The 144179-nt window shown below is 36.7% G+C and overlaps 1 protein-coding gene across 1 annotated transcript; it reads left to right on the top strand.

The window, feature by feature from the left end:
• Positions 1 to 63404: 63404 nt before the first annotated feature.
• On the top strand, positions 63405 to 128837 carry LOC131073638 (regulator of G-protein signaling 1). Its single transcript, XM_058010138.2, has 6 exons — positions 63405 to 63850; positions 64209 to 65259; positions 68622 to 68828; positions 69002 to 69244; positions 80484 to 80640; positions 128359 to 128837. Exons 2-6 carry the CDS (start codon positions 64817 to 64819, stop codon positions 128434 to 128436), a joined length of 1128 nt encoding a protein of 375 aa, XP_057866121.2. The 5' UTR covers positions 63405 to 63850; positions 64209 to 64816; the 3' UTR covers positions 128437 to 128837.
• The last annotated feature ends 15342 nt before the right edge of the window (positions 128838 to 144179 follow it).

Below are 144179 nucleotides of genomic sequence, written 5' to 3'. Positions count from 1 at the left end.
CATCTACATCCGCTATTTTGTAAGCACCTGATCCATAATCTTCAATAATGATATACGGTCCAAGCTAATTAGGATTGAATTTTCCCTTTTCTTCAGGTAAGGCATTCACATTGCGCTGATTCTCATAGAGCACTAAGTCACCCACTGAGAAGGAACATTGAATAACCCTATCATTATAGTTTCGTTGTAGAGTTTTGTGATACGCTTGAATATGCTCAAGAGCATTTATACGCTATTCATCAAGCATCTCAAGCTGTTGAAGTCTTTGTTCTCTATAGGAGTCATCATCTATTATACCTTTGAGAGAAACTCTAAGTGATGGAATCTCTAATTCTAAAGGCATAATAGCATCAGCACCATAAACAAGATTATAAGGAGTAGTTCTCGTGGCAATTCGTACACTCGTTCAGTAGGCCCAAAGAGCATAGATAAGCTAAGTACTCCAATCCTTACCATGCTTAGTCATAGTTTTGCGAAGAATTTGTTCGATTATTTTATTGGATGATTCGGCTTGACCATTTGATTAAGGATAGTATGGTGTAGAAAATTGATGTTTGATATGATATTTCTCGAGGAATTGCTTCACGTCTTTATTTTTAAATGATGTCCCATTATCAAAGATTATAGTGGAAGGTATTCCAAATCGAGAAATAATGTTTTCTAGAAGAAATCGACAAATCACTTCAGCTGTAGTGGAGCGAAGAGGAACAACTTCTACCCACTTTGTAAAGTAATCTGTTGCGGTTATAATGAAAACATGTCCTTGAGATGAAGGAGGAGAGATTTTACAGATGAGATCCAACCCCCATGCAGAGAAAGGCCAAGAAGCTACCTGAAACGGAGTTCTTGGGCAGGAGCATGAATCAAATTATTGTGTTGTTGACATTGATGACATTTCTTAACAAATGAAAAAGAATCCTGCTGCATAGTTTGCCAATAATATCCCATTCGAAGTAATCTTTGAACCAAGGATTTACCTCCAAAATGCCCCCCACAGGCACCTGAATGCGCCTCTTCAAGAGCAATAGGGATTTCTGATTTGTTAAGACAGCGAAAGAGAAGACCGTTATAACCCCTTCGGTAAAGAACATTAGAAAGAATGATATACCTAGCAGACATTTTGCGAACTCTAGCCCTGGTGTTCCTATTGGCGGAATCAGGAAAGGTACCATCAGTCAAGTATCTTACGATATGCGAGTACCATTCATCTGAGTCTATGAAGTCACAACATGTCACCAGGCTGGAATCATCTACAATAGCTAGAGAAGTAAGGTTGTGAATAACAAATTTAAGATCAACCACGGGGTCCTCTAAAGATACAAGAGAAGCCACACATGCCATTGCGTCCGCATGTCGATTATCTTTTCGAGGAACAGGTTCTATGGTGTAAGAATCAAATTTTTGTAACAAAGAGATGGCAAGGTCTTTATATTGTGATAACTTGTCTTGTTTTGCTTGATACAGTCCTTTTACTTGTCTTATAATTAGTTGAGAATCTCCAAAAATATGTATGTGTTTTATATTCAAAGCTAAGGCTGCCTTTATTCCTGCTATAAGAGCCTCATACTCAGCAATGTTATTGGTACATAGGAAATTGAGATGGTAAGATAAGGGAATGGACTTCTTTGTAGGAGAAATCAGAACAACACCTGCCCCCGATCCCGTACGACACTTAGAGCCATCAAAGTATAACTCCCAAGTTTCATCTTTTTCTATACAAAGGATGAAATCATCAGGAAAAGACTCAGGGTTAGGGAAGGAGAAAGGTGAAGGGGCCTCAGCTAAGTGATCAGTCAACGCTTGCCCTTTAATTGCTCTTTGTGAAACAAATTTAAGGTCAAATTCAGTTAACATCATAACCCACTTAGCTAGGCATCCTGATAAATCAGTTTTAGAGAAAAGATGCTTCAACGGATCAAACTTTACCATGATGTGGACTTCTGAATTTAAGAGATAATGTCTCAATTTCTGAGTCGCAAACACCAAGGCCAAGCATTGTCTTTCTATCGCAGAATATCGGGTCTCATAATCGAGTAAGGTACGACTTATATAATAAACCAGACACTCCTTACCATCTTTATCATGTTGTGCCAATAATGCTGCAAGAGCATGAGAGGACGCAGCCGTATAAAGAAGGAAGGGTTTAGAAGGTTCGACCGGTCGAAGGATAGGAGGATTAGCCAAATACATTTTTAAATCTTCAAATGCTTGCTGACAATCCTCATTCCATTGAAAAACGATATTCTTTTTGAGAAGTTGAGTGAAAGGAAAAGTACAATCCGCAAGTTGAGATACAAACCTACGAATAGCTTGAATTTTTCCTTGTAAGCTTTTGAGTTGAGACACATTTCTACGAGGTGGCAAGTTGACAATAGCATCTATTTTCTTAGTATCCACCTCAATCCCACGATGCGAAACTATGAATCCTAATAGTTTTCCACTATCCACACCAAAAACACATTTTCAGGGATTCGAGCGCATGTGATATTTACGAATCCTTTCAAAGATTTGACGAAGGATCTTAATGTGATCTATGCGAAGAATGGATTTGGCTAAAACATCATCAACATAGTCTTCTAGAGTCTTATGCATGTAATCGTGAAAGATAAGGATCATCACTCGTTGATAAGTTGCGCCGGCGTTTTTAAGTCCGAAAGGCATCATTATCCAACAAAACGTACCCCAAGGAGTGGTGAAAGCAGTTTTGAATTGATCTTGAGGGTTAATGAAAATTTGATTGTATCCTGAAAAACCATCCATGAAGGATAATAAGGCATATTCTGCCGTAGAATCAACTATCATGTCAATGTTTGGAAGAGGGAAATCATCTTTTAAAGAAGCCTTATTTAAATCCCGGAAATCGGTACACATTCTTATTTTATTATCTGGTTTAGCCACAGCGATGATATTTGAAATCCATGGGGAATAATCAATAGGGTGGATAAATCCAGCCTCCAATAACTTTTCAATCTCAGCCTTAACAAGCAAAGCCACCTTAGGATTCATTTTTCGAATCTTTTGTTTCACGGGCTTAGCATCAGGGACTAAGACAATATTATGAGTAACAATCTTAGGATCTATACCGGGCATGTCAGAGTATGTCCAAGCAAAGATCTCAGGGAATTCATGCAATAAATCTTCATATTGTTTTTGTTCCTCTTCATCCAAACATTTTCCAATTTTAATAACTTTTTCTTTATTGCAAGGATCCATCTTAACATTAGTGGTGTCACTTATGAGAAGATTACTTTGTTGAGGAGTATCCTTTAGCTGAGGGAATTCTTTCACAATCTCATCATTATCCGTCTCTTTTCCAAAATAGGCTTTAGTGTTCAAACAATAAGGGAGTCCCCTATTGTGATGATAACGAGGAAGAGTATCATATGCTCCTAAAAATTCAGCTAAAGCATCATTGGTAGGGAAAACATCAAAAGCACAAGCACACGAAGGATCCTCATCAATGTACTCGGGGTGTTGCATTGATAGAGAGGTAGAAATAGCATTAACACTAATACAGGGTCTTCTAGAAGCTTTAGTGCGCTTACAGGGATTATAGCCAAGTCCAAAGGCATGGTTGTGAAGATTATTCTCTAGAGGAACCTTTATTCCTTGTTCGTGCACGCCACAACCATTTCCATGATACCCATGCTTAGCAAAAATGCGAAAACCACGACCATAACGATCAGCCATTTCAGACAGAGAAGGTGGTCTTTCATAAGACAAAGAATCAAACTCTTCAGAATTAGAGGTGCGAGGAGAGGAAGTTTGAGAAGCGGCCACAAAGTTATTACTCATAGGTTCAGGTAGTGTTGATTGATTTTTAGCTTCTTCCTTCTTTTCAGCTTTAAGCTCTCTAGAAGGAACCTTATATTCACCTACAAAGGTAGGATTAAAATCAAGGGATCCCTAATCGTCATCTGCGAGAACTTTCTCAGGATCAAAATCCTTCTTATGTGTAGTTTCAAGTCGAGAAAAGTCTTCTTCAGGAGCTCCAGACTCATCCAAAGAATTTTGATCATCAAAAAGTGAGGATTCACCAATAGGTATCTCGTTTAAAGAGTCACCACTAGACGAGGGCGGCTTAGAGGCAGCCCCTTTGGAAGTAGATGTTTGCAAACAAGCTTGAAAGTTGGTATCACCTATCAAGGTATATGTCTTATTGTTGTAGATAAACTTAACTTGTCTGTGCAATGTAGAGGGGACAGCTTGCATACTGTGAATCCAAGGTCTCCCTAATAGCAAGTTGTATGTTAGATTTCCTGACATAACATGGATAGGAGTAGGCCAAGTAACAGGCCCCACTGTGATGGGTAAGGTGATAGTACCTAATGAAGTTTTAGCCACATTATCAAAGCCTCGAATAGGATGAGAGTCCGGCTCAATTAAAGATGTATCCACATTCATCTTATGCAAAAGATTAATGCTACACACATTAAGACCAGAGCCATTATCTACTAGTGTTCGTCTTATAGCAGTGTCTTTCATGATAACCACAATCATCAAGGGATCATATTGATGTTGGATTTCACTAGTAGGCAACTCATCTTGGGTAAACACAATTTGAGCTTTAGGATTCATCACAAAGTTAACCAAAGATGCTATATTACTAGATGTATTCGGTGGAGGAACATTCAAATCTTTCAAGGCATCTTGTAACATTCCATGATGAGCGGAAGAAGTTTGAATCAAATCCCAAAGGGATATCTTAGCAGGGGTAGCTTTAAGTTGTTCTATGAGATCATATTCCTTGCTAAGAACTTGTGAAATACGCGGAGCTTGCGGAAGAATTGGTTGAGGATTCGGAAGAGAAACTAGAATAACAGGAGGAGGACTAGGCTGCCTATTATTTCTGGTATGATAAGTATGGGCAACCGCATGATAACTCTCTCTAGTTATTTGCTTGGCATAACTATAAGGACTTATAGGTTTTCTTCCTTGCACAGTGATGATTGGTTTATTTGGAGTACGAAAGGAATCATGATCATACCCTCCTTGGACGGTAAGGAGAGGTGATTTAGGACCTTGAAAGGTGGGAAAAGGATAAGCACCTTGGACTTCAAAGAGAGGCTTTTTATGCTCATTCAAGTTTATCATGTTAACCAACTTAGAGGTTTTGTTTTTGTTTAGAGATTTCGATAAAGCCACAAAGTCATCAAGAGCGTCATCCAACAAAGCATGATCATGTCTATTAAAAGGTTTATCTTTTGATTCAAAAGGAGACATCTCCTCATAGAGGGGATTGTTGAAAACAACCATGTTACTATATTTAGTGGAAGAGTTGATAGGAATGTACCCTTGAGAGGACTCATTCAACTTATCTTTCTCATCACAATGAAATGGCATAGTAACAAGGTTTATGAGTTTTTGGTAAAATGAAGGTTTGGCATCTTTAGGGTTCAAAAACTCATCTAAAGCTTCATCTAATTCATCTTGGCTATACTCATAATAATCATCATAAGCATGAACATTTTGCAAATAAAAGTCTGACATTTTGAAATAAAAATTGCATGAAATTTAAACACACAATGCAAAGAAACACACTCTCTTTTTTTTTTTCTTTTTTTTTTTTAATAAAAATGAAATGAAAACACACTAGATCTAGATCTAGATCTAACAAATGCAATGCAAGAAGAAGCAATGATAGATTCACGTCGGGTTCACCAAAATGTGTGAGGGAAAAAGCGAGACTAGGTTATCATGCCCTAATCCTACCTTTTGTCACACATTACGAAATACGAAAGAGCCTAGAGGTATCACACAATTGGCTACTTCTTTTTTGTGATAGAGAGAGCCACGGGCTACCTATTAGGTTTTCTATTCCTTCGTTGTATTTGAAAGGTAAGATTATGCAAGTTCAATTCCTAACCCTAGAATGCAAGTATGAACTAATAACAAGATTGCAGAATTGAACTTAAACAAGGGAAATTTGTAAGTACAAGGATAAGACAAGAATGCAAATGCATACCTGGAGTCAAAATCTGAGTGGAAATGTTCGGGACGGGGGTGCGGGCGCCACTGTCCTGATTTTGCACCTAAAACTGCACCTGAAACCACTGTTTTTGCACTTTGGAAACTGTCTGAAATGCTGTCTGTCGGGAGGACCAGGGCGCCCAGTGCCTCTGTCCCAGGGACCAGGGCACCCAGCGCCCCTGTCCTGGCAGGACCAGGGTGCCCCACGCTCCTGTCCTGGTGTTCTGCTCTGCAATTTGATGCAGAGTGCTGTCTCGACCTGTTCTCTCCGGATCTGTATCCTGCAGTGTCGTCCGAGTCCCGAAACCTGCACTTGTATCTGAAAAAGGGTGTATGGGCGGCTATATAGGGTTTTGCCTTAGTCAAACCCCCGCTTCGGTGATTTCCAACTCCATGAATAGCCAAGTTGTTTTGTAAAATGTATTGTGTGTGCAGACCTAGTGTGTGTGCAAGGTCCTAAAATGCAAGAAAGCAAACTAGAGCAACCTAGAAAGTAAACCCTAATTGCTTGTAAATGATAATGTAAATGCTCTAAATCAAGATGCAAAGTGATCTAAAGCATGAATGAAGGATATATTGAAGCTTATGCAAAGATATGAAAACAACATGAAATCATACCCAACCCTCAAGGGAGGGGTACAAGCCAATCTTCAGTCGGTAATCTCCTATTGTTCTTCAATGTCTTCCAAGCCCTAAATGGATGAATGGATTTGATAAATGCTTGATAGAAGGATGTTGAAAGTTGTTGAAGTCTTCAAAGATCTGCTCTTTCGCTGCATATGAGGTTCCTGAAAACAAAATTCGGATCCCTTCAAAATGAAGAAAGAGAGCTCTTATGTATGAAACCCTAGGTCGTAATTTCATCTTTTGGCCGACCTAGAGATTGAATATCCCACCAATTTCTTGGGGTTAAGATTTATTTTATGATTGAATCGCGCTCCTAAAATTTTGGGAAAAATGTCCAGGACCGTGTGCACTCCGGGCGCCACGGTCCTGACAACTTTTCACCAAATTTTCAAGGCCGTCAAATATGATGATTTTAGAGAGAATCCCGAAGTTACAGGTGATTTCGAGATGTTTTGACCCCCGAAATCAAGCCCCCAAGCTCAGAATAGGGCCTAATTAGGGTTTTTGATTAAGTAGTGTATTGGAAGAATAAAATGAAAGGGGCACGCTTTAATGAAAGGGCCCGACTTTATGATGTGGAAGATGATGAAATAGAACCTTTAGACCTAATTAATTTGATTAATTAAGTGCTAAAGGGGAAATGAAATGCAAAATGCAACTACGCCAAGGCGGGTGCTAAACTAGGTGTTAAATTGTATTGTTTTAGCAAGTGTGTACAATTTATGATGTTACAGGTGGCTAACAGGATATCCAGATTATCCTGTAATAAAGGGATTTTAACAGAGGATAATGATATTAGAAAGGAAGATCTGGAGTATTTTGGCACCCTGTTGGGAGAAGTTGATAACCTGGATACCAGTAATCAAAACATCCTATTGCAAGCTATTCCATCTACCCTGACTGTGGAAGACAATAACTATTTATCCCGTATTCCCTCTAATCAGGAAATCAAAAAGGTGGTGTTTTTCTTTCAGGGAGATAAATCTCCTAGACCAGACGGTTTTCCAATGTTCTTCTTCCAATGTTTTTGGCATATTGTGGAGATTGACATCTACAAAGGTGTTAAAGAATTATTTGGCTCTAGAAGGCTTCTAAAAGAATTGAATGCTACCTTCATTGTCCTAATTCCGAAGATCCCAGGAGATGATTCTCTCAATAAGTTTAGACCCATTAGTCTCTATAACTCTGTTTACAAGGTTTTATCCAAGGTTCTGACTTCCAGGCTGCTGGAAATTCTTCCAAGAATTATCTCTGTCCAGCAGAATGGTTTTGTCTCTAGTAGACAGATTCTGGACTCCATTATATATGTTCATGAAAATATCCATTTCCTAAAAGTGGCTAATAATTAGGGTTTCTTTCTAAAGTTAGATATGGCTAAAGCTTATGATAGAGTGAACTGGCGGTTTCTCTTAAGGATTATGAAAGCGTTTGGTTTTGGTGAAAAAGTTATTCAGCTTTGCTCTCAACTTATGGAAACTTCCTCTTCTGTTGTTATTGTCAATGGACCCCCTTCAAGTTTTTTCAAAAGTTCTAGAGGTCTTAAACAGGGGGACCCTATCTCCCCTATCTTGTTTACTATTTTAGCTAAAAGTCTGGGTAGATTTATTTTTAAAAATGTGGAAGAAGGTAATCTTAGAGGACTAAAACCATCTTCATCCAATTTCACTTGTACTCATGAACAGTTTGTTGATGATTCTATCACTATGGGGGAAGCTACCATTACAGAAGCTAAAAATATGAAGAATGTGCTAAATATTTATGAATCTACCTTTGGTCAAAAAATTAATTGGGATAAGAGTTCTTTGTTCTTCATTAATACCCCTATTCAAAGGCAATTAAGGATTGAAAGAATTCTTGGCTGTAAAATAACTGAGCTTCCCTCTTCTTATCTGGAGCTTCCTCTGTGTATTAAGCCCGAGGATAATTTCTAGAATAAGTTGGTGGATAGATTTAATTCAAAACTGGCTGGTTGGAAAGGGGCAGTCCTAAGTCAAGCGAGCAAAGTTACTCTGCTAAAAGCCACTCTCCAAAACTTTCCTGTTTATGCTGTCAGTTTGTTCAAAATCCCTAGAAAATTTGCGGAAGCAATTGAAAGAATCCAAAAAAAGTTTCTTTGGTCGGGGGTGGAAGTCAAAAACAGAATTCCCCTTATTGCCTGGAATAAAATCTATTCTCCTAAGGCCTTAGGGGGGTTGGGTTTAAGGAATATTAGTTCTATGAATAAGGCTTTATTAGCTAAACAAATTTGGAGAATGAAAGGGGAGGAAAGAGAATGGAATTTAATCTAGGAAAACATATATCTTTATATGCAACCTTTTGAGGAAGAATTTTTAGATGAATCTTTTATTGTTGAAGGTTCTGCTATATGGAATGCAGTCCAATCGGCTAAAAGTTGGGTTGCTGCTGGTCGAATTTGGAATCTGGGGGATGGTAGGAGTATAAGATTTTGGGAATATAGGTGGATATTGGATAAACCTCTGAAGGAAGTTCCAATCCTTAATGATTGAAAAGACTGGTTCAAAAGTAGGTTTGGGGAGCTGGTCAGAGACTACTAGAGAAATGGGAAATGGATTGATTTTAGCCAGCAGAGTCTGGGGCTAAAGTTCCTTCAGATTGCTCTCTTTGCTAAAGTTCCTAGAGACAACAAAGATGACATATTGATATGGAGGGAAACCCCAGATGGGAAATATTCTATGTCCTTAGTTGTGGCTATCCAAAATGAATTTGTGGAAGAAATTCCTATTTGGGCTAAAGTCTGGAACAAGAAGTTAGTTCCTAAGGTTAATATCTTTTTTTGGATATTCATCCAAAACAAGGTTTTAACTCTGGACAACCTTCAAAAGAGAGGTTTTTTTTTTCCTAATAGGTGTTCTCTTTGTTGTAGGGAAGAAGAGACTACTTGTCATATTCTTAATTAGTGTACTTTTAGTCAGGAAATCTGGAAAATCATCTTGAGCGGGTGGAATTTGAGCTGGGTTTTTCCAAACTCCCTAGGGGAATCTTGGCAGCAATGGCACTGCCCTAATTATAATCCAAAGATTGTGGAGACTTGGAAACTTACTCTCCTGAATATTATCTGGAATATATGGAAAGAGCGCAACAATAGGATTTTTAGGGATAAAAGTGACATTCCTGAAGTGGTGGTGGATAAAATTTATAGGAGCATATTTGAATGTATCTATGGTACTGACAATGGACAAGCTGCTAAAGAAGACTTCAATGACAGGTGGAACCTCTCTACTACTACAACTAGTAAGGAGAAGGGAAGAGAAGGTCTAGTTTGGTGTTTTCCTCCTCAGGGGTGGATTAAGGCTAACTTTGATGGGGCCTCTAAGGGGAATTCGGGTAAAGTTGGATATGGGGGCATTGTCAGGAATTTTGCTGGAAATTGCTTAGTGGTGGTGGCTGGTCCTTTGGGGAGTCAAACTAGTCATTTTGTCGAAGCCTCAGCTGCCCTGAATATCCTAATTATAGCTAAGAATCTTAATCATGATAAATTATGGCTTGAGGGAGATTCACTTAATATTATTAAGTGTTTGAAGGGGGAGTCGGAGCCATCATGGTCAATTGAAAACATTATCCTGAAAGCTAGGGAAATCATCGCTAGTTTTAAAGAAATAATTATTCAACATGCCTTTAGAGAGAAAAATATGGTGGTGGACTGTCTGGCGAACCTAGGAGTTAATTTTAATTCTCAAATGATTTGGCATAGGGAAAATATTAATATGAATATTAAAAAGCTCCTTAGAAAGGACAGATTTACGGGGAGGGAAGGACTGCATAATCATGATAGGGTATATGAATAATTTATGATTTGATGGAAAGGTAATGATTACCTAGAAAAGCAGTAGAACCCCAACCATTTTTAATATTACTTCGCACACTTTGTGGGTCATCCTTTTCAAAATCCCGAGTACTATAAGAAAGAAGTGTTGAGTTTGCAGAGGAACAAACCTGAAAATCCGAATTTGAATATGGGAGGAGATTTAAGGAGGGAGGAACCAGACAATACGTCAAGATGGAAGGCGATGCTGAAAGTGTGGGCGAAGCTGGAAAAAGGGTCCCTCACAAGCTTTATGGAGAAGCTGGTGGATTATGACAAAGTTAGGGTAAATCTCATCGTTTCCGAAATTTCTGAAAAATTGGTGTAATGGGTTCTTTAAAATCTATGGGGTAAAGTTCAAATTGGACGCAAGACTCATAGCTACTGTGACTGGTATGCCCCACTTAGGGCTTAATTTTTTTAGAGAGCTTAAAGTCTCCAATAACGTGGTAAATATGTTCCCGCGTAAGGAAAAAGAGAGGACTAAAATTGGCAAAGCCACGTGGGGTTACTATGAAGCCTCCAATATCAAGAAAATCTGGGGCTGGGTTTTGAATGCCATAATGGAATATACCACTATTGAGGGCCACTTTTCTAGGGCCCACACTTACCACTTTGTTCTACTAAACCATTTCAGACATGACATAATGGTTTCCCTGCCCTACTATCTTTTTAGGTCCCTATCAAGGCCCCTCAATAAACATAGTAAGAATCCCTCAAACGCGGTTCTCCATTGCGGGCTTTTGCTGCTCATTTATGAGCACTGTAAAACCCTCACCATGCTAGAAAACAAGAGGTTATCCGCCTCTCTAGGGAAAGGCAAGAGAAAGCTGGAGGGAGGCGAATCCAGCAAGGAGAAGGCAAACTCTAGCAAAAAAAGTAAGAGTGCCTCTAGGATGAAAACCCATGAAGAAAAGATCGAAATAGAGGAAACTGGAAAAGAAGGCAGTGAAATGGATACAGATGATTCTGATGGTGAAGACAACTGGAAAGATGAGGAGGTGGGTGTTGAGGAAGAAGGTGGTGATAATGAGTCTGATAATGAAAGCCTAATCCATAGTGATTGCCCTGGCAATGACAACAACCACCCTATGGAGGATGTGGAATACAAGGATAATGAGGAAAAAGATGTGAATTCTGAGAGGGAGGAGAACAAGGAACCTGAGAAGGATATGACTAAGGACAGTTTAAGTGAGGATAAGGAAAGTGCGGGTAAAGGGTTATTCCTGGATAACCTTAAAAAACTCACTAAGGCGAGACTAGATTATGACAGATGGACCTATGAACTTTTGAAGAAAACAGACGGACGAGAAGAGGAAGGATGATGACAGGGATCAGATAAAATGGAAGCAGGATATGGAAGAGAAGGTTAAATTGCTAGAAGAAGGGAATGTGGCAATGAAAAATTTGTTGGGCATTATCCCGAATATCCTATTAGTTGTCACTAAAAACTTGGAAGATATTGCTAAGGTCTTTGATAATTCCAGTTCTCCTAAACCGGTGGTGGACCTTGACATGGATGAAGATACTATCAAGATTGGTAGTGGTGAAGCTACTACAGGTGGTGGTGCAAAGAGGACCAGGGCAGGTGTCAAGAAAGTTGTGGCTGCTTCTGCTAAGGATATCCCTAATCTTAGGGAAAATATCAAAGACCTGTATGGGATTAGCAATACCCTAGCTAATGCCCTGAAAAAAATCAATTAGTTTCTTCTCTCGGGTATGGCTGGTTTTGCTGGCTTTGTGGGGCTTTAGCCGGTTCTCTATGGTTTTTTGCTGGCTTTTCGTTGGTTTGTTCCTTTTTGTCTCTTATTGCTATATTTGTTAAGATCCATTCATAAAGGGTTTTGGGGCCCCTTCAAAACCTATTTTTACCTTAATCAAAAACATTTCTCTTCTCCTTCCACTTGTGACATCGAAAAGAGATCTTTGTGGTTTGATTTGGGTTATAGCCTTTGAGTATAGGACCTATTGCCAAGGGTAAGGCTTTCAAACCTTCTTTGTCTTTAGTTTTTGAGAAAAAAAGAAAGCTTTGAGAGGAGTAGGGTTGAGGGTTCTTTTGTAGATAGGGAAGAGAAAATTCACTCCCCATTTTTTTTACAACATTATAAAAACATCACAAAGATTTGTGTAGACGACCCTATGCATTGCAAGGAAGAGTTTATGGAGGATTGTGCACTTATTTGCAAATTTGTTAGTTTGCCCAAGCTATGCGATCTCCATGCTTGGATCAATGCCCACTAGAAAGAGGGTTTAAAGGATGAGATTAATATTTTTCCATGTGCAAAGGGATTCTTCATTCTTGAGTTTGAATACATGGAGAACAAGGAGAAAGTTTTAAAAAAATGGGCCAAGGGTGTTTCAAAGAGATTTTTTATGTATGAAGGCTTGGTATCCCTCCTTTGACCCTCATACCAAGATATTCACTTCTACTTGTTAGATTATCTTATCTCCTCATTCAGTTTTGGAAGTTGGATTGTTTCCAATCCATAGGCAATGGGCTGGGCAAATTTTTTGTATGCCTAGAATAAGAAAATCAAATATCGAGCACCACTTGTGCTCGGATTTGTATATAAATGGACCTCTCTAATGGTTTAGTAGTTGAGATTTATTTAAAAATTGGGGAGAGCATTTGGAGGTAGCAAGTAGATTATGAAAAATAGCCTTCAAATGCAGGAAGTGCTTCTCAACGGAGCACCAAACAACTCAGTGCCCATAATCAAACAGTTCTAATTTTGGAAAACAATCTGAGCACAACATACCTACTTGGTAGATCAGAGTACAATCTCATCATTATCTAATTTCATTGTAGGTTGAGATGGACATGTTCGGGACTGCTTCAAAGGATGGCACAAACTCTATTAGTGCTCACTCAAACACTCCTCAAGGGACGATTATTGGGGCATGCCTAAGAGACTTTGATGATACTTTTCCTTCTAAGCATCAGAAAATCTCCTTCGGTTGTGAAGTCCACACAACTTCATACCCATCAATCAAACCCTCGAGCTCACCAAGTTTAGACGGACCTAGTCACAAGGTTGATGATCAGTCACTTCAGGAGCAAGGAGGCATTGGGGAGAGGAAGAACTCCCTAGAGAGAGTAGACCAAAATATTTTGGACTCTTCTTAGTTTGAGCATGGGCGAACAAAAGTTAAAAGGAAGAAATTCCTTTTAAGTAAACATCAAATGTTATGAAGATCTGCATTGGAAGGGGGTAATAGTGGTCAGGATGGATGCCTCTTAGAGAAGGGGTTCTTTGAGAATACAACTATCTAGTGAACGTATGGAAGTTTTAGAAGGATACATTAGCAACCAAGCATGTAGCTATCTATGATGTACCACCCCTTGTTTAAGGGAATGTAATGATGTACTTGCTTTTATCAATAAATAAAAACACCTATGATGAATATAAAAAATAATTATTTAGTTTTTATTGTTTTACTATATATAACACTACAAAATTATTGTATGATTTAGATACACATATAATTTATACATATGCTAATTCTATAATTCTATATCAATTATTGTTTTTTGTGTATATACATATATCATTATTTTATTTTTTATTTTTGATTGGTGATCACTTTTGATTAGAGCTATGAACTAGTGATGCCACATTTTTGAGGGAGGTCATCCTCAGATGTTGAGATTAATCCTAGGCCAGTAGTATATGTTTTTCCTCCTTATCACACCACTCCTTAGTATTGTTCCTTCTTGTATCTCTACTCCTTATCACTCCATTTCCATTATGTATCACTCCACTCCTTATCTCTCCATTCCTCTCCTTATTTCTCCACCCTTTATTTATCCACTCCTTCTCCTTATCTCTCTACCCCTTATCTCTACTCTCCTTTCTCCTTATCTCTCCACGTGTGACCCTTATCTCTCCAGAGCTCACTACACCTCCTTATCTATCTAGAACTTTCTTGAATCTTCCTCCTTATCCCTCCATCACATGTAGCATTGTCTCCAACATGGGGGCATCTACAACTCCAATGCATATCACCATTAGTCTTCAACAACAAACACATGCCTGTAGGGATTCGAATCATGGTTGTCATATCAACACGGCTTGCAACAAATCATTGCACTACGAGGTCATCCCCCATATATTATTATTTTATTATTATTATTATTATTGTATAACATATAATTATATTATATATAAAAACATGTGTATTTTAAAAAACTCAAATTTTAAAACTTCAACATATGTATTGAAGTTGAACTTTTAAAACTTGAATTAATAAAGAGTCACTGCCTTTAAAAGGCCCATGACTTGTATACGCAGGTTGTGGCCATATATCATTATTAGCTAATTATTTCATGATTAATCGATTATAATTAAGTTTTATTTTTTTAAAAATACAAATAAAAAGATTATTTAAATTGTGACATTATGATGATTCCTTATGCTTCAGCTATGGTTTTGGGAGATAACCTATTGACGTGTGAAAGAGTGTGACTAAGTGTAGGTATGAGTCAAAGACAAGAACGTGGTTAAGAAGTGATATACCCACAAGTGGTAAGAATGGTTATGATGGATACCTATTTTACACACCACGTAGTCACATTTAGAACTACATTTTGAAAGACATGATGGTTGCATTTTGAATGATTTGATTGTGTCTACATTTATCATTATTGTATTGTTTCAATTAGTTTGAAATGAATGTGTGTGTGTGTGTGTGTGTGTGTGTGTGTGTGTGTGTGTGTGTGTGTGTGTGTGTGTGTGTGTGTGTGTGTGTGTGTGTAGGATTAAATGTGAATCATATAAAATAGGAACAACACAATGCAAGATGCAAATTCACACTCACTCTCACTCAATAAAGCCTAAAATGTATGCATAAAATCAGATGATAAAAAATACTACCACAGAAAATACTGTAGATTGCTCCATAGTTCATTTGATAGTTCATTTGATATTTGCTTGAATAATTGAAATGTGGGTTGCTCTTCAAAGCATCATAACCATGATCATAGTGACAGGATGATAGCTTGATGCTTGATACTTGATAGTAATGCTTGATGTTTGATAATTCTTGTAGATAATGGAGCTCTTGAAAATGATTGTGCTAGGGGAAATAAATATGTGAAGAGTTTTATTTATATACTTCACTTGAGATTTGATCAATGATAGAGATTAATTAAAAAGATTAATGGATGAGAAAATTCAAGATAGGGTAGGACCTAAAATTAAAACATGGTTTAATGGCGTGGAAGAATTAAAATATCAAATGCATTGAAGAAATAAATATAGTGGGAAATTAAATAAAATTATTTTATTTTATTTAATTTTGAAAGAAGTGTTAGCTAATTATTTTTTAAAAAAATTATTTAATTATAGTTCATCCAAAAGATGAATAAATTAAATAATAAAAATATTTAATTAATGTTGGAGAGAAGATGATGAAATAAGTAAATAATAAAAAAATTATTTAATTAATAAAGAAAGAAATTGGGATAATTAAACAATTAAAATTTATTTAATTATTATAGATGAAAAGAGGAAATATTAGCTTATTAAATATTTAAATAATTATTTAGTTAATCTGAATAGAAAAATCGAGGAGAACACGATGAAATGACAAGATGAAAATGCTTTAGCAATTTTTAGATGTCTATATTTTGCCTATCTTTGAGACAATGTGTTTTATGGCATAGTTCAAAAGAAAAATGATACTAGTAATAGGATGGAGGTAGGATAGATGCCCCCTCAAGAGATTGAATAGGAAAATTAATTTTGGGCAAATGTCATGAAAGGAAGGATATGATATGTAATAATGACCTATATTTGTATGCGTAAGAAATATATCAATGCAGCTAGATGCAATGATGATAATTATCCCATTGATCAAATATCAAATGAAGCCTATAAATGGGTAATGAAATAGATAGAAAATGTGTGAAATAATTGGAAAGGGGGGGATATGAAAATGGAAAGATACTTGTGCTTTGGTTATGTTAAACAATGTGAAAAACAATATTAATTTTTATCGATGAAAATAGTATATATTTTTTTATTAATCTCGTATAATAAATACAAAACATGAAAGTTGTATATTTCAAAATGGCCTTCTCGCCATGCATTTGCCATTATCCCTTTCCCCAACTATACCATTTACAAAAGATTCACCACCCTAACATATTCTATCCCCTATAAAAAATGGGCTTTTCACAACCCTACTATGAACATATATGTAATTACAAAATACCATAATACTGGCCAAATTTTTGCTAGCTAAGCTCCTTGAGGATTTCTGAGAATATAAAATTTAGAACAAAAAAAACATAAAGGACACCAAGACGGGCATTCAACCCAAAGAAATAACTTGTTTTCCTTTTTTCTCTACCTTCTACATTTGTACAAGACCATTGAACTAGAATTCCTTGGGCTCAAAGGTTGGTTCTAGTCCTCCTAGCTTCTTTTCTTTGGCCTCTACTCAAGCAAACATCTCCTACTCATTTAGGTGTTCTAGGAGTGACTCCCACCCTAGTTGCGGCTCTGTGCGGCGTTCATCCCTTGAGCCCTTCACACTCCATATGTAGTACCCCTCCTCGTTTGAACTTATTAGACTCATATTTTATTATTGTTTACTTTCAGTGGATACATTACTATGATGTGTTATTCAGACTTATATGACATTATTTCATGCTTTATCTGGATATGAGATGCATAATTTATTTGCAGTATTTCAGTACTTGTGATTTATGGTATTTTATGGATTATTGCTATGTACTGACACTTTACTTTATCTATGCAATGTGTAATTATATGTTGCGTGTCTGCGAGTGTATTGGATGCAAGGGGACGATTTTCCTTCACTCACTCTGGTGAGACAGGGAACATTGTGATTCTCCTTCATCGATGTGCATGTCGTGTTTTCTATATTGTATATATGCATGTGTGGTTCGGTGATGCAGGATATTACAGGTACAAGTATCGGGTAGGTACGGGGTATCGTCTCCACCTGGCTTCACAGGTCTGAGCATGCCTTATATTTGTTTGATGGAAGTGGAGGAGGTAGTAGTTGACCCTATTTTACCCAGTTACACTCTTCTGAGTGTCTTCAGTTGGTCGTCCTGTCAGTTTGTTCGGCCTTCGTGTATTGTCGTTTGACTTTTTCTAAGTCTTTGCTTGGGGTTTGCTCAATTTGTGTGTTTAGTGGATTTAATTAATTAATTAAATTTATGGAGTTATCTCATGGTTGGTATTTTTGAATTATGTATTTTATGCATTGAGATTATAAATTTAATTAATTAAAAGAAGTTATTAAATTATGTTGCAAGTTGCATTATATTAGAAATATATCTTATTTAAATTTTAGTGAAAAATAAATTAGATTAATTTCATTTATTGTTTCCTAGTATTTAAAAAAAAATTAAAATAAATAAAAATGAATAAATTAGAATTAAAGTACTGCTTTAATTTCTTCTTTTAGGAAATTAATTTTAATGAATTTCATTTTCAAATAAAATTTATTCCTAAAGAATTTAATTAATACCAATCTCCCATATATTTAATAAACCAATAAATTTAATTAATAATTAAATTTATTACTATAGAAAACTAAACAATTTACACATAGATGTACAAATATTAAAAGAACAACCATAGAAAATAACAGAGAAAATCAAATCTCTGGATGAATCTCTCAGATAGCATAGGGAAGAGAAAAGTCAATCACAATCCAAAAATTATCGAAACAAATACCAAACAAGAGGGAATATTTTCTCTGGTAAATCCCATTTTCTCCCAAAACTTGCAACTTTTTATGCACAGTAAAACATCTTGGCAAAATTTGCCAGAATCACTTTTCCAAAATCCTCACAAAATTTAATCTACAAACACCCAGGAAATAACTTCTTTCCATAAACTAAAATTAATTTCAGGAATGAATTTTAGCCAAGAACATGTAATAACTAGAAAGGGTTTTGGATTTGACAAATATTTTTAACACACATCATTCAAAAAGAGGGAAGAAATAAAATATTTTCTTTAAAAAACAACCAGAAGAGGCCACCCAACCTGTATAGCTTTCCCGAAAGATTCACGTGGAAGAGCTCAGTCCTGTACCGGTTTTCCAAGACAACCCCTCTTCCAGCAATCCTATTGGGACTCATTAAATTTGAGTGAATTTGAGAGGCCCATTTCAAAAAAAATCTCTGCATTTCCAAATGATCATAAAATGAGTCAGTTTGAATGGCTTAGTTAGAGATGGAGTAAAATGAATCCAGTTGATTTTCAAGGGGTAAGGCTTTGGAAACTTGTCCTACACCTTTCATTTGGCCTATGCAGTGATGTGCAACTTTCAAATTTCAGTTTGAATCAATTTATCAAGTACCCATTTAAAGGGGTGAGTTGAAAGTGCATTTTAGGTGCAAATGCAAATTTTATTGAGTAGCCTACTTTGAGTGCTTATATCTTTTTCCCTGTTAATCATCATGAATAATTTCAAAGTGGAATGAATTCTATGCATAAATGTGAGTCAGCATGAAATTTTTTAAGTCTTTATGAATCCATTTGCTTAGTTTTCAAAGCTCAATCTGTTTGCAGTTTGTATAATATGACAAGTCCATGTTTCAGCTGCTAGTCGGAGTCTTGTTTTGCATAAGTGTTAAAGTTGCCTCAGTAAGTGTTATGTTAGAATGTTTGTTCTGGCCTATTGTTGGTATGAATGAAAAGCTATGTTTCCAGTTTCAAGCTCCTACCAATCCGTTTGATCGGTTTGCAAAAGGGTTTATTGAGCCATCTGTTTCAGTGATCCGTACTTTCATTGTCGTGTCAGTTAAAGTTGCTATTTTCATGAGCGCGTCGTTTGCACCTAGTCATCCTTTTGGTCGAACTGAGTATTCTAAGTTTTAATATGTACTTCAAGGTACCTATGTCTCAGATTTGAGGGTCTACGGAGGTTGTTTGATATTTTTAAGAAAGACATCATGAGTTGCTTGTGCATTGACTTCATCAGGTCTGCAGTGCCAACAAAGCCAGTTGGTCATTTTTGACGATTAATATCTCTTTACTCAGGATTCATCTTGAAAAACCATTTGGTAGAGTTCATGCTTGTATATCAAAGTACACGCCTATCAGATGACGTGGTCCAGAAAGGTGTTTTGATCGGTTTGAAAATTACGTCTTCGCGATTAAATGCGAAAATGTGGCGCAAGTGCCTGAAAGTTGCAAAACTCAGTTTGATGATCCGAAAATGGTGCCGATCGATTCCAGAGGTATGTTTAAGGTTCCTGAGGCATTTCGAAGGTCAGTTGCATGAAAATGATTTTTTTTTTAGTCGGACCCACTTTGGGGCCCGACCTGGCTCATGCCCGATGGTTTTGAATTCATGGTAATGTATATCAATGTCAGCTCGACCGTCATTCGCTAGTAGGATGGTGAGAGGCGACTTCAGTGTACTTGTCATTTATGGATTGATGGATGTGTATCTTACATACTAGTTGCAAACCTCAAATAATTCAGAGAGATGTCAAATTTACCAACATATTATTAGTTGAAAAATGGAAGTGAAAGTAGCAAATTTTGGTTTTTCAAGGGAGGGGTCGTCTAGTGAAGTAACTCATGTCGATGGATACGTTTGGTTACCTTGATCCTTAATAATGCCATAGAAAAAAATTTGACAGAGAAAAGTCGTATGGAATGGGTAAAACCCATTGAAGTCTTCAAGCAATAGCCGTTGGCAGGTGTAATCAAACTTCAGCAAATTGCCAATAGCAAAGTAAAAACCAGACTTATTCCTCCCTCTTCTGCATGGTATGATGTTTGAAATTGCAGAAAAAACTCTCACGCAAATGCTTTTGGCATGTGAAGTGCCAACCATTTTCTCCTCCTCCCTATGTGATGGTTTATGAGAACCATTGAAAACTTCAGAAAATGAAATTGGCAGCGTGGGGGGGTTTTCAGACTGCATGCAAGTGAAAATTGGCAGTTCACGTGGTGGGTGAGTTGGAGATAAGGTGGAGCTCCCTTGCCAGCATCCTCCCTTCACGTGGTATGGTGGAGGAGACACTGTAGAGATCTCTCGGCCAACATCTTCCCCTCCTCTACGTGATTTTGTGGGCAATGTTCAGCAGTTGCAGAAGCTTTAAAGCTTTAAAACGTGGTGTGAAATCTACAGAAACTTCTCAGCAAATGCAATGAGCAGGTGTATCGCTATACTCCATCAGCTTAATGCTAAACTCCTCCTTGATGTGCATAAAATGGATAAAGGCTCAGGAAATGTTCAAGCAATTGCAATTAGCAGGTTTAATGCAAATCCCCCTCCCTACGTGGGTCTCTGAGGTGAAAGGCATATAAATTCAGCGTTGAAAACTCAAGACAATGCAGATAGCAGTCCTCCTCCCCCACGTGAAACCTCTGGCAAGGCATTGAAGTTGAAGAAGGCTTCAGAAATAAGTTCAAAACCAAATGCACATTGGCAAGCATCATGCTCTACGTGGTGGGTGAGCTGAAGTGTAGGAAACTTGGTAGGCAGTTTGAAACCCAGTGAAAACCCTGCGCAAAGCATGATGGAGAAAGGGGCAATTAAAAATTTCAAAAAATGCAGTTTACAGGTGTAAGATTAAGCTCCACGCTCAACCAACATCCTCCTTGGCCAGCCATGAAAAGTAAAAAGGGCACCAAAGAAATTTCAAGCCAATAAAGTTAGCAGATGTAAAACCAACATTCCACAATTTTTGCCAGCAACCTCTCCCTGTTATGGCATGTTTTTCTTTGTATGGAAATGGAGGAGTTTGGGAGGCATTAAAATTTAATCAAATTTCATCTGGCAGGTGTAGTGCCTTCGACCATCTCTCTTCCTATGTGGCGATGCGCATTAAAACTTCCAGGCGGATGCAAAGGTGCCATTAAAGGTCTCAAAAAAGCTTTCAAATGCACAGTGCCAGGCAAAACACAATATCCCACATTGGCTGAGCGATGTAATTTTTTGATATTTATAACCAAAGCTCCACACATCTATAATGTCAAAGCCTCAAGAGGCTTTTGACGAATGGTATCGGTTGGGCACCCAAGTGGACCCCAAGCGCGCGGGCATGCTTCCCAAGCTGACCAAGGAGGCTGAGTGGCGACCAGGTGGACCCCACATAGGCACGGATCCCAACGCAGGTGAGTTTTGTAGAGAAAGGGTGACTTAACCAGAGAGCAAGTTGCAGGATATCTACGGTGCGTGTTGATTTGTGAAGGGAAGATGCTCGAAGAATACCCTTCATGAAATGGCGAAAACCTCATGCGAAAAAAATAGTGTTAAAGACCCTGCACGTTTAAGAAGATTCGACGGCCTGTGCGATTTCGTGAGCTGAAGATGAACGTTTGTTAGCTATTGTGAAATGGAAAAAGACACATGGTGCATAGGTGGCAGGTCTAGGTGGAGGTCCAGCTCGTGGGTCCCGTTGACATGGCGCTGAGGTGGCAACAAGGTGGCGTACAAGCAGGCAGTCCAGTGGTGGTGACAAGGCGGACAAGTGGCAAAGGATGAGGTGTCATCCCAGGTGGTGCTCGGTGGACCTATCAATGAATCATAACCTGCCACATGGCCTCACGTCAGGCCAAAAATCAAAGTTAAAATCAAAGTTAAATATATAGTGCAGACTATATAAAAAATGAAAAATTTAAATGGAGGCATAAAAATGATTAATTCGCCCAGAGGTCCATTTTTGCCCAAAATAGCGAGTATCATATATCACCGAAAAGCTCTTAGGATGAGGAATGCAGTTAGGGAGTTAGTTTAAATAGATATGGGATCTTTTGAGAGCAATTTCCATGGGAAGGAAGGAGATATTTTTGCAGTTAAGGAAAAAAAGACACTTGGCAAATTCTGATGAATTTTGATATTTTTCCCTCCTCTTCTTATTCCCATTTTCTTCTCATTGTAATGTTTCCAGAATTTGGGAGGAAGTGCTCTAGATTTCATGGCTTCCAATTTTTAGTATTCTTGAAGATTGTACAGGGCAGGGCTTTTCTTTGAGTAATGGAGTTTAGTTCTTATTGTAGGCGTTCTTAGTTGCAGGTTCTTGTGTATGTAAGACATACATAAATTCACACAAGATTGTCTCTAGATTTGTATTTCTATTTTATTCAAATCAGGTCCTCAAGGAGGATGAAATTTATTATCTCAAGGAGATAGTTGTGATTGTTTGCAGGGATTCTTCAAGGAAGGATTTAAATTCTGTAATAAATCATAAATAATGGAATATAGCTTCAAGATTTGATGATTTTGTGAATGATCTTAGTAATGCATTCATGCAAGGCATTAATGTAGGAATACTTAATAATGAATATGGATTTGCAATAGAACTTTTCATCTATAGTTTGATATGTGACTCTGTTGCCCGTGGATAAGGCACTAATCTTGCAATTGAAGGGATTCTCAAACAATTTAAAATCAAACATCAGAATATCTTTCTTAGTTTTATGTTCTGTGGGAATGTTTCATCCATCTCATGCTTCAACTTAGTTGAGATGTCAATGTGGATCCAACCCATCTACAGTAACCTCCTAGTTGTTAAGCCCTAGTGAGATCTATCTGCTTTTGTTGATGTTGTCATATGTGGGTAAATGAATCTGATTCAATGCATCAAAGGGTGTCCCCCCCTAGGTCTAGCAGAACCTGAAGTGTAGGAGGATCATTAGGATCCTATGTTATGTTGTCCAAGCCCTGAAGTGTTTCATTGATTAAGATTGGCTTTCTCATAGATTGATTTACAGGTGATCTTGGGTTAATCACTTTTGGTGAACAACAAATCCTCTAATAATTTCTTCTTCAACAAAATATTGCTTCCAAAATATTTTTTCTTCCCCAAAATCTCGGCCTCCTTCTTGTGTACCAAAAAGAGAAAGATCTATTCTTTTTAACCTAAAATTTTAGGTTGCACATATTTTTCCCAAAAAACCCTAATATTTAATTTTAGTAATAAAAGCAATTTTATTTTTTTTCCTAATTCCCACCAAAGGAATAAATTAACATGCAATAAGCAAAAAACATTTTTTTCTTTTCTTTTCTCATGCAAATTAATTAATTTCCTAAAAAAAGAAATTAAAGCAGTACTTTAATTCTAATTTATTCATTTATTTATTTATTATTATTTTTTATTTTATTTTTTAAATTCTAGGAAACAATAAATGAAATTAATCTAATTTATTTTTCACTAAAATTTAAATAAGATATATTTCTAATATAATGCAAATTGCAACATAATTTAATAACTTCTTTTAATTAATTAAATTTATAATCTCAATGCATAAAATACATAATTCAAAAATACCTACTATGAGATAACTCCATAAATTTAATTAATTAATTAAATCCACTAAACACACAAACTGAGCAAACCCTAAGCAAAGACTTAGAAAAAGTCAAACGACAATACACGAAGGCCGAACAAACTGACATGACGACCAACTGACGACACTCACAAGAGTGTAACTGGGTAAAATAGGGTCAACTACTACCTCCTCCACTTCCATCAGACAAATATAAGGCATGCTCAGACCTATGAAGCCAAGTGGAGACGATACCCTGTACCTACCCGATACTTGTACCTACAATATCCTGCATCACCGAACCACACATGCATATATACAATATAGAAAACACGACATGCACACCAATGAAGGAGAATCGCGACGTTCCCTGTCTCACCAAAGTGAGTAAAGGAAAATCGTCCCCTTGCATCCAATACACTCGCAAACACGCAACATATAATTACACATTGCATAGATAAAGTAAAGTGTCAGTACATAGCAATAATCCATAAAATACCATAAATCACAAGTACTGAAATACTGTAAATAAATTATGCATCTCATATCGAGATAAAGCATCAAATAATGTCATATAAGTCTGAATAACACATCATAGTAATGTATCTATTGAAAGTAAACAATAATAAAATATGAGTCTAATAAGTTCAAACGAGGAGGGGAGCTACACCATACTATAAAGGGCTGAAGGCCATCCTCATTGATACCCATATCTCTCCAGTCACCTACATCACCCTTGATTGATTTCCTCAGAATTGTCAAGGGCAAAGTTATTGTTAATCCATACACCCATTCTTCATCAACGCACATATTCACTACCCACTCCACTTCCTCTTTGGTTCCTAACTCCAACCCCTAGGCCAGGAACATCACAACAATATCGACATTCACACAATATAGATGTTTCATTTTCATAAACTCCTCTCCGAAAATGGCATCCAAAATTCACAAAAACCCTAGAGTCATGAAATCTGTAGACTCCCTTCAACCTTTTCTCTAAAATGAGGCCTAAAAATGCTCGTTGTTGCTTCACTGGAATCATTGTGAAGTTCGCCTCCATTCTCCTCGCCACCCTAACTACTCTCTCTGTACTTTCTTCTAGAAAACTTTATGTTGTAAATGGAAAAGGGAATTCCATCTAAAGCCAATTATCTTGGGAATTAATTACTAACTTTAATGCTCCTTGCTTTAGCTATCCCATCCACCTTTGATCCACTCTCCAGAATGATGGTATCCTTCATGGTGGCCGATGAGTCATCTTTTTGGCTATTTTATATGAACTTTATGTTATGTCATTTTGTGAGTCAGACATTACAGTTGAGATAGATATAAGCCTTTTTGTGTTTAACCTATGAACTTTTCTATCTATTAAACAACCTTATAAATGATATATTAAAATCCATTTTAATGATAAGGCAATGCTTGATTAAATGTTGATTGAAAGTAGTATTGTTCAAATATATGTTGTGCATCCTAGCTTCTGTGTGTACAGCTGGAGGAGAGACCAAGTCAATAAAGGATATTTGTAGCTAATTCGAAGAATTGCAGTCCTGATCAAATAGAATTGTTGAACCAGTCAAGCCAGTAACTGATAACTATCAAAAAACTCCTAGTTACGATTGATGCATTTGTTGCTTCAGAACATGTGTCGATTTGTCAAGGAAATCTAGAGGAAACCTTGGCCTATATTTGTGCATGAAACTGAGTCCTATAATGATTCATTCTTCTATTCTTTTATTTCCAATAAAGGTTGTCCTCCTAGTTTATTGGGAGTGGATCGACTGTGTATTTAGTTAGTTGTAGAATCTCTTATAAGCCCATCGGTTAGAGATGAAGAATGTAATGCAGTTTTATCTTACTTGAGAACCGAGTGTACTTTATTTCATAGTTAGAAATAATCAAGGATTTTAGTTATGTCATATTAACTGTCAAAAAGTATCAAGGTGTTTTATGATGCTTTTGTAATATTAAGATTTGGTTTAGATTCTGGAGGCTCAGCTAAGGGGTCCCACTTGGGGAGCATCCATGTTCATATACTTTCATTTCATTCTAGGTGAGTTCATTAGCAAGCTTATGTTTGTTGGTTAGAATCTTTCAGTTAATTGTCCTGCAACCATAGAAACTCCATTCTGTGATTGTTCCTACAACCAAAGGAAAACAAAGTTTATGGTTACCAACTAGTTAGTTCATTTTCTGCATAAAGTTATAAGTTTCATATTAAGTAGATTAAGTTGATATCGGTAGAACCAACTTTAGAATTCAGTGCTTTCCATCAATTTCTTATTTAGGTTCTTCAAGCTTAAAATAAGTGTTCCTTATGAGTTTCTTAGTGAACATATAGTGCAGACCTATTTCAAGTATACGTTCCTGGCTTGACAAGTGAATGAGATTCTGATTAATGAATTGGTAGTCAAATGATGTAGAGAATTGAACCTTTCAGTCAAGAAAATGTGTATTAATTACTAGGGCATTATTTGGAACCAACATTTTTGGCGTTGTTGTCGAGGATGGTGTCAAACTAAGAACTTATTGGGAATATAGGAGTTAGAATTTTGAAGCCTTCAGTAGATGTCATTAGAGTTAGAGGTACCTTTGAATCATTTAAGAAAAGAAGCATAAACCTATCACCCAACATTTTGTGTAGGTATATTGGTAATTGAGACAAAATCTTCATGCATAGGCGAAGAAGGAGGGATGCATTAGGAAGATTTCTTCCCTCTCAGTCTAATCTTGAAATAAGTCCTTATTAATCCCCAGATATAAATCTTTTGTTGAAGCCTTTGCGGAAGATAGAAACCGAGGTATTTTTGATCTATTATAAGGAGACCTTGATTTCTTAAACGACCCCCCTGAAGAAAATATTTTACCTTTGGCTCTTTATCTGCCACAAATGGCGGCTTCTGGTGGGGGAGGTGTTCCACCTCCCAATCCTACTTTTGAATTCCCTATTCCTTACCAGCATGATAATGCAAACCTAAAGAATATTCTAACCTCCTCTCTTCCAAAATTATATGGCCTAGTCACTGAAGACTTAGACACCTTTTTGTTTGAATTTGATACCCTCTGCAAAAGTTATGATTATACCACTGATACCCATAAACTCAAGCTATTTCATGCTACACTAAAGGAAGCTCCTCTTAGATGGTTTATGAGTTTAGGTAGGGATACAATAACTACTTGTGATGAGATGAAGGCAAATGTTTTGGAGAAATATAAAGACTATTGTAGAGGAATTGATTAACATGGTGATGATATCTTTTGAATGGCACAAAAGGAGGATGAAACTTTGGAATATTATCTTGAAAGGTTTCGGTTCAATGTCAGGAAGTCCAAGCACAACACTTAAAGTGAAGAATCCTTGAAATTGATTTTTCTAAGGTGAATCAATGAGGATTGTATTGAAGCAATTGACCTTATGGGAGGAGGAGACATTGCTCAAGCTCAATGGGATGATATCAGGAAGATTTGATAGAAGTATTCCAGGGCTTATGCCAAGAAGGGTAGGTACTATAGGTCTGGTTTTACAACAACAAAAGCATCTTCAACAATTTCCAAGATGGAGATAACTCATTTGCTAAAAGATTTCAAGGAAGAAATTATCAACAATATGGCAACACAATTTGACACACTTCAAGCCAATAAGAAGTCTGCTAAAGCAAAAGCTATGTTAGCAGAATATTGCCCTCGTTGTAGATAAAAGAAGAGGGTTGCATATTCAAAAACATTTCAAGCATTGAGCTCAAGTGTGAGTATCCAGAATTTAGACCAATTGAGGATGAGAAAGGACATGTCTTTTTTATGGCACAAAGGAGACCATGGGCACCAAGACAAGGTATACCTCAAGATCCTCTTTCTTTCAATCTTCCTTATGCAAATCCTAATGCTAATAGTAATATTGGCAATCCCAAAATCCTTACAATTGGTCATATTATGGGCCAAACTTTTGGGGAAACCAACCTCCTTCAATGCCAAATTTCTTGAATATGAACATGCAGTCACCTCAAAATAATTGGCAACCCCCTCAGGGGAATTGGCAGACAGTACCTCAATGGAGATGAGGATAGCAATGGCAAACCCAATCAGTTGGCTACATGCAACAACCTATTCCTCCTTATCAATGGGCCCTATTACCTTAAGCTAACCAAAATGCTAATGAAACTAGACCCACTCAATTGCCAGCACAACTTGCACCAAATCCTAACATCAGAACACATTATCAGGTGTTTGCAAATGACCCTATTCAATACCCTGCTTATGTTGTGAATATCAGTAACATACAATTACACTCAAGAAAAGACTTGAGGGTCCCTCATCCACCTATTATTATTGAACTTTCTTCAGAACAATAAGAACAATTAGAAAATGTTTACCCTCAAACCACCGAGTCTACTCCAATAGGACAACCTAAGCAAACCCAAATAATGGAGCTAGACCCTTTGTTTGCTCATAAGCTAGCAGTCAAAGAACTTGAAGTAGAGCCAACCTTTGATTTTCTAGACCAACTCAAGCATGTTTGTGTTAAAATACCCTTATTTTAGGCCATCAAAGATGTTCCCATATATAGTAAGGCCATAAGGGAAATGTGCCTAAAGAAACTAGGCAAAAAAAGAAAAGATCCCCAAACTGTTAATGTCATGGGCCAATTAGCATAATTATGTTGGGGAAAGTTGTAATTCCTAAGTATTCTGATCCTGGTAGTCCAGTGGTAGGGATAACCATTAATGGGGTTTTGGTTAAAGATGCTCTTATAGACTTGGGAGTTGCTATAAATGTCATGACCATAAGTCTGATGTAGAATTTAAACATCGCAACTCTAAGGCATACACACACTATGTTGCAACTAGCAGGAAGTTCCACAATCACACCAAATGGGGTTGTTGAAGACCTTATTGTCACCCTAGATTCCTGGGAGTATCCAACAGATTTTATGATTCTACCCTCTAAATCCACTCTAAGGGGATATCCAATTATACTTGGAAGGCCATGGCTAACTACTATAGATGCCTATATAGGATGTAGGTCTAGAGATATGACCATTTCAAATGGAAATACCACCAAGAAGCTTGTTCTTTTTCCACCAACCAAGCCCAGTGAAGAGAATGATACAACAGTTCGGCCTAACTGGGGTGATGATATCGAGGAGGTTAATTCTCTACAATCATTGATGATGATTGGTAGGAGTTCTATTTTTTAATTGCAAGATGATGATGATATTTTATCCCAAATTATTTAGAATAATTATGAACTGGGAATTGAAATAGAGATTCACCTTTCATGTCCTTTGCAAATGTTGTTACCATCACCCTCCACTCCTGAATTCCAATACTAGTCACACCTGCTACACAGATTACTTCCACATGAAGTAAAGACCCCAACCATTAGTCCAACATCAATGATAGAACTGACTGATCAATTAGAAGTTTCTCCAGGATAATTTTTAAATATCAACAATAAGTGATGTAGAGTGGATTGTCTCTCACCAGTTTGTGTTACCTTGTCTAGGTATCTCCTCCAAGCTACACAAGAACCATCCAATGATTCTAAACCTCACACCCTCCAAGGGTCTACAAGACTTACCTTCTTTGACCTTCCCAAGGTCATTAGGCTAGGTTAAGCTCTTATTGTTTTGTGAGTTCCATTTTCTTGCTTCGAAGACCTTGTTTTTCCACTCTCTTTCACACTCAACCTGAGAGTTCAACCCCTCTACCACAAGATCTTAATTCCCCACACTACACACATTAGGATGGATGATTTTGGGAGGATTCCAAACCCTATTCCTTACTCAAGAGCTTTGACACTTTACCAGTTTGGTGTTTTACAAACAAACTGCACTTTTAAGCCTAACCGGTTCTAGTAGCCCTGTCAGCGAGGTATTCTGCATTCACCGATTAATCTTCCTGAACAACCCTATGAACTTTTTTACATTCCACACACCCTTTTGGTGTTTACATACAATATCTCAAAACCGGTGGGTTTTGTCACTAACATATCTAAGCCTTACTAGTTAACTAGGCCTAATTGCCCCTTTCTAGGCCTTAAAATAGGGATTGATCAAAACTCCTTCACCGGTCTGATTGCTTGAGTGAATTGATGATAGTTTGGGGTCTGTGCTTCCATATGGAATTCCAAACCTATCATACTTCTCCTTCACCCACCGGACTCACCCAATTAGGGCCTGTTATTCATGATTCCTAACGCTTGCCAACTCAACGTGCCAACCTTAGGGTGTGGTGCAAAATCTCTTATTTGGCTTCCCTTGTCTCAAAAACCAAAATGAAAACATATAATACATTGTAACCTAACATTCCACAAGGTTTCAGAGAGGAAATCCACCATGGAACGTTAGGTTGGAGCCATTTTGCTCTCAAAACCCTAGTTTTTTAGGGCTCTTAAACCCGTCTGCAACAAAATAGAGTTTATTCACAAACTACAACACTTCAAGACTCCAAATAAATAAAAATGAAGGTAATACAGCAGATTAATAATCCATGTCTGTATTTTGGGATGCTTGATTCGTACAGGTAGTACAAACTTGCAAAGAACAACAAAAACTCGGTAGAACACACCAAATGGGAAAACCAAAACTTGTTTATTTACCTTGAGATCTTCAAAAAATTTCAACAACTGATTATCATCGGTCTTTCCAATCCTTATACTATCCTTAGAGTAGTTACAAACACTCACAACTGATTGTGTCAACCAACTAACTGTTGGAATATGAAAATGTTGCAAAGTTGTTATGAGCAACTTTTGCAACTTTTGCAAATTATTGCATAGGTGAGCAACTTTTTCTCAAACCCAAACTTGGTCACTCTCAAATGACTCGTATGACCTTAACAATCTCAAAACAACATCAACCAACCTACATTAACCCAAAAACAACTTATCCTATTAAGTTCTCTACCTGGCACCCGTAAGAACTCACATGCCAAAATTGGCCAAACAAAGACTCTTAGGGCCCTTACAATCATTTGAGCACACATTCTATGGCATCTTGGCCTTATTACAAAACTAAAAACATGATTCCAACATCCTGGAAACAAACTCAACAAAAAATTGCTAAGTGCCCCTGCACCATACTCCCGGGGTAGGAAAAACTCAAGTCCCTTGAGTGGATAGGTCTTGAACAGTGGTTTCATGCTTCAGTATATCTCCTTTAGACATCCATGTAGCTTTATTTTTAGGGAGACCTGTCCATTTAACTAAGTAGTCTTTATAGACTCCTTTCTAAGTCTTTTTGACAATCTTGGATTCCAAAATGCAATCCAATGTCACCGGTTTTCTTGGACGTACGTCTTATATCCAATCTACTTCTTTAGTTGCAGTAGTCTCTTCTTGGTTTGTAGCTGATTGAGTTCCTTTATACTAGAACAAAACACACACATTAGATATTGGTGATATTCCCAAGTTTGTTGGTAGTTCCATCTCATAGTCATTGTTGCCAAACTTATGCACAACCTTAAGAGGTCCAATCTTCTTCATGCATAGTTTACTAGGCTTCCCCTTAGGAAGACTTTCCTTTCTCAGATAGGCCATAACCAGATCACCTACCTGGTAGTGTACTTCTCATCTTGTTTTGTTTGCTTGCATCTTGTATTTCTCATTGTTCTGTTGTAATGTCTTCTTGACTTGTTCATGGATCTCCTTCATATTCTCTGCAAAATTTTCACCTTGAGCACTCCTATTGTCCATAGAACTAAGGTCTCTGAGTTCTAACATACCCCTTGGATGACATCCATATACAATCTCAAATAGACTCTGGCCTGTGCTTCTATTGATAGAGTCATTGTGGGCATACTCTGCATGTCCCAATACTAGATCCCAAACTTGACCATGTTGTTTGGTGAGACATCTCAGTAAATTACCCAAGGACCTATTTACTACTTCAGTTTGACCATTAGACTGTGGATGGTATGCATATGAAAAAGAAAGGTTTGTACCAAGTTTGTTCCACAAGGTTCACCAAAAGTGGCTCACAACTTTTGTATCTCTATCACTCACAATACTAAGTGGTAAACCATGGATCCTCACAATCTCTTTGAAGGACAACCCTACTATGTAGGAGGCATCATTAGTGCATTTGTCAGGCACAAAGTGTGTCATCTTTCTGAATCTATCGACTATGACATAGACATTGTCATATCCTCTTGTAGTTATAGGTAAACTAAGAACAAAGTCCATACTCACACACTCCCATGGCCTTGTTGGTATTGCAAGAGGCTGATATAAACCTACATTGCTAGAGATACCCTTAGCCCTTTGACAAATAGCACATTTCTCCACAAACTTCCTAACACTTGACTGTAGTCTAGGCCAATGGTAGAACCTGCCAACTTGCTCTAAGGTCTTGTCAAGACCAAAATGTCCACTTAGACTACCTTGATGCTTCTCCTTGATGATATTGTCTCTCATAGAGCACTGTGGTATGCAAAGTGCGCGTCCTTTAAACAATAAGCCTTCATGCAACATAAAATTAGAATAGGCAACATGACAAGCATTAGCAAACTTTGAGCAAACATCATATGCTTCACCAAAATCTTTGTCACCTTGATAGAGATATTTCAGATCATTTAACCCCATACTTTATAGTTGTACTTCTTGAATAGTTAGAACCCATCTACTTATGGCATCTTCTACCTTATTAGTGACTCCTTTCTTGTGTTTGATGGAAAAGGTGTAGGCCTACAAATACTCAACCCACTTGAGGTGTCTTTGATTCAATTTCTCTTGCCCATTCAAAAAACTAAGTACATGATTATCAGTGTAGACTATGAACTCTTTACGTAACAAATAATGCTGCCACTTCTTGAGTGCTTGCACCATGGCATATAAATCTAGATCATAGGTAGAATACTTTTGTTTTTCCTCATTGATCTTCTCAAAGAAAAATGCAATCGGGTGACCTTCTTGGCTCAAAATGGCCCCTATAGCCAACTTATTGGCATCACACTCCACAATAAAGAGATGATTAAAATCAAGGAGCCTAAGGTAAGGAATTTTTGGTACCTTTTGTTTTAATAACTCAAACCCCTTTCTGTTGCACTAATCCACTTAAACTGACATTTTATCCCACCTTTGATGGTGTTCAAGATAGGTGCACACACATGGCTAAAACCTCTAATGAATTTCCTATAAAAAGAAGCTAAACCATGGAAACTTCTTACATCTCCTATTGACTTAGGAGTAGGTCAATTCACTATTGCTTCCACTTTTGATGGATCCATTTTTAAACAACCTTGAGAAACTACAAAACCAAGATACACCAATTCATTTTTGAAAAACTCACATTTATCCAAGTTGATCATCAAATTTTCTTGATGTAGCTTCCTCAAGACTTGATTCAAATGTTTTATATGCTCCTCCTTTGATCTGCTAAAAATCATAATGTCATCAAGATAAACAATGACAAACTTACCAATGAACTCTGCAAGAACCTCATTCATGAGTCTCATGAAGGTGCTAGGGGAATTTGTGATCCCAAAGGGCATCACCAACCATTCATATAACCCCTCATTTTCTTTAAAGGTTGTCTTCCATTCATCACCAGGTCTGATTCTAATTTGATGGTAACTTGATTTCAAATCCACCTTAGAAAATTAGCAAGCTCCACCTAGATATTCCATTAGATCCTCAATCCTCGACATTGGAAACTGGTATCTAATTGTGATTTTGTTTATGTCCCTTGAATCAGTGCACATCCTCAAATTACCATATTTATTAGGTGCCAAAATAGTAGGTTGTGTACATGGACTTAAACTCTTCTTTATCAACCCCTTATCTAGCAATTCCTGCACTTGCGTTGCTATTTCCTTATTTTGAGTAGGTGTCACTATGTAAGCAACTTTATTTGGCAAAGTTGAACCAAGTATGAGGTCTATCTGATGGTTAACATCTCTCATAGGAGGTAAGGCATCTGAAATCTTATTGACAACTATGTATTTGTATCGGTCTAGTAAGGTCTGCACTTCTTGAGGTATCACCGGTTTAGTTTCAGCCTTTGTCTCTTCTTTAGGTTTCACTATAAGAGCACATCCTTGGTTCCCTTCATGCTTCAACAATTTCAAGAACTCTTCCCACAAATAAACATAAAACTTGATCCAACATGTCTTTATTCACCCTGATCAATCAAGGGATCCATTTGAAACTTTCTACCTTCCTTGGTGATAACATAGGAATTCTTCTCCCCATCATGTATGGCTTTGACATCATACTACCAAGGGCGTGCTAACAGTAAGTGACATGTTTCCATGGGTAATATGTCACATATTACACTATCCTTGGAATCTCCTATTACAAAATCTACCCAAGCTTGCTCATCTACAAGAACATGCTAGCCTTTACTCAACCAAGATACCTTATAGGGGGTGGTATGTGGCAACCTTTTCAATTTTAGTTTGTCTACCATCTCAACTGCTACAATGTTCTCAGTAGACCCTGAATCTACTATAACTTTACAAATCTTACCATGAGATCTGTGGGTGGTTATGAAAAGTTTCTTCCTTTGTGTAGGTTCTTTGGACTGTGGTACCTTCAACAAGGTCGTTCTTAGCATCATGTTCTCTCCATCTAGGACTAGTCCTGCCTTGCTGATTGATGAGGTAACACTTTGACAATCCTCTTCTTGCACCAACTGAGTTCTCTTGTCTCCCATGTGAGAGATTGAAGTCTTTTCAGGACACCGGCTCATGGTATGCCCCACTTGATGACAATGGTAGCATTTTCCAGTGAAGATTGTGGTTCCTCTTCTTGAATTGCCAAATCTGCCCCTATAGTTATTTCTTCCTCTAGAGTTGCCTCTAAATTGTCCTCCTTTGTTAGGATTATCACCACAATTCTCTGATTGATTTCCTTCATCATTCTTACTGGGATTATATCCCCTTCCAAAGGTGCCTCTTCCTCTGTAACCTCTGCCACCTCTACCCCTTTGATTTTGTTCACCTTTCCTTTTGATCTTATCTTTTGCTCTGAAGGCTAACTGAAAGCATTTATGGACTGTGTCAGGTGCTATCATGCCGATCTCATCTTGAATGTTTTTTCTAAGGCCATTTAAGTACCTTGCAACCTTCTCTACTTCTTCCTCTTGCTTCCTAGCTCTTAGGGTAGGTTTGTTGAACTCCTCTGTATAGGTACTCACATCCATTTCTCTTTGTTTCAAATTCTGCAACTTCTTGTGCATCTACACCTTATAATCTACAGATAAGAATTGAGTTTTAATCCTAATCTTCATTCTCTCCCAAGAGATGATCTTCTTTCTCTCGGTTTGTTCCCTTCCTTATTGCATCATGTTCCACCACACTAGGACTGATCCCTTCAGTCTTGACTTGGCCAAATTGACCCTCTTTTCTTCTGCAACTTCCTTGTATTTGAAATGATTGTTCAAGGCTTCTATCCAATCCAATAACTCTTCGCCATTTAGGCTTCCATTCTAGATAGGTAAACCTTCTATTTTGTCTTTATTGAGTGACTTGAGGGCATCCAAGAAGATTTGTTGATCTTTGTCCAACTCCTTCTTTTCTGTTATGACTTATATCACATCTGCATCTTCATCATCAGTTTCATCCCCCCAAATAGTGACCTTGCCCTTGCCTTTCTTGGTTTCTTGCTCCCGAGCTTCACTAAGCATATCTTGGACGAACTTCTTAATGGCCTCTTGGTTCATTGGATTTGGTGGCATGTTGTTGGCTTATGACTCTACCTCTGGGTATGACATACACCACTCTTTTCAATCAATTAGATTTGATACCAATCTGATGTAGAGTGGATTGTCTCTCACTGGTTTGTACTACCTTGTCAACGTATCTCCTCCAAGTTGCACAAGAACCATCCAATGATTATACACCTAACACCCTCTAAGGGTCTACAAGACTTACCCTCTCTGACCTTCCCAAGGCCATTAGGATAGGTTAAGCTCTTGTTGTTTTGTGAGTTCCATTTTCTTGCTTCAGAGACCTTGTTTTCCCACTCTCTTTCACACTCAACCTGAGAGTTCAACCCCTATACCATAGGATCTTCATTCCCCACACTACACACATTAGGATGGATTATTTTGGGAGGATTCCCCTATTCCTTACTCAAGAGCCTTGACACTTTACTGGTTTGGTGTTTTACAAACAAACTGCACTTTTAAGCCTAACCGATTCTAGTAGCCTTGTCAGCGAGCTATTCTGCATTCACCGGTTAATTTTCCTGAACAACCCTATGAACTCTTTTACATTCCAAACACCATTTTTGGGTTTACATACAATATCTCAAAACCAAAGGTGGGTTTTGTCACTAACATATCTAACCCTTACCGATTAACTAGGCCTAATTGCCCATTTCTAGGCCTTAAAAATAAGGATTGATCAAAACTCCTTCACCGGTTTGATTTCTTGGGTAAATTGATGATAGTTTGGGGTATGTTCTTCCATATGGAATTACAAACCTATCATAATTCTCCTTCACCCACCAGACTCACCCAATTAGGGCATGCTATTCATGATTCCTAACGCTTGCCAACTCAACGTGTCAAGCTTAGGGTATGGTGGCAAATCTCTGATTTGGCTTCTCTTGTCTCAAAAAACAAAAAGAAAACATAGAATACATTGCAACCTAACATTACCCAAGGTTTCAGAGAGTAAATCCACCATGGAACATTAGGTTGGAGCCATTTTGCTCTCAAAATCCTGGGTTTTAGGGCTCTTGAACCCGCCTGCAACAAAATAGAGTTTATTCAAAAACTACAATACTTCAAGACTCCAAATCAAAAACAAAATGAAGGTAAGAGACCAGAATAATAATCCATGTCCCTTTTTTGGGATGCTTGATCTGTACAGGTCTTACAAACTTGCAAAGAACAACAAAAACTTGGTAGAATACATCAAACGGGAAAACCAAAACTTGTTTATTTGCCTTTAGATCTTCAACAACTTTCAACAATTGATTATCATCAGTCTTTCCAAGCCTTATACTATCCTTGGAGTAGTTACAAATGCTCACAACTGATTGTGCCAACCAACTAATCGTTGGAGTATGAAAATGTTGCAAAGTTGCTATGAGCAACTTTTGCAACTTTTGCAAATTGTTGCATAGGTGAGCAAATTTTGCTCAAACCCAAACTTGGTCACTCTCAAATGACTCATATAACCTTAACAATCTCAAAACAACATCAACCAACCTACATTAACCCATAAACAACTTATCCTGTTAAGTGCTCCACCTAACACACTTTCGCATGCCAACATTGGCCAAACAAAGACTCTTAGGGCCCTTACAATCATTTGAGCACACACTCTATGGCCTCTTGGCCTTATTACAAAACTAAAAACATGATTCCAACATCCTAGAAACAAACTCAACGAAAAATTGCTAAGTGCCCCTGCACCAATAAGTTGACTACAACTCAACATGAATCTTTGACAGTTTTAAAAGCCCATCAACATGTGTTTTCTTGGGACTATCATGATATGAAAGGATTGGATCCTATGCTCTATATGCATAGGATTTACATAAAAAATATTGCAAATGAATCTGACAACCATAAAGGAGAGTGAATCCTACAGTTAGAGAAATTGTTAAACAAGAATTACAAAAATGATTAGATGCAGGCTTCATCTATCCTACCTCAGATAGCCAGTGGGTATCTCCTTTGGTCATTGTAACAAAGAAAGGAGGCAAGTGAAGAGTATATGTTTACTATAGATAACTTAATGCAACCACTAAGAAGGATCACTTCCCATTACCTTTTATTGATCAATTATTGGATAATCTATTAGGGAAGCTAGGTATTTATCCTTTCTGGATGGGTTTAGTGGATATAACCAAATTAAAATTTATCTTGGGGATCGGGAGAAAACTACCTTCACATGCCCTTGGGTTACATATTCTTATTTAGTTCTTCCTTTTTGCTTGTGCAATGCCCTTGCAACATTTCAAAGGGTAGTCATCAGTATCTTCTCTGATATTTCTCTTAACAGTATGGAAATATACATGGATGATTTCACAACCTATGGAAAAACATTTGATGAAGCCCTAGCCAATTTGGAGAAGGTTTTACAAAGATGTGAAGATCAACATTTATCCCTTAATAATAAGAAGTGTTTCATCATAATGATAGAAGGTATAGTTCTAGGCCACCACATACCTCAATTAGGCATGAACCAGTAGCATGAACTTCTTCTTTCACATGCAAACTTTTTGCCAGTATTTCAAGTACATGGGTGGTTGGATTACTTTCTAAATCTCGACAGTCTTGATAATGTCGTGGCCCATGAGTTTGTATCCACACTTCTGAGAGATCCTCCATTAGTAGTTACCAGGCAAGGTACAAGTAGGACATCTCTACCAGAAGAATGGGCTTCTAGAGTAGTATACATTATTAAGTATCTTACCTGTGAAGGTCGTCAATCTCTTCTACATGTTGTACATTTTAAGTCTCTCTCTTATCTCCGCCATGGAAGACACATGAATGTTTTGACTGTTTTGTACCACATGCTAAAGATGTCTGCAGAAACACAAAAAGGTAGGGAAAACTTTGTGTCCCACTATTGTTTGATTAAGTTATTAGTAGAGAGAAATGTACAAGAAACAAATGTTGGGTTATCATGGGATAGTTTTCTTAAAGGGGAACGAATTAAGAATTTAGGGTTTGTATCTCAACCCAGGACTTCTAGAAAGAAAAAGTTGAGAAAATCAGTATTAGAAGCCTCCTCTTCAAAAGACCCTAATGATCAATCTTTTTTATGAAAAAATATGCAGAGAAAGAAGAAACCCTAGCACCCTCACCCCCTTCTAAAAAGCAGGAGGAGTTTGCAAAAGTTAAAACACCATTAAAGGAAATATCTAAGGAGCACGAAGAAATTTTTATGCAAAGGGTGTCTGATGTTGAAAAGGATAGTCCTCTGAGACCTAAAGTCTAGAAAGCAAACCCCTCATCTGTAGTTTCTCCTGCAGCCAAAGCAAAAATAACGTGTTCCAAACCCTCTAATTCACCTTTAAGATGTAGTAATCGGAATTTAGGCAAATCTAAAGGAAAAGTAAATAAAATTACCTTACAAGTGGTTATAGAAAGTGAAACTGAGTCAGATAACAATTCTATAGGAGAATTGGTAAGGATGATGTACAATACACCACCATCCAAAGTTCCAACTCCTTCGTCTCCTCCTCATTATTTTCCATTAGAAAATATATGCATGGAGAAGAAAGAGGGGATAGATCTAACTATTAATCTGAATGTGTCATTGCAAGATGGTACTCAAGTAGGAACTGAAGGGATGGTTGGTTTGAATAAGCTTGCAGACACTGTAGAGCAGATGGCTTCTACAAGTCAAGAAAAAATAAGGATGCACTTACCAATTCCTCCAACATTCATGTGGCCAGAATTGTTGTATTAAATGTACCAAACCATTCAAGAGGAATGTGAAACCTAGAAACAAGAGAAGGAAAAATTGAAGAATGAAATCAATAGGAAGGATAAGGAAATTTTGAAATTGAAAGCTAGTTTGGGAGAGGTCATGAAGTTAGTCCCTCAAATTGTGCAATGTTGGCCTCCACCCAGATTATATTATTTATATTTAAAAGAAATATATCTTTCCTATCAATTATCAAGAGAGTTTTCTGGTTTATTTTCTTCTTTGCTAACCTCGAGAGAGTTTCTATGTGCATATGAGACTTCGCATTCTGATTACAAAAACTCACTTTGTGAGTTATATCTAAATAATTATGCAGTTCCAATTGACACTCATTGAAACCCTTTGTTATACATTGGTGATGTTCAACTCAAGGCATTCATGTCTTACATATAAAATCAGAATAGTTGGGGGCAATAGTTTATGGTTGCCAGCTAGTTAGTTCATTTTCTGTATAAAGTTATAAGTTTCATATTAAGTAGATTAAGTTGATATCAGTAGAACCAACTTTAGAATTCAGTTCTTTCCATCAATTTCTTATTTAGTTGCTTCAAGCTTAAGATGGATGTTCCTTATGAGTTTCTTAGTGCACATATAGTGCAAACCTATTTCAAGTATACGTTCCTAGGTTGACAAGTGAATGAGCTTCTGACTAATGAATTATTAGTCAAATGATATAGAGAATTGAAACTTTCAGTCAAGAAAATGTGTCTTAATTACTAGGGCATTATTAGGAACCAACAGTGGCAGTGTACTTTCAATGTTTTTAGTGCATTCCAAAACATCATACCTTTCCAAAAAATATGTAGTTAAGTTTTTATTAAATGACACCACCCACTTAGACAGGGTGTTCGCCACTTTATTTTACCCAAGAGTGATACACATGTGAAACTTTGAAAGCTTGGAACGTATTTAGCACCTTCCATGTGGATTTAATAAAGTTGTCTATATTCCATACAAGCACTCTTCCTTGCATTCAAGCATTTACAATCACCATAAAATCTCCCTCTAAATGTATTCTTTCCACTTCAATTTTTTTTACCATTAAGACTACTTTGAATGCCACTTGTGCTTCTGCGAGGTTTTTTGTTCTTTCCTTCAACTTTTTTTGCTCCTATTGCAATAATATTACCCATGGATTCTCTTGACATGAAACATGCACCTGAAGGTCCTAGATTCCCCTTTGACACCCCATCAAAATGGACCTTAACCCACCCATCCTTCAGACATTTCCACTTCACATTTTTATTCTATAAAGAAATTGGATTAGCCCAATTAGGCCCATTAGTAGGCCAATGTGAAGAGCAATATTATTTTAATATGACGAGTGAATATTATGCACCAAGGTACAAGGAACCAATATTACTTGGTATCCCTTGCATGGACTATAAATTTTCAAACAAAAAGGATATCCTTCTTCATACCCAACACCATAAAGCCTTGTCTAAATATGTGAGAAACATATATTTAGAGCATGATAGTCTAAGTACACAAAAGGTATTGAATGACCTAGTATGTAAAGGATGAAGGTCTATACTAGAAGCTATTCCAACACAAATAGGGTAAGTAGTACCCTGGATAGTGTTACAATAGTATATTGCAAACACGATATACAAAAGAAGTGGCCTTGCCCCATTTTATGCCACTCTAAACATGCCAAGATATATAAAATATAGGTGGCCTCAATTAATCAAAAGAAAGGTATAGAAGATTAAAAAAATAAAATGTAAATCAACAAGAACAAGACCAAATGAAAAACAAGTCAACAACCAACATATCTCTTGCTCTTCCCCAGAGCCTGGCACGCTTTCTGGGTGGTTTTAGTTTCCTCTTGGGTATTCTTTCTCTACATATATCTTCCATTTCTACTACTATGGGAGACGAGAGGAGAAGGGTTGAACCTCTAAACTGTGAAGTGGTAAAAAAGGACAAAATCATATGGTGTATTTTGGATCGTGGCAGGCTTACTCTTTTCCTTTAGAGACTACATGGAGCTAATGCCAATATCACCAAGAAATTTGCAAAGGGTCTGAAGGATGTGAAAATTCAAATGGGTAGCAACAATATTAAGATTTATGAAAAATTGATTGCAAAGGTCACTAGTCTATCTATTGATGGAGCAAAATTCTATAGAGACAGAAAAATGTCAGATGCAACGGTCAAAAGATTTCCCAGAAATGACAAGGAAAGGAATAAATTGACAAAAGTGGATAAGAGCAACTATGATACAGGTAAAATTAAAACTATCTGGCATTTTGTGGTTTTTGTTCTTATGAAGTATATAACCCTATATGACAAATATACTATGTCTTTTAGGCACCATTTCGTTTTGTTGAATCACTTTAGGCATAAGGTGCAGATATCTTTTCCTTTCTTTTTGCTTGCCTCTATCAATACTAGCATTAAAGATCATAGGAAGAACAAGAAAAACCTTGTCCTTTAAGGGGGTTTGTTGTTTTTTATTCGTGAACGTATAAAAACCATTTCCTCCTTGTCGTCCAAAGTTTTTGATCCTTCATATGAGTTTGAGGATGAAGAGTCTGTTAGCCTCTCTTCTGACGACGATGACTGGAATATTGAGATGGAGGACACCAACTTTGAGTCAAACACTATCTTGAAGCAAGGCCAAAGGGCTAAAAGGAGCAGAGCATCCCTTATTTCCATTTCAAATTCTGAGTCTCTGCCTTTCCACAACACTATCCTAGACAAGTCATAACCCGTCCTAAACAGGAATGATAGAACTGCCTTTCCTAATGATCTCAATGCTAATTCACCTTATCTTAGTTTGGACAGAGAAAACCCTGATGATGTCTTGGTCGTCGCTCGTGACTCTGTTGTGGATAATTTTAAAATGTTTAAGTGGGTTTTACATGAAATCAAGGAAATTAATGTTAAACTCTGAGCTATGACTAGCAAACAAGATAACCAAGGTGCAGAATATTGGATTGTTGAGCAGAGGAAATCAATTGTTGAATCTATACAGAAGACAGTAAGCACAATGAATGACCTTAAGAAAGATTGTGACAACAGAATCTCAAATTTGGAAGAGAAATTAAAGATATAATATGATGGTAGAGTGAAACAACTGGAAAGCAAATTCTAGAAAGTTGATGATAACCTCATCTCTTTGGTTACCTACAATTAGAAGGTTGTGAAGAATTTAGCTAAAAGCATAAACACAATGGTTGGAAAACTTGAAAACCTCCATTAGGAAGGGACTATACTTGATGCGGATTCCATAGAGAAGAAATGGGAGGATACTTCCAGGCCTTCCAAGAGAACTAGAACTAATTTGAAGAAGAAATCTCCTAATCAAGAAATACAAGAATTGAAGAAGATAGCCCTCAACATGACACGATTGGAAGCTGAGGCTGCAGAGGCCCTTAAAAACTTGAACTAGGTGTTCCTTTTTGTTGTTGTCTTTGTGGTTTTTGGCTTTTTGCTGGTCTTTTTCTTACTTTTGACTGCTATTTAAATATGGTTATTTCTTTTTGCAGCATTTTGTAATAGATATTTGTTAAAGGGTTTTGGGTTTCTTCAAAACCTGTTCGTTCCTTAATAAAAACCATATATCTTGCCAAAAGATAAGCTCAGTGTACATAGATAGTGCTTAAGGAAATGCACATATCTCTAGAAAAAGATAGATAGATAGTGTCTTATATAGGAAAGATACATTTGTTAAGGCATATATACTTTAGATAGATATGGATACAAGATAGATTAGGAAAAAATCTATGAAGGTAGTCGACTTAGTTCAACATCAGTCTCTTGTTCATGATTTTCATGAAAGCTCGATGTTTTGTGTTATGCATAATTTTATTTTGTTTGAGTTCAAGTTTATATGTTATTTATTTTCTCAATATAATGAAAATCAAAGATCAATCCAAAAACTAGGTCAAGAAAAGAGCCCCCAACAAGGGATGAAGTATGGTGGGATGATATAGATAGACTATATTTTTATTATGACAGGTAGATAGTGGAACACAAATACTAATAATCAAGCCATGATAGGTGGGTAGATGGGATATATAAACTTTAGGAGGGATCTTTATGGATGCTTAAGATATATGGTACAAAATAGGTATGGATGGTAGAAGAAGTGACTTTTGTATTGTTTAAAACATGCTAAGATAGTTTTCCCTTAGATTTGATATATTATGGAGGCTATGGATAGGATAATATATATAAAAGGAAGGAAAGATGAATGAGAGATGTGTGATAGGGGTATTGAAGATTCGAGAGTGGAAGAAGATTTTGGATAAGAAAGTTTGGATTCTAATTTAGTTTGTTCTTTGATATGTATTTCTTGGAAGGGGGTCATTAGATGAGATGAAAGGGGTGCTTTGATATTTATGTGGAAGGGAATTATTGGTTGGTCTTGAAGTTATATTGGGTTCTTGATTTGGAATGGGATCATGAGGTGGAAGGGGGTTATTAGATGAGGTGGAAAGCATGATTTTATCTTGATGTGGAAGGTGATCATTAGCTACTATTTTACCCCTGCGTTTTGTGACTATACACTTAGGAGTCATATTTTTTATGAAAGGTAATCCTTCTACTAGATATATGGTGTATTAATATGGAACAACAATATAATTGGCATTGTTGAAATTGCTAACCTTGATAGAGGCATCTTATTTTTCATGTTTAGGGAGTGGGTCCTTAAATATATTAAGACCTTTTTTGAGGAGGAAGGAGTATGTTCAATAGCAATATCACCCTTTTCTATAAGGTCTTGGGTAATATGATTCAATTTCATGCAATATAAACTTTTATCCAATTTGATCTTATGGTAGTTATAAAGCTCATTATCTTTATACCATGATGGTTTCACTTGAGGTTCATAGTTTCTAACTTTTGGTACTGCCATCATCTTAGCTTGGACCAATATTTGCAAAGTAGTTTCAATAGGTTCCCCTAGAGGAGTAAATCTTCTTCTTGGATTATTTTTTTACCCAGATGGATTGTTTTGTCTATGAAAGGTGACACCTTGATTTTATGTTATGTGTTTACTCATATGTTAGATGGGTTTTTTATGCTTTGAATAACTTTTGAATATACTACACCATCATTGACAAAAAAAAATTCACCCGAAGATGAGGTTTATCAATAGAAATAGAGGGATTTTTCTTCTCGTCCTTATAAATATTCACCAAACCCTTATATATGCAAGAATTTTGAATGTTTAATCCCTTATTTTATGATTTCATTGAATACGTTGACAAATTGAACTTGCAAATGAAAAGCCATTCCTTTAGGTTTTGAAAAAATATGTCAACAAGTTGTGTTTCAGGAATATGATAAGGACGCTTGCTAGGTTTATCCATTGTTCTAATAAGGATTCAAATGATTCTTCATTTATTTGTTTTGTGTTGCATAGATTATTTATTGAAACTTCATGTTAAATGTTGTATAAAAAGTGTGAGATAATCGTTTCTACCAACTCGTGAAAGGTATTAATCCCATGAGGTGGGTGTGAAAACCACTCAATAGCTCGACCTCCCAAACATCAAGGAAAGGGAAGCATAAGGTAGGTATCATTGTAAGCAACCTTCATGTAAGCTAGATAAAATTCTCTTACATGTTCATGTGACTCACCTTTTCCTTTGTATCTATCAAACTCAAGGATCTCAAAGTTTTGAGGAAAAGGTATCATGGGTATATAACTATCAAAGGGATACAGGCATATGTTCTCAAGTGTGTAACTCTTTTTAGAAATTCATATTTTCATATTCACTATCTTTTATTGCAATATATATATTTTGGTCACCAAGTCATTTATGGATGTCAAAGGAGGCACATTGGTAGGAATATATGTGGAAATACAAGGTTGACTTTTTGGGATATATGTAAAGGTGGGTAGTTGACTTGTTAGAATATATGTAGAGGTGGGTGGTTGTGATGAAGGATGCGCCCCTTACACACCCAAAAGTAAAACAACAATTGAGAAATAAATAGAAATTGCAAGAAAGATAATAATTGTTTTTTATTTCTTTAGAAAATATGAAATTACAACACTAATAATAAAATATGATATTTTGGCCACATAGACCTTATACAAAAATTTGCATAAATCTACAAGTTGGAACTACAATTGGAATCACAATATGCACTTCTGAAATTTTGATACGAAGGAACTACATTTTTGAACTCCCCTTCTTATATGTCCTTAGACAACACTTCATTACTCCTCAACCTACCAAAAGACCATTCTTATATCTTCTATGCTATTCCTCAATATATAAACTCATAGGGGCTCAAAATACAACCATAAAACGTTGTAATGGATGAAAACAGGGTTCCAAAATATCATGGTAAAAATCCTTATGACCCCTACTTAGTGGATAACCCGTAAACTTAGTATAATACAATAAATGAATCACATGGTCTCTATATGACCACCACTTTCTAATCCAACCATATTGATGCCATAAAGATGCTCCCTAACTCCCCTAAGACCCAAAAATAGCACATGCAAAGACATGCCAAATTGGGTGCCCCATTCTAGATAGCATGCAAGTGGCATGTGTCAACATGCATGGAAAGATTCACCAACTCCCAAAAGTGGATGCCTATATAAGATATTCTTCCAATATGCTCTACAACCACCATTTACAAGTGCAACAAAATGCTTTCTCTTCCTTGAGTGAGCACCTAGGCGTAAGATTCTTTCATTATGCCTTGCAACCCCCACCGATATGTTTCCAACTCCCAAAAATTCTATTACATGAGGTCATGGGAAAATATTTCTTAAATATATAGGTCCTTATTAAATGAATGTATTCATCTAAACACTATCACCTAGACATAAAAAAAAAAAAAAAAAATTCAACCTTGCATTGCATCTCCTCCTTGTGATTATATCATCTATTATTGCACTTGATGATGCTTGTGTTGCTACAAATATGACTTCCTGTGATTCAATGTAGTAATATATACATTGTTTTTTTTTATATAATGACTTGGGATGGGCAACCATTACAATTTTTTTTGTGAAGTCCTATCTTGCAAATTTGGGAGACACCATTGATGATATACATCTTCTCTTTGATGAGATTGAATCTTCTTAAGTTGTTGTGAGGGAACACTTTAACCCTCTTATTCATTCTCTACATGATCATTCCTCGTGGTTTGACACAAGTGTGGATACTTTTGAACAACATTTGGAGGAGGAATATTTGCCTTCAGAGAAGATTTTTGAGTCTTTGGATTTTATTCTTCATTCATGTTCACTACATCATGGTTTGCCTTTTTTTAGCAATTTGGCCTAGAACACCTAATGTGGAAGGAGAACTTTCAATATCGACATGGGGACACTTGGGTAGCTTTGGGATATTTCGTACAACTTGAGATTTCTTCCTGCATCTTCCTTTTAGGAACGAAAAAACATCATCTATACACCTTTATTTTTTTTCTTCCTAATGGGAGGAACATTGTTCAACGATTGTGGACCATCTGAACTACATCCAATTTTTTAGCATCTACCACCAACACATATTCCACTTTGAGGGGAGAGGGCTAGGGGGACTTTTTCCTTGCATGGGGTTTTGTCCTTCTTATTCTTCTTTGAGAGTATTTTGTATTTTGATCTCTCTTTTTGGGAGGAGTTTTGTCCGACTGGGTTTTCTCCTTTTGTCCCTTTTTAAGAGATTTTATTTGTACATGGGTACTTAACATGACGTAGTAGTAGAGACCCATCTTAGTGTTCTACCTATTAAGTTCATCACCTAGGTCCTAATGATAAATGTTACTTAGGGAACACATATGATTCTTCCCACTTGAAGTGGATGGTTATCATATTTTCACCTTAAGTGGATAATTTATCACCTTATGTCTCATATCATAAGATTAAGACACTTTTAATAATCTTATGTAATCCTATGTTCCCCTTGGCCTATATAATCAAGGGTCTCTCATACATGGTAAATCCATTATAATTGCATTCTTGATAGGAATATTATTTATTCTTTTCTTATTGATCTTCTCATTTCATTTTTCTCCCCATTAGGCATAGATCTTGTGTGGCCATTTCCATATCCAATTTAACATTTGTAATTGGGGAATAGGTGTGGAACTCTTAGTTCCACTTAGGGGTTTGTACCTTATGAAAATAGAAGTAGAGAGAAGAGGACTATAGGAAGACCAACATGGTGGGGACTAGGATGTTGAAGGGATTGAGGATTAAGGACAAGGCATAACAAGTAATTGAGTAAAGGTAATCTTGACACTATAACACTATTAGGAATAAAAGAAAGGGATTGAGGTTTTGGAGGTGGAGGGAACATGAAAGTGTTACTTAGATAAGGGGAACATTAAAACTTTGGGAAAAGGAGAAACATGAGGTAAACGGTTAGGGTTTCAAGGAGAGGGAGTAGAGCATATTGAGAACTTAAGGAAAGGGTATTTTGAAACTTTGACATTGAAAGAAAACTTAAGACAAGAATGAGGAAGTCAGAGTTAGGGATATGGCTGGACCTTGAACTTGGTGAGAGGTTTCGTGAATTCAAGAACTTAAGAAGTCACCAACACACATCTTCTTTGCTTGCCTTTTAAGTTGTTAGAGGTTTGGAGAGTTTATGAACCTTAGAAATCCCCAAGAATATTTCTTTCCTTAGCCATTTTTCTTTGTCAAAGAGTCAACAAAGTTCAAGTACTATTAATTGGTAGACAACATTGCTATCATTTCCCTTGATCTCCATTTCCATGTGATTTATTGAACCTATCAAAGTTTCACAAGGTTTTTTAACCTTGAACATGTTTGATATACTGATGCGGAGCCTTGTGTCAACTTCTTTATCTCACTCAAATTACTTGGCACAAATACACTTCAGCCAACCAATACTAGGTTCCCCAACCCTTCGCATCTTACACTCACAAACCTTCACCAAATCACTCAAATGGGGTTTTTCAACTTCAATGGCTTAACCAAACATGACTTTTGGGTTCAACACACCTGTGAAACCTTGACACAAGATTCCACATACCCAAGTTGACCAGTTCAATCCCCAATACACAAAACAACACTTAACCGGTTTATTCCTACTAGCCCTTCAAACCGGTATTTGCACATTAACTCAAAACTTTCCCAAACAACTTGGAAAAAAAACACACTTTCAGATACCCATTTGCAAGTTTCACAATATACTTAAATTTCAGATATGGTGGTTTTGGACCAATACCCAGTTTCAATACCCTATCCTACTGGATTAGGCCAAATTAGCCCACTTTTCCAAAGGAACACCCTTTGGATCACAAATCCATAACTTCACACCCAAAAAATTCTTAGGAAATGTTTCAAAACAAAGGATTTTCAGGGTTTTAGGCAGTGCCATGCATGTTTACCTATTCGAAGACAAAACCCACATATTTAGGAACCCAAACCTAAGGCTTTCCCAATCTCTCACTTCCGCTCACTTCTAGACCCAAACGAAGGATCCAAAACCTTCTATCCACCTGAATACACATAATCCACCATAAAATATTATCCTTATTAAATGAAATCCTTCAGACCTTCACATGGCATCGGTTACTCACTAAGTCAACTTGTGACTCTCCACCCATAAGGCACTCTCCTTACATGTTCATGATCTTCCTTGCATTCTCAATAATAAAAAGACTTATAGTACATATTTTAGACTCATCCTACAAGTTAAAAAATTTGCATAAAGTAGGATGAGTGAATTTCACATTTTTGACTCTCCAAACTTCCCTAAAACAATCACCTACAACATATTTTAGGACAACCAATAGAAGTGTATCAGATTTGAATGTAAAACCTTCAATAATAGTATCAAATTGTATTTCAAACACTCCTCTACATTTACAAATCCATTTCCAATAAAATATGAAGCAAAGAAGAAGGGTTTCAAACCAATTAAGTGCATATTTTAACCAAACAGTTCAGGGAAACTGTGTTCTTCTATTAATAACCAATTGCCTTTATATTCCAATCTGTATGTCTCCCCTAAACCAATGTTTAAATACATCTTCTCAATAAAAACTGACAACCAACTCTTAACCACCTATACAACCACCTTTTAGGCGTTTCATGCCTAATTTATTGTCAACTTGACACTTTTAGTTGTCAATTGACAAGTTTTAATCTTTCTTGTTAGAGGACTCAACTTAATCAACCTATTACATCGATATGGTCATATGAGACCTTATGAAACTCAAAATACTTATTAAACTCCTATTCTACCCATTGAACCCCATTACATGCTCATTTTGATATCATTTTGCCCACATGACAACTTTTGACAACTTATTATAAAATGACTCAATACATGAACAATATGACTTCAAATGACAATATCAAATGGTCATTTTAACCTCGTAGAATTAATATCTCATAAATATTCATTATGGCCTCATGGTGGCCAATCTTGTCTTGGGTGCTCCTGCACCATACTCCCGAGGGTTCAAAATTTCCAAGTCCCTTGGAAATGCCTGCAAAACAAAACATTAGAAAATAAAACATGGATTTCATCTTGACTTTGGGCTTGTACTTGTCCTCCTTCTGCAATCTACTCCTTGCTTGTCCGTTATCCTTTTGGATCTTCCCTCTCTCTTTTATCTTCACTTTTGGTTTGCCTCCCATTGGCAAAAGTAGCACTACCTATTGTCCTTTTCCATCCATAAGCAACTTCATGATGACCAACACCTCTAACATTGTTGCATACAACTGCAACTCAATCATATGTACCATCCAAAGACTATCCTCCATCTTAGTAACATCAATATACTCAACATCCAAAATATCCATGCTTGGAGAATAAACAAAATCTTTGGCCTTCTCAAGGCCTACCGCCAACTCATCAATAGTCTCCTCTTCCACTGAGACCAACTCAACCTTCCCATGCCATTCCTCTTGGCATACCAACTCATTACTCAACTCCATGGCTACATCATTAGCCTCACAACTTGTTGTCATAGGAGTACTTTGCTGCTTTGCACTCTTTCCCACTCTCAATGGACATAACACAGTCCCAATAATGTTTACCTCATCATTCTCAAGCCCTTCAAGACTTGAATCCTTACTGTCCTCATCAACATCTTTGTCTTCCATCTCTATTTCAATATCTTGAACCTTTTCATCACTAGGTTCCACATCTTCTTGTTGTTGCACCTTGCACTCTTGCCCTTCCAATGGACAACTTACTTCTTCCTTAACATCTTCATCTATGAAGTCTTCTTCTGCATCTTCTAAAGCTTCTTCTAAAGCCTCAAGTCCTTTTCTCATCTCTTTAAATTCCAAGTTCCATATTCTCACTTCTTGATTTAATGCTGCCATCTCTTTATCAAGTTTCCTTTGCCTCTTTCTCTTTTTTCTTTCCTCCCATACTTGCAAATGTCTTCTTAACACTTCCATCTTTTCCACTCTTCTCCTCAACCGGCAACAACCTGGAAGGACCTAATCCCTTGCTCTGATACCAATATGATGTGGAGCCTTGTGTCAACTTCTTTATCTCACTCAAATGAGTTGGCACAAATACACTTCAACCAACCAATACTAGGTTCCCCAACCCTTCACATCTTGCACTCACAAACCTTCACCAAATCACTTGGAAAACAAAACACACTTCCAGATACCCATTTGCAAGTTTCACAACATACTTAAATTTCAGATATGGTTGTTTTGGACCAATACCCAGTTTCAATACCCTGTCCTATTAGGATTAAGCCAAATTAGCACACTTTTCCAAAGGAACACCCTTTGGATCACAACTCTAGACCTTCACATCCAAAAAAAGTCTTAGGAAATGTTTTAAAACAAAGGATTTTCAGGGTTTTAGGCGGTGCCATGCCCGTTTACCTATTCAAAGACAAAACCCACATTTTTAGGAACCCAAACCTAAGGCTTTCCCAATCTCTCACTTACGGTCACTTCTAGATCCAACCAAAGGATCCAAAACCTTCTATCCACCCTACATACACATAATTGACCATAAAATATTACCCTTATTAAATGAAATCCTTCAGGTCTTCACATGGCATCGGTTACTCACTAAGTCAACTTGTGACTCTCCACCCATAAGGCACTCTCCTTACACGTTCATGATCTTTCCTGCATTCTCAATAATAAAAACACTTATAGTACACATTGTAGACTCATCCTAAAAACTACATAAGTTACACAAAATAGGATGAGTCAATTTCACATTTTTGACTCTCAAAACTTCCCTAAAACAATCACCTACAACAGATTTTAGGATAGCCAATCGAAGTGTATCAAATTTGAATGTAAAACCTTTAATAATAGTATCAAATGATATTTCAAACACTCCTCTACATTTTCAAATCCATTTCCAATAAAAAATGAAGCAAAGAAGAAGGGTTTTAGACCAATAAAGTGCAGATTTTAACCAAATAGTTCAGGGAAACTGTGTTCTTCTATTCATAACCAATTGCCTTTATATTCCAAATTGTATATCTCCCCCTTTTGGTGTGTGAACCAATGTTTAAATACATCTTCTTCATGAAAATCGACAACCAACTCTTAATCACCCATACAACCACCTTTTAGGCGTTACATCCCTAATTTGTTGTCAACTTGACACTTTTAGTTGTCAATTGACAAGTTTTAATCTTTTTTGTTACAAGATTCAACTTAATCAACCTATTACATCGATATGGTCATATGAGACCTTATGAAACTTAAAATACTTATTAAACTCCTATTCTACCCATTGAACCCCATTACATGCTCATTTTGACATCATTTTGCCCACATGACAACATTTGACAACTTATTACAACATGACTCAATACATGAACAATATGACTTCAAATGGCATTATTAGCCATGATTACAATATCAAATGGTAATTTTAACCTCATAGACTTAATATCTCATAAATATTCATTATGGCCTCATGGTGGGCAATCTTATCTTGGGTGCTCCTGCACCACATACACTTCCTTAGTCTTCATCGAGACTCAAGTAGTGATCTAGAACCAACCCTAGTGATCAACATGACTATTACCACCCATTGGATAAAGAAATGTTGAGTTTGTAAAATAATTTTAGGTCTTGAAAAGGGGTTTATAATCCAACCAACTTTACCAACACAAACTATGCTCAAAGCTTGTCAACATTTCACCCTTGGTGAGGAGTGAGTTGGCAAGAGCCAATTGAAGTTTTGGAACATCAAGAAAGTGCTAATAAACATTATACACCTTGTTAGCAATTTCACCCTACTTTCCAATTGGGCATCAAGAGCCAACAAGGACTTATAAACTTTTCCTAAATGCCAAAAAAATAAGACAAAAGCAATTCCAAGGATTTTACCTCAGTTTAGAACTTGGTGTCTTGAGTTGACAAAAGTTACAAAATCTCTTCTTATTAACAACAAACACTTGAAACTCTGCATTAAACTCCAACAATTAAGTTATTTCAGGAGTTTAAGTCCTTTCAACACAAAAAAGCATCCACTTATGATTTATTAGATTTAATATTGAAGGTGGGTACAACACAAGACAAAGGCAACAAAAAAAGAAAGAAGAAGGATTTTCATCAATTTTGGAGCTTACAAATATAGACACTAATAGATTCAATCTAGTAGATGTCAAACTTTTAGAACTTGGTTTAATGCAATCTCTAGTATCTTAATGCTCTTGAGGATGCCAAATTTAAAAACACCTTAGGGGAAGTTGTTGGATCAACAAGGTCAAATTCCTGAGGTCAACGTCCTATTATACTGGAACTCTACAAGTTTGAGTGGATAATTAGAAACAACATTCTCAAGCATGTAAATGACCTACACGATTTTGATATAGATTTAAATTATGATGTAGATGTATTCATTTTAAAATCTAAATTGAAAAGTCCCTAAACTGATTTCCACCTTATTGTCCCATGTGAGTTAAATGAACATCAAATATCTTTAAATACCAATGTATTACAATAAATCATGCACGCTTACCAAGTTGGCTTACAATTGCTAGTGAAAAATGGGTGAGAAAGTTAGATCGAATTTAGAATTTTAAATTTGGAGTCAATCTTGTACTACTCTAGATCAATCCAGAGACACCCAAAGTTAACCCAAGATAAGAAAGTATTAGTTTGGAGGTTGATCCAATATAAACATTGCTAGTTTTGAGGTAGGAATTACAATATAATAAATGTTATATAAATGATGAACATATTATAAATAATATAAAAAGAGATAAAATAAGATAAAATATAATTAAAAATAAATAATGAAAAATATCAATTATAAAACAAATTTAATAAAAATATATATCACTTATTATATCGAAGGCATTCCCTATATGAAATGGATGACTTACTTTTTAAAATCAATGGTTCAAAATTGAGAAGATGTAAGATAAAAGAATTTATCTCAATCACATGTTTACATTTATATTAATTTAAAAAAAAATTATGATAAAAACTAAAAAAATATAAATTTTAATATTGTTAATTAGAAAAAGAATTTAAATTTTTTTTATGATAAAAACTAAAAAATATCAATTTTAATATTATTAATTAGAAAAAGAATTTGCATGAAATAAAAAATCTATGATATTCTATCTTTTTTTTTCAAAAAGGAAAAAGATATTAAAAAATAAAGAATTGCCTTTATTTTTCTATTTTCTTATAAGAATTAATTTTTCATTGAGTTTAAAATTTATTTTAATTATTTATCTTTTTATAAAATTACAATTAATAATTAAAATATTAAAATTAGTCTTATTAAAAAATTTATTATTGTAGAATAATTATATTTTGAATTAAAGATCTACCTTTTATTAGTACTTGTTGTAGGCAATACTATTGCATTCAGTGAAGCCTAACTAATCAATTACTTCGCACCAATCAAAAGTGAGTATTATATTTGTATACACTTGATTTTTATAAAGTTAAGAATTATTTTTGAACTTAATATAATATATAAATGGTATATCTACACTATGATTGGTTTTTAAAAATTGGTGCTATAGGAGCAAATTTTTAGGAATAATAGATTTTAAAGTTTTTTTGGATTTTTTTATATTTAAAAAAAGAAATATCTAATTTAAATAGTTTTTGTTATTTTTAAATTATTTACAATATTTTAAATAAAATGATTTTCTATATAGATATATCAAAATATAGATAAAATTCAATCAGAGGGATTTGATTCAAACTATTTAAATTAAATTAAATACAAATATTTTTATTTAAAATAAACCTAATTATCATATGCAATATTTATAATTATAATAATATATATATTTTGAAAACATTCTATTTTTAATATTTTTTTGGAAATCATAATTTTTTAAATTATTATTATTTTTTGATCGATAACCAGGATAGATTTATATTGCTTAAAAAGGAAAGATTACATGCTTAAAGCTGAACATCAGCATACCACAACATGGGGTCTCGCCCCTACAAAATCAACAGAACTCGAGATAAACACCAAACCTACAAGGTCTACCACCACAAAAACCACCATACGAAAACCTCCCCACCCAAGACCTGACAACCCCCATGGGGCCAGCCTAACGAAACCAACCAAGGGCCTCTTCCATTGAGAAATTAGGAATACCCTGACTGGGACCTGCCACATGTATCTCCCTCCCTCCACCCGACATGGTACCCGACTTGCCATCTCGAAGCGAGTAACGCTCCACCACCTTCGCTTGCTTCCAAGGGACTTGATGTCGAACTAGTGGCCACCCCTGTTCATCCAAAGGAGCCTTCGACTTAATTGGGGTCTATTTGCGGCACAATTTTGCTCTTTCTGTTGGTCCTAGCTCCAGCACAAACTTCACAACTTCCCTCCACCCCTTTCTTGCATCTTTCATCTGAGCATCCACTGTTTGGGATGCTGACCAAACCGCCAACGACTGAACATCTCTCGTTTCCACACCAATCCACCGCCACGGTCCTTGTGCCACTCTCAAACCTTTGCCAATCTCTGCCCGAGCCACCACCTCCTCCAGCCCTCCTGACCATTTAGGTCTCAGCACCAAGGATGTCACCCGCATCACTTCCTCTGTCGAACCACCCACCGTCAGGGCCAACGCCACAAACAAGGACGAGATGTCCAGATTTGTATGCGCTCGACAGTCGGAAACCAGAAATTCTTCCCCAACCATCAAGCACACAACACTCCAAAACACTTCCCCATCAACCCTGAAAACATTCGACAATCGATTACACGAAATTGAACCATGAAATGCAGGCATTTGTCCGTCTATAGACAAGGAGAAATTGGCTTCCATCCTTCCCCACTCTCTCGACCAAAACCTACACTCACAAGCAAAACCAAAACCAACCACTGCAGAGTGCCAAAAAAACCAAGAGACTAGGCCCTAAAATAGCCAGCGCCACATCAAGAAATAATTACTCCACACGTAACACCTCAAACTGTGCATCATCATCTGATCAGCCCGCCAATTACTACCTTCATCATTCCTACACCACTGTTGCAACTAGCAACCAGATCAAAGGTCACAAGCCACGTGACACATCTTTTCCCTCAAGTCTAGTGTCAAGAACAAATCAAACCAATCTCAAAAAACACAACTCGGGCTCGCTTTCTCTTCTAAATCATAATCAACCAAACTCAAGAGAACACACATTCCGTAAGTCCTCAAATAGATTGAAGTTGCTATCCAAAGAAATATTAGCTCCAACATTCGAGAGCTTGTCTGCCTCAACGTTTGCTTCGCTGAGAACATGAGAGACCTTAAAATCATCAAACCTGCACAGAAGGAGATTCATCCTTCTGATGTGTTTGTCAAGATGCCAGGCCTCCATCCGACCCTTAGCAATCCCATTCAGCACAATATGGGAATCCCCCTCAAGATGGAGTTTATTTACGTCCAATTTCTTTGCCAAAAGAATGGCTTCTAAAGCCACTTGACACTCGGCTTCATTGTTCATACCATCCACCAACCTTTTAGCTCGAAAAGCTAGAATACTTCCAAACTCATCACGGGCTATGACCCCTACCCCAGAGATCCCAGGATTCCCCCTAGAAGCCCCATCAAAGTTGACCTTGATCTAGCCATTATCTGGCGGAACCCATTCCTGACTTTTGTCATCCTTCCTATGGGGATTAACCCTCAAAAGCCCATTAACAGGCCAAATTTTTTAATTATTTTAATTAATATAATTTATAATATAATAAATTTTAATCATAAATTTAAACATTTATATTATATTATTATGATGAAGGTAGAATATTCCCTATATGAAATTAACCACCTACATTTTTAAATCAATAGTTTAGAATTGAGGAGAAGGATGCAAGACCATATAATCAATCTCAAATGCTTATATTTATATTTTTTTTTTTGAAAGCTTTTATTATAAAAAAAATTTAAAATATATATTTTAATATTATTATTTAGAAAAAGAATGTGCATAAAAACAATTCCATTTTATTATTACTTTCTTGTGATAATAATATGTTTAAATATTATTATTTTTATTAAGATATTTTATCTTGGTTTTTTTAGTTTCAAAAGGAAAAAGATTAAATTATTAAAAAACAAAGAATTAGCATTATTATATTTCTTCCACCTCTTCTTCTTTTAAAGATTAATTTTTCATTAAGTTTGAATTTTACTTTGATTATTTGTCTTTTTATATATTACAATTAATAATTAAAAATTATTATAATTAATTTAATTTATAATTGTGACTAGGGAATTAGGCATAAGGATCATGTTATCAATTATGCAACCACGAAACATAAACAACATGAAATTAACCCCTAATACAATCAATAAAGGCATGAAAGACAAGACATTCAAAAGAAACATAAAACATATGCAAATGTCTCTTTCATTGTTCCTCCATTATTCTTCTTTCTCCTTCAAATGGTTGTGGATCTCACCTACAAAATGCAAGTGTGATTGAAAGCAAATTGGATGACAAAAGGAAGCGAAATCGACAGTGTAAGGATACTAGAAGCGTGGTTGAAAATCAATGAAAAGAGAGTTCAATTTATAGGACAAAAGTCTCCAAAATTGAAAAGGGCAATTTAGTTCAAAAATTGGCATGATTTGGGAGACAAATTATGGCAAATTCTATGACAAATTGAATGACAAATTTCTATGCCAAAAGATGACAAATTGATAGCAATTTGTGCTCACCAATTATGACCAAATGAGGAGGAAAATGTGCCAAATTATTTATGACAAATCAGGCACAAAAAGGGCTCATAAACTTATGACAAATTGGGAGGGAAAATAGCTTTTCAATTATGACAATTTTGAGCACAAAAAGGGGAGCTAATTAGTGGAAAAAAGGGGGAGAAAATTAGGAGAGAAAAAGGTGGGAGAAATTAATATTTTTTAATTCATTAATTTCTCACAAAAAGGGAGGTCAAATTAGCTAATTAAATAAATTAATTTAATTGTGACTCAAAAGACACTTAGGATAAATAAAATTAATTCATTTAACCTAAAGGGATATTAGTAGGACTTAATAATTAAAGAATTATTAAACCCTAAGAGATAGAAAAGAGATGAATTAGGTCGAGATCGGATCATGACACAATTAAAGCTATAAATGCATAACAAAGATTGTGGTCAAAAGAGATAATTGACAAAAACTTGATATTGATTGGTGAAGACCAATGAAAATAAGGTTGGATTGATAAATGACAAATTGATAGGGGATCAATGACTAATTGATCCAAAATGAAAAGGGTTTGATGACTAATTAAGATCGATGACAAATTGATCAAAGATTGATGAAAGGTTGATTTGATGAAGATTGGTTTGATAAAGATTGAAAAAGATCGATGGCAAATCGATAAAAAATGACAAAGAGATTGATAATTGAAGATTGGAAACAATCCAAAATGATCCAAATTGATAGTTGATTGATCAGAGATGATTGATAATGCAAATGACAAAGATTTAGGAGAAACCCTTAATTGACACTGATCAGGGTTAAAATAATGTCCAATTGATATGATAGGTTGATCATGATCATTGATTAAGAATCAAGATTGATATTGACAAGACCTAATTCAAATGCGAGAGATTGAAATTGAATAGGAAAAGAAGGCAGAAGAATGACACAATGCCAACAAATGATAAAGATAAAATGCAAGACATAGAGGAAAATGTTAGTAAGTGCGGAAACCCTAAAATAAGGTAACACAGACATGTTAAAGTATGACACCGCAAGCGTTGACCATTCTTAGATGCCTACAATAATGATTAGTCTTATTAAAATTTTAATTATTATAGAATATATATTTTGAATTAAAAATCTTTTATAAAAATATTTTTTTATAAGAATATCTTTTAATGTTATCTTCTTTTATTAGGATATTCTATTTTATTTTTAAATTTATTCTATTTTTTCTACTTCTTCTTTTAGAGATTAATTTTCATTAAGTTAAAATTTTATTTAAATGATTTATGTCTTGTTATGGAATTACAAATAATAATTAAAAGATTAAAATTAATTTAATATATAATACTTAAAACCTAAATTAAAAGTTTAGATAGTGAGAGAGAGAGAGAGAGAGAGAGAGAGAGAGAGAGAGAGAGAGAGAGAGAGAGAGAGAGAGAGAGCGAAAGAGACTAACTTTTGATTACTTGTTTCATGTCAACAATTTAACAATGGCATGTGTCCTCAAGGAATTACACTTAGGCATGCATGTCATTTGATTGTTATCTCCATGTCTATCTCTCTCACCTGTCTATATCTCCTTACCTCTCCCTATATGTATCTCCCCCCCTATCCTTCCCGCTATATTTATTTCTCTATCTCTTCCTCTTTCTCTCTCCATCTCTCCTTGTTTCCACCTCTCTATATATTTATATATTTTATCCCTCTCTATATCTATCTCCATATCTCTCTCTCTCACATACACATTCCATGTTTATCCCTCCCCATCTCTATCTCTATATCTTTGTCACTCTCACATACACACTCATTATTTCTCCCTTTCTATCTCTATCTCTATCTCTACCTCTATCTTTCTATCTCTCTCTTATAAACTCCCCTCCCTTCATCTTTCCCTCTCTCTCTCTCTCTATAGATCCCTCTCTATCTCTCTCTATATATCACTTCCTATAACTTTATCTTTATATCTTTATATCTCCCTCTCTCTCACACATAATATCCCTCTTTCTATCTTTATTTCTCCATCTCCCTCTTTCTCTCTCCTTCTATCTCTCACTCTTTCTCACCCCATTTATATTTTTCAAGTTATATCTACTTTATGTCACCTTTCTCTCCCTCTCTACATCACTTCCTCTTTTAATATCTCTCTACTTATCCTCTCTCTAATGCACACACACACACACACACACACACACACACACACACACACACACACACACACACACACACACACAACTTGTTTCTCCCTCCCTATCTCTATCTCTCTATCTTCCCCCCTCTCTACCTCTCTCTCTCTCTAAACCTTTTTGTCTATTACTTGTCTCTATCACCTTCTTTATCTCTCACTCTTGCCTCCTTCTATCTCTATCTCCATATCTCTCTCTCGTCATCTCTATCTATATATCATTATCTCACAATAATTCTCTTCTTCACTCCATCTACCTTCTATGATATCTCTATCTCTCTCTTGATCCTTTTATCTCTTTCTATACACATCTCTCTATCTCTCTCCCTATACTTCCCTGGCTATCTATATTTTCCTCTATCTATATCGCTCCCTCTCTTCTCCATCTACTGATCTCTCTCTCCTCTCTCTATCTGATGCAGCAAGGTAGGGAGATCCAACCTAACACAAATACCATGCAAAATATACCTGTAACCAGTAATACAACACCAGAAATAGCAGAAAGAACAACCGGTAACAACACATAATACATAACGGGTAAATAATATGAACAATTCTTATTACAGTCTTAAGAATTACAAATGCCATATGTTAGATCACAGTCCAGGATACAAACAATGCGTACAACACAATGACAAAATCCGCAGATCATCCACATATCAAATCGGCTTCTAGAAATAGTCTATCGATTCTACCCTAATCTGGACCTCACCCTTCCGGCCTCAGTCCACCGGATTAGAATCTTGCCAGATCTACATCTTCGCTCGATCTCTAAACTCTATCTTCTATCTTCTAACTTCTATCTCTTCAAATGATTCACAAACCTCCATTTATACCGTCCACAAATAATTACAACTCGATCAAGTTGGCCCAAAGACCAACCGGCTCATGAAACGTGCAACGGTAACATGTCGGCTCAAATCACTAAGAACAAATTCCAAAATTCATAAAACAATGCGTGGTCCTTCAGGAACATCGAACACGGCACAAGAAACATAAATCCACGATCCGCAAGTCACGAAGATCAACTGCAACCCGATCCAACTTTTCTCAACACACTGCCAGACTAACCGGTAAGAACATATCAATTGAGCCGATACCGGAATCAATAACTCATCGGGATTAAATCCAAATGCCATGAAACTCGAACACGACAAAGAAGACGAACACAAGAGAATAAACCCAAAACCACAATGCTAAACACTCAAACAAGAATAAATTCCATGATCTCAAGCAATTCCACTGAAAACTGCTCAACCGGTAAGAACTAGACCAGTGCTCCTGCATCACTATCTCTTTCTATCTATATCTTTCTTTACCTCTATCTCCTTACCTTTCTATGTATATCCCTATCCATTTGTCTCTTTCCTTATCCCTCTATCTATATTTCTCCCTCTCCCTCTCTATAGTTTGAAACCTCTCTCTCTCTCTCACTCCTTCCTATACCTATCTCTCTCACTTTCTCCCCCCCTTTCTCTCTCTCCCAAAATATATTTATCTCACCCTTTATCTCCCCTATTTCTCTCACCCTTTATCTCCACCTATTTCTCTCACCCTCTCTCCCTATTTATTTGTTTATCTCTAGTTCTCTCTATTTGTCTATCTCTTTCCCTCTTTCCCTCTCTCCCTCTCTCTATATCTCCTTATCTCTGTCTCTCTCTGTCTCTCTCTGTCTGTCTCTCTGTCTCTCTTTGTCTGTCTGTCTGTCTGTTTGTCTGTCTGTCTGTCTGTCTCTCTCCCCCTCTTCCTTTATAGATCTCTTTATCTCTTCCTTTTAATCTCTTGCTCTCTACCTCCCTATATTTCTTTCTTTATCTCTCCCTCTACCCGTCTTCATCTCTCTATCTATCTTTTCCCTCTTCCTCTCTCACTTTATTTTCATCTCTACCTCTATTTTCATCTCTCCCCCTCTATCCACGGACATGTCTCTATCTATTCATCCATCTCCCTCCCCCCCTTTCTCTCCCTCTCCCTCCCCCTCTCCCTCTCCCTCTTTTTAGACCTTTACATCTGTATCTATTTTCCTCTCTATATCTATCTCTCCATATTTTTTCTTTCATCTTTATTCCTCTCTCCTCTCTTTTCATCTCTCCACATCCATCTCCATCTCCATCTCCATCTCCATCTATATCCCTATCTCTATCTTTTTACCCTTCTCTCTCTTGCTCTTCCCCACTCTATCTCGCCCTTTCCCTATGTCTACATCTCTCTCCTTCTCACCCTATTGCCAATATAACACGTTCTTGTTGGTAATGGAGCTGAATTATTTTCTTGATTCAAAGAGTTTTTTTCAATCATGACTGGATCCTTGTAATTGGATGCATAGTTGATTTGAAGCTATCACTTCTCCATTAAGACCTTTGTTGCACAAACAACATCATTTTCTAGACAACCTACCAATTGATCTCATGTACCACACAAATTTATACAAAAAATAGACCAATTTTTTCCCCAATTGATCTTCCACACCTCTTCGACATACCCATTGCACACCAAGGTGCAATTACTAGTAATTATTTATAGTATTTTATTAAAGTGATAGTTGTAGTAAATATTTCTCAAATATAATTAAAAAAATATAAATTTAAAATAATAATAGCTCAAAATTATAATAATTAATAATTTCAACAAATATTTATATTACAATACTATAAGGCAAGTACTCGCCACTACGTGGCACTTGTCACTATCTTCTTTTGATAAGAATATCTTTTAATATTATCTTCTTTTATTAGAATATTCTATCTTATTTTTTATTTTTTAATTTATTTTAATTTTTCTTTTTCTTTTTTTAAGGATTAATTTTTATTAGTTTCTCCTTCCCTATATATCGATATCTCTCACTTACATAGACACACACTCCACATTTCTCCATCCCTATCTCTATCTCTATCTCTCTATCTCTCTATCTCTCCCTATCTCTATCTCTATCTCTCTATCTCTTTCTCATGCACTCCTCTCCTTTCATCTCCCCTACTCTCACAATACATCCCTCTCTACCTCTTTCCATATATCACTTCCTATATCTTTATCTTTTTATCTCTCTCTCCCCCCTCCGTCCCCCCCCCCCTCTCTCTCTCTGCCTCCCTTTCCCTCTCACCCTCTTTATGTTTCACAAGTTATATCCAATATATCTATCCTTTTTATCCCTATCTCTACCTATTTATGTCCCTATCCACCCCTCTCCCCCCTCTTTATCTCCCTGTTTGCCCATCACTCCCTCTTTTTATATCACTCTACTTCTCCTCTCTCTCTAACACATATACACACACGACATATCTCTATCTTTCCCCCTCTCTCCCTCTCTCTAAACCTTTCTCTCTATTACTTCTCTAATTGTCACCTTCTTTCTCTCTCACTCTTGCCCCCCCTTCCTCCCCCCTCCTTCCCCACCCCCTTCTCTCTCTCTCTCTCTCAAACTCTCCCTCTTTTTAGATCTTTATATCTATATCTCTTTTCCTCTATACATTTATCTCTCCATATTTCTTTTGTCATCTATTCCTATATCTTTATTTACTTATCTATCTCTCTCTACCACTATATCTCTTCCTCTCTCTATATATCACTTCCTATTCTCTATATTTATATTTTTAACTCTCCCTCCACCCTTCTCTCCCCCCCGTCTCTCTCTCTCCCTCCCTCTTTCTATCCTATCTCTATGATTCTCTCCCTCTCACCCTATTGCAAACATAACATGAGTTTGTTGGTAATGGAGCTTGATTATCTTCCCAATTCAAAAGTTTTGTTTATGTTATGATTGGATCCTTGTAAGTGGATGCATAGTTGTTGAAGCTATCACTTCTCCATTGAGACCTTTGTTGTAGAAACAACGTCATTTTCTAAATGGCCTAACAATTGACTTTATGTACTACACAAATTTATGCCAAAAATAGACCAAATTTTTTCCTAATTGACCTTCCACACCTCTTCATCATACCCATTGCACACTAGATACAACTACTAGTAAATATATAAATATATTAAATCATTCATTTCCCCATCGAAATGAACCCATAACTAAATGGGAATTGGCATTGGTTGCTAATTTTACGTTGACAATATTGAATTTGCGGGGCACACCCTCCACGCAAGAAAGAATTGAAATGCGACTCGGTCAAACACGACATGAATAGGGAGAATTAAAATTGCCAATTGCGTTAATTCATGTTGTTGAATGTTTCTAGTATTTCATAAATGTCTTCTAACTGGAAATTTGTGAGAACCTTCTATATAGATTCAAACTAGAAGGGTGAAAACAGTCTGCCACTGATTCAATACCCTATATAAAATGCAAGTCAAAGTCATGGTTTTTGAAAGACCTGTCGACCCAACTGTTTCTTATTGTTATGGTACACAAGCACGGTCAAATTCAGATTTCAAAATTCATTTGCGAGAAGATCCGGTTCATGATTATGGCCTGGTAGATATCTCCGAGGGACTTGTGAAGCAATGTAAGGTTTGTTTGAAGAACGCCCACAACTAAGAAGGCAAGAGGTATGAGATAAGCTGACTGACTTTTTATTTATTTTGTGTGCATTTGTATTTTTTTCTTTAAGAATTTGGAGGGTAAAATGAGTTGCGTGTACTAATTTATCGGCAAGTTGGGGACATATTTTCTATTTCCATGTGATTGACAGAGAAACTCACTTCAATACGCCGCCTGTTTCTTGAAAACCAATCTTATTTGTAAGAACTTTAAGTAGACACAGTGGAATTAGCATATTCGTTGAGATGCAAGCTTTATTTCTGCACAAACGTTTACAACTCAATTCTTATAGAAGCCACTTTCTTCAATCTTCACAAATTTTATGCCTTTAGAAACTCACTTCAGATTGTGATGGTGTGTGTGTAGGTCTACATGTGGCAAGGGCAACATTTCTGGTAACGCCCGTGTATATATTAAGGAGGCCTAAAAAGCTAGAAGGATCAGATTAATTTCTACTACAGGATTGATGTCCTTCTATTTGTGCTCACGTAAGACATGCCTAAATTTGATACCGGGTCTTTGCTCGACATACTGCAGTTTTGGTAACAATGATGTATTCATAATTGAGACTGGACAAAGCTAGAAAGCATGCTTTGAGCTTGGAATCGGATTCTAATAAATTTTCTATCTTCTGGTTGCTGTAATCTCAGTTGATCCGAGGAGATAATACATTTAAGCTTGGGTTAAGGGAACTTTGCCTAATTGATGAGATGGGCACGCTGCTCTTTTGATTATGGCGTCAAATTTATCTATGAGACTAGCCAAAGCTAGAAGGCAGGATTTGGTTTCTGAATCATCTTATAATAATAAGGCTTATCTTATCACAGGTCCCCTCTCATTTGTGCTCAGGACAAAATACACAATTTTGGTGCGAAGGCTTTTACCCCATTGAGATATACCTATATGGAAGACCGCACTTAATTCATCAAATCGAGAAGATGATTCAAGTCAATTCTAGTTAAGTAATTCCAAGAATGAAAGACGAACAGCCATGGGGATTTTGGGACTACTTTGTAACTGCTGTGATAGTTACAGCTTGCATTCCATTCATTTTGGGGAACATTGTGTTACTCTGCAACAGGCAATATAGACCCATCAAGACCAAGAGTGTGTACTTAACTGTGCTGAGTTCCGTGGGAGGATTGATATGGGTGGCAGCGACAATTGTTGTCAATAATCCGGAGCGAAAAAATGGTTCTATTTGGGGATTTTGCCCTCTATGGACTTTTTGGCTTCAAGCCTGCTTTGGATTCTCTTTATGGCTCAATTGCTTGAATGTGCGACTGATTGTTCTATACACTATCTTCAACTTGAAAAAGCGCACAAAAAGTATAAAGTCGAATCTGATTAAACTCGTATGCCTGCTCTTGCCAACAATCATCCTTTGCATATGTGCATCTGTGAAGCAACCGATAAAGTGAGTTGCCAAATACTTGTCAAATTCGTGTTAAGGTTTATGTCATTATGATGTTTCTTCTATAAGTTTTAAATTTATTTTCAATATGTGTATAATATTTAAGAAAGATACAAGTCGATAATGCTTTTGTCATCCGACCCAATCAAATGAAGATCCTTATACAAGTGGCTCCAACACACACATAATCCATGCAAATAATTTATCCATCTCCACCATATTTGCCACCATCTTTGTAAAATCTATCCTGAAATACCTCTCGATCTTATCAATCAGCACTAACAACCACCATTAAAATCAAGAGTACCTGATGTACTTGCCCTACACATGCATCAATATTAAATGCTATCCCCTAAATTAGTAAATGTACTCTCCTTGCTAGCTATTATAGTGCTCCTTGAGTGCCCATTGCTTGCCAGTAGACCAACTCCTTGTGAATAGAGATTTGTAGTATGTGCCACACGTCCTCTAGAGTCATTGTCATTTTTTTCTAGAAATGAAAAGTCGATGTCTTTCAGTGCCATTGCTTCACAAATGCTATCAACAAAGCCCTATTTGTCCCGATCTTGGGCCTTTACATCACATCATGCAATCCCATTGCTTCCATGAACATCTAGTCATCCTAATCGAAGATTTGCTTTGGCCTTAGCACGTTGGTCCGCCTCTCTCAAGCTACCACCATGGGTAATTTGTGCACATGCCCACAAACCCAAATCAGCCCCTTTTGAAGCCTAACCCTTCAATCGGTTTCCCATCTACCCTATCTATTTTCCCATTTCCCTATCCTGTTTTTCCCTTTAGCCCATCCATTTTGCCATCTACCTTATTCGTTTACCCTATCTAACCCACCCATTTTCACATTTCCTTAGCTTGTTCTTAACCCATTGTCATAATTTCCTAATCACCTCATTTTCCCATCTAATCAAATTGTTTCTTTTGTTTCTCCAACCTATTTTCCCCATTTACCCCATCTGTTTTCCCATTCCCTAATCTCGTTTTCCTACCCTACTGCCCATTTCCCTAGCCAAAATCCAAATCTCCCTCATTTTTCCCATAATCTCAACTCATTTTCTTGTCCAAACCTAACCTATCCCACCAAACACCTATTTTACTCCAAACGCTAACCTAGCTTGCGCCCCCAGAACCATTTTTCTCCAAACCCTAACTACTCACTCCTTACGCATCTACACCACCCACAATGTGTTTGCACCACAACTTGTTGTACTTGTGTCATGTAGTGTGCATGTGCACACCATAACCCCCTTGCACCAAATTGTGTATGTGCTATGCCCTAGTGCGCATGCACCATACTTGCTTATATGCTATGCAAGCATGTGCCTACGCCATTTGCACTTGCACTTGTGCCATTTTCATTTTGGTGCATGTGTAAAACTTATTCCAAACCTCTCATAAATGCTCCAAAACAACACATTATATCCATTAATGTTGAACTCACGTGATGTTGGCTTGCCGCTTGTCACTGGTTCTCACAAGCCAACTCGCTCCAATGCTGATTGATTGATGCATGCTCCATTTTGCTCAACTTCTTCCTCCCAAGTCCAAATTTTCTTTTCTTTCTAACCAAAGTCAAAATGAATTTTTCACCCCTTACATCTCTTATTTATAGATTTTCCCTCCAAATTTTCCCCTTTTTTTACTCTAATGTTTACCCTCTCACCCTCATTTTTCACTCCTAAGCTTTGTTTCTTCTATCAAGAACCCACCATCTAGGCTTCATAACCTTGCTGCTTGCCATCTCAAGGGGGCATCCCTACTGATACCTATTTGCTAATCCCCTTCCTAGTGGCAAGGGCATCCCTTCCAAAAATCCACGACATTTTAGTTTTCTTTGAAATGATATTATTTAATGCTGTCTACAAGAGGAAAAATGTAGATACCTAAAATGCATGCATTTTTGTCGTCACCACACTAGGACTATCTTGCAGATCTGCTTTTAACAATTGTATTTATTTAATTAGTCTATTCGATTGTTCTTTTAACATTAGTTAAATAACTCCCATATATTTAATTATCCCATCTATCCTTTCTTCTAAAATTAAATAAATAAATTACTTTTATTTATTTAATTAATTTAAGCAATTCAACCATTTCTTTTAAAGTTCCAACCTTAATTGAATAAATCACATTTATTTAATTAAATCAATCATTTTTCCAATATTCTCCCATAAATTAAATAAATACACAATATTTATTTAGTTCTTCTAAAATCCGCCTTATCTTGAGTTGAATAAACAATAGGTTTAGTCAACTAATTTATCATTTGTACTTTTCTGACTACAACGTTTAAAATAAACATTGTCAATCTTGCACAAGATTTAAGTGCACAAGGCTCAAAAAAGACCCTTCTCAATGAATTGGATGCAACAAGTTATGCTATTGAATTGAGCAACTAACATTTATTCAACTAATTTATCATTTGTACTTTTCTGACTACAACGTTTAAAATAAACATTGTCAATCTTGCACAAGATTTAACTGCACAAGGCTCAAAAAAGACCCTTCTCAATGAATTGGATGCAACAAGTTATGCTATTGAATTGAGCAACTAACATTCATCTTTAACAATCAACCAAACATCTTGAACACAACTCTTAGGTCAACAAGGTATTTTTTGGTAAGAAGTGTTTTCCTTTTTGTCATTTGTTTTCATGCATTTCTTCTATCAAAGATGTAGCTAGGTATAGAGAAAGAATCTTGTTTTATGCTTGTTTCCTATTGTTTTCCTCTATATTTTAGTGTTGATATTGGGGTTTACCTTTTTTTTCTTCACGTCCATATCAAATATATGTTTTCCTTTTATAATGATTGTTTTTCCATCACCTTAATGTTCAAGTTCAATGATATTTTCTAGTGCTGAAATGATGAAGTGATCTCCCAACTTTTTATTGTGTTCGGTAGACATTTCAGTTTCAATATGCTTGTATTCCTTTCATTTGTCTCTCCTTGAGGGTGATATGAACTGTTAGGTTATAAGAGCTATCAAATGAGGTTACAATATGTGGTTTTATGGACCACCAGCCACATCGGATCCTTCTTATCAAAATGCCTGAAGAGAAATACAGGAGGTTGTGAGAAGATGATTTTACTTTTTTCATATTTCTCTTCTTGAACCTTTAATGAGCAGGTAGGGAATGAAGAGTTATCAAGTATGGTTGTAATATACGGTTCCACGGGCCATCAGCCACATTTGGTTCTCCTATGCATACATGCAGATAACATACAGGAGATAAGAATATTCTTTTGTCTGAAAATTTTGATATGTCTTTCTCTGCTCAATCTGCCTTTAGGAATTTAATTACTTATGGAAAAATGTTGAAAATTTCTGAACATAAAATATATTGCAGGTTAATTTCAACAGAAGGGCCACCAGCTCCTCCAGAAGGGCCACCAGGTCCCTTAGAAGGGCCACCTCACGAATTTAAAGGAAATTGCAGTTTTACTCATAGATCTTGGTCATTTGCCTTCTTGTCATTGCTAGTTCTCTACTTCCTGATCTTTCTTGTACTTTCTTTCATGCTGCGGAGAGCCATGGCACAGTACAATGAGTTCAGGTTGGTTGTTACTAGCATGTTTTGCTAGAAGAGATATGATATAAAGAAATTGCATTTTTGTTTTCATCTTCTTGTAAATGTCTGGGGATAAAAGATTGTTAAAGTTTGTAGAAAATGTCAGACAAATGTTATCTTAGTTCTGTGTTAATGTTAAAACCTGTCTTGTAATGCAGGCTAATAAGAAATGGTGGTGTTATGTCATTGTTTCTTCTTCTTTTATCTCTAGTCACAATGCAAACTCATGCCTACACACTAGTGATTGGCCGAAGCTTTTTGTCTCTCTCGGTAGCTTCAGCTGTCTTTTACTATTTTTGGGCTCGGAATGGAAAAGTTATTTATAATGTTATCTTTAACAAAGAGGAATATGAACGGAAGTTCAATGATGAAATGAACCGCTGTCCAAGTGAACGTGACAGGTAAACTCTATATAAAATGACATTTGAAATTCCTAAGCTTTTTAAAGATATTAGTCTGCTGAGGCATCTACTTAAATTGATTGGTTTGGGTTTTGGTGTTAATTGGACAATGATGGGATAAAATTCTGTTTCAACTCCATCCAGTGTGCCTGTGACTCTTTTGTATGCATGCAAAGGATCAAAATTTGTAGACCATGCTTGTGAAATCATTGAATGCCATTTCATATGGTGAAAGGACATTTTATACTGATGATACAATGGATTTAATGTGATTAATTAATTTCTATCACAAAAGTTTTTTAAGATATGATCAATGGTTTCCTTATACCACAGGACTTCTGTAAGAAAGAGCTTAGATGAACTGAGTTTAGCAAAAACAATATTGGCTTGTTTTTTAGCTTAATGCATTACAGAACTACTGGATGAAGCTAGATATGGGTGGATAGGTTTTCTAATTCTTTAGATTGATTGGTTAACAAAGAGGACAAGCTATTGAGGTTGGGTTTAGGCCTTGGGGTGGTTCTTGCTATAAGAAAACCTTTCTGCCTACTGGGGATGTCTGTAGGAGCATCTAACTGAATTTGCTTATGGTATTTTTAGCCACAATGCAGAGAGTTTCTCCTATGTCAGCTGTGGAAAAAGATACAATCAGGAGATCTTGGTACTGGCATAAGGTTGTTTATCATACTAAACTTCCTGATTTACTATATGGCTTCATTCTATAAACAAGATGCTCTGGCACTTGCATCCTGTTTTCTGTTAAAACATTTGCATATTGGTTATTCTGTCTATATTTACATATTCCATTTTCATTTGCATATTGGTTCTCACTCTCTCTCTCTCACTCACACACACACACACACACACACACACACACACACACACACACACATGTATGTATATACATACACACGTGTCTGTGTGTGTAATGTGTATGTACATACATACATATACACACACACACGCGTGCACACACACACACACATGTATGTATGCATATGTATATGTATATATATGAAAATACACACACACACACACACACATACATACACACACACACATATACATATACATATTTTGTTCTGATTATCATAAATTTAAAATTAACATCATAAATTTAAAATTAACATCATAAGGATTACCAACCCAGACATCCCCAAAAGGGATACGAATATGGGAGTTTTGTGGTGAACCCGTTCATGGGAATACAAAATACATGTTCCATTAATGACTACAACATGAAGAAAAGGCTAATCAACTATGAATTAATAGATGTTACAGTTCCTGAATGAAAAAGCAGTATTTTGAACTTTGTATTTTAAAACATTTAAATTGTTACGAAAGGTTGGATACTGTTGACGTGTATTTCATACACAATCATACACAGAATAAAATACCGACAGGCATCTTATCCTCTCTTGAGAAAATAGTCTCTAACTGCTGAAGATCTGCAAAAAGGATCAGTTAGATGGACTCCAAGGTTCTTTTAGTGGGGTCTCCACGTGTGGACAAGCTTTTCAATGGTATGATGTGATTTGCTGTTTCCTCCAAGGCGTCTTACGGATTCCAAAGGCTCGAAGATTTTACTAAACTAAAGGAACTTTCAAAAAAAAAGGGCAAAAGGACCGGGTTTAAGGAAGTCTAATCTAGCCTAACCCTATGAACGACTTAGCATGAATGAGATTTGGCAAGACTCAACCAACTTCAATTTTGCCATAAGATAACAACTCAATTGAAATTAGTGCGATCTTCTAAGGTAATAATGGTGTTCAATGCATCAAAGACCAAGGACACTACTATGAAGGTACATATCCTAGATACAAAAATGCTTGAAGGTTAAGGACGCAAAGTGTTTTCCAGTCGACCACGCAAGGCGTTCCTACAATCAGCAAGAAGCTAGTGGTTTGGATTGCGAATCCCACCAAATATCAAATCTCACACTTAGCCTTTCAAATTAACAAACTACTTTGATTGAGCGTGATTCAAGTACATCCAACAACCATGAAGATAACTTAAGAAATTTGTAACAAAACACCATAACTTCAATATTTTATTGATTTCCAAGTCATCATATACAACAATTGCTTGAATTTCTCTCTTCAAGACTCAATCTTGCTACAAAATAAAAATTGCTTCTAACTCTAATCTCTCTTCTATCAACTATTATCTCTTACACTATTCACTATTATCAAATGAAATGAAAAATGGGGGTATAAATAGCATCCCCAGTTACAATGAAAGGTCCAGATTGAAAATAAATCAATGGACAAGATCATGACACCTAAACCCTAATTAGGGTTTGTTACAAATGACCTCCTCTTTACTGAACAACATTAAATACAAAGCCAAATATTAAATTTGGCACAAAAATCTAGGAGGTATCAACCAATGAGAAATAGGATGTCATGTCATTTGTAACAACCTTTCATCTAGAATCTTATTCCCTTTCCAATTCTCTTTCTTAGCATATGCAATGAATTTTGTCACGATTCCTTCGATTTCTGTGTTTGGAATCTCGAGAAGATTCTTGATACTCTCTTCTAAGTGGATAACCTGATCAAATGCATCTAGAAGAGCCGCGTCCCAAGTAGGTTCAAGTTCCTTTGTTCTATCAATCAGGAGCATGGTGGCATACATCTGATCATACTGCTCATCTGTAACATCTGCGTCTTTGCAAAAGATGATCTTGATTCTATCCTCAAATTCTTGTAAATCCACATCTGTCTCGACCTCGATCCTTCTGCCAAGAATGGTACGAAGTACCTCAAATACTCTGTCCTGGATCGGATTGATCACCTCCTCAACTTGACCACATCTAACATTGATGTCCTCGAAGAGAACACTCTTTATATGGAGTAAGGTTGACCACTGAAACAAACTGTGAGAATCACCTTCTAAGATCCTCTCCTGCGCTAAAATTCTTCTGGATGTGTCTTATAACTTTCAAGACAGGGATGACAACGTCCTTGGTATGGGCAAATGCAGCTACTGTTGCCATCAATCTGTGGATTATCTCAAGAACTTGGATAGCCTGATGGGTGATCTTCGACATCCTTGTAACAAACTCTATGGCCATTGTATGAGATCTATCCATCCAACTACATGTACGCTGGACCAGGTTCCTGAATCTTTCTGCTTCATTGATCGATTGAAGGGGCAATGCCTGCACTGGTGACCTAACTGGATCCTGACGTCCCAAAGGTTCATTGATATGACTGAAATATGTCCTCCATGCACCGACCTCTTTCTCAAGCTTTCTATTCTTTTCCACTTCTTCTCTAAGCTTGTCCTTCAATGCCTCAAATGTGTCGGTGGCATCATCTAAAGTCTGCTCTGCTGTGGATGGTCCTAACTCAATAGTCTGTATATGATAGTCTTCTGCTAGGATTTCACCCTCATATTTGTCTGCTGCTGGTGTAGCTATCTGCAGTTTTCTAGATCCAGTCTCATCTCGAATCATCTTGGACATCTTTGTAGCCTTCTTCTTCTCTGTTGTCATATGTGAACGTCCCACAAGGCTCTCTAAATCAATTGCACTGTCCTCGTCCTCAATTACGATCACCTTGGTTAATCTTTCCTTCAACCAATCTGGGATATTCGATCTTGTCTCTTGAACTTGAATTTCTTTATGTACTATTTCTTCTTGTCTGGGAGGAGATGTTACTTCGTTATCCTCTTCTAAATCATAGTCTTGGAGAGATCCATCGGATGAAACATGCTGTGCCTGTCCTTCCTCCTGTCTGTCATTCTGTACCATCGATTCCATGGACTCTTCCACTCGAACTGTTCTATCCTCTGGTCTGGAAGAAGTACTTGGTGTTTGATCTTTGTTGGCACCTTGCTTTTTCTTGGAAGACTCTTTCTTTTCTGATCTTTCCTTTCTCTTCGAACCTCTCGAATGGAGATTGCCCTCACTGGCACATCGAAGGTTACCTTCACCTGAATTCCTAGGATTAGGATTGCCTTCACTAACACTGGCTCCACCTTCGGCTGATTTCTCTCCCAAAGTAAAAGACATAGCTATGCCCTGTTCTCTTAACTTCTGATGCTGAACGTCTACCCATCTGCGAGTACAAGACAAGACTGGTGCCATCAAATCATCTAAATCCACGGCCTCGGGCTCATTCCAATTCAAACTAATTGTTTTACTTTCTCTATCATATGAAGATTGGATGTGCCTGCCGTTGTCCTGAGCTTGGTCGGCTACTCTGTAAATCTTACATTTCCTGATGAAATCCAAAGGCAATCTAGAATGTATCTTTCGTTTCACTTCGAGATCATCTAGGAGATTCATCACAAAATCTTCAATTTGGTACTCATGTCTAAATCTTCTACCGACCGTCTCCTCTAAATGTCCATGTGGATCAAAACTATTCCTCCAAGCAAAAGATGAAAAAGGATACAAGGCTAACTCCTTCTCTGCGTCATCCATGGCTGAGACATTGGGACATACCTCAACTGAATTACCCAAAATAATAGGTACCTGAACTCCATTCTGATGTCTGTGTCTGAATGCCTTCACATATGCTGCCAACTGCCTTGTTACTTCAAGTAACACAATTCTGTCTGTCGGGTACCTCGGTAACATGTATGGAGGTAAAGGACATCCATGCACTCTAATGTAAGTGAACTTGGGAAACTGAATGAACCAAGCACCGTACCTCTTGATGAACTCCTGGGCATCCTGAGATAATCTGTTGTGAATCCCTCCTTGCAACGTCCTTGTGATGTTCATCGTGAAAGTATCATTGACTAACTTGTAGTTCTTCCCTGGTGGATGATGCAAGTAGGTATAGGATTCACAAGCTCTGACCTCGCTAGGTCCTCTTCCAATCACTCCTCTGTGAGGTAGTCCTGCGTACTCAACGCTCCTGATTAAGGCATAGATGACGTATGAACTCATGTGGAAGGACTTAGTAGCCCTGAGTCTTCTCAACTGTACGTCTAAGCAATGGCTAATTATCCTAGCCCAATGTATTGTACCCTTTCCTTGAACAATCACCTGGATGAAGTAAAACATCCATTTCTCAAAATAGAAGGCATGAGGTGCTCCTGTAACTCTGTTGAGCATGGTAATCAAATCTCTGTACTCCTCTTGGAAATCAATCCTGTGTGGTGTGTTCGGTACTTTGCTCAGACGGGGACGACTCTTAAGTAGCCAGTTCTTGTTGATTATGCTTAGGCAAGCATCTGGATCATCATCGTACACTGATCTGGCTCCTTCAATGCTCTTGTATATCATGTCCCTGTGCTCTGGAAGATGGAAGGCTTCACTTATGGCTTCCTCTGAAAGGTACGCCAAAGTGTTTCCTTCGTTGGACACAATTGTCCTGGACTGTGGATTGTAATGACGGGCACACTCGATCATCAACTCGTGGCACTGAATAGCTGGAGGAAAACCGGCCGCCTTAATGATGCCACTCTCTATTATTCTCCGGGCGACAGGTGATGGCTTGCCAATGTAAGGGACCTCTCGAAACTTCTTTGTGCTAAAGTTCCCCAAGTTGGTATCTCCAATGTTGCTCCATTTAGACACGATCTTGGTCTCCACTTCTTCGGTCTTCTGATCTTCTTTCATGAGAGCTGAACGACTGGTGGATGCTCCCGCCTTCGGGGTCGCCATACCTACACAACATTTCATTATAAGAAATAGATTTTGCAATAAATAACGTAAATAAGAGAGAAAAATTTTTAGGAAACCTCATGATAAGTCCCTAGAGTTATCATTTCCTAAAAAAAACAACGATTGAGCCAAGAGATTCAAAAATTCAAAATTTCAAAATTTGAAATATGACGATGAATGAATAAAGCAATAATAATTAAATCGCCATACCTCGATAGAGAGCTAACTCTAGAATGCAAAAACAAAATTTGCCTAGGCAAAATTGAGGTATAAAGTAATCTTCAATATGATCTCCTCAAAATTGACTTCGCCACCTCTGGAGAGAACGTGATCTTCAATTATCGCCTTTGACGTGGTCTCAAATGGATCTTCAAGTTCGCACAAACAAATCTCCAAGTTTCGCACCTTCGACGTGGTCTTAGATGGATCCCCAAGTTCACCTTTGGTGTGGTCTTCAAATTCGCACCACCTTTTGATAACTAAGCGCCACCTTTGGATGAATAAAACTCGCACCACCTTTGGTCTTCAACGCAATTCGCACTCCACCCAAGATGATACTAGCGCCACCTTTGGTTTGAAATCGCACCACCTTTGAACACACTTCGCACTATATTCGCCTCTTCTTGATTCGTATGAAGAAAGGTAAAAATGATTATGTGAAAAATGAAATCTCTCACCCCTTATATATAGCGCGCTCATCCTTCACCCCTTAGGCCGACTTGATAAAATAAAACCATTTTTTAAATGATTTGCAATAAAATAACAAGGCCGACTTGCCTAATTGAGCGCTCAAATCGATTTTTATATTAATTAAATAATTAATTATTAATGCCTTGCGTTTTTTAAACGAGAATTTCGATTTTTAATAAAGGCAAAAAATAATTAATAAAAGATAACGTCATATTAAATGCTAAATAAATAAGATTTTCAAATTTTAAATCGATTTAGCATTTAAGGAAATTTTGAATTGTTTAATTTGGCGCCAAAACTGGAAAACAAAGGGACGTACCTCATCGCTCTGGTCCCTTGGAGAGGGACAGGAGCGATCCATGTTTTTGGTCTTGATTTTGCATTTTTCACGTTCAACTCCTTCATCTCCACATTGAAAATCGATCATTTTGATGGCCCTTCGAAATTGATCGCCTTGCATGCGCGAACAAGTGCATCTCATGACCATTATCGCCCTGGTCCCTTGGAGAGGGACAAGAGCGATCCTAAGGTTTTTTCTTGAAATTCTCCATTTTGATACGATCCTTTCCTTGTATCATCTTCCAAATGCCATTTAAAACCTTGTGCGTCCTTGTCTTAACGTGATTTTCAAAGAATATCATGTGTTTTGCCTAACATCGCCCTTGTCCCTTGGAGAGGGACAGGAGCGATCCATGTCTTTTCTCCGTTTTGAGCTCAAGTTGGTAACATTTGACCATGGTTCATCGTTTATCGTCTTCGAAATAATGTCTTTTTACCTCGTCCATCCTCGCCTTGACTTGCCTTTGAAGGAGTATGAGTGTTTTTGCAATAATCGCCTTGGTCCTTGTCCAAAGGACAAGAGCGATATAGACTCCTTAGCTTGATTAATAACATTTGGACGTTAAAAACCCTTGAATATCACCTTAAAAAGATGTCTTGAACCTCGTGTGACCTTGAAAAAACTTTGACTCAACGTGATTTTGCATGAATTGATCAATACACTCAATATCGCTTTGGTCCCTTCCTGAGGGACAGGAGCGAAATTCATCATTGTGAGCTTGTTCTTGTTTTTATCAACTTGCAATTATCTTCAATGCGTGTAATGACGTCCTTTCGATCCTTGGGGTAGCTTGATATTTGCTTGTCTCTTGAAATCTATGCCTTAATGGAAATATCGCTCTGGTCCCTTCCCATGGGACAGGAGCGATCTGGGGTCTTAGAGCGCAAATCCTTCCAACGTGACGACCTTGATGCTTGCGTTCGATTGAAAATGCCCTGAAACGTCCCTCGCCACCTTGTCTTGACTTGTGTCGACCTTGAACTTTGGAGGAACGACCTTGAACTTGCGTAGGAAGTATCATCATCATTGTATCGCCCTGGTCCCTTAGAGAGGGACAGGAGCGATCCTCCCTTTGTGGCCACTATCTCACTTTGCCAGGTTCCAAGTTTATATTCAACGGACTCGTCCTTCTTCACTCTATTCGTTCATGCCTTGACATTGTCTGTAACCTTGCAAGAAAAGCAATTATATCAAAAATCGCTCTGGTCCCTTCCTGAGGGACAGGAGCGAACTAGGCATTTTGGGACCCTTGTTGACATTTTAAAATATTCAATTTATATTCACTGAGTTCATTTCACCGTCTTCCTTGCCACCAAACATGAACTTGACTTGATCTTGGCCTGGATTTTGCCCAATGAAGAATATCGCTCTGGTCCCTGGGAGAGGGACGGGAGCTATAATGTTCTTCGCCCTGGTCCCTTCCTGAGGGACAGGAGCGATTTTAGCATTCTGGACCATTCTTCTTCATATTTGCACTTCAAATTATATTCATCTGATAAAACATCTTCCTTTGGACCTCTTCAAATCGTCAAGTTTTCAAAATCTTGCAAGGACAAGGCGAAATTTGAATTGTAGCTCCGGTCCTTCACTGAGGGACAGGAGCGATTTTCCTCCTGGAGGCATTTCTGTGCTCATGAAAATCTTCAATTTATATTCAATGGAAAGATCTCGCCGTTCTCCATCACTTCCAACTTGAAATTTGTCTGGACTCTGCAGGGATGATGAGATATTTGAAAATGAGCTCCCGTCCTTCACTGAGGGACAGGAGCGATTTTGCTCCTACAGGCCAAAGTAACATGATTTTTCACATTTTAACACTTCACGAGGCGAAAACAAACCAATCCCAATGCCCAGGATCAAAATCAAAAAGGGGTCAAAATTTGGTCAAAATATTCAATCGGACAAAAAAAATTCACATTGACTGTCAACACTTAGACAAATTTAAGCTCTGCATGAACATTCCAATTGAAAATTAGACCATTTTGGCGAAATCATTGCATTCAAAATTTGCATTCTAGAAAAGGAAGCTCAAAAGCTCTCAAAAATGACTGGATTTTGGCTTGAAAAGGCAGAATTTAAAACCCTAAGGCTTGGCCCTAAATCCAGACAATCAACTAACTAACAAAACCCTAAAAACGAAAGCGAAAACGAACGAAAAAAACAAGCAAAAAGAGGGGGGACCCCATTTGCGATGGGGCGATGTGTGAAATGGTCACAACAGATACATATCTGTTGATTCCTCGGATTTTGGCTCTTCACTTCTCTTGGCGATCAAAGGTAAGGACTTAAGGCTATGGTCATACTCCAAGAGGAAAACAATATCAAATTCTTACACACACAACAGCCCGGGCCAGGATAACTCAAGATACACCCTGTATCTTTGTTTTGACCTGCTCTGCGTTCCCCTTCTCCAATAGCCACTGCCTGTCTTGCACTCAACCAAGAGATTCTTTAATGCCAAATATCTAGGTTTACTAGGCAATATATAAGTTTCCGAGGGAGTTGATCAACCAACATATTCTTTCAAATCTTTTAATTTGCACATTTCCATTATAAAAGTTTTTCGATTTAATAATTCTACATTTCTACTCTTCCCATTACAAAATACAAAGGAATATTAATTCCTTTTCATAACATTTCTACCCCTGTAAATTGGCGGTTGGCCTCAGTAGCATTGGTTTTATCTGCCTTTTCGATCACAACAAATAGTGCTTAGTCAAAGCATATATGGATATATTCAGCTTTCTTTCCTGTGCAGCACCATTACCATCACAAAAAGTCCATTTAACTTCAACTTTGTATCAATCACTTTATTATGTAATATCACAGTTGTGTCAGTTTCCTTAGATTCAATATAATTCACAACTAGGTTCAATGATTATACAATTTGAACCAATCATATCTTTAGAATTACAAACATATTTCTGACAAGAAAAACATTATGAAATTTATGTAATTGAGGAGGTACAGTAATTTAATATGCTAAATTGGTTTTCAAAAGGACCATAATAATGAGGAACTAATTTATTATATCTTCTAAGTTTTAAATGATCTCTTCTAGATTTAACCCTTAGGAACGTTTGATCACCAATTTCAAATTTGGTAAAAGATAATTTAGATTTTTTCAACTCTTACAACTTTCATGTTATGTTTATCTTTATTAATGATAGTTTCCTAAAATTTCTCATCGATAAGGTTGATTTTGTGTTTCTCTTTCCTTTACTAGATTCCTGTAGAGGATAATAATAACCTTAACATTAGACCTTAAAGTAATAATATGCACTAGTATATGTTGTGGTACTTTATCTTGTCCCTTTAATCCACCTTAATAATTCTTCATAATGATCGCATCCTTATGAGGTACTAATACCGTCTAAAATCACAATCATGTCATAGCAATACCTTATTTAGAAGTTCCATTATCTAGATTCTAAACTATACACACAAACAAACACAAACACAAACACACACACTCACACAAACACAAACACAAGATCAAAGCTAATTGAAGACTGATGAAAGTAAATTTAACAGGCCTTCTATCAATTTAGTTTCAATACACAATGTCCCATGTAAGGTCAGTGTATAATAGTATATAAAGTGTATATGAGAAGTAAAAATTATAATCATAAGATTGTCTTTCTCCCTGTAAAATTTAACGTCTCCATGTGATGATTGCCTTTTATACAATATTTTTGTGTTCTATTTGTTGTTCCCCTACAAAAACTTCAATTGTAAGCCCTTAAGTGTTAGTTTTGTCATGTCCTGAATATGTGTTGCTCCCCTACAAAACTCTCAATGCTAGGCTTATTTCTCAAAGTGTTGAAACAAGAAGTTTGCTGATGATCTTACGTGAAGAAAGAGACCGGCAGTGCTGAGAGAGATGACAAGTATAGCAGATTAAGGAATTTAAATCATATGTCAAAATCAGATTTGGTTCCTAGTCTTCCATCAAACTGAAATAAGGCTGACTTGCTATTGTCCAAGACAAATTTAAACTCAGTAGCAAGCAGACAATCATTCCTAGTTCACTGCTTCTGGTGATGAATGATGGTGACAAGCAATTGAAGCATGATCCTACTTCTCTTCACCATCCATTGTAATGTTTCTTACAATAATATTATTTTTCTGGAGTACAACAAAGCTTGCAGGAAATTATGTGATTTTTGGTGACACCAAATAACATATTGTCAGTTGTATCCATTAATTTTAAGATTTCATTCATGTGTCCATACAGAAATGTGTTTTTCATTTTGCTATTTACTTAACTATAGGGCTTTCTTCTGCATGCAACAACTATTGTTGAAAACTTCTTAGATATACAAAGGATTCCTTTGGCTAGAGGTGAGATGTACAAGATAGTATTATGGATGCTTATTATTTCATTTTGGTTGTCTTTGCTCTGTTATTTTCTCTTTCAGAGCTTTATGAATATTGTTCTTACTTACATTTGCTTCTGCTTATTCCAACTCTGTATATGAGACAAAAGCAATGTGGGGAAGTAAGTTAAAAGCATGTTTTTCTGAATTTGTATATTTAAATTCTGCTTTGTTATTCTCATCTGCTAATGCTGTACATTTTTGCAGTAGGGAAAATTTTCCACCATCGTTTCAGAATTTGGAATCTGATTTAAAAAAGGCAAGAGAATCAATAACTTGTTATGAAAATCAAATAAAAAGGCTTGAAGAAGATATCCGCACGATGGAAGACAAAATTCGTGATCTGCAAGATCAGGCACCACAGGTCAGGAGTTTGTTTTATCTAAACTTTCATAACCTTAAAATCTGCTGCATTGCATAACTTGAAAAGTTAATTTGCTTTTGGTTCATGAGTGATTATGTTTGATATATTCCTTCATTCCACATTTTTCTTGATGTGCATGCTTCTTTTTTTGGTTTCACAATGAGCACTAAAGTTTCTCCTCTTTTGCTGCCTGTTTGGTTTTATTTTTCTGAGTATAAATTCAAACATTTATCCTCAAATAGCCATTATTTTTCCCTTGATGAAAACATATGAGGGGGTGTTTCCGAGCTTCAGTCACACTCTTAATGATTCAGCCTTATCGGAGGTGTCCAAAAATCCGATCCATAGCTAATAGTGTGTCAAATCTGTGATGCCACTAGTACTTGCACTTCTGTTTTGTGTTGCAAATGTATACTAACATGATCACATGGATCACTTATAACACCTTTCACAAGGTTTATTTCCTTCTTCCAGATTTAGAGATGTGGATCAAAAGTTTCAAGGTTCATGATATGGCTAATAAGTTTCCACTTAATAAGAGTATTGAATGTCTTTTGAATGGGCTAGATCGTTGGAATGATCCCTGCGGTTCAAAAACTGCCTCTTGGTTAGGCATTGTAGGATGGTGACTAATTTTGTCCCCTGGATATATCTCTATTACAGATGGTAAACCATATCATTTTAAGCTTAAGCTCTTGTAAATTTTATTTACTATCACCAATCAGTATATGATCTAATAGAAAGTGCATATTGAGTGTACAACTCACACATGATGACATGTTTCTCCTTTTGGAGTGTATTTCTTGGTTGTAGCTTTTGCCTTTATCACTGCTCGTCAAATAAAGAGAATATAATGTCAAAATAAATAGTTACTTAATCTTAATTAGAGACAAAAATGGTGTTCGCAATATGCTAAAGTTTTCCATAGGCTTCAGTACTAATATGTGCATAAGATCCAAAGCATGTTTGGAAATAATGAATTTTGAAGCAACGACTGTATACTATTTTAATTTTACTCTAGCCAATCTTGAGTTTATATGTCCCTATTGGTCTTCTTGTGAATTTGTTTGAAAGTTGTGTGGTATGCATCCTATGATTTGAAGGATTCCATACCGATGTTTTTCTCGTGTATATCAGCTTTGGGAATAGGTACTATGTCCCTTTGGATGCATTTATGCAGACCACATTAATCTTCTTTGTCAAATATAGTTAAAAATTTGACCAATAAGTGATGTAGTTCGATCCTCTAAGTGGCAGTTCTGGAGATAATTCCCTTAAGGCTTAAGACAGTCACCATGTTAGGCTCACAATTTCTTCACTGGTACTTATCCATAACTGTAATATTCTGCACAGTTTTTCCAAAAGTTCTCTCTTATTTCATAGACTGTAAAATCCTTATTTTTGTGAGATTTTCTTATGCTAAATCTACCCAAGACCAAAATGACTTAAACTAATTCAAACAACCTTCTTGCTTAAAAGAAAGACATAAATTCAAATGGACAAAACAATGGTATTCCATTCATTAAGAACATTGTTAGCTCCCTCAACAAATGCACCCCCTTAACATATGCAATGAAGTTGCATTCATAGGGAATCCGGAATACAAGAAGCAGGGGAGGATTATAATTCATCCTCTAAGAAGTGCAACTTCGAAAGAATGATATAACACCTCATTATCCAAATAAAGGAAGTGTAACTCCTGTGGAAGAGGGTGAAACCCCACACTCCGAAAAGGGCAAACTCAACCTACGTCAAACTCCACCTAAGTAAGCTTAAATTAATGATTAAGAAATGCATAAATAAATAGTACAAATGAAATGAATAAATAAATAATACATAAGAAAAACTTAACTATACCAACAATAATCATAACATTAATGCATTACAAGGCGTAGGGTTTGTATTAAGGCACTCTCCTACATAAAAGATGTTGGATTTCTCAAAAACTGCTTTGAGGAGCCCCAAAAATGCAAAATACAAAATGTGTCAAAAACCCCCAAAAATTAGATAAACAATTTTTTTGTTCTAATGAGTTCCAGTTTGCAAAAAAATCTTCACATCAAGGGTAACACACTTGTCTCATGGATTGCAAATTCTTAGATGAATTGTTTCAATTTTTATTTATAAACTTTAAATTTCCGTAGCTATAAAACATTTGTTATTTAAATGTAAAAATCAATATTGTAGCTTCACATCTACTCAATTAGTGTACTTTTTGCTAGTAAATACATTTTCAATAAAAAAGTTTCATTTACATCGCTTTATCTTCTATATTTTGTGTTTCTTTTACTTTGCTTTGACTCATTAAATTTATGACACATTAAGCTTCTGCAATTTAGAATGTTGTCCACTGGATTACCAATGAAACCTGGTTCAGGGGTTTTAGAGCGGTTTGTTCCATATCTGTATGTCTTATAGATCAAGATCAGATTATAAAAGTACTTCTGTCTTGAGACATGGAACCCTTTAGATTATCTTCCTTGTTGGTTTAAACAATCTGTGATGGTAGAAAAAAGAGGAACATGTGATCCTTTAAACTTGTTGCTTGACAAAGCCCTCTAGAAGCAAAGAAGATGATGGAATAATTTGAGCCAAGTTCTTTTAGGGTCCCAAAACCTTTCAAGATACACATCAATTTTCAATAGCCCCTCTTTTGAAGAAAAATGATGCTAATGCAGTAGAGAAGTGCTTGATCAATAGGACCTATATTTATCTGTTGATAACTTTCCAATTGTGAAAATCTGTCATTTTTCATTTTCAAAAGTTGCTTGCCATGTCAAAAATTGGTGGAAATCATTCTTTACTGCTATATCTGATAGATTAAATACAAGAAATAATAATACAAATCACAATGCATACCAGACATAGGAGTAAAATATATATTTATTCACACATGAAATTATTACAGAGAAGAAGACTAGAAATGGTCAGCCAAGGATTACAATTGATCTGACTATATCCTCCTCCCTTTCTTGGCGGTACACAACATATTTAAAGCACCTGACAGTTGCCAAGAGGAACACAACTGTCAACCAACTGACACATTAACTACCCAAGAGTGACAACTCACTTAATACAAACAATTAATACATTGGCAGATAACCAATATTATCAACATAACAATATAAATTTTATGCCAACTACATCATCCCCCCCAAAAGAAAAAGTCATCTTCCAGACGACAAGTACACATCAAGTAATATTTGGGAAGACTAATGACAAGAGTATAGACAACGACTTATATTGGGCAATCCCAACTTGTAGTGTACCTACCAAATCAAATGGAGGTTTGGAGGCAATGCCCCCAGCGGGATCAAGGGGAAGTGCCCTTTGCAGAGGTTTGGGGGCAGCGCCGCTTGCGGGGTTGAGGGGTAGCGCATCAATTTTCTGATTTTTTAAGATGTCGGAAGTAATGCTGATGAAGCTAGAAAATGGAGATTTGGTAGTGTTTAACCAACGCATGATGTCAAATTTCTGATCAAGTCGTACTCTCCACTTTAGAATTGATGGCCATACTAAAAGTTGTACGAAACTTGCATAAGATTGCCATATCAATCCTACCACCTGTAGCGTCCTAAAATTGCGACACTTGCAATTTCGACTGCATTTCGGTCTTCACGATGGCGACGCAACACGCAACCTGAATGGAGACCCCGAAACTTGCTCACGACACCAAAAACTGCATTTTTCAAGCACCCTGGCCTGAACCTCCTTGCACCCTGCTGTCCCGGGAGGTGGGACCAGAGCGCGGGCGCCCAGCGCCCTGGTCCCTGGGTCCTATTTTGGGCCCGGTCTCCTAAGGGGTCTCGGGTCTTTTTGTTTGCAATTTGGAAATTAACTTTCCTGGTCGGCCTAAGGTCGGGAAAATCAGTCTATCAGCCCTAATTGACAAGTATATAAACTACATTTTTCTCTCTCATTTGGCATGAAGAGGATATGTGTACAAAGCGTGGAAACTATACTCAAGCATTCAAGCATTCAAGCATTCCTTTAAGCAATTGATCATTTCAAGTCTCCATTCAAGGCTAAGTGTTGCATTCAAGACAAGGATTCAACCATTGAAGAGGAGATCACATACTACTACAACATACAACATACAACATCTAAACCTTCGCACATAAGGATACAAACATCCTTAGAACAAGGTATTAGTACTTGTTTTACAGTCATTTACATTTACAGCTCTTGCTCATTTCTTGGTTAATTCCAAAACCGGGGTTTGACCTAAAGGCAAACCCCTAATCCCTAACCCCCCAATCGTCTTCGCTTTTCTGTGTGTAGGTTGCAGGTACGCGGCTGAAATTGAAGATCTGGAATCCTTGTGCAGAGACGAACAGATCCCCCTTCGTTTCGCGGATTTTTCGGAGGACCGTGGCGCCGGGCGCCATCGTCCCGACAACTTTTGCTCAAATTTGCAGGACAGCGCCGTATCGACATTTTACTGCTAATTCCAGGTCCGCAGCTTCATACTGTATTCCTATCTTAGTTTATAAGCGAATCTTTGTCACTTTCTATGCATTCCTAGCTTAATTCTCCTATGCACATTCTTTACAAAAGAGGGTAGCCTTGCTGTCTTGACCCTTGAAACTCATTTAGCATCCAATCTTGCATTGCGTGGGATTGGATCTTGTGGGTTTCAACCCCTCTTTTGAATGTAAAGTCTTCCCCCCTAAGTGAAAACCATCGAATCCTAGCGAACCTCCCTTCTCTCTCCTTGGAGTTGGAAGAGGGGAGAGCAACTAGGGTTCGATCGCGATTTTTCCGCTTTACATTTTGGTGAACCCGACGTGAACATCGTTTCTGATTTTTCATGCTTAGATCTAAAAAAATTGATTACATTTCCATGTTTGATCTTTTGCAAAATTTTAGAGGTGATTGCATAAAAACCCTAAAATTTCTTTTTAGTAATTAAGCTTGTGAAATATTTAATTGTTTATGCTTGTTTCAGATCTGTCCTTCTATTACAAATTATCAATTCATATCTATGTTTTAATTTTGAAAATTAAGTGGTTAAGTGTCAAAACCCTAATTTTTGAAACCCTCTTGATCCAACCTTTGTCCGACAATTTCACTGATCAAAACATCTCCAAATCAGCTGTAACTTTGGATTCCGCAATAAAATCACAATATCTTTCATCCCTGAAAATTTGGAAAAAAGTTGCGAGGACCGTGGCGCCGAGCGCCATCGTCCCCGACATTTTTTCCGAAATTTCGGGAGCGAGATCTTACTGTATTTTTTTGCTAAAATCCAGAATTTTGGCTGATTTTATCAATTTTAACACCTTCAAAATTACAGTCAAAGTTGGTCTTGTGATTGCTTGGATTAAGGCTTTTAAACATTCAAAAATCATTGAAACTGAAATTTTGTGTCAAAATTGTGTTCTTACTGTCCTAAATCTGAAAAGTGCGTTAACATTCATTAAAAATTTCAGTGCTTTATTCAAATTCTTGCATTTTGTGACTTTTGAAATTAAGTGCTTAATTACAACAACTTTGATTTCCGCTTTCAAAATTGAATTTTGCGTGAAATTGAGTCAATTTTTGAATTTCAAAGCTTGCATTGCTTCTGACATTCCCTCTAAAATCATAAAATTCAAAATTTCAGTTTCCCTCTTTTTCTTCAAAATTCAAAATTTGCATTTTTCGACAATCTGGGTAGGGTTCAATTTTGAGATTGCAACTTTAATTTGGCCTATCTACAGATCGTAAAATCACTCAATTTTTTCAGATTGGCTTTAAAATCATCATACCTTTCATCCCTGCAAATTTCGAAAAAAGTTGCAAGGACCATGTTGCACTCCGAGCACCACGGTCCCGGACATTTTTTCCGAAATTTCGGGAGACTATCGTGATTGCATTTAACAGCTTAAATCCAGAAGATTGGCTGATTTTACTGAAAATTGCTACCTCTAAAATCAAAATTTTCTCTCCTTCTCTAGTGCATGAGTTTTACAACAATAAGCCCTACTTACACTATTCCCGTTAGACGAAGCTGTAGAATTAAGTCTTTCCGAGGTTTAACTACTGAGGAGATGGAACCTAATTTGAATAGCCTTTTTAACGAGGACATGGGTAATTCCTCTATTCCTCCTAATGATGAAGAAGCTCTCCATGAGGTTTCTGAAGAACAACTTTCGAAATTGGATAACCAATTTGACGATTTTCGACAATGGAGGTCTCAAGAATACCCTGATAGTCAAGCTCTTCCTTTAATTGAGGGTCTAAAACGTATGCTCGAAAGTGATAAGAATGGAATTGATATTTTGCGTGGTATTTCACACATTGTGGATTCGAACGTGATGCCTATGAAGAGTTGTGCCGAAACTTTAGGTTATACACAACCTCCTACACAAGTCAATCATTCTATTCCTTTGATGACTTCTATTGCTAGCATACCTACCTTTACATCAAACATAATGGCTACTTCTACACAAGACATTCCTCTTGTGATCACTAGTCATGGGGGCAATCCTTCCTTTTCAATTAACCCTCTTCCTTCATTCAATCCGACTTCTTCATTCACTCCTTCAATGAGTGTTCCTATTACATCTTCACAAATGAACATGACACAAGGGGGCAATTCATTTAATCATTCCATTCCTCCTTGTAGTGTTCCTCCTGTCCAATCATCTCCTATGACTAATTATCATAGGGTCCCACCACCTTACTCTTTGCCTTCTTTCAATAACATAACACCTCCATCTCAATCTAACACATCTAATATGAACTCTTCGACTGAAGCGACCATTAACAATCTTGCACAAACTGTCTCTTCTTTACAGCAACAAATTGCCTCTATGAATCAATCTAAGTTTAGTGTGCCCACATTTGATGTTGCGAGCCCACTTTCTCTTGACATTGTTCGAGCTATTCCCCCTAAACATGTTGAAATCCCGCATTTGGAGCTTTATAATGGTAAAGGTGATCCTCTAACACATGTTAAGACTTTTCAAACAATATGTACTGATTTTGCTTATGACCAAAGGTTGCTTGCAAAATTATTCACGAGAACATTAAGAGACAAAGCCCTACAATGGTATTGCTCGTTGCCTTCCTATTCTATTACTTCTTTCGAACAACTTGCAAATGCTTTCATTCAACAATTTCAAAACAATATAAGTCCTAAAGTTACTTTGATTGATTTAATGCATTGTAAACAAGGTGTTAAAGAAAAAGTGACTGATTTCATTGGTAGATATAAGCATTTATATGCTCAAATTTCTTTTCCAGTGCCTGACAATGATATTCAAAGAATCTTTATTTCTAATTTACAAAAAGATATTCGAGACAAACTTCTGTTTTCTGAGTTTACTTCTTTCCAACAGTTGTGTGCCACTCTTCACAATTATCAACTGACTGTGAGTCAAATGGAACAATCACATCCTATGGCTCCGAGTGATAAGGGTGATAGCAGTCAACAACCATTTGGGAAGTTTAAACCGAACAGAGACTCCATCAAATTCAATGAAAACATCATCAACAACAATGTGAATGCAGCATCAGGTGTGCCTCCTATTTCTAAATTTTTCAAGAAAGAAAGAAAGTATACTCCTTTGAATGAATCATTGCATAGTATTATGAATAAATTATTGGAACAAAATGTGCTTACTCTTCCTCCTATAAGACAAATTGATCTTGCAAAGATTACTTCACCTTATTTTGATAACAAAGCCTTTTGTCAATTTCATCGTCAGCCTGGGCATGATACTGAAAAATGTTTTTCTTTAAAGGGTAAAATTCAAGATTTGATTGATAATAATACTATCTCTGTTTCTGGAGTGAATGATAAAGGCAATACATCTGTAGCTCCTCCTAATCAAAATCTTCAGATTTTCACTGATCCATTACCTTCTCATACCTCTAATGCGATTGAGACTAATGATTCCTCTCTTTCATCTGATGGTCTTGTGTCTATGACTCCAAATGTGATTAACTTTGTAGAGCAGCAAGAAAACCCTAAAGAACCTTCCATCACATTTGATTCCAATGAAACCATTAGGGCACCTGATGGTCCTTTATACATAGTTGCAAAAGTCAAGAATACACCTTGCCGTGGAGTGCTTATTGATTCTTCGTGCATGGTTAATGTTATTACTGAAGAATTTCTTTTTACTTTGCAATTGAATCAAGTGATATATGACAAAACAGATGTGATTGTGAAACTATTTGATGCATTTTCTTCTCCTGCAATTGGTTCTATTACATTGCCTATTGAGGTCCATAACAAATCCCTTGATGTGAACTTTGCTATTATTCCATCTTCCGAACAATTTCGTGTGAAGCTTGGCTATCCTTGGCTATCTTCCATGAAAGCTATTGCTTCTCCTATTCATAAGTGTTTGAAATTTTTCCATAATGGTGAAGTTGTTACTGTCAATCATAGCCTCTTTAAACCAGCTGAAAGAACCTCTAGTGTTCCTCTTGATTACTTTTGGCCTAAACAATTCCAATCCCTTCCTCCGCGAAGTGATCATCTTTTCAAATCTTATCAAAAGTGGAAAACAGATATGATCCTATCTTTAAGTGAACCTAGAACACCTAAACTTGACATTCCTATCATTCTTGAGAAGGAAGTTCTTCCTTTGAAAGATAAAACTAATGTCTTTCCTCAAGAAGATTCCCAACCCATCCCTATGGATGTGACTATGTCTATATCTAATAAACTTCCTAAAAGTAGACCTATCCCTCCTCGTCATGATGGACTTGGTCTCCTTCCTAAACCAAAAATTCCTCCTTTATATGGAGCAGTTCCTCCCCCTTCCTTTTATAGAGAGAAGAGACCTTCTTCTTCTCCTATTATCCAGCCTAAGAGACCACAACCTAAACACCCAAGTGATAGGGATGAGAACATTCCTCCTCCTCAATCTTCTTCACTTCCTACTAAGACTAGACGAAATCGTTCTGCACGTGAACGCCGACGAAAGCGTCGTCTTAGAGCTCAAGCAGCTACCTCTCAAACTTTGCCATCTCCAAAAACACCTTCAACGAGCATTATTCCATTTTCTCCTCAGCCGGACATTGAGCCTAAATCTCCTAAACATAAGATGCATGATGGTCTTGATCCTGTGCGAGTTAAAGACCCTATTTTTATAAATCTTGATGATGATATAGATGAAAATGTTATTCATGATGAAAATATTACTTCTCTTGCTTCTGATAGTGAATATGAACTTGTTGATATTGATAACCATTTATCTAATGAATTTTCTAAAGCACTTATCCTAGCTCCTAGACAAGAACAATGTGGCTCGGAACATGAACATAGCCCTTGTTTGGATCTTGTGATAGCTCCATCTGTTGTGTTGAATGTTCCTCCTCTAGCGTGTTCCCTGCCTTCCCGAAACATTGATCAGCAAGATCGGGGGGTAGATGACGTGCTAGACTAGTTACATTAGCATAGCAGATTCTCTCCTCCTCTCTTGTGTTACTTCTTCTATATGTTATTCTCATTCTTCTATTTGTTGTCCTTAGTGTTGTCTACTTGAGGACGATGCAAAGCATTGAGATCTCTCGATCTCTCTCATGTTGACTCAAAAGACACATGTGTTCCCTTCTTCTAGGTGACCTTCCTTGATTGGGGAATGAAGAACAATTATGCATACATACATATGATATATACATGATTTATCATACAGCATACTGACCCCAAGGAAAGCGAAGTCACCTCGTGCTTTGTGTTTTGTGTCTATTATCCTTGGGCTTATCTCACACTCGGGGGCTAAATCCTTGCGATAACGTGCTCCTTTCCTTTCTCATTCTTATGTGTATCACTACGTTAAAACAATCACCCCCGGTGAGGCATGTGCGATCGCTTTAACGTAGGGGGGCATACATCCCGTTCATATCTTTTCAAGATACTTGAGAATTTCTTGGCAAATTTAGCTTTGCCTTGAAAATTCTTGATATCTTTCTTGCATGACTCATAGTGAGGGAACCTTACTACTGACAGTCATGGTTCTCCCTCGTGATCTTCCCTTTTACTTTGTCAATCGAAGTCATAAGATCCTTAGTCCACTGGGGGCTTGGTGTATCTTGCCTCCTTGACGTGGTGAAAGTTTTTCAATGTTGTTTCCTTGTACTTTACCAGAAGTATGAGCATACATACTCCCGCTAAAGTGGGGGCTAAATGTAGCGTCCTAAAATTGCGACACTTGCAATTTCGACTGCATTTCGGTCTTCACGATGGCGACGCAACACGCAACCTGAATGGAGACCCCGAAACTTGCTCACGACACCAAAAACTGCATTTTTCAAGCACCCTGGCCTGAACCTCCTTGCACCCTGCTGTCCCGGGAGGTGGGACCAGAGCGCGGGCGCCCAGCGCCCTGGTCCTTGGGTCCTATTTTGGGCCCGGTCTCCTAAGGGGTCTCGGGTCTTTTTGTTTGCAATTTGGAAATTAACTTTCCTGGTCGGCCTAAGGTCGGGAAAATCAGTCTATCAGCCCTAATTGACAAGTATATAAACTACATTTTTCTCTCTCATTTGGCATGAAGAGGATATGTGTACAAAGCGTGGAAACTATACTCAAGCATTCAAGCATTCAAGCATTCCTTTAAGCAATTGATCATTTCAAGTCTCCATTCAAGGCTAAGTGTTGCATTCAAGACAAGGATTCAACCATTGAAGAGGAGATCACATACTACTACAACATACAACATACAACATCTAAACCTTCGCACATAAGGATACAAACATCCTTAGAACAAGGTATTAGTACTTGTTTTACAGTCATTTACATTTACAGCTCTTGCTCATTTCTTGGTTAATTCCAAAACCGGGGTTTGACCTAAAGGCAAACCCCTAATCCCTAACCCCCCAATCGTCTTCGCTTTTCTGTGTGTAGGTTGCAGGTACGCGGCTGAAATTGAAGATCTGGAATCCTTGTGCAGAGACGAACAGATCTCCCTTCGTTTCGCGGATTTTTCGGAGGACCGTGGCGCCGGACGCCATCGTCCCGACAACTTTTGCTCAAATTTGCAGGACAGCGCCGTATCGACATTTTACTACTAATTCCAGGTCCGCAGCTTCATACTGTATTCCTATCTCAGTTTATAAGCGAATCTTTGTCACTTTCTATGCATTCCTAGCTTAATTCTCCTATGCACATTCTTTACAAAAGAGGGTAGCCTTGCTGTCTTAACCCTTGAAACTCATTTAGCATCCAATCTTGCATTGCGTGGGATTGGATCTTGTGGGTTTCAACCCCTCTTTTGAATGTAAAGTCTCCCCCCCTAAGTGAAAACCATCGAATCCTAGCGAACCTCCCTTCTCTCTCCTTGGAGTTGGAAGAGGGGAGAGCAACTAGGGTTCGATCGCGATTATCCCGCTTTACACCACCTACTGTTGTCGTATTGAATAACTAAGAAGTTGTACGATGCAAATGAGACAATGCACAAATTGCTCTTGAAGAGGCCGTACAATATGCCATGAACTAGGAAGACGTATTCGTATGTTGCCAAACCACGAGCTAGGAAGATGTAACCGTATGGTGTGGAGGAGATTTTCTATGACATGTACTCGTACGGTAGAACAAGGTTGTCTTATGGCCAAGCAGTGCCGTATGGTGAACTCAGATTGCCAACACCACCATACGTCTTGAAGAGGATAAGGATGCTGTACGTGTTGAATGGAAATTAGATGCCGTATGGGATAAGGAAGTGGATGTTGTATGGGAGACTGCCGTATGTTGTAGATGCTAGGTCGTACGTGGTGGGACCTTTGCTGTACAAGTTTATGTTGCCGTATGAGGGAGAGTTGTTAGAGTTGTCGTACAAGTTGTATAAAATGATGTCGTACAAGAAAAATGTACCAAGCGAGTACGAGTGTGAAATATCATGCCACAACTGGAGGTCGATGTCGTACGTTGCTGAAGAAGCCGTACGGGCATGCCAAGAACTCGCTATACAAAAGTACCAAGAAATTGTCGTCCAGAGGTAATGAAATTTTGTTGTACAAGATTAGATGAAAATTGCTGTACAAGATACAACAAGGATGTCGTATGGGTAGAAAATAAGGGTGCTGTACGGATGTGGTGGCAAGTTGTTGTTCGAGAGTGATGGCAAGTTGTTGTGTGTGGTGCCAAGGGTGTCGTACGAAATTCGAAAGGAAATACAAGAGCAAGGAAATAAAAACAAAATCCAAGTAAGTTTATTGATGAAGTAAATGTTACCAAGAGAAATGCAGAAACCTTGGAGCAATCACCCAAATGTGAAGGAGGCACAAGAACTTTTGAAATGGGAAAAGCAAAGAAAACCCCCTTGTGTTATTATGAATGAGGCAATGCTTAAAATGTGTGTGTGTGTGTGAGAGAGAGAGAGAGAGAGAGAGAGAGAGAGAGAGAGAGAGAGAGAGAGAGAGAAGCTCTTTACAATAATGTCATTAAGAAGAAATGAAAGAGGAGATATCCCTTAAATAGAGATGAGGAGAGGAGTTAACTCCCAAATCTATGAATGCCACCATTCATAAAATGTGTGTGCCATGTGTCCACATCTTCTTAAGGAGGAAATCTAATATTCCTTAATAAAGGAAAATAAAAGAAATGACTTGTCTTCACACATGTTTGTAACTCCCAAATCTATGAATGCCACCATTCATAAAATGTGTGTGCCATGTGTCCACATCCTCTTAAGGAGGAAATCGAATATTCCTTAATAAAGGAAAATAAAAGAAATGACTTGTCTTCACACATGTACTAGAGGACAAGTTACATATAGGGATTCCAAAGGAATATCCTAAACTAAATCCAAATAAACCTAAGCCAAGTAAAGATTAAATATTCTAACACCCCCCCTTAAGCTTTAATTGGGGAGTTTACATCAAACCTGTCAATGGGTTGCAAACCAAGATTTTTACAATGAAATTAGAACTTCTCTTTGCAAAGTGGCTTGGTCAATATATCTGCAACTTGGTCTTCCCCCTTGCAATAGAGGAGTGAAACTTGCTTGTCTTCAATTTGTTCTCTAATAAAGTGGTGTTGGAGAGCAATGTGTTTTGTCCTTGCATGGAAAACTGGATTTTTAGCCAAGGCAATGGCACTTTGGTTGTCACAATACAGTGGAGTTGGTTCGTGTTGAGGTAGACCCAAATCTTCAAGTAGTCTTCTAAGCTACAAGGCTTCTTTGGAAGCATTAGTGCATCCTTTGTACTCAGCTTCAGTGGATCCAAGAGAGGTAGATTGTTGCTTTTTACTATTCCAAGAAATTGCTCCTGAACCAACAAAAAAACAATAACCACAAGTAGATTTCCCATCATTGGGATCTCCACCTAGATCGGAATTAGTAAAACCTTTTAAAGTAAAATCAGAATTTGCATCATAAAACAAACCTACATTAATAGTCCCTTTAATATATCTTAAAATTCTTTTAGCAACTTTAAAGTGTGTTTGTTGAGGTTTAGACATGAATCTTGAAACGAAACCAACACTATAAGCAATATCTGGCCTAGTAAGAGTTAAATAATTCAAACTTCCAACTAATTGTCTATACAAAGTAGGATCAACAAGTGGAGTTTGCATATCAAGCATTAACTTAGTGCCTAATTCAATAGGAATTGAAACATGGTTAGCATCATTAATTTTAAACTTGTCTAAAAGATCTTGAGCATATTTACTTTGAGATAGAAAAATACCATTACTTGTTTGCCAAATTTGCATTCCCAAAAAATAATGTAAAAGTCCTAAAACAGTCATTTGAAATTTTTGATTGAGTTGAAACTTAATTTTAGAAATCAAATTATTGGAACTTGAAGTTAGAATTAAATCATCTACATATAAAATTATAATCACAATGTCATCTTCACTATGTTTAATAAACAAATTTGGATCATTTTTACTTCTAATGAAACCTTGAGAAAGAAAGTGTTGATGATTGTAGCTTCAGTCAGATTAATCTAATCAATGAAGTCATACAAGTGAACAATTGATATTTATCCTTTCACATAGTTGATTGATGTATTTACCTTGATGATGTTAAATCATGATTATAAATAATCATGTATATATATATATTTAATGATATATATAATTAAATATACACATACATGATTATTATATAAATCATGTTATTCTGGAAACGATTATAATCATCTTCACCGATCTATTATTAAATGATAAAGAGAATCGATCATACAATGGATCGATTAAAGATCATTATGTGCTTAACCATTAATGAAGTTGATTATGTAAACCGATGAATCTGTTTGTATTGATTAAGAAGTCTAAACCAATATCGATCATGGAAATCGATGTCTATGTTATACGGACTACAATCATGATTCGATTATAAGAATCGGTTTATGAATATTGATATATTGATCAATGGAATGATCAATATAATCGATCATTCTACTAAAACGACTAAATCGTTCATTGCTGTTTATGAAGTATGTCTATGAAGAGACATGACTCCACGCATGTCTATTCATGAGACATCCAACCAAACATATATATGGATGAAATCGATTCAAATGGTAAACACAAAAATCTACAAGTGCAAGCCAAAGACATCTAATGTATTCTGATCAAAATTGAACTAAGAGTATTCTTATTATCTCAGCGATATTATTGAAGACATAGTTAATAATATATTCAAATAGACAAAGCAATAACAGAAAACAAATCTGATTACTTTAACATGGTATCAGAGCCAGTCTAAGGAAGATCCGATCAGATTTGAAACTAAAAATCATCAAGACTATCATTGAATCCTAGAAAATCACATTCCTTTCTTCGAAATGGCAAGCGGAGTTAGATTTGAAGATCATCTTGAAGGAGCCTCAAACTTCGTATCATGGAAGTTTAGGATTATGCTTACTTTGAAAGAGAATGAATTAGATTCATTTGTAAAAGGAGTTGTACCTGAACCAGATGAAGAAAACAAGAAACTTCAATGGAACAAAAATAATAGCAAAGCCATGAAGGTGTTAGTAGATGCCGTTAGGGATCACATTGTTCCAATTATCTCTAAGTTTGACACAGCATACCACATATTCAAATCCCTTGAGAGCATGTATGAAATAAACAAAACCATATGAGATAAACAACAGCAACAAGACTCTCACACTGAAAAGACAACTTCATCATGTGAAAATGAATAAAGGAGAATTAGTTACATCATACTTTATGAGGACAACAGAGCTAAGGGACCAGCTCTCTACCATTGGCCATCAAATCGAAAGCAAAGAGTTAACAATGCTCGCTCTAAATGGACTCCCAACATCATGGGAATCATTTATCCAGGGAATAAGTGCTCGTTCAAAACTTCCCAAGTTTGATCGATTAAAAACAAATTGTATTCAAGAAGAATTCAGATTAGTCACAAGATGGATTAATCAAAGTACCACAAATGAAGACATTCATGTGCTAAACTCTCATTCTCACAAGAAGGGGAAGAAAAGGAACTTCAAAAGAAAGGACAAAAGTTCAAATGGGAAATGCTCATCTAAAAGAAGAAGGGACATGTCTCAAGTGCAGTGCTTTAGATGCGACAAGTATGGACATTATGCTATGAAGTGTCCGGATAGGCCAAAACCTCAAGCCTCTATTGCTGAAGTTGAGAAGGCTAGCATGGAAAATGATTTCGAGAAACTTGTTTTCTATTCAGTCTTATCAAGCCAAGTATCAACAGGCCTTAGCACTTGGATAATTGATAGTGGGGCATCACGTCATATCACCGGATTCATAGAACATCTAGACAATCTAGTGAAGAATTCAGATGAGGAAGTGACTATTGGGGATGGTACTGACTATCCAGTACAAGGAATTGGAACCTGCACCATAAATCTAAAGTCAGGCATCTCTATTCATCTTAGAAGTGTATTGTTTGTACCCGAGATAAAGAGAAACTTAGTTTCCATCTCGACACTTGAAGATAAAGGATACAGAATAACCTTTATGGAAGGGAAAGTCCTGGCATGGCCCAAGAACTCAACCATAAAAAGGGCTCATATGATTGGGGTTAGACATGGATGCCTTTATAAACTTTGTATTTCTCCCTCTCAAGCCCTAATACATGAATCTACTAATACAAACGAGATTTGGCATAGAAGATTAGGACATCTCCACTTTCGTGCCTTTCCTTCCATATAGAGAAAATGGTAATAGGCTTACCTAAGCTCAAACCAGAACATGAAGGAATATGCAAACGTTGTGCCTTGGGAAAGAATACAAAAGGGACTTTTCACAATAGTAATAGTAAATCAAAAAATATACTAGAACTCATTCATTCTGATTTATGTGGACCCATGTCTGTAGCCTCTATAGGAGGATTCTTGTATTATATTATCTTTGTAGATGATTTCTCTAGGAAAACATGGATATATTTCTTAAAATGTAAAGAGTCTGAAGAAATCCTTATGAGATTTAAGGAATTCAAAACTCATAGAAAACATGTCAGGAAATAGAATCAAAACATTAAGAACAGACAATGGGGGGGAATATACTTCAAAAATGTTCAAGGACTTTTGTGTTAATGCTGGGATTAAGAGGGAGTTTACAGTTCCTTATAATCCACAACAAAATGGGGTGGCAAAAAGAAAGAATAGGACTATTGTTGAATCTGCTAAAGCCATGATGTATGATCAAAATTTAGAAACTTCATTTTGGGTTGAAGCCTCTAGGACTACTGTCTACATCTAGAATAGGTGTCTTCATTCACTTCTAGATGACAAAACTCCTGAAGAAGCATTCATTGGAATCAAACCTGACATAAGTCATTTAAGAATCTTTGGTTGTCCAGTCTACATTCATGTACCTAAGGAAAAGAGGTCTAAGTTAGAGCCCTCAAGCAGGAAGGGAATATTTGTGGGCTATAGTGAAACATCTAAAGCCTACACGATCTACATACCTGGACAAAGATTGATTGAACTTACTAGGCATGTAATCTTTGAGGAAGACATTGCTTTCAGAAGATCCACAAGCACTCATGAGATAGAAGATCAAGAGCCTCCTCAAAATATGGAAGAGGATCATGCTCTTGAGATTTAGAGGGAGACTCATGAAGTGATGGAAAAGGAAGATCAAAGTGAACCCTTGAATGAACCTAATAACACAAATGCAAATCGAAAGAGACCACTTTGGGCTAAGAAAATGATTCAAGAAGCTGAGAATTATGCAGCACCGAAGGGAACCTTCAGAGAAAGCAAAAGACCTCACATATACTCCAGCTATGTTGCTTTGATGGGTGAGATCATCAAGTCAGAACCATCCAGTATTAAAAAAGCTATAGATCTTCAAGTTTGGAAAGATGCTATGACAGAAGAGATCAATCCATTATTAAGAATGAGGTTTAGGACATTGTACCCAGACCAAAAGGAAAATCAGTGGTAACATCAAAATGGCTCTTCAAAATTAAGCATGTTGCAGATGATAGCATTGAAAAATACAAAGCACGGTTTGTTGCCAGAGGCTTCTCTTAGAAAGAGGGAATTGATTATGAAGAGACATTTGCTCCTATTGCTCGATATACTTCCGTCAAAGCTATGATTGCTATTGCTGCATCAAAGGGATGGAAAGTCCATCAAATGGACGTAAAGACTGCTTTTCTAAATGGTGTAATAGAGGAAGAAGTCTACCTAGAGCAACCTGAAGGATTTGTTATACATGAAGCCAGTTCACATGTTTGTAAATTAAATAAGGCATTGTATGGGCTTAAACGGGCCCCTCGAGCTTGGTATGAGAGGATTGATAAATACCTTTTGGGCCCGCGATTCTTCAAAAATGATACAGATCCAAATCTTTACTTCAAGGTAATTAGTGGCTAAATGTTGATTCTTATCTTATATGTGGATGACCTATTGATTACAGGAGAAGATCACTTAATTACCAAATGTAAGCAAGACCTAGCATCAGAGTTTGATATGAAGGATCTAGGTGTTTTACATTACTTTCTCGGATTAGAGGTTTGACAACAAGCTGATGGTATCACCCTGAATCAAGGAAAGTACACTATTGACATTCTGAAGAGATTTGGAATGATGGAGTGTAAACCCATGACTACACCCATGGAAACAAACTTGCACAAGTTGAAGGAAGCAGCAGTAGACTCAAAATTTGCAGATCCCACTCTATACAGGCAGATGATCGGATCCTTGATGTATTTGGTCAACACTAGACCCGACATCTGTTATGCAGTAAATTCACTTAGTCAATTTATGTGTGAACCAAAGCAGATACATCTGGTTGCAGCAAAGCACATTCTGAGATACCTACAAGGCACTATTGGATATGGTCTCAAATACAAAAATATAGACTTAGAATTACATGGGTACATTGACTCAGATTGGGCTGGAATTGTGGTTGATAGGAAGAGCACATCAGGATGTTGCTTCAGCTAAGGATCAACTATGATCTCATGGATTAGTAGGAAACAATCCTCAGTTGCACAGAGCTCCACAGACGCTGAGTACATTGCAGCCTCTATGGGGGCAAGAGAAGCGGTATGGCTAAGGAAATTACTTGTAGGATTGTTTGGTGAATCTTTGAATCCTACTATCACCCATTGTGACAATCAGAGCTGCATAAAACTTTTAGTGAATCCAGTGTTCCATGATAGGTCGAAGCATATTGAGATTCCTTATCACTATGTTAGAGACATGGTAGAAAGGAATGTGATTTAGTTGAAATATGTTAGTACAAGTGATCAAACAACAGACATTCTCACCAAGCCTCTCTCCAAGACAAAGGTGGAACACTTTCGGAATAAACTTGGTATGATTGAAAATATAAATTAAATTTGAGATTGAGTCTAGTATTCGTACTAATATTTAAAAGATGTTTAATGTGTAAACTCTTTTGTCATGTGTGTGTGATTCCATGACTTCATGAACCCCTTGTGAATATTGTTGAAAGGTGACGACTTTTCAATAATTAACACTTGTAATAGATTGATATTGTAAGGTGACGATTTTACAATGATCAACTTCATTATTATGATGGGTATCATGAGACTTGATATCTGTGGACATGTCATGATAGTTAATATCTCTAAAGATATTATGGTAGATATCATGAGACTTGATATCATTAATAAAACCTAAATGTTTTAAGAGATAGTCATGGTGGATGTTATGTGACTTAATATCCGTGGATATGCCATGATTTGATATCCTTTATGGTAGGCATCATGAGACATGATGCCAGTGCACATACCATAAAATGGATACTTTGTGAGTTATGGTGAATATCATGTGTTGATATTCTTGTGTTCTCACCATAAACTCCAGATATCACAATGAGGTGATATCTCCTCCTCTACACAATAAATGGACATATTGTGTTTCATTCTTGGATAGATTTAATCCTCCCTAGCTAAGAGGGAGTGTTGATGATTGTAGTTTCCGGTCAGATTAATCTAACCAATTAAGTCATACAAGTGAGCAATTGCTATCTATCCTTTCACATAGTTGATTGATGTATTTACCTTGATGATGTTAAATCATGATTATAAATAATCATGTATATATATATATATTTAATGATATATATAATTAAATATACACATACATGATTATTATATAAATCATGTTATTCTGGAAACGATTATAATCATCATCACCAATCTATGATTAAATGATAAAGAGAATCGATCATACAATGGATCGATTAAAGATCATTATGTGCTTAACCATTAATGAAGCCAATTATGTAAATTGATGAATCTGTTTGTATTGATTAAGAAGTCTAAACCAATATCGATCATGGAAATCGATGTCTATGTTATACGGACTACAATCATGATTCAATTATAAGAATTGGTTTATGAATATCGATATATTGATCAATGGAATGATCAATATAATCGATCATTCTGCTAAAACGTTTCGGTATTTAACATGCGTTAAATATAAAACGATAACTAAATCGTTCATCGCTGTTTATGAAGTATGTCTATGAAGAGACATGACTCCACGTGAAATATGCTCACGTGGAGGCATGTTTATTCATAAGACATCCAACCAAACATATATATGGATGAAATCGATTCAAATGGCAAACACAAAAATCTACAAGTGCAAGCCAAAGACATCTAATGTATTCTAATCAAAATTGAACTAAGAGTATTCTTATTATCTCAGCGATATTATTGAAGACATAGTTAATAAATATATTCAAATAGACAAAGCAATAACAGAAAACAAATCTGATTACTTTAACAAAAAGAATGCATTAATCTTAGAATACCATTTCCTAGGAGATTGCTTCAAACCATAAATTGATTTCTTTAACTTGCAAACTAAATGTTCATTACCTTACTTAACAAAACCAGGAGGTTGAGACATATAAATTTCCTCATGTAAATCACCATTAAGAAAAACACTTTTAACATCCATTTGGTGAATAGGCCAATTCATTCTAGAAGCTAAAGCAAGAACAAGTTTAATAGTAGGCATTTTAGCAACGAGAGCAAAAGTTTCAGTATAATCTAAGCCTTCAATTTGAGAAAAACCTCTAGCAACTAATCTAGCTTTAAACTTAGTAACTTCATTATTTGCATTCAGTTTAGTTTTATATAACCACTTACAAAAAACAAGATTTTTACCACGAGGCAAGGGAACTAAATCCCAAGTTGGGTTAGAAATTAAAGTATCATATTCTTCCTTCATTGTTTTTTGCCAATGTGGTTGAGTTTTAGCTTGATCAAATGTTTTAGGATCATTAGAATTCATAATAGTAGACATTAAAGCACAATTGCAATAATTAACTCTTCTTGGTTGAAGTCTATCCATTCTAACTAAGTATTCATCACTATCTTGAATTAAAGATTTAAACCATTTAGGTCTTCTTTTAGAAGTAATGGATTCATCACTAGAAGAAGAGTCATGAGGAGTAGAGTTATTATTATCATCATCACTATCACTAGAAGTAATAGAAAGAGATGCATTAGGAGTAGGGTTAAGAGAAGGAGGTTGGTCCTCCACAAGCACAACTTTGCTTTGAGCAAGTTCATCATCCTCCACTTTAGAACAATCATGAATGCCTTTTTCTGCAATACAAACATCTCTTGCAACTTTTATTTTGTTAGTAATAGGATTGTAAACTCTATAACCTTTAGTATTTTCATCATAACCAACAAAAACAAAAGGAGAAGATTTAGCATCTTATTTTTGTCTTTTCTCCTTAGGTTTGTGAACATAAGTCGTAGAACCAAAAATTCTTAAATTCTGCAAATTGGGCTTTCTACCATGCCAAGCTTCTTCAAAAGTTTTATCCTTTAAGGCTTTGGTAGGTGTTCTATTAATTAAATAAGTTGCACAAGCCATAGCTTCAGCCCAAAACTTGTAATCCATATTTTTTGCATGCAATAAACATCTTGCCATTTCCACAATGGTCCTATGCTTCTGTTCCACCACACCATTTTGTTGTGGCTTATAAGGAACGCTAAGCTCATGTTTAATTCCAAAAGATTTCAAATAAGCATTAAATACATTATTGACATATTCTCTTCCATTGTCAGTACGAAGAATCTTAATTTTAGAACTAGATTGCCTTTCTACAAACATATGAAATTCAGTAAACACATCAAGCACTTGATCCTTACTATGAAAGAAATATATCCATGTTCTCCTTGAAAAATCATCAACAAAGGTAAGAGCATACCTTGAACCTTGGATGGAGGGATTCTCCATGGGACCTGTTGATGTGTGTTTTATGCACATAACATTTCAGAATAAAATACCAAGGTAATTTACCCTCTCTTGAACAAAATCACCTCAGATGCTAAGGATAAGATCAACTAAAATGATTCCAAGGTTTCTACATGTCAGGTCTTGACGAGTGGGTAACTCAATGGTCGATGTGAATTGCTGTGTTCACTTGGGGACTTACGCAAATGTTAGGATTATCTTCTTCGATCATGAAAATGCAGATTAGGTGTGTTGACAACTTAGGATTTAGCAATGAAGCTACGGACTTAATTCTTACTAAAAAAAAATGGGCAAAAGGAATAGGGTTCAGGAAGTCTATTCTAGGCCTAAGAATGTAGGAAATGATGAACAAATCTAGTGGAATCAAACTAGGCAAGGTCTCACAAATAGGTATTGACACAAGCTTAGTGCAATCGTCTAAGGTATACTCAAGGATTTTCAGGCTATTACCATCATACATTGACACCATCCAAGTTGATGCTTGTCAAAGGATGCATAATAGTTGAAGTTAAGCTTACTCAAATCTCCAGTTGACCACACAAGGCGCACTTACCAGTGGCAAGAGGCTAGTGGTATGGATTAAGGATTCCACACAAATATATTCAACAAATCTTTCATTCAATCTAACATACATGAAAACAAATTCTAATCTAACTTGGAGGAATTGAGGACCATGAATGCAAAGACAACATTTGAAGAGCAAAATCACCAACAATTGAACAATGATTTAGATTCAAATAGCTGCAACATATACCAACAATTCTACAAAAACTCTCTTACAAATGAGAGACAAGGAGGTATATATAGAGTCTCTTACAAAATGGATGGCCAAGATTGATCCAAGATCAATGGCCAAGATCATGCCAACAAAACCCTAGATTTACCCTAATTAGTGTTTACATAAAAAATGACGCCACCAACATATGGCCCAATAAAAAGATACCTAGTCATCAAATAGAGATTCCTCCCTGCATCTCTCTCTCTCCTAGCATACTCCAAGAATCTAGCCAATACAAAATCTAACTCCTCCATGGAAATGCTAGGCAAGGTATACTGCTGCAAATCAATCACGTCCAGTGAATTTGAGCAAGCTTCCAAAGTGTTCTCCCAATTTGGCATGAGCTTCTGCGAACTATGAACATGAATCAACAAAGAGACCAAGTCATCTATCTGACTCTTCTTCAAAGAGTCCAACTGACAAAAATACATAAATTTCATCTTGTCTCTTAATTCGGCTAAGTGTAAACCATTAGTATCACTAACATCAACACCCAATAATTCCTCAATTGAGGCAAAGATCTTCATCTGAATGTCCTAAATTGCTCCTTCCATCTTTGTACAACTCAACTGGGCACTCTCATAAGTTGATTTCTTCACAGCTAATGAACAATACTAGCCATGGAAATTGTACCTGTCTCCACTGTGCACAATGCTTTCGTTGATCAACGTGGACTTAGGAATCTTCTTCAAAGCTTTGAGGCGTGGAATAGTCCTCTCCTGGATAGGCCGAAATTCTTCCCAAACTCCATCCAAATACTGGATTCTGAACATGAGTCCTGTTGTCCTATCATATGCCTGGACAAATTGAGTAAGGAAACCATCCGCCTATTTTTTTGCACTCTCAATCCACTTCTCCACCTTCGAGAGTGTATCTCTTGGTGCTTCATAGTGTGAATGTAGTCCATGATCAACCGCAATAGGGGAAATAAGGGTGAGATTCTCACGCCTTATCCCCACAATATACTCTCTAAGTCTGATATTCTCTTCTCTGTACTTCTCCTTCTCTTCAATTTCTCTATCTAATCTTGTGCTGATCGCCCTAAGGTTATCACCAACCTTTTGAAACTCTTGCTCTCTTGTAGTACGGCCAAGGGCAACTGAAATAATCTGGAAATCCATAGGAGTAGCAATGTCCGCCGTCACACCTCCAATAGGAATAGCCACTTGCACAATCCGCATTCCTGTTTCATCTCTAGCTATGTGCGACAAAATCTCAGCTCTCTTGGGTTCTTTCTCCTTATTGCTCCTGGCTAAGTAGTCATCAATGTTATCAATAGGCTTGTTGACGTGTATTTTGTACACCATCATACACAGAATAAAATACCTAAGGGCATCTTATCCTCTCTTGAATAAAGTCTCTAACTGCTGAAGATTCGCATGAAGGATCAGTTAGGATGACTCCAAGGTTCCTTTTGGTAGGGTCTCTACATGTGGACAAGCTCCAGTGGTATGATGTGATTTGCTGGAATCACAAGGGGATTTACATTGAACTTCCGATCTGCTTTGCTGGACACAGGCTCTGACTAACTTAGATTAAAAAAATGGAAAAAGGATAAGGGCGAAGAGAGGATCTAATCCTAATACTAAGAATGTAGGAGCAATGATTTGATTTTTGATGAAACTCTAACTAGGTCTTGTTTTGACATCAATGGAACATCTACACAAGGCTAGTGCGATCTTCTATGGGAAGCTTTATGATGTTCAAATCATCGCCGCAGGCATAGATACCATCCAAGTTGATGCATATCAATGACAAGGCGACAAATTGAAATTGAGCTTAAGCTGAACGATTCCAGTCGACTACACAAGGCAAGTTTGCAATCAACAAACTGCTAGTAGTATGGATGTACGAATTCCACCATTAATCAATCACATTTCCTCCATTCATCTAATCATCTACCATCTAAGATTGAAGACTCAACAAGAAACCATGCAAATTGCAAGAAAAACGACATATTTCACCATTACTTCAATGAAAATGGAGTTTGTTTACAATCAATGGGAACAATTTCTTGCCTTGTCCTCCTATTCTACTCTAATTGCTATTCTATCAACTATATTCTAACTCTTCCAACTATTTACAACTCTCTAATTCTATCTAAAATTTTCTTTTACAAATGAAATGTTTGGGCTTATATAGTGCCCACAATACAATTTGATGGCTTAGATCAATTCAAGATCAATGGCCAAGATTTTACAATGAAAACCCTAATTAGGGTTTGTTACAACCATTACATAATATTTAATGTTTGACCAATGATAAAATTGTATTGCTTGGACACATGTCCCTTTTAGAAAAATTGACCAATGGATAGCCAGGGTAGGTACATCGGAGTTTGTGCCACCTTCCATGAGTTAAGTACATTGAATCTGGTCATGCTGAGGTGGAACACACTGACTGGAGAAATGATGACTAGGACGCCACCTCATCTAACACTTGTAACTTGGTAGATATTCATCTTGATATTGTTGAGAAACTTGCTTTAATTAATTCCTCTGGATCTATTTTGCTTCTTCAACGAGCCCTTGTTCTAACTCCTTGCGTCCTTGATGTGCAGGAAGATGATGTACCTCGCCTTGGAACGCTGGATTGAAAGAGGTCGCCCATGTCCTGGCTAAGACCGTCCCGGCAAAGACCGTCCTTGATCCGGCTTGATTTTCCTTGATGAGATCTCCATTTGATGCCTACACAACATTTCAAAATTAGTAACATGATTTTGCAATACATAACATAAATTAGAGAGCAAAATTTTAGGAAACTTAAAGATAAGTCCTTTATTAATCATTTCCTAAAAAAGATTGAGCTAAGGGAAAACAAAATTCCAAAATTAAGGCAATGACGATCAAAATTCAAAATCAAAACAATAAATCCATATCACCATACCTCTTTGAGAGCTTAACTCTAAAATGCAAAATAAATAAAATTGCCTAGGCAAAATTTGAAATAAGATGGTCTTGATGTGATCTTCAAAAGAACGTTCCTCTTATCAACTTCGCCACCCTTCAAGTCTTGGACGTGATCTCCTCTTCAAGTTAGCAATTTCGCCATCTTTGATATGTCTTTGACGTCCTAGGCAACTTCGCTCAAATGGAAACTTCAAGTTCGCCTCTCCTTTGGATAGTAGTTTCGCACCACCTTTGTATGAAATTCGCTCCTCTTTTGCCTTCTCCAAGTTGCATATGAGAGATGATAAATGATGATGTGAAAATGAAATAAACACCTTCCTTTATAGGCGCTCACCTTCATATTGACCTTAGGCCGACTCTTTGCAAAATATAGCAATTAAAACGATTTTTAAATAAATAATAAAGGCCGACCTTGACAAAATAAACCCAAGCGCTCCCTTTTGATTTTTATTAAATTAATAATTAATTATTAAATGCCTTTATTTTTAATTAATAAATTTCGATTTTTAATAAAGGCAAAATAATTAATAAATGTCAAACGCCATATTAAATGCTAATTAAATTAGATTTTCAATTTTATCGAACTTAGCATTTAAGGAAAATTTGAAATGTTTATTTGGCGCCAAAATTATAAAAATGAAAGGGACGTACCTCATCGCTCTGGTCCCTTGGAAAGGGACAGGAGCGATTTTGCTCTTATGGGCCTCATTTCACTTCATCACCTTCGAAAATTATATTCAACGGATTCGCAATGCCTCCTTTCATTCAATCATGCCTTGAGATCGGTTGAAATTTGGTGAGAAAATCATCTACAACAAAAATCGCTCTGGTCCCTTCCTGAGGGACAGGAGCGAACTTAAGCATTTTGGTCCTTTGTTGACGTTTGATAATCTTCAATTTGTCTTCAACGGGTTCGATTGACCTCCTTTCTTGCCTTCGAACATAAAATTTGCTTGGTCTTTGTTTAGGACGTACCTTATGAAGAACTTCGCTCTGGTCCTTCAGTGAGGGACAGGAGCGAATTTGACCCTCTAGGCAAAAACTTCATTATTTCGTTGTTTTTGATCAAGTCTGGATGCTCTATCATGCTTATTTCGTCCTTCAACATGCCTTTGATGTCTCGATTCGTCCAAACAAGGTCAGGAATGGCTCAGCTAAGCATTTTCGCTCTGGTCCCTTGGAGAGGGACACGAGCGCATTTCGCTCTGGACCCTTGGAGAAGGACACGAGCGAAATTTGACTTTTCGCACTCTCTATCAGGATAATTTTTAATGGAATATAACATTTAAGTATAAGTGACATTTCCTTCTATGTTTCCTCTTTCTTATACTTTAAGTTATATTCCATATATACTTTCAGGATGTTTGAGAGTGGTTTCAGACCTCCAGGAGTTATATTGCAAAATCTAGTTTTTGGAGGTTTTTTCAGTTTCCAGACTTAGTCAAATTTCAGGGTCAGGACATTCCAGACTTAACCAAATTTCAGGATCAGGACATCACACAAGCCGGACTTGCTTATCCTGTTGATCTCCCCGACAGTGCTTCAAGTTATATTCATTTGATAAAATATACCTCTTTGGACCTTTTCACATCGTCAAGACGTTAAAATCCTGCAAGGACAAAGCAAAATTGGATTTGTAGCTCCGGTCCTTCACTGAGGGACAGGAGCGATTTTTCCCCTGGAGGCATTTCTGTGCTCATGAAAATCTTCAATTTATATTCAATGGAAAGATCTCGCCTTTCTCCATCACTTCCAATTCGTAATTCATCTTGACCCTGCAGGAATAATAAAATATTTGAAAACGAGCTCCCGTCCTTCACTGAGGGACAGGAGCGATTTTGCTCCTACAGGCCAAAATATCATGATTTTACACATTTTATCACTTCACAAGGCGAAAACAAATCATTTGAAATGCCTAGGATCAAAATTCAAAAAAGTCAAAATTTGGTCAAAAATATTCAATTGGACAAAAAATCACATTTCATCTTCAACACTTAGACAAATTTAAGCTCTGCATCAACATTCCAATTGAAAATTAGACCATTCTGGCGAATTCATTGCATTCAAAATTTGCATTCTAGAAAAGGAAAATCAAAAAGCTCCCAAAACCGACTGGATTCTGGTCCGAAAAGACGGTAATTAAAACCCTAAGGCTTGACCCTAAATCCAGACAACTAACAAACTAACAAAACCCTAGAAAAAGCAAAGCGAAAACGAACAAAACGAGCAAAAAAACATGGGTCCCCATTTGCAATGGGGCGATGTGTGAAAACGTCACAACAAGGCTGTACCTCTATCATTTTCTTACTTTTCTCCATACTTTTCATCAACCAATCAGGAATAGCGGCCATCTCCATACCATCATCGAGACACATTTCTCGATCAAGCTCTCTCAACGCCAAGATAACATCATCATTATCATCAGGATTATTCCTAGTCAAATCGTATACCTCATTTCCCAAACTAACTTCCAAAAGGACAGTACGGGATCTCGACTGATCATCATTCTCATTTGGTGGTGCAGATGTCGCTGTGGCATGTAACTCCTGAATATTCTCTGGTAGTATCCCTGTGTTGGAACATTGTTGGGTTTCCCTATTCTGCTCTGTTATTTCAATTACCTTAATTGATGAGACACTGAGAGGTGGTGAAGGAATGATAGGTGGAGGAATGATAGTCTTTTGTTTCTTCTTCTTCACCTCCTCAATCTTCTCCCCTCTGGCCTTGACTCCTCTTGGCGTGTTTTTCCTTGTCTTGGGAGCTTGACTCTCTTCGTCTGCATGAATCCTGACATCGCTGATAGTCCTCTGATCATCTTCGGAAGTAGACTCTTCTGGCTTCATCTCTTCATAAGTGAAGGAAACACCCATATCAACTAATTTATTCATCTGAATATCTACTTTTCCATCAAGTTGGCCCAATAATCTTCTATGTCTACCTTGTGGATGAACTTTTCTCCCCTGATCCTTCCAACTTTCTTATCGGGATCAAATCTTTCTCTTTTCTTGAATTTCTTGAAGGTTGCAAATCGATAGAATGCAAGCTTCTCACTCGCAGTGCTGGCGGCTAAGGCAGACTTGCAAACCTTCAACATCTTCCCAACTGAAATAAGGAATGTCATGCCTGTCCTATGCTTCTCTTTCTGAATGGAATCAAACTCTAGAAGCTGTCTCACCACTTCCAACAAGATCATTCTGTCAGAAGGATACCTAGGAAGCCTGTAGGGTTCAGATTGAAACCCATGAATCCTAAGGTACGTGAAAGTGGGAAACTGAATATACCACGATCCATATTAGTTAGATTCATGAGGGCTATATCTTAACACTCCCTCTTAGCAGGAGTGGATCTAAGTAATTTTCTTGGGAGCATATTCTGTCATGACTTCCGACACAATTCGAGACAACATTTAATATAGTCTTGTCATGACAATAAACTCAATATCATGAGATCCGGCTCAGTCCGGGACAATCACTTAAGAAGTCAATCATGAGATGATCACATACTTTAGGATCAAGATATCTGGCACAGTCCGGGACAACAACTTAATGTAGTCAATCTTGACACTTGGTCAACTATTGTCAAGATCGTCACCTTGAAATAGTAACCTTAAACATAAGAAGATCGTCATCTTCTTGAACACAGTTAGAATATTGCAATATACATTATATTTATTTATTCATGAACAAATTACACATGGTAGGAATTTCATCCTAATAATCTCAATTATAATCTAGTCATACCAAGTTTACTTCTGAAGTATTCTATCTTCAATCTTGCTAGTGGCTTGGTGAAAATATATCCATGTTTTTCGAGAGTAGTCGTCAACAAAGATTATGTAGTATAAGGATCCAGTTAGGGATGGTGTTGACATGGGACTGCATAGGTCTGAGTGAATTAGTTCTAAAATAACTTTTGATTTGTGCTCGCTTGAGGGAAAAGAAACTTTCACATTCTTTCCCAAGGCACATCCTTTGCAAATCCCTGTGTGTTCAGATTTTAGTTGGGGCAGTCCTGAAGTAATTTTCTTTATGTTGGATAGAGCACTATATCTTAGGTGTCCTAATCTTTTGTGCCATAATTCATTATTATTTGAAACTTCAAGATTTAGTGCTTCCTTTTGATCACTGCATAGTTTGTATAGGCTACCATCTCTTGAACCTACTGTTATGGCATTTTTGATATTTGTATTTTTAGGCCAGAGTAGAACTTTATCTTCATTGAAGGTAACCCGATATCCTTGATCAGCTAGGCCTGAGATTGAGACTAGATTTCTTTTTATTCCAAGTACAAACAGAACATCCTTTAATTGTAGAGATACTCCATTTCTTAGTTTGATAGTACAGGTCCCAATTCCTTTCACAGGATATGTGGAGTTATCTCCAATAGTAACCTCTTCACTTGAGTGCCTGTTAAGTGTTTCAAACTGATTTCTGAATCCAGTTATATGCCTTGATGCTCCACTGTCTACGATCCAAGTGTTTTTATTTGTATTTATTTCGCTTGATAGGGCTAAGAAGAAAAGTGAGTTTTCTCCTTTGACTTCGGCTAGACTAGCTTGTGTTTTCTTCCTTTCTGGACAATTTTTGTTAGTGTGCCCATATTTGTCGCATTTGTAACACTGAATTTTAGACATATCTCTTTTCTGATGGTTTTTGTTTCCTCTCTTCCGTTTGGAGAACTTTTTCTTTTTGTTGAAGATATTTGTATTAAGTGCTTGGATTTCTCCTTCTTTATTTGTCCCTAATCCTCTTGAGATTAGTCGAGATTCCTCTTGAATGCACTCATTCTTAAGTTGTTCAAATTTGGGTAAGGGGGGTGTTCTGCTAATACATTGAATGTAGGATTCCCATGAAATTGGTAATCCTCTTAGGGCTATGAGAGAGATTTCTTGATCATCTACCTCATTTCCAATAGTTTGTAATTGGTCTTTTACTTCAGATATCCTTGAAAAGTATGTAGATATTGTATCATCTTTATTCATCTTTATGTTTAAAAGTTGTTGTTTCAAGGTTAACATTCTGCTCACATTGTTAACTTCATATGTATTTTTAATGCTTTTAAATACTTCATATGCTTTTGGCAGTCTGGCTATAGATGGAAGAATATGATCTTTGACTGAGTCAAGAATTATTTTCTTTGCTTTATTATTACGCCTTTTCCAGGTAGATTTCTCTGGTTCATCATTTGGCATGTCTAGATTTTCTTCTATGTAAGATTCTAATTCTAGTTCTTCAAGAATGGCAATGATTCGTATCTTCCAGGAAACGAAGTTGGAGGCTCCTTCGAGTCTATCTTCCACTCTCATATTACTTGACATTTTGAATATTTTCTTAGTCGGATATATCCTCTGCGTATATAGCCTCTGCGTTGATTTGTTATTTACTTCCGATAAATGCTTATGAGTAATATGGCTGTCTAATTTATTCTCTTAATATGTTGGCTCTGATACCATGTTGTTAAATATGGATCGAAGAATAATGACAGCGATTCTGGAAGACTAATTGCCGTGAGTTATTGATCGTCTCCATCATTGAATCCGGTTTAAATACAAGAGGAAAGGTTGCCTACGTAGGGACATGTCCATACGTGGCAACAATCCGGTTTAAATACAAGAGGAAAGGTTGCCTACGTACGGACATGTCCATACGTGGCAGTTGTCCCTACGGAGGCAACCGTTCATAACAATTAGTTTGTTTATGTTTAATTTCCAAACTGTATGCTCTGTTAATATATCACTCTCGAGATAATAACCGATTTACCATTAGTTAGATTCATGAGGGCTATATCTTAACAGAGAGTATGAATGTGTAGAAGACTGAAGTAATGCTGGAATGCATTAGGAACGTGCTATCAAGGATCTAACCAAGCAGTCTGTGCTATTAGCTAGATCAATCACTTGTTGATTACTCACATCTTCGACAAGTCTGTAGCCCTTAACGGGGTAGGCCCAAAAGCCTTTTGTAAATCCTCTAACAAGGTGGTTCACATCTGTGGATCTAAAATCCTCTAGCAAGGTAGTCTTTGATCGGACTTATCTCCTAACAGAGATTGAAATTCCTAACAGGATCTGTTCTGGTAAAGAACATTGTAAGACCTTAACCGGTCTGGTTCCTATTCTGCAGATAGTTACTTGTGAGTTCCATCTCACCGTGGTTTTTCCCATTTGGGTTTTGTTGACGTGTATTTTGTACACTATCAAACACAGAATAAAATACCTAAGGGTACCTTATCCTCTCTTGAATAAAGTTTCCGAATGCTGAAGATATCGCGAAAAGGATCAATCGGAGAAACTTCAAGGTTCTTGTATGTAAGGTCTCTACGTGTGGATAAGCTCCAGTGGTATGATGTGATTTGCTGGAATCACAAGGGGACTTACATTTGATGATTGAACTTCTGATCTGCTTTGCTGGAACACAGGCTCTTACTAGCTTAGATTTGAAAAAATGGAAAAAGGATGAGGGCGAAGAGAGGATCTAATCCTAATACTAAGAATGTAGGAGCAATGATTGATCTTTGATGAAACTCTAACTAGGTCTTGTTTTGACATCACAGGACCATCTCCACAAGGCTAGTGCGATCTTCGAAGGAAAGCTTTATGATGTTCAAATCATCACTGCAGGCATAGACACCATCAGGTTGATGCATATCAATGAAGAAGCGACAATTGAAGTTAAGCTTAAGCTGAATGATTCCAGTTGACTACACAAGGCAAGTCTGCAATCAACAAACTGCTAGTAGTATGGATATACGAATTTCACCATCAATCAAGCACATTTCTTCCACTCATCTAATAACATGAAATCAAATACGAGAAGTATAAAGACCATGCAAATTGTCGAATCGACCCATAAATTTCACCATTTCTTTAATGAAGTTACAAGTCTTTTACAACAACATCTTGGCAACAATCTTTGCCTTCTCTCTCTACTCTACTCTAGTTACTATTCTATTTCTATCTTCTAACTATTTTCAACTCTCTAACTATTATCTAACTCTTAATTCATTCCCTTTACAAAATGAAATGCCAAGGCTTATATAGTGCCCTCAATACAATTCGATGGCTTAGATCAATTCGAGATCAATGGCCAAGATTCAACAATGAAAACCCTAATTAGGGTTTGTTACAACCATTACATAACATTTAATGCTTGACCAATGATAAAATTGTATTGCTTGGACACATGTCCTCTCTGGAAAAATCGACCAATGGATAGCCGGGGTAGGTACACCGGAGTTTGTGCCACCTTCCATGAGTTAGGTACATCGAATCTGGACATTCTGAGGTGGACTACACTGACTGGATGAGCGATAACTAGGATGCCACCTCATTTGACACTTGGAACTTGGTAGATATTCAACTTGATGTTGTTGAGAAGCTAGCTTTAATTAATTCTTCTGGAACTATCTGCTTCTTCAACGAACCCTTTGCTTTGACTTCTTGTGTCCTTGATTTGCAGGATGATGATGTACCTCGCCTTGAAACGCTGGATTGGAGGAGGCCGTCCTTGTCCTTGCTTGATCGTCCTTGAGGAGACCGTCCTTGATCTGGCTTGATTTTCCAACTCCGGGATCTCCATTTGATGCCTACACAACATTTCAAAATTAGTAATATATCTTGAAACGTGGAAATATAGACTAGAAAGAGGATTTAAGTTTTAAATTAGGAAACCTCATGATAAATCTTTGAATTATCATTTCCTAAATTTACTAAGCCACTTGAGATTGAAAATTGAAAATTTAAAATTGAGACTAGGAGAATCTCGCCATACCTCCACTTGGGAATTAACTCTAAGAAAAGATGCAAAATTAAGCAAGTTTGCTAGGCAAAATGTGGATCAAAGTCTTCAAAATGTGCTTCTTCTATCAACTTCACCACTTCTAGCCTTCAACGTCTTGAGGAAAATTCGCTCCACCTCCAGCCTTCAACTCGCACTCCTTCTTGGACCAGATTTCGCACTCCTTTATTGCTCCTTCAAAATCGCACTTGGACAAATGATTGAAAGATGGATTAACATGCTCAACACACCCCTCTTATATAGGCGCTCATCTTGATAATTGCCCCTAGGCCGACTTGGAAAATAGGCCCAAAAAACAAATAAAATTTAATAAAAGAGGGGGCCGACCTTGCAAAATAATATCCCAAGCGCTCCTTTTTTTTAAAATTTAATTTAATAATAATTAATTGAATGCCTTTGTAATTAAAAACTTCGATTTTTTTAAAGGCTTTAAATTGATTATTGAATGTCCATGCGCTATTTTTAAATACCAATTTAATTAAATCTTTCACATTTTTATCGAATTTGGCATTTTAATGTAATTCGAAAATATTGGCACCTAAGCATGGGAGGAATAAGGGACACTAACCATATCGCTCTGGTCCCTGGGAGAGGGACAGGAGCGCTCCTTCATTTTGGCCTTGTTTTTCTTGTTTTTCACGTTCAGAGTCATGTTTTAGACGTCCAAAATAGCATTTTAATTGGGAATCTTGAGCTTAATTCGTCCCTTTTGTGGAAGGAGTGCGCTTTAAAGTACTTTCGCCTTGGTCCCTTGGTGAGGGACAGGAGCGAACTTGCCTTTTTCCTTGGGTCTTTGTCTCTTTAATCACCAATTTATATCGCAAGGCAAGTAACAATGTTATCCATTCATTCCATGCATACTTTACTCGTCCTTTACAATGCAAATTTGATATTTGAGTGAATATCGCCCTGGTCCCTTGGTGAGGGACAGGAGCGAACCTTTGTTCCTTGTGCTCATCCTTGTTTATATCAACTTGCAATTGCCTTCACGGTGTAAAATGATGTTCCTTACTCCCTTTTGAACACTTGAAATGTGAGTGGCAACTTAAACTTGGACACACTTGAACATTTCGCTCTGGTCCCTTGGTGAGGGACAGGAGCGAATTTGGGCATTTCCATCACCTTTGCGGTCTTTGATACTTTACTTTCTCTCCGAGGCGTTCCAAACATCATTGCCCCTTTGTGTCTTAGCTTGGAGTGATTTAAGCTTGGAGGGAATATTAAATAACCTTGAGTTCGCCCTGGTCCCTGGCTGAGGGACAGGAGCGAACTTTCACTTGTAGGCTCAATCATGCTTTGCTAACTTTTAAAACCATCTTCAATGGATCCGCTATGCTTCCCTTCACTCATCCTTGACATGTAATTTGCTTCATCTTAGCGAGAGATTTGTCTAAGGAAAAAAATCGCTCTGGTCCCTAGGAGAGGGACAGGAGCGCCTAGGACAATATGGGCTTCACTTGGCGTTTTTGCAATCTTCAAATTATCTTCAACGGACTTGTTACGCCTCCTTTGCTTGCCTCAAACTTAACACTTACTTGATCTTCGCCCAAAACTTGTCTTATAGGGAAAATCGCTCTGGTCCCTGAGAGAGGGACGGGAGCTATCACTTAAATTCGCCCTGGTCCCTGGCAGAGGGACAGGAGCGATTTTGCTTCTAGGGTCAATTTTCCTCATGATTGCGCTTTCAAGTTATATTCAACTGATAAAATGTATCTCCTTTGATCCTCTCAATTCGCGAAATCGTTCAAAACTTTCAAGGACAAGGCAATTTTGGAATTCAAGCTCCGGTCCTTCAGTGAGGGACAGGAGCGATTTTTGTCCTCCAGGCCCAAATGCTTCACTTTTCACCATGAAATGTCCTTGCTAGGGAAGATATCATCCTGCTTCATGCTATGAATAAAAGTTAATGTCCAAAAAAAGGTCTAAAATTGTGCATATAAAGAAAATCGCTCTGGTCCTTCAGTGAGGGACAGGAGCGAATTTGACCTTCTAGGCAAAAACTTCATCATTTCATTGCTTTTGATCAAGTCTGGATGCTCCATCATGCTCATTTTGCCCTTCACCATGCCTTTGATGTCTCAATTCGTCCAAACAAGGTCAGGAATGGCTCAAATAAGTATTATCGCCCTGGTCCCTTGGTGAGGGACAGGAGCGCTTCGCCTTGGTCCTCCTGGGAGGGACAAGAGCGAAATTCGCTCTGGATCCTCAGTGAAGGATAGGAGCGAAATTTGACTTTCGAACTCTCTATCAGGATAACTTTTATGGAATATAACATTTAAGTATAAGATACTTTAAGTTATATTCCATATATACTTTCAGGATGTTTGAGAGTGGTTTCAGACCTCCAGGAGTTATATTGCAAAATCTAGTTTTTGGAGGTTTTTTTAGTTTCCAGACTTAGTCAAATTCAGGATCAGGACATTCCAGACTTAGCCAAAATTCAGGATCAGGACTTTCAGACTTAGCCAAATTTCAGGATCAGGACATCACTCAAGCCGGACTTGCTTATCCATGTGATCACCTGGGCGACACTCAAAATGCAAAGGCTAACTAACAAAACCCTAAAAGACCAAAAAACAAACCCTAAAAAAGCAAAAAACATGGGTCCCCATTTGCAATGGGGCGATGTGTGAAAACGTCACAACAGGTTTCCACGTCAAAGTCTCTTGTGTTATGGTGTTTGTGCTTCTGTGGGTGAATGCTTTATTAGCTATTTGGTTTGCATGTGTGTTAACCGGTTTGTCTACTAAACTGTTTTACCGGTTTACTGTTAGTCTTGCAAAGTTTTTAAGTGCAAATATTTTTGGCATACTAATTCAGCCCCCCCTCGTAGTATTCATCATAGATATGGCACAATTCTATGGGATTGTGACTGTTGTTGCATGGCGAAAATTGTCTTGGAACCCTTATATTGAAGCAATTACCAATTTGTTATGATCCATTTATTGTAGAGATGATAGCGCTTATTCCTTAAAGGCATGTTGCCCATGCCTATTTGTTTTGTAAGATTCTATCATAATTGTATGAACTCCATTTTTATCGCTCAATGTTTAATTTGTGAATGACTTAAAAATAAATTTGACAAAATAATTACACATATTTCTTCGGGTTTCCATGTACAAATGGCTACAAATGGCTTAACCTAGAGTAACATTATAATCAACCTTCTCCCTATCCATCTCTTTTGTAAGATTAAAACTAAATCCAAAATGTTTGTTATGATGTTGCTTACACGCTTACTTTGTTTAAACAATAATGAATAAGGATTTACTGTGGAATTTTAGAAGACTAATTTCAGAAAAATTGGTGTAACATAAATTAATAGTGATGGAAGTTACAATTTCAAAAATACTCCTTAGGCATACCATATATCTCTACATCCTCAATTAATATGATTTACTTCCTTCTGTTCTGCAAGCTTCCGTTTCTGCTTAATTTTATAGCAACTAGCCTTATCATCTTACCGATGTCCCCCAAATCATCCTAGGCTTGGACAATGGTACAGAGTGCAAAGGCTCCGAGATCAAAATGTACAGTCGAAAGATGTCATGATACAATAAGTACGCAATTCCAACCCACAACCCACTAGTCTATCGTTCATTTACACTCAATACAATATGAAATTGCAAATAGACACTAACCTGGTTAACTCTCGTGTCAATGATTGGCAATCAGGTGCAGAAACACATAAATAAGATGTGCATTTAGTTTGATCAAATTCTAAACAAATTTATGTCTCTAAGTGCACCAAGTACATATTGCAGTTTCAGGTTAAGTGGTCATTATTTGCTCAAAGTCTAGGTCAATCTTGATTTTCCATGGTTCTAGAGAAATATGATCCAAAGGCCTTGGATAATTTGCTTTAGTAGATTGAATCGCATTTTAAATCTAGAACTCCTCAATCCTAGAAATTATCACCTTTGCTATATTGAAGCCTTCCCCAGCCGAAGGCTGCCACTTGGAGTTGCAATATAAACATGAGGATAAGAAAGTACCTATTAGCAATTTGTTAAAGCATTCATTGATAAATTCCAACTCCACGGTGCTGTGGCAATAAGTATATGAAAAGGAATCAATGGCATTAACAGTGGGACCAAAGTCACAAAACAGTTCAGAATCACATTAATGATTTCCCAAACCTACAGCACATTGGTATTTGGGACTTTGAGTGTGCCAGAAGAGTTGAAATATCATAGCAGCATGTAGTGGTATTGCTCCCACAGAAATGGAGTTGTTCTTAGTACAAAACTTGGTGGTACCTTACCTTTCATGACAAGTATTGAAGGTAAGTATAAGAGGAAGGCTTTCCCAAAAAAAAAAAGGTAACTCCACAAATTGAAATCACCTACATAAGAAGAATGCAAAAAAGGTTGAACATATCATTCATCAAACTCAAACTCCACAACAACTAGCAAGATTATAATTGGTGTGTACAGACACAACAAATTACTCTATAGAACAATCAGAAGAAAGAATGGTGCCAAAATCTGCAAAGCAAATCATGAGGAAAGTAATATGAATTCTGTCAATCTACCACAATTGAAACAATGAATATCATGGCTATAAAAAAGTCTTTCTTGCACAACTAGTACAATCACAACCCAATGTAGGAAAGGAAAAAGCTGGACAGAAATTTCGACAGTTATTGCACAAACTATGTCAAATCCTCTGGACCTAGACAAGGAGAAAGAGCACCTATTTCATTCACATAAGAATCGTCAATTCTTAAGTAGATGGATCTCAAGACAGACATTGGAAGCAATTACGAATTTGTTATGGTCCATTTATTGTAGAGATGATACTGCTATATCCTTAAAAGCACGTTGCCCATGCCTATTTGTTTTGTAGAATTCTATAATAATGGTATGACTCCACTTCTATTGCTTAAAGTTCAATTTGTGAGTGACCTAAATAAATTTGACAAACTACTTACACATATTTCTTGGGGTTTCCATGTACAAATGGCATAACCTAGAGTAACATTAGAATCAGTCTTCTCTCTAGCCATCTCTTATGTGAGATTAAAACTAAACCCAAAATGTTTGTTATGATATTGCTTACACACTTCTTTGTTTAAACAATAATGAATAAGGATTTACAGTGGAATCTGAGAAGATTAATTTCAGAATTAATGTATCATGTTTATGTAAATTGATGTTTGTGACATGCAGATATGAAGTTATACCTGACAGATTGCGGTATCTGTTTTTAATAGTTTAATACATATACTTTATGGTTTTAGTAGATTTTTAAAAACTTTTCTTTTAATGAAAAGTCATATTTTGCAAATAGATTGACATTTACAATTATGTTTATGCATGAAAGAGTTTCTACAAACATTTATATTTGAATATAACTAATTTTATAATATTAAAATACATTTTAAGTCTTACCTTTATTTTCCTATCGGTATTCACCTTGAACCTCCTATAGGTACAAGTGCTAGTAAATATATATAATTATACATGCATTCTTTTACTTATTCTCAATATGTATCAAGTCTATGTATATACGTTCGCGTCGAAAAGTCACATTCATAAATACATATACACATAACTATTATTGTACTTAGTTTATGTGTGTATATAGACATATTCACTCTTATAGTAGATATGACAAGATGACAAAATGAACAATCTAACAATGATGATCTCAAGGCTACACATTCTGACTCAACACTAAATCAACATTAGGGCTCTATGATGACTTAAACCAAAACAAGGATAAGACCCAAAACTAGAGACCAACATGTTAAAATATTTGATGTTATTAAACAATAGAGTGAGAGCTTTATATAAAGACTTTACAAGAGACGATGTTTCTAAAATGAAACTAACTAAAGACGACTAAGATGACTAAGATGACCATTAAAAAAAAACATTACTTAATTCTAATACCCTCCCTAATGGTCATCGTTCTACCTACGGAGAGAAAAACAGAGAAGGCTGCCCCCTTCTTCTCAGAACGTTCTGCGACATGAGCCTGCCATTGGCCCTGTCACTAAGATGAGCCTACCACTAACTCTCCCAGAATCTAAAGAACTTCTGGATAACACAAATCGTCCACAAACTTTTGCAGATGAGCATGACACCCTAGAACAGATTGCAAGAAGCCACAATTTTTGAGGAAAAAATCGCCAACCCGGAAATTGAAGTCTACAAAGCATCTTTTTTTCGGAAAAAAAGGGTAAAAACCCTAAGATAGGAACACTTGCACTCATGATTTTTGAGGACAAAATTATGCAAAACCTAGAATCCCAGACGAACATCGCAAATTATAGATGACCATACATGATTTTTGAGGTGAAAAATCGATCAAACCCAAACACGATTTTTGAGGTGAAAAATCAATCAAAACCCACAAACAAAAACCCAAAAATCTGAGGCACAAATCAGAATACAAAACTTCGTTTTTGAGGAAAAACGGTAAAACCCAACATAATTTTTTAAGGATAAAAATTATTAAAACCCTCCCATAATTTTTTAAGGGAAAAAATTATTAAAACCCATCAAAAATTTTTTAAGTGAAAAAAGTTTAATAAAACCCATCAGGACATGTCCAGGTGACCAAACAAAGAGGTAGATTGCGTGCCCTAGTCACATTGTTTTAGGGAGATGAAGACATTGAACAATGCCCGACTCCACGAAGCCCTAGACCGCAAGTATAGAGGATCTGAAACCCTAGGTCGTAGGATGCAGAATACAAATGCGGGTTGCAAATCTGAAACACCACAGTCGCGAACAAAAACTAGAAATCTGTGGGCATGAAAAAACAAAAGAAATCCTCCACGATCTTCAAACCCATCACCCAAATTGCCCACGAACATAGGTCCACGAACCCAGAATTTTTTTGAATTATAGCTCCAAAAGAGCCCACAAAATTCTGCAAAGATTTCAACAAAACCTCTAACGATTTATAAAAAATCAAAAAACCAAATTTCTGGAAAAAATCCCAGATAAGAAGGTTATGAATTTTTTCTCAAAAAATTTGCCAAATTTTATGAAATCCCTATTACCTATTTTTCGCTTCTAGCTGAAAAATAGGTTAAGATATGCTAATTTTACAAAATAAAACAAGTGTGTACTGCTTCTCTATTTTTGTGTTTCCAACTGCACTAAGGAATGAGCTAAAGATGGTACTTTTTAATACTTCTAGTCTGTAACAACAAAGGAAAGAGACATCTCATCAAAAGGAGAACTATTTTATTAATATTCAAACGTGCGTCCCACACAATGAGCCGTGAGACTAGCTACATGCATCAAGTGCAGAAAAGAAATATACAGATATGTATACACAAGTACAAAAAATGAAGAAGGCATGTTGAGAATGGAACCAGTCATTGCCTGAATGACTGGAACAGTTGAAGTAGACTCGACGTTGCCTTTGTCTTGCTGCTTCACCCTGGTCCGTATCTGCTTTCCTTCCGATACCTGCAAAAGAGTTAAAATATGCAATGCGTTAGAACATTTTGTTCTAAGCAATGGCTGACTACATTTCTAACATGTGTACTAATGCACGCATATATATATATATATATATATATATATATATATATATATATGATCCCTACATGCATCAGATGCATATAACTCGCATCACAAAGGGATCTCGAAAGACAAATATTAGATCAAAGGAAAATCACCATACATATGCATATTTTTGCTAACATGTTTGTTTCATGTACAGGATTAGGAAAAAGGACAGTTTGCTGGTCACAAAATTCACAAAAATGAGTGGAGATGAATGAGGCTCCCACAAGGGTTGAGCCCAGCTCATGTGAAACGATAGCAAGGTCCCATACAATCAAATTATATCAGAGCTGGTGATAAAAGGAAAAAGAGTAACAAAACGCAAGTATACAATCACATGATCAACCAATAAGCATGATAAGACTTTCCTTTTTAAGGACGTGGACAAGGTATTTATGCATGCTAATGAGATATGCAGTGCATACAGAAAGCTGTACACTAAGTATAGAAAATGCATATTTAGTTTTTCAGACTCAGTGGACAGCGAATAGTAAGGAATACAATGCATTTTCAGAATCATAATGAAGACATTTTCTAACACAATGCAAGATACCATTAAACACAATTATAGAAGGGATGCATATAATCGAAGATACAATCACAGTGATCGATTCACAAAGGCATGCAGTCATATTCCAGAAAGTGATACAAACAAGATATAAAGTCAGTATGGGCAGCAATCATTCACGCCACAGGCTACATATCTTCCATGACAGCAGGTGCACAAGTCTTCAAACAACATTTAATACGCCTTTCCAAAAGGTATAAGGGAAAATGCATGCAAGGAGCAGGAACAAGATGTGCAAATATTTACAAATGATCATTAAGAGGACATTTTATGCATCAAGCCTGAAATTTTTTTATGATAAACTGGAAGAGGTGTTATTGATCAGACATTTCAACAATTTCAAGACAGCTACGTCCTTGCAAATGATATTCAGATTCAAGAGTAGTTTGTAGAAGTATGCAGCTGCAGTTTTCATAAAATACATATTTTAATGCACAACATTAAATGGCAGATGACAAAAGGAGGGTTTTTAATGTTTTTCCACCATTTTCAGTCCAAACAGTCATTCAGAGATGCACACAGCAGTGAAGTTATCAAAGGATGGGATCAAGGAATCATTACAATGAAGAAAGAAGAAAATGCACTCTTTACAATACCTCCAGAATTAGCATATGGCTCTGCTGGAAGACCTCCTTCTATTCCTCCCAATACCACCATTCAGCTTGACGTGGAACTCATCTCTTGGACTAGTGTAGTTGATGTATGCAAGGATGGTGGAATTCTCAAGAAAATAATCTCTCAAGGAGAAAATTATGAGAAACCCAAATATGCAGATGAGGTGACTGTGAAATATGAAGCTAAACTTGAGGATGGAACAATTGTGGCAAAAAACAAGAGAGGAAGGCGTGGAGTTCTATGTCAATGATGGAAACTTTTGTCCTGCCATTGCAAAGGCAGTGAAAACAATGAACAGTGGAGAAAAGGCCATTCTCACAATAAAACCTGTGTATGCTTTTGGTGAGTAGGGTAGAGATGCTGCAGGGGTTTTTGTTGCAGTTCCACCAAATGCAAACCTTATTGTCACTCTGGAATTAATTCCATTTAAGTCTGTGAAAGAAATTACAGAAGATAAGAAGGTTGTAAAGAAAATTTTGAAAAAAGGTGAAGGGTATGAAAAACCAAGCGATGGAACAGTTGTTCAGATCAGGTATATCGCTAAGCTACAAGATGGCACGGTCTTTAAGCAGAAGGGATCTGAAGGCGAGGATTCTTTTCAATTTATAATAGGGGAAGAACAAGTTATTTCTAGTCTGGATAAAGCCGTAGCGAAAAATCTTAAGGGGTTTCATTGGCATGTTATGAAGAATGAAACGTGTGGAGTTTAAAACCCTTATTTTTCGGAAAATTATTCTCAGAAAATCAGAACCAGAACTGAAGATGTCAAAGGGGGTAAGCAGTGGCAGCCATTAATGGCGAAAATGCCTGCAATTCTTTCTAAAACCCAGCTGGTGACCTGTATGTGTTTCTTAATATACAGAAAATGCAAGGAATTGAAAGGGATGGCGTCAACCTTCGTTCTAAAGTTACTATCAACTACACAGAGGCAATACTGGGAACAATATTAAAGGTGGAGACTGTGGAGGGGTTCAAACATATATTTTTCTGTTTATCTGTTTCTTCTACGTGTTTAGAGATATTCAGGTTAAATTGAAAAGCCATGCAATAATTCATAAAATACAAATATTCTTTCCAGACTTGGTAAAAAATAGCGAACTTGTAAGCAGAGAGAAAAGCCAAGAAAAAATCGCCCCTAGCAGCAAGGATGAATATCGAACGCCCAGGAAATACACAGAAATATAAGAAAATCTCCACGGCCGCTCCCTAAAATAGGCTCGGAATCAACAAAAACACAGAGAGAAGATCAGGCCGTAAACGCCCCATAGGCCCAGCACTCACAATTACGCCTAGCAACAGCAAATGACTGATTTCTTCTTCCTCCTTCCATGCCCAGTTCAAACCCTAGCGGCGCCCAGCTTCAAAGAGAAGTTTCCAGATATCGAATGAAGTGGGGAATGAAAACTTTAGGTTTTCAGTTTGCTTTTGTTCTTTTTCATTTCCTCTCTCTTTCTCCTCGTGAAATACCTAAGAGGAGGGGAGCGTTTTAATTTAACACTTACATTGCTTCCTAAGTGATTTAATATCACTTTTTCTTTTTATTTCCACATATCTTATCAAGTGAGTTTAAATCACTTAGGAAATATGCCTTTCAATAAATATAAATAAATGTTTTTTTTAAAAGTTAAAAAAAAAAAAAGTCATTACCTAATTAAACATGTGATTTTATTTTATTTATACTTATAGTAAAAATGTAATAAATGTAAAAAAGGAAATTATTTAGTAAAGTGTTAAATAAAACGCTTTAAATAAATATTTTTTTTATTACATTTATTATTTAATAAATAAAGATAATAAAATTATCTTATTAAAGTGATTTATCTTTATCACTTTAAATAAAATAATTTTATTGTTTTTATATTATTAAAGCCTTTACTTTAAATATAAATAAAATAAAATCAAACAAATGTTCAATTAGGTAATAATGATTTTTAAAATCACTTTATCAGATATTTGTTTTCATTTATTTGGAGGTCAGGGAGAGATATTTTTGCATTTATGAGGGCTTGCAGGCTTGTCAGAGATATTTCAGAGTCATTTATGATGCATTTATGGGGTTTTATGGTTGCAGAATGGGTGGCTTGACTTTTTGGCTCAAGTACATTCCTTTTCAGACATGTTTGGGGCCTAAAAGGTGGGTTTTTTGAGTTTGCTCGACCTAAAAGGAGGAGGTGGAGCCTTTTTGACTGCCTGGGAAAAAAGCATATATACTAGAAGCCTTCATTTTGATTAGGGTTCTGATTCATTCATCTTTTAGCAGACTGTAATTTTTGAGTTCTCTCTACAGGAAGGGATGTTTTTGTAACACATTTTCAGGAATTATAAAGCTTGGTGATACGTGTTTGGCAAGGATAATAGCTTGGCTTACCTCTCTACTTCTCATCTTTTCTGTTATTGTATCTTTAGGGTTAGTCAGTTCTTTGTGGTTGGCTTTTTGCCCCCCTTAAAATTGCACTTTCTGTTGATGCCCTATGCAGAAACATATATGCTCTTGCAGGTCATAAGCTGTGTTTTTAGTAATTACCAGTCTTCGGTTGTGAAAAGGGTTTTTTCCTCTTAGGACTGTGATTATCCAGCCTTCTTATGAAGTATTGATGCAAAGATCATGGGTTGTTGGTTAGTGTAAAAGAGGTTTATTATCACTGTTACACTGTGTATCTTTTGCTTAGTTGGATTTCAAAATATCATCTGGTGCAAATCACCTTAGATTTAGATTTCAGCTTTACATGTTTTTTCCTCCTTACTCTATTCCTTGAAGAAGCTGTTAGTTTAGGTGCAGATTTTGAAAAGAACCAGCTTACTCTGGAGGTTCACTCCATTTTTTAGGCAACCCACAGGCCTAGGAGGGTTCCCATGTGTCACAAGCCTGCTAAGTTGATAGCTTAGCGAAGAGGGGTGCAGGTTCAAGTGATAACAATCCCATTGGCTTGCTCTAATACCATGTTAAAATATTTGATGTTATTAAACAATAGAGCGAGAGCTCTATATAAAGAATTTACAAGGGATGACGTTTCTAAAAGAAACAATCGTAAACTAAAGCTGAAAATAGAAACTAACTAAAGACGACTAAGATGACTAAGATGACCATTAAAGAAACATTACAATATTTTAATACAATGTACTTACTCGATCCCTATATCAGTTCAGTGTTCAAAAGACTCGAGATGGCATCGACATAATTCCCACGTGTCTATATTCCTCTCCTGAATGATACTCTCCCTATTTTTTCGGTGATGCAGGCTTAATGACCTCTTCTCCTGGATAGCACTTGGTCAATTCAAATACGTGATTAGACCATATTCAATTTCAAGGTTAGATAAGTAAAATTCATCATGCATGATCAAATATACATTCAATAAGTTTTTCAAAACTATGCCATTGCAACTTCAAGACCACAATAGAATTTAAATCGACATCTCATCTTGTCGTTAACAAACATATGTTCACACTCATAGCAATTTACTAACTATTTACTATGATACTTAAAAGTAAAGTTTCTAGAATTGGAATGAAATACTATGAAAAATTTGGGGATATGACAATTATGTATGAATAATGAACGTAAAATGGAAAACTGGAAACTTTTTTGGAAAAAATCAGTATTATAACATCTATTATACATACAAAGTGTAAAAAAATATTCAAAACTTCTTGAAAATATTTTTAAAATGAACTTGAATTTTAAAAAAAAATTTGAAAAATTTGAAAAAATTCTTGAAAAATTGAAAAAAAAGACGATTCACTCACCTTTGTCGGCTAAATCTGCCTTCTCCAATGATTCCTAAGCCTTTGATGCATGTCTCACACCTCTGTAGCCTTCGCCTTGAAGAAAAATGCAACCACCTTCAAAACAAGCTTGGAAGAAAAAAATGGTGAAAAATGCAAGTATGGAGGAAAAAAATGAGTGAATGAGTAAAGAGAAGGTCAAAATTGAATCATATGGGCGAAATTGGGGTTTGACTAGCATTTTTAAGCATTTAAAAGTGGTTTTTTAAATTGGTGGGGTCATTTTTGGTGCTCATGTGACCGGGTATGCTCACATTCGGCTTGGGTTCATCTTGGGTTCATCTCGGGTGCTCAAGACGCACCCGAGACTAACCCAAGTGCGAACCTAGACCAGGCTCAGATTCCAGCCTCGCAGACAAGAACCCGATATCGTAGGACTGCGACTTGAGGTAGGATGACAAATTGCTGCATTTTCATCTACTTGTTTGATGATGGTGTATGGCTCACATCCAAGAGGTCTAGGCTCCCTATTTGGACCTTGGAATTGCTCTTTTTGAAGACAACCATACTTTTTCACCCACCTAAATTTGACGAGGAACATGATATTGATCTTGACGCTTGTGTTTATCATTGGCTCTCTACAAAATTTCATGAACTCAATGTTAATTTGTTGAATGTGTTCAACAACATTGGTTGCCTTATTCACTTCCTTCTATGCATGGGGTGATGTCTCTTCCTACATGATCTGCCCTTTGAAGACATGAATAGTTCCATTTTAGTTGTATTTGACATACGAGAGATTCTCATCTCATTGTGTGGATTATTTGAATGGTACATCCTAAGGAGATGCACAATCATGTGACTGACCACCATCGGGGAATGCAGTAGTGGATTTGGTTGATCTTGCATCCATCATGGATCACATTATAGATGAGAAGGTGCTGAGGAATTGCGCACAATTGATTGTGGCAGCCAAACAGATCCACACGTTCAAAAGGAACTAGGTGGTTTCCTTCACAAAGATCCCTTTCTTGCAAGGCATGATAATCACACAATTTTCAAGAACTTGTCAACCACAGAAAAAGCACAATTCTAATAATGCTCATCATTGGTAGGTAGATGCAACATGTCAATTGAGATTCAGATGGATTGCCATGGCTTGGTAAGGATTGTCACTATAGGGGCAATGGTGCAAGTCATTTTAATCAAAATAATATGCTTATAGAAATAAATCACATGCTATTAAGGAAACACAGATCATAAAGAGGACTTTATTTTTATTCAATTGGGTAGTTATAGTACAATGTAGTACTTGGGTACAAGGACTTGTCACATCAATATCCCACTCCAGATTTCTGACTTAGACCAAATAGTCTTTTGGTGAAGACAACTGTCAAACCCAATTGCGCATAACCAAAATGTAATTAATACATTACTAAATTGACAATGCAACGATCACAAAGATAATGTAGGCAACAAAATGTCTTTATTCATACATTACAATGCAAAATACTTATTGAAAATATAAGTAGACAAATAAAAACATTTGATTTTTTGGCGTGTGGTTTCCTAAACAAAATGGCTGTTGTATGATGTCAGAGGCCTAATTAAATAGAAAAACCACATGTAGGAGGTGAAACTGTAGGCCTACTGCAGTAATATTAATTCCCTTGGAAACATTAGTTTTGAATGAGAATTACCACGGTGAAATGGATGCATCTTCTGGATTGTCTTGAAAACCCTTGATTCAAGTATGTGGCTACAGGATGATGCAAAGGGACCGTGAAGAATGGAGATTTGTGTTATTCTATAAAAAATGATACACACACACCCACAAATAATATGGACTATCGATGCTAGATACCTTCTAATTCAGAAAGATCTTGAAATTTATACCATTGTCTTTTGCAGGTAAATTCAAATGGCAAAGCCATTAATAAAATTGTCTGAAGTCTTTGCTTGGAAGAATTCCAAATGATAAATGAACTGGGTGTCACCCATAGGAATTGAAATTCCTCAAATATTTAAAATAAAATCACTTCTCAGAAATTGCTGTTACTGTGATTAAACTCGTATATATTTTATGTCATGGACTATCAATGCCAGATACTTTCTTATTCAGAAACGGTGTTGAAAATTGTATCATTGTCTTTTGCAGGTGAATTCGAGTGGCAGAGTAATCAAATTGCCTGAGCGGTCAAAGTCTTTGTGTGGAAGAATGCGAGCTGATGGTTGACTTGAAACCTGATATCACCCCAGGAATTGAAACTCCTCAAATATTAAAGAAAAAGAATCACTACTTTTAATGTAATATTAGTTAGATTTCAAGTGCTATTCGTTACCTAAATGGATGCAGAGAAATGGAGTATGTGAAGAGCTGATAGTATAATTTTTCATTCTTAAGAAGACAAATGAAAAACATAAGTTTGCCATATTGGAGTGCGATAATATATCTATATTGGTAAGTGGAGAGAAATCTTCTCATGTGCTTCTGGGAGGGGTCTCAAACACCCAATTGGTGACTTGACTGGCAGTGACTAAAAAAACAACTTTTACCTTTATATTTTGTACAAGTATGTTCCTCTGTTCAAAGTTTAAACCATTCAAATCCAAATGTCCGATATGCATTTCCTTGAATTCTTACAATCATCTTTTTAGCAGAAATAACAAAATAAAAGAATAGGGTGCACACTGCCTAACTAATAAAAGCTCCGAGTCTGAACCTCTTAAGTAGCGTTCAGTAGTAAAGACAAATAATAGGTACCATTCTTTGCCAAAAATGATATTCAAACAAATCATCGTGTTCTACTACAGAATTGGGCATTTTATAGATCAAAATCTTGGAAACAAGCCTACATTCATCCTATGTAACTACACCATAATCCAAATAAATGATGTAAATAACTCTTTCAGAACCACTGAGGATAATTTTCTCCTAATGCCCTCGAGTTTTTTGAGAATATGGCTTTGTATGACTTCATCAAGTATTCTTAAACAATCTCAGAGTATAGCTTGTTCCACGAATTAGAGTGGTTCTGTTACGTCAGGATACCAAATTTGTGAAACAAATAATTCTGTGTATGAGCAAACATCAAATGGCCAAAACATTTTCACAGTCGTGTAATAAGGGCGTTTCTTGTTAGGCATTAACTCCCCTTTCTGGTTAAATAATGGGAATAGAAATGGATCCACTATCATTTGCCGTTGATGTTACATGGAGCATCCAAGATTATTCTTATATGTGGACGAAAGGTTTGTTGCCAACCAAAATAAAATAAATACTATTCAGCAAAATTTTGCACAAATTTGTTTAAATGTATGCTTGATTCTCCTAGTAGATTTTAGGGGTGTAGAGCTTCACTAAATCAATTGTTTGATAAGCCCTGTCTATGGCATAAGTATATATTTGATTAAACTTTTAAGTTTGTGGAAACGAAAAACAAATCAATTTTTTTAAAGTTCATTTAAAAAAAAACTCAAATATAATTTGTTTGTAGTATGTCGATTCGTCCATTTGAATTTCACAAGTTTTTATTTTTTATTAAGAGAAGAAAAAGAATGAGTCAATCAAATAACCATGTAACAAAAAAAAGATTGGTTTCAAATGTTTATGAGTATGTGCACTACTTGTCTAGAGGGTCAACACATCAAATTAATGTTGTATGATTAGCTCATGAAATTAATGTTTTGTTAAGTTTTTCTTCATATATCTTGTAATTTCAGCTGCACTAGTAGATATGAATGCAAAATGTGAAGGTACAAAGGAGGCTCAATTGACTTGTATGTAATGTCTCTTTTCCTATCGATTCCAACACTTGAAAATTTCAACATTCTTGGAGAGTACTAGCTTTATTGGGAAGTTAATTTGACAGTTGCCAAATAATTCTTGGAGCCAAAATGAGTACATTGGTACTTTCTGTGATTGAATCCAACAATCAGGGAGTAGTGCACAGTGACACACTTATTTGTGAGGTATGTCATCTTTGGGAGAATGCCAAATTTCAAATAAACGTGTCACATACACTTTTGCTGTTGGTGGTGAGGTTGAAAATTATATTTGACATTTGATTTTATCATTTTGTCAAATTTCAGACACTCTTGCTTCCAAAGTTCAGGTTCAACATTTTTCTTGGAGGAAAACCCTCTTGGTTAATTCAGGCTTAGGAGATGAAACTTTCTGGTATTCACAATGGATTTCACCTAAAAGTCAAATTTGTGCTTCAGAAAAATTTACAAATTTATAGGTATTATTGTTTCAATAAATTTAGGTTTTGGATGGGATTTGAGAAATCATGGAGATCGAAGAGTCAAAAGTGGAAGAGGCGTGGTAAATAGTTAGAGAAAAAAAATGATTACCAGGGGAAGGATACAAAATATTTGTTGGTTTTTAGATTAAGCACACCCCTACAAACTTCCTATATTCTCTTCTACAAATATTGTTATAGGTCCTCCACTAGGACATGGCAAAAAAGGACAAAATGTGATTTCAAAATCTGCAAGAAGTCAATACCTAAGACTAGTGAATATTTCAAAATAATTGTGTTTTTTTTAAAGGGGGTGCGGTGCACCAAAGGTGTGGTCGAGTGTTGTTTAGGTTGAATAAAGTCATTTTTTTTTTTCAGTTTTAGGCTTACCATACCATTTTTGCGGGCCCACTAATGTCTAGAAGGAGAGTGCCAATTTGCCTAATCATATGGAAAAATTAAGCTAAGGAGATTGTAAAGAAAGGTGAAGGTGGACAAATGAACAAATAAATTTGTTTATGTTTTTTAAATTGATTGTTCTAGTAGGTTTAGTTGCAATAGAATTGGGATGCGACTATTCTCCCTACAAAACGACATGCCCAGGACATTATGACATATATTTTACCATACAAAATGACATGTAACATACAAAAAGCATCCGTTAGCATGCTGACTTTTTGATGACAGGAGGAAACGACAACCGCTACATTTAACAGCAACTTGTTATGCACAATTTTTTTTGATCCTCTCTCCGACCCAATACACTTTCAAATATATTTAATTTGATGTTTGTTTATTTATTTTTGTAAGAATTTGTTAAAAATAGCCCATGTATGAGAAGGACAAAACCCCATGTGAGGAAAAAGTCCCCCCCCCACCCTCTCCCATATGAGAGAAGAAGAAAGACTAAGGAGCCCTCCCTCACTGTAGAACTGCACCAATGGTAGAAGCTCGAAACTGAATGAAGAAATTGCTCCACGATCATCAAATGGTGTTCCTCCCCTTAGGAAGAAACAAAACCAAAGGTGAATCCATCAAGTCCCCCCAATCATGAAGGGAAGAGGTAGGAAAAAAACTCATTATGCATAAAGTCTCTGAAAATTGCTCAAGTGTCCCCATGTTGATGCTGAAAGTTACCTCCTCCAAAGGTGGTTTACTGATCCACACTGCTGAAAAAGGCACTCCAAGATCTAATGGAGATGAATGTAGAACATGATCCAAAGACTCACATGTCTCCTCTAAGGATAAAGAGACCTCCAAGTGTTGTACATAAGAATCCACAATCATGTCAGCCTTGAAAGAATGATCATGTAGAGAATGAACAAGAGGATCAAAGTTTGCCCTCGCAACAATCGAAGAAGGATCATCTTCATCAAAGAGAAGATGAATGTCATCAATGATGTCTCCCAAATCTGCAATGTAGGACTCCATAAACAAACCCGCAATGTCTGTCAAGTAGTCATCCCAATGAACTGAAGCTAGAAGACAAGATATACCTTGCTGCACTGAATCACAAGAAGGTAAAACTGTTGCAACATCTACATCATCGGGTGCAATAGGTGATGTGATATCAATAGGAGGAGATGAAATGCAAGGCTCAAGAATGGGGTCATATGTGAGAATCCCCAAGTTCAAGTACCCAAAGTTCTCAAAATCTGAATCATCACAAGAAGTGTGATCATCATGTGAAGAATCATCTTCATCAATAGGAGCAAAATCGGTAAAGGAATACAACCATGATGCATGATCAACCACCCCTGTAGCAATGATAGCTTTGGTCTCCAAGTCTCTAATGATAATTGAATCAGGTATGAACTCCATAGTTTTTCTTGTTTCCCCATGAGTGATTTGATAGATGGAAAGAAGATTGTTTGTCAAATGGTGTACACACAACACATCATTGGAGGAGTTATCCCCAATGGCAATAGATCATTTCCCAATCACATTCATGTATGTATGACTGCCCATCAAAATAGGTGGCATGGTGCAAGGCTCAAATGAAGAGAACATAGATTGAGAAGATGCCATATGATGAGAAGTCCCTGAATCTAGAAGCCATCTCCCTAAATCATGACTTGTATTAGCACAAAGATATTGTCCCTTCCTTTTGATTGTGAGGAAGGGGAAGGAGATGAATCCTTTTTATAAGCGGATGGTAAATCAATGTTGTTCTTCTTGAGGATGTTGGCCAATTCATTAATTTGCTTAGTGTAGCAACGACGCTCATCATGACCACTTTTCTTGCAATATGAACAAAACCTCTCCTTATATGATTTGCCCTTAGGGGAGGAAGTAGAATCCTTTTGTTGTGGAGAGGAAGATTGTGCTCCATCTTGTTGTGTCTTAGGCTTGAACTGCTTCTGCTTCTTGTTGGAAATCTTTCCTTGATTTTCTTGATTACCTTTATTAGCCACCAAAGCTTGTGACTTTGAAGATTTGAGAATCCCCATGCTCAACAACTTAGATTGCTCCAACATCAACATTTCTGTGAATGCATCAAATGTAGGCATAATGAAGGAACTACCCATTGTCAAGTGATGAGTTTGGAAGCTAGAAACAAATGCTGCATACTCTGATGGAAGCTTTCCCAAAAGGTTGTAGACCAACTGTGCATCCTTCTTATCGATGCCACAATCCTTCAGCTACGCTCTTAGCTCATTTGCCTTGGTGACATAATCTTGGATTGTATCAAAGTTCTTGGGATCCAACACGGTGAGATCATTATCAAGTTGATAGTCTCTAATCTCATCAATTTGTCCATACAATTTTCCCAAGACATCCCATGCTTCCTTAACTGTTTTACACTTGTCAATGTGAAAGATGAGATCCTTTGATGTGCATTTCCTCAATGTGCCAATAGCCATAATGTTTTTAGTGAGCCATTCCATGTGAACATTAGGATCAGTTGGTGGAGTTATAGTTCCATCAATATAGCGAGTTAATCCTTTTTCCATTAGCTTACTCCATACATCAATTTTTCATGAAGCATATTTATATGGAGTTAAAAGTGGAAATTTAGGAGAACCCATAGCAAAAAAATGAAAGAGCACTAAGAAAAGAGAGGCACAATCACACAAGCCACCCCCACAAATTGCTCAATCAAGAGACCCCCCAAAAATGATGATTTGACACTTTATACTTAGTGCGTGTACAATGGGGCACTTGCAAAAAATGACAAAGTGGACTTCTGATTTCAACTTTACAACTGCCTTAAATAGGCTAGAAGAGACCCCAACAAATATTGCAAGTGATCTAAACTGAGATCCAAGCAAAATACAAGTACCGAATAGGCCAAAAATGACCAAATACTGAAAGTACAATTTCTACTCAAAATCACTCCAAATTGATGGCAGATTATGAAAGTAGACGAAAAATTATGCACTTAAAAAAAATGACACCTGAAAAGGAGGTCGTATGAGCCCGAACGAAGCTTCTGAAGTTGCAAAATTGAGGATTGGACATGTATAGTCATGAAAAACTGAAAATTGTGAAAAACCTGTCCATCACAATCAGAAAAATCCACCATCACTGTGAAGAGCATGAAAAATTAGCTCAAATAAAAAAAAAATTGCACCAAAAAAGGAGCTAAAATGAGCAAGTTATGGGCCTCCAAAGTTCGCCCTCAAAACCAAAATGCTCAATGAGAGGGGGATGATAAATTTTCAAAAAATTGTTGATGCAGTGCTAACATCAACATTTTACGCGATTAAATTTGATAGTCGTATGATCGTCATCAGACCGTCGCACTCCCTTGTATGGAAAATGATGACATGGCAGACAATGTTTGGTCAGTAGAGCTGATGTGGCGATACAATCGCTGACATGGACTACTGACGTGTATTTCGTATGACTGAGGTGCGTTGATGTGGCTCAGTGACTGTACCTTACGTACAATTGCGTGGTAGATTATTGTGCAGGCTGCGTAGATGAACCATAATGTGCCATGTGTCGATGACTGGACAATCGAGTTGGCGCATGTTGGGCGCTGATGTGGCTCTATATGGCCCAGAATGATGTCGCGTGGTGTGATTATATGGTCGGTGTGGCTGCCCTGTGGGTGAATGAATAGGCTTCGCGTGGCGTTGGGTTGGAGCTGACTGGGCCTAGCAGCATGGTGAATACTGGCTGGTGTGGCAGATTTCGGTGGCGCGAAGGCGAGGGTTTTGAATTGAGGTCCGGTGAAGGTCGCCAAACGATCGATATATCTAACAAACGTAAGTGGAAGAATGAGGGGCTCATGAGCAACAACCACTGCGAGGAGAACGTCAGCGGTAGGATAGACAATGTTGGGGACACTTGGTGCCGGAAGAAGTATGGGCAGCGGGGACCGCACAATATACACTCCTTGCCGAATAATAAGCCCAACAGTACGATGTCGGGGGGGAACACCCCCCCGTAATTAAAAAAATTAAATGAAAAAAGAAAAGTTGACTATGCACAAAGAATGTAAACTAAGGTCCAAAGAAAGGTAAACTCTCTTTCATGGATTGAAGTTGGAATACAAGTAATGAGGCTTAATTTTGATATTCAAGTGATTCTAATCATACGACAAGATTGATGAAAAATTTATAAGTGAATTAAAATTGGACAATACTAGAGTTACTTGAATTTTGTGGAAAAGAAAATTTGGATATAAAAACTAGACAAGGAAGAGTAGAAATTGTTATGTATACTTCTCATCACAACTAAGGCATAATTTGATGAGTGTTCGTCAAGTAGTTGAAAAAGGACTTAAACTTATATTTGATGATAACATGTTTACTATATATATATGATAATAGACAACTAAGAAATATGATTATTATTCTAAAAATGACAAAAAACCAAATGATTCTATTCAGAATGAAAGAAAGTAAATTAATTTTTTACAATGCAACTATTTCAAGTTGCAAGTTGATTATGGCACCGAAGATATAGGCACCTTAATTTTTAAGGATTTGTAATTTGTATCAAAGAAATGTATTACATGGGTGTACTAGTATAAATTACATCTATAATTCCTTTTAATGTGGTTAATAGGTGTATGCGGAAAAATGTGGTGACAAAAATGAATAACTCGAATCTAAAAGACCCACACACCAATGAGACTCTTGGTGCAAGTAATGAACTAATTTAATTAGTTCAACCCCCCAAGGGGTGTCCCATTGTTCTCTATCTCACTGGATCCCTAAAGTCAATGTTTTTCTCTCAGATCATCGGGCAAGTGACTTAGGAATGACAATTCCAAGAACGAGTGATATTTGATTTATAATTCTAAGATATATATATATATATATATATATATATATATATATATATATATATATATATATATATATATATATATATATATACACGATGATTAAGCTAGTATGAAGATGATGATATGATAAAAGATTAGCAAATTATCCTAGCATGATATACTATCCTAGCATGAATATCTTATGATATGAAAAATATTCCTAAATGCTATGATGATGTTCTAACAAAGAGAGGCTAAAATTCTTACTAAATTAGACTATAATGTAGATGCATGAAACTTGGATTATATGAAAATGAGGAAAGAGAGCTCTATTTATAGGGAAAATAGGGCAATGAATGGTTAAGATTGAATACTATTAACAAGGGCTAGGATTGAAAGTTAATCAATCCATATTTAAAATTCTCACCAATGAAATGGTGACAATTGTCAACAAAAGGTTGCTTGAGAGGAGATGCAAGAAACATTAAATGCCTGAGAAGACATGAAGGTTACCCTAGAAAGTAAGGGTTAAGGTTAGGTTAGGGTTATCCAATGGATAAAGCTTTTACCCAAGGGGTAAACTCTTGTGCAAGGGTTAATAAGATAACCAAGGTTAAAGCCATGAATGCTTGTTGAGACTCTTGGGTTAGTTGAGGGTTAAGTTAGAGAGAAAGTATCTAACCATGCAAGAAGGTTGAGTTAACCATAAATGGTTATGTAAGAGCCTTTAAGGATTTGTAAGGCTTTTAGAGGTTAACCATTTGAAGACACGAAGCCTTTAATTGTTATTGAAGACTTTGGAGGCTTTGAGAAGTGACTTCTCTTTGCTTAGGAATGTGACAATAATTAGGAGATGAATTAGGCTAAATTGGAAGTGATTAGAAGAATCTAGAAGGGGTTTAGGAGGCAAGTGGGAGATGTAGGAAAATGCAAGTGGGGGGAAAAGGATTTTAATTAAAATAAAATTACTTTATTTCAACTAAAATAGATGCAACTTGCATAAATACAAGTGAGGGGATTTAATAAATAAATTAGATTTATTTATTTGCAAGGATCGATTTAATTAAATGTAAATTTAAATAAAAAGGGAGAAAGGGGAATTAATTAGATAAAGTGATTTATTTAATTAAAGGCTAGAAAAGGTTTAGGTAATTTTAATTAAATAAATTGAGTAATTCATTTAATTAAATAGAGGAATGTGAATAAATTAATTAAATATAATTTAATTAATAGGAGGAATGGGGTTAAAATAAATATTAAATATTTATTTAGGAGATTGGTCAAATTTATACGTCTACAATAGCTAATGTAGAAAACTTTTTCCTCACTCACTCAATGAGCATGCTCTTGAGTGGTTTTACTCAATATTTCATGGATATATCTACACCTTTGACATGAACACAAAATATTTCATCAATCATTTCCAAATATGAATACCTCTTGAAGTAAATTTCACTAACCTTATACAATAAAATAAGGACAATAAGAAGTTAGTGACTTTGTGTTACACTTGCAATATATTTTAGATAAAATGTGCCACCATCTCCTAGATATGTATAGAGATTTGAAGGGTATTTATGTATAGACCTATATAGAGTCAATCCCCTCCACCTTTCACTTTCCAAAATTTCACTCACCCTACAATTAGCTCTAGTCCATCACATTCCATCACCTCACTCGCTAACATGGAAGTAAGCCTACAAGGATAAATGATAAGACATGAAATGAGCCTACAAAAAAAATATCATATTGGAAAACACAATGTGTTTTTAAATATGCTCTAAATTTACAATTTTCAAGATAGATGACATGGAGTAAGTCTATCTCACCATTGCAAACAAGTTGCCTTTGAAAGAAAGATGAAACAAAACACAAACCAACGTATCAAGAAAGAAGCCTATAAAGATAAATGATAAAACATGGAATAAGCTTGCAAAAAAATAGTAACACAATGTGTTTTTTAGTGTGCACTAAAATTACATCTTAGGTCAACACAAAAGACAAGTATATGCCATCATTGCAAAGGAACAAAAGGGTAGCCAATGTTGGGCAGTAATGCAAATTCACATCAGTCTGTTACTACTTATCAAATTGCCATTAGTTTTATATCCAAAGTCATACTAGTCCGTTAGTATTACCGAATCATGCAGTCGGTACACACAGAGAAGTTGGTATGAATGGTCTAGTCGGTTACAGAAGAAAGCAGTCACAGAACGCAGTATTCACCGAGCTGTTTACCGAGTATTGTTTCATGGCTACCGAGCAGTAAAGTTAACTCACCGAGTGAAACGTTTTACCAGATACATTGAACCTGGACATGCACATGAAAACGTGTTACAAGATCGAGGCACATCTAACCGTTTTTTACATTGGAAATTGCACTAGAAGATTATGTTTGATTGCAAGGTCAATCTAACCAATGAAATATTTTTGTTTAGTTATTCATTTGAGGAATCTTTTGTAAGATCGAAGCAATGAATTAGATCACCGTTGTAAGAGATCTATTTATACAGCATGGGAAGAGAGAAATAAATGTGGATGAATATGTATGAATGCATGTGTGTGTATGCATGAAGGAAGACTGTTACAGAGACACAGAGAGGTCACCGAGAAGGTTATCAGTGAACAGTCGAAGAACAGAGTAAACAGAAGGGTTTATCGAGTTACAATATGGGTTACCGAGGTATGCTACAAGCTAGGTAATCTTATTTTGAGCACATAGAATCTGCTATAACATTTCAGATGTAAAGTTGCAGATATTTGTAATGATTCTATTGTAATATTTTGAAGTTGTAAGAGAAACCTTTAACAGGGTAAAAGACTCTAAACAAGTCTATAAATTGTAAATCCTTTAACCAGGTGCAACATTTATATAGTGTTGTGAAATCCTTTAGTAAGGTAGATCTAATAGATCTTGTTACTCCTAACAGGGTAAGCTATCAGAAATAGCTAAATGTAGCTCTAACCGAGCAATCTTTATTATTGCAGTAGTGAAGTTGTGGGTGCCATCCCCACCGCAGTTTTTCTCTCTAACCAAGAGTTTCTGCATGACCAAAATATATGTGTTATGGAGTGAATCATGTATGATTGTTATCTATTTGTTTTAACTTTATTTTATGTTACTGCACTATTCTGTTTATGCATAACAGTAAGGTTATTATCAAAGAAAGTTTTGGAGTACTGATTCACCCCTCCCCTCTCAGTACATTAGCTTTCCATATTGGGCCTAACAATTGGTATCAGAGCTTGAATCTTGGAAAAGGGTTTAACTACCTAAAGAGAAATATCTTATCAATGGAAGGCTACAAACAATCTCAGAGGATTGTGTATCTACAAGAAGAGCTGGATAATGCAAATCAAGTGATTGCAGAAATGCAGAGGCAAATGCAAAAATCTTTGAAAGTAAGGAGAAGATTATCTGATGACTTGCAGGATTCTCAAGAGCTAGTGGAACAAATCGAGACATCATCTGAGAACAGTATATCTGAAGAGATTGAAGAAATGATTGGAATGTTGAAAGAAAAGAACAAAGCATTGGCTGATCAACTAAAAGCAATTAAAAGAGAACATGAACATTTCAGTACACAAATGACTAAAAATCTAGATGCATTAAGGATAGCCGAGGATAAAGCAAGAGATCTACAAAGAGAGAAACAACAACTTGAAGCTCTAGTATCTGATAAGGATGATGAAATCATAAGGTTAACTAGTATTCAACAAAATATGACAGATCAACTAGGTTATGCACATCATGAAGCAATTCTAAAGAATGATGAAAATAAATCATTGAAGCTTGAAGTATCAAGGTTGACTGGTGAACTTGAAACTGAGAAGAAATCCAAAGAAACATTGGAGAAAAGTTATGAAGCATCAAAGATGTTGGATGAACAACTGAATACAAGAAGACCCTACAAAGATGGAGGACTCGGTTACAAAGGAAAAGAATCAACCGAGAAAGGAATTCATACTACCGAGAGAGGAGAATCATCAAAGCAAGCTAGAAACAGGAATAACATCAAAAGGAAGAAGCCTATTTGCTACTATTGTGGAAATCAAGGTCATACTGCCAACATATGCCAGATCAGAAAAGGTAAGCAACCAAATATCACTAAATCCAATGGATATTGTTACAATTGCAATAAATATGGTCACACATCTAATCAATGTAGGGCAAAGTCTGTTAACAACTATCAGAAGGCAAAATTCAAAGGGTTTTGTAGAAACTACAATAGATATAGACATAGTACTGAGAAGTGCTAGTCTAAGCAAAAGAACTACATGCGGTATCCACACCGAGCAAACACTAGTTGTTACCGATCTCACACAGATCCTTACCGACAATATGCAGCAGTACCATGGGATTACAATACAAGGATATGGTGCGAATGTTGTGGAAGATATGGACATATTAGTGCCAACTGCTTTATAAGGTTTGGAATGAACAACCGAAGATCATGGAGAAATCCTGGTATGGCATGTTTTCATTGTCACAAAGTTGGACATTTAGCTGGAGATTGCAGAGATCAACCTAGAAGAGACACTGAAGAGATAAAAGAAAAATTCAAGATGATTTGGAAAAAGAAAGAAATTATGTCAAATGAAGAAAGCACCTTACCTACCGAGTTAGGTGCACCTATTTCAAATTAGTCAGAAAAAGGTATGAAGGGACTGCATTCTCTAAAGGTTAAATCATAACAGTTCCTATTCTATTATGTACAAAATTCAAAATCTGCATAGTTAAGATGCAATTAGTCAGTTTATATACTATACAGGAAAGTCGGTGTATATAGGAAACCTGTCAAGTCGGTTAATAAAGGAAAGTTGGTTACTCGGTTAAAATGAAAAATGGAGTAAATCGGTAAAAGGTGAACCGAGTGCATTTAATGTCTTGACCTAACTTGCACGGAGCTCGATGAGGTATTTTTGAGTACTAAAAGTGTTTTCGCGGTCATTTACATTCACCAAGTTTTCAAGAAGCAGAGCAGAGCGAATCAAAGCGATCAAACTTCATTCAAAGCGAACTTCGAGGTATTTACATCAAATATATTCACTGTTTAGCTGGTTTCTGATCTAGTCAAATTGCTATTGTCTATTGAGTGTGAAGTGTTAGTCGTTTGTAAAACCTAAGGATAATTTGTCAAATCTTACCTGAAACCTACCATGGCGCCCAAGATCCAAGACCCCGTAGTTGTCCAAAATGTGGAGAAGCCCTAGCTGAAATATTCTTTAACTCCCAAAGTTGCCTCTAAACTGGATGACAAAACTGCATTTTCACTCATCCCGGATCGAGTCTTGTTAGTAGAAGATTTTAGATTCTTCAACAAATGTCGTGTTGAGGAACTCGGTCATGTTGAGATTAGTGACACATTTGATGAACTTTGCACTGATGGCAAACTGGATAGCAAATTTGAGCATGTCAAAATCAAGGGATTAACTGAAGCCCTAGTCTATCCTCGTGTGTTCAAACCCTAGTGGGTTAAGTTTGTCTTGAGAAGAGTACATGATGATTTCATGTGGCTACAAGAGCAACCGTTTAAGATCACTAAGGAAATCATTCACCTGATCACTGGGTATCCCATCTATGATCATGCACAAGCACAAAAAATGATATCACAAAAAGAGCTAATCAGTCTAACCGGAGTAGAATCTGATTACCGAGGACTGAAACTGAATAATGTCACTGATGCAGAACTCAAGTTTGCAATAAGAGTAATTGGTTACTGTTTCTTCCAATCTGCAAGGGAAAATAGTGTACCATGTGCTATAGTTGACTTGGCCTACGAAATAGTGAAGAAGGGAATGAAAGTAGACTTGTGTGAAGTACTACTAAAGAACTTCTTTGAGAACCTGAACACAATAAGGAAGCCGAAGAAGAACAACTTGGTAAATACACTAAAGTTCGGTTCACTGCTTGTATGTATGTTTTTCTACTTTGAGAAGTTCTTTCCCTCAGTCGGTAAAGTAGTATGGGAGCTACACCGACCTGTCACCCATCAGATCAATGACTTCATCAAGAAGTTAGGAGATAACTTTAATGATATCGTGGATGATTACTTCAGCAAATTCCAAGAGAAAATGCACAACAGGTACAGGATTCCACCACAGCAGGTAGAAAAATACAAGGACAATATATGTTTTGAGGTCGACACTGATTATTGCTATGTAAATGCTGTTGAACTGAGGACTCAATCATTGCAACCAATGGGTTATGAGATTGATTATGATATTACACAGCAACAAATTGATGCCTATTTATCATTGCCAAGGCATGCAACCGAACTAAGGTATGGAACCTATGAAGAGGTGAAGGAGAAAGTAAAAATGAGCATTGTAGTACCTAAGGCTACAAGAAAAGCTACAAAAATGATAAAGGTTTTATCTGAGAAATTCGGAGAAGAATCCTCCTCTACACCTGTCAAAGGCAATCTTGTCGTTACCGAAGAGGAATCAGAAGCACAAGAGGCAGAAATAACATTAAGCACAAAGTTGCCTAAGGGTAAAGTTCTGAAAAGAAAGAAATAGGACATCTCAAAGGCCCTACCGACTCCACCAACAAAGAGACCCAACACCAGAGCATCAGCTGCATCACCGAGTAAGAAGCAGAAGAGTGTCACTGCACCAAAGGTAACCAAGACCTATAAGAAATCTACTCAGAGACTCATTTTGGCAAAAGAGTCGAGTGATACAGAGTCTGATGATGCAAATAAATTCCAAATTGTGAAAAGCAAAAAGGTAAATATTCACAGTGTTGAAATTTTTTGTGCCAATCTTAAAGAATACGGTGGATTTGCAGGATTTAGATATGTTAAGTATGAGACTAGGAATAATGATGAGAAGCAACAGATTGAAGAAGCTGTCATCTGTACACTTCTGAAGTTTCGGCTAGCACCATTAGAACTAGCAAAGTCACTTCCGAGTGAACTATACTTACATATTGATAACAGATGGAAATATGCAATGGACTCAGAGAGACAAATAAGAGAAAGAAGTCTAGTCCATCTATTTCCTGACATGTCCATAGCAGAAATCAAGGAGCATTTGACCACATACAATTCTAAATTTCTTGTGAAACAGAGAGCCTTAAAATTGATGAATGGGCTATACATTGATGTGGAGAATGAGACAAAAGCCAAGTGGTAGGAGATCTTCAAACAAAAGGATGTCGGTGAACAATCTCAAATTGAAATTGTTGATGTCACCGAGCAAGATCTAGATGTCACCGAGCAAGGTCCAAACCCGGTTGACACTATACAAATTGATGAAGATGTAATGGATGAAGCAGCACCGGAGTAGGAAATGATTGAAGGCACTACTTATGCAAAACTTGTCTCTAGTGAATCTGTCTTAGAACAAGTTCAGCCTTATCCACCGGTGAAGCCACCTATCTCAACCGAAGCTCCTAAGGACACAGAGCAAGGCACCGAAGGTACCAAATCTAAAGTTGCAGGAGATACAACCAAAGATCAGACGTCTCAAGCACATACAAGCACTGCAAATGTTACAGCTGAGACCCCTAGCACCGAGCCACCCAAGGACACTACAACGGCTACAGGAACCGACCAAAGTGTTGCATCTACCGAGCAACCTACCGAGGGTCAGCAAGCCTCACAAGCACTTGTCTTAGTGCCACCAACCAAAGGAAAAGAAAGGAAGGTGAGAAAGCATAGTTTTAAATTCGACTTGTCTAAACCAATAGTGTTGCCCAATGTAGACATCTCCAAATTGAAAGGGCAAGCACTCACTGAATTCGGTGAACTATGCAAAGCAAAGGCCGAACAGGAGAAGCAACTGGCCATACAGAAGAAGAATAAAGTACTTCAGAAGGTTAGGACACTACTAACAAACATGCTACCATCAGCAACAGTGTCAACCGATGCATCCATCCATATTCAATTGGATGAACTCCTAAATCAGATTGAAACATCTAGAGTTGATGCATTTGAGTACTTAAGCAAACTCAAGGATAAAGAGCTTACTGCTAAAATGATAGAGGAAGTACAGAAATCCATTGCTGTTGGCAAGGTAAAACTTGTCAAATTCATTGCTGAGTTGTCCCCTCAACTCAAGCATATTCTTTATTTATTCCAGAAACTGTGTACATTTTCCTTATTTATTAAAGATGTCAAAAATAAAACTGATGCAATTGAGAAAGAGATCACCAATGTCTCAACTAAGTTGACCACCGAGCCTAATTCAGTTCAGAATTTTTATACAAAGCTTCAACAGCTCATGCCTCAACAGTTAGAACTCAGGAATGAAGAGCATAAAATTAGGATGGACACAATGACCCTTCAGACATTATTCCTTCCTCATCTCTCATCAGTACAAGAATAGATCAACAGAGCTACACGCCTATCAACTACACAAGAGGGAAGCACTCTTGATGGCTTAATATCACTCTTAGCTGATATTCAAGCACAAAATTCATTAATGGAAAGTGTAAAGGATTCACTCTCAGTCGCCCTCACTAACACCCGGACCAAGTATAAGTCTATTTTTTATCAGTTACCGCCT

The sequence above is a fragment of the Cryptomeria japonica genome, chromosome 11 (genome assembly GCF_030272615.1).
Source record: "Cryptomeria japonica chromosome 11, Sugi_1.0, whole genome shotgun sequence".
NCBI classification, from domain to species: domain Eukaryota; kingdom Viridiplantae; phylum Streptophyta; class Pinopsida; order Cupressales; family Cupressaceae; genus Cryptomeria; species Cryptomeria japonica.
The sequence above is the reverse complement of the archived record's forward strand: the minus strand, read 5'-3'. Positions and strand labels throughout refer to the sequence as shown.

What these genes read in the sequence shown, in the direction of transcription:
- LOC131073638 (XM_058010138.2), top strand. Translation starts at nt 64,817, where the DNA reads ATGAAAGACGAACAGCCATGGGGATTTTGGGACTACTTTGTAACTGCT. An exon ending in TCTGTGAAGCAACCGATAAA is followed by an intron (nt 65,260 to 68,621) that starts GTGAGTTGCCAA and finishes AATATATTGCAG; the next exon opens with GTTAATTTCAACAGAAGGGC. An exon ending in GCACAGTACAATGAGTTCAG is followed by an intron (nt 68,829 to 69,001) that starts GTTGGTTGTTAC and finishes CTTGTAATGCAG; the next exon opens with GCTAATAAGAAATGGTGGTG.